General features: G+C 42.9%; 4 protein-coding genes across 6 annotated transcripts in view; all 4 read right to left on the reverse strand.

The window, feature by feature from the left end:
• Nucleotides 1-1,188: 1,188 nt before the first annotated feature.
• Nucleotides 1,189-65,674, reverse strand: tent4b (terminal nucleotidyltransferase 4B). Its single transcript, XM_083759858.1, has 12 exons — nucleotides 64,640-65,674; nucleotides 34,351-34,474; nucleotides 17,457-17,503; nucleotides 15,422-15,542; nucleotides 14,873-14,980; nucleotides 14,209-14,337; nucleotides 9,706-9,919; nucleotides 8,951-9,077; nucleotides 5,923-6,026; nucleotides 5,531-5,769; nucleotides 4,946-5,095; nucleotides 1,189-4,161 (listed from the first exon to the last, which is right to left on the reverse strand). The coding sequence occupies exons 1-12, from the start codon at nucleotides 65,281-65,283 to the stop codon at nucleotides 3,988-3,990; spliced, it is 2,181 nt and encodes a 726-aa protein (XP_083615984.1). The 5' UTR covers nucleotides 65,284-65,674; the 3' UTR covers nucleotides 1,189-3,987.
• A 2,568-nt stretch (nucleotides 65,675-68,242) lies between these two features.
• On the reverse strand, nucleotides 68,243-97,358 carry heatr3 (HEAT repeat containing 3). Its single transcript, XM_083791973.1, has 16 exons — nucleotides 97,103-97,358; nucleotides 88,852-89,024; nucleotides 84,928-85,015; nucleotides 84,166-84,266; nucleotides 83,848-83,957; nucleotides 82,593-82,733; nucleotides 81,707-81,901; nucleotides 81,462-81,580; nucleotides 79,381-79,471; nucleotides 78,461-78,615; nucleotides 77,785-77,867; nucleotides 76,807-76,943; nucleotides 74,950-75,038; nucleotides 73,408-73,551; nucleotides 70,005-70,181; nucleotides 68,243-68,801 (listed from the first exon to the last, which is right to left on the reverse strand). Exons 1-16 carry the CDS (start codon nucleotides 97,235-97,237, stop codon nucleotides 68,688-68,690), a joined length of 2,052 nt encoding a protein of 683 aa, XP_083648099.1. The 5' UTR covers nucleotides 97,238-97,358; the 3' UTR covers nucleotides 68,243-68,687.
• A 3,389-nt stretch (nucleotides 97,359-100,747) lies between these two features.
• cnep1r1 (CTD nuclear envelope phosphatase 1 regulatory subunit 1) lies at nucleotides 100,748-106,326 on the reverse strand. 2 transcript variants are annotated; one of them, XM_083759176.1, is made up of 6 exons: nucleotides 106,246-106,326; nucleotides 104,543-104,614; nucleotides 104,188-104,261; nucleotides 103,603-103,712; nucleotides 101,729-101,778; nucleotides 100,748-101,639 (listed from the first exon to the last, which is right to left on the reverse strand). In XM_083759176.1, exons 1-5 carry the CDS (start codon nucleotides 106,268-106,270, stop codon nucleotides 101,733-101,735), a joined length of 327 nt encoding a protein of 108 aa, XP_083615302.1. In that variant the 5' UTR covers nucleotides 106,271-106,326; the 3' UTR covers nucleotides 100,748-101,639; nucleotides 101,729-101,732. The 2 variants fall into 2 exon arrangements, with proteins under 2 accessions (XP_083615302.1, XP_083615301.1); XM_083759175.1 differs by having other exon boundaries at nucleotides 101,729-101,783.
• A 5,853-nt stretch (nucleotides 106,327-112,179) lies between these two features.
• Nucleotides 112,180-120,461, reverse strand: part of LOC310854958 (myocyte-specific enhancer factor 2A-like) — a 75,880-nt gene continuing 67,598 nt past the window's right edge. The window contains exons 8-10 of one of the 2 annotated variants that reach the window (XM_083759736.1): nucleotides 114,582-114,681; nucleotides 112,808-112,937; nucleotides 112,180-112,591 (exon numbers count right to left, since the gene is read on the reverse strand). In XM_083759736.1, coding sequence (XP_083615862.1) covers nucleotides 112,225-112,591; nucleotides 112,808-112,937; nucleotides 114,582-114,681 — 597 coding nt within the window. In that variant the 3' untranslated portion in view covers nucleotides 112,180-112,224. Of the gene's footprint in view, nucleotides 112,595-112,807; nucleotides 112,938-114,581; nucleotides 114,682-120,461 lie in introns of both variants that reach the window. The other variant, XM_083759735.1, reaches the window with a different exon arrangement.

Consider the following 120,461-nt stretch of genomic DNA (forward strand, 5'->3'; position numbering starts at 1 on the left):
TAGGACAAACACTCAAAACTGGCCATTCATTGTCAATAGCATTCAATGTTTGTGTTAGGACACAAATCCTCAAAGCTGGACATAGGAGGGGCTAGCACCCCTCAAAAATATCCATGAATTCAACGCTTCATGGTGTGTGTGTAATTGACCGGTATAGCAGATGTGAAGTTCACGTACCAGCTCTGACAGTGTGATAAAACCGCTTCCGGAAATGGGGTTCCTGTAAAGAGCTAATTTGGTGACCTGGGCCATGGCTCAGCGGTCCAGGCACCTTGGCTGGTAATCCAGTCTGCCAGTGTGCCGCGGGTTCGACTCCCGATCCCGACGGCCTTTACTGCATGTCTTCCCCCCATTTCCTGTCAGCCTACTGTCTGTCCCTCCATGACAAAAGCCACAAAAAAACATTTAAAAAAAGCTCATTTGGTATGCTCTACACAACTCCATTTAGCAAAACATTGCAGATATACAAGCTCGCAACGTATTGTGATCTTATAGATCAGCTATTTTTGCCAAACATTCACCACAGAAGAGGGATAACAATAGTGCCATTTTATTAAGTTTTAACTTAAAGGACCACTTCACCACTTTTCAACTTATCTTCATATATTTGGTCCTGACTAATGAAATACCACAATTTACTCAGTCTGTATCTCATAGGAGGGCTGTGGGCGCTGCAGTTCAGAAACCCGTCCACCAGTGACATCATTAGGCAGGTTTTTTTTTAAACGATATATATTTTTTCAAATATCGTGAGAACGATTGCTTCCATTATCACATTGCAACTTTTCAGGAATAGAAAGCATGCAGTTCCCCATCGATGATGTCACTGGTGGACTTTCTGAACTACCCACAGCCCTCCCGTGAGACACAGAGTAGAAAATAATTGTGGCATTAGTGAGGACCAATAGGTTGAAAAGTGGTGAAGTGGTCCCTTAACCCATTTAGAACTGAGGCAGATAATTGCTATACTGTAGATAGCAACAAGAACCTCAAAAGGGGGTTCCCGTCCTGAATGAGTTTGCATTCTGATTATCGCAATCATTTTTGCCACAATCATTGAGACATGAAATGTTCATACTGTCCCATCCCTAGGCCCATTCTACTGTTGGTAAGCAAACAAACATATCACAGGACTTTACAGCAATACAAGTTCCTAACATACAAGACCTTAGTTTCAAATACGCCAGATTTGAATTGTACTGTGGTTGTTTTTATTGCATGAATTGTAAATATAGCTGCAGAGAAACAATTTGGATGAGTACAGTTTGGGATTGAAAGAGAGATCGTGACGGAACATTCTTGATGGCACTGTTGACAAATCTCACCCTTTTGCCGTCCTTCACCCCCAGGCCAGCACTTATATACTGCATTTAGAAAAAAAAAAAAAAAAAAAAAAAACATATTGGAAGGACTACAGTCTTCAATTCAATACCAGATAAGTAGTAGTAGTAGTGCATTCATTCATTCATTCAACGTATATAAAGGAAAAGTTGTCTAAACACAAAAGGAGTAGGCCGTGATCATCCAGGTGACTGCAATGGTGAAAAGTGTAATAGCTGTTCTCGACTAATCATAATAGTAGTAATAGCAAAGTACAGTAATACATGTCCTAACTAGTAGGTACAGTATAGGGCGGTAGGTAGTTATTGCTGTGGATATCTTGCGTGTTATGGACAGCAGAATATTTCTCATACAACGGGTCCTTTGTGTGCTTCTGAGAGTATGCTCCATTGCCGTCGGGCAGAAACCTCTAATCTCGTCTAGTTTAACTTTTTGTGGTTGTTTTTTCATGAATTCATACATTTCGAGCTGCTACTTCATTTATTCTTTTGGAAACCTGAAAACAGTTTTGGACAAAATGAGGTTTCCACCCCGACAGAGGATTTTATCTGTTCTAAGTGATGTATCATCATCACCTGGACCACTTCACCCAAAAATGATTCACCATTTCCACCTGAATGTATGTATGTTGTAAGAGATGAAATGTCCAAATGCAGTATACAGACGCAAACTCCAATGAAGGTTCAGACCTTGAGCAATGATGCCACCTACGGGTTAAGTTGCTGAACTGCAGTGAGAGATGGGGGAAGGGTTGACCACCAATGAAGTCATTTGATTTCTCCCCCTCAAAAAAAAAGGGGGGGGGGGGAGGTTTTGTTTAAAACGAAAAGAAGAAAAAAAACACTCGGATCCCTTTTAAAGTAAGTAGACCAGCCACATTCAAAATAAAAAGGGGAAAAAGAAAAAAATAAAGGAAAATGCTCTGTTATGACTTGTAAAATGGTCTCTCAACTTTTCAAAGTAACTTGGTCACTTCAACTATTACTGAAAAAAAAAGGAAAAAATAGAAGGCAATGATATATAACATAACGGCATCATTGTACGGTACATGAACCCCTCCTCGCCGCCCTCCGATACCTCAATTTATCCTATCCCAAAGGACTTGAAGGATATAATCGCTTTCTAATGTTAATAACATATTCATACTATATTCATATAATTAATAAAAAAATAAATACATTTAACAGATACAAATGATTTTTTTGTAGTAGGTAAATTACCAAGGGAACAGATTAAGCACCCAGTCAGATTGTTTATACTTTTTCTTTTTCAAGTGTAGGATTTTAATAAAATAATTATCACCCTTTACTAATTTGAACCTGCATTCATATAAAGCCACTAAACTGCTGTATGGCTGTGCTATTGAGCTGTATGTGACAGAAACAGTCTCTATCCAGTCATCTATCAGGCTCGGTGTGGGTGTGTGAGTGTGAGAGTGTGTGTGTGTGTGTGTGTGTGTGTTTGTGCGTGTGTAGCCCAGGTATACTTTGTTGTATGGTGTCGCATGTGCGGAAAATAGACAATCTATAAACTCACAAGGCATTGCATCCACAAGGCATTGTGAGCTTGTAGATCGCCTACTTTCGGGGGTGTGACACAGTCGTACAACAGAGAACAAATGAATTGTGTGTGTGTGTGTGTGCGCGCGCGCAATTAGCTCACTAATTAGCACACTCGTAGAGAGAGCAGCCGCGAATACAAATAGATGCTGATGATTCATGTTGGCAATGGAACCCCAAACCCAAAACTCTTGGCTATACCAAAAATGCAGGGCTCGGGGGCAAAATGTGCACATCATCTACACGTATTGAATCGGTACAACCTGTAAAAAGTCATATGAAACAAGTAGTTTTTATGATTTTTGTTCATTTTGTTGGGGTTTTTAAGTTTTTTATTTTTTTAAAGTTTTTTTGTAGCTTGTTTTTGTCTTTTTTTTGTACAAATCTTTGTATAATCTGTTTTAGACGTAACAAAAAAAAGACCACCCATCAACAAAAGAAAATTGTCATGCATAAGTTATAGCCCCCAATCTTTCAGATTGCATTTTCAGGTTACCATCTAAAAAAAAGAAAAAAAAATTACATTAGATTTTTTTGTTCAACATAACATTTGCGTGTTTTTTTCCTTATTTTTTTTTCTTCCTTTTCTTTTCTGTTCCTCTCTGTAATGTTGTAGCCAGCAGTTCCAGGGTATTGCTCCCACAGTCATGTCCAAAAAAACACCATGTCCTGTCCTGTCCCCAGGGGGGCTACAAGATCCAAGATTATGTTAGGTGTGTGTGTGGTGGTGGTGGGGGGGGTCGATCCCACCGTGAAGCGAAACAAGCCGTTCTTCCTTCATGACTTCAGTTCACGTCCAAAGAACTTCAGCTCTTCCATTTCCTAAAGAAATTACTTTATCTATTTTTGCGTGTCATTTTTCTACTATAAAACGCTTGCATATGTGCCCCGCCCCTTTACACAAAGGCTCGAAAGAGAGAGAGAGAGAGACAAATAAAGATCCTTAATACTACTAACAATGTCCCAAAGGCAGCGGGACAGTCAGTCAGTTTAACTCAGCAGCAGCAGGGACAGGAGTTTAGGAGAGGAGCAGGGGGGGGGGGGGTTTCGAGGGACATGGTGGGGTTAGGGGAGGGTCTGCTGCCCCCTATCTACACAGGTCCTCGTGTGCTGTTGTGGCGTCTCGCTGATTTTTCCTCTTCTTGCCGTTGCCCTGGTGATGAGGCTTGTTGTTCTGATGGCTTGTCGTTTTGGCGCTGGAGGACGAGGACCCCTGCTGGCCGTGGTGGATGTTCTTGTGATGAGAGCGAGATGGCCGGGCCTGCAGGGAGGATTGCATGCCAAAAACACATTAGATTTGAACCCATTCTGACCTGAGATCAGATTCTAAAAATGTCTTCTACATCCTGACAGTTTTCTGAAAAAGCTGTGTTTCTATGTCAGTCGTTCTTCGATTATTCAAAAATAGCAGACCTACAAGCTCATAGCGCGCCACTCACTTGTAGATCTGCTATTTTTCAATAGCTAAAGCATAACATAATGCTAACACCAAAAGGTGTTCCCGCCCAAAATGGGTTAATATATTTCCTTGACACTATAGCATGAACTCACATCTGGGTTAAAATGTACAATGTAGGCATTTAGCAGACGCTCTTTGACCAGAGTTAGGCCTGTCACAATTATTACATAATCGTCCAATCGCAATTATTTGACATCATCGCCATTATTTTGTCATAATCGTAGTAACCGTTTCCATGTTGAAAAACATATATACATTAAAAAAAGCTTGTAGATATTGACCTTTAAGTATAAAAATGACAAATGTCAGTAACTTTGTATTCATTTTTTTGATTACAGGCAAACAGAAATGTATTATTTATTCATACATTCCAATGTTCAAAGCCAAAAACACAATTAAATCGTTAATTGCAATTATCTTTGTGACAATTGATTGTCAACTTAATTTTGTAATCATGACAGCCCCCTCCAGAGTGACATCAGAAGCAGCAGATGCAGAGAGACAACAGTGTGGTACGACAGTAGGTAAACCCAAACTCTGGGTGCTGGTGGTTCACTGGGAGCCATGGAGAGAGCCTGGACAGTACCTTGCCTCCCTTGTTGTTTCCTTGTGGAGTGCTGGTGGAGTGGCTCTGTGTTCTGTGGTTGCTCACACCCCCTGTCTGCTCTCTGTGGCCACTGGCGGCACGTCCGCCAGACTGCTGCTTGGCCGTTTTACAGGGGGTCCCGTCCGAGTCCTGCATGGGGAGAAACACAGTTCAAGCTAATCTTTAGCCGACAATTCAAAAAGTAACTACTATTCCTGGGTCAAAGTTTGGGTGTGTTCTCAAGTTATTCAGAAAGTGTGTTGCCGTTACCACTGTGCTCTGGGAGCACTCAGAGCACAGGGAGGGACGGTAGATTTTGACGACAAACGATGACAAAATGTTTGTCGACTACCTTTGTTTTGGCTCAATGTTGGCCTTTTATCTCTCCCATGGTACCACATCAGTACAGCATGGCATTGTGGACCAAATCTAATCCAACGATAACAAAATATTCTACGTTCTGGGTCTGAGAGGCTAAATCTAAATCTAAGCTTAATCATCAAAAGGTGGTCATTGATATGAAAAAGATCAGAGAAACACTGCTCTACAACATTGCGCGACATGTCGTAGGTTCTTGGGACTGACCGCGTCACTGGAGCTGGACGCGGTGGAGGAGGAGGATGGAGACAGTGGGGAGGAGGAAGGGGAGGAGCGCAGTGAAGGAGACGGGGACGAGGAGTTGGAGGAGGTCTTGCTGCCACGGGGGACGGGCGGCGGCAGCACCACCACCACCGGCTCGTCGCTGTCGGGGACGTTGTTGTTGCACTCGTCCAGTTGTTGTTGTTGTTGTTGTTGTGGTTCTACCAGCAGGGTGACTTCGTTCCCTGATGGAGAGGAGAGAGAGAGTGACACACGGTCGGGGACGTTTTCATCTTGAAGGCAAAACTCTTGGAAACATTTACATTATTTTTACACTCTCTGAGTTACACACCCAAAAGGGGCCATTTGGAATGAATGAAAGCAGGTGTGGAACTTACTGTTGAGAGGCATGTCGTTCTGAGACTGGGACCCCCACTGCTTGCTGATCCATTCCCTGTACTCGTCCACCTCCTGGGTCACCCGGATTATTCGCCCCAGTATACTGTGGATGCACAAGGGAAGAGAGACATCTAGTGGCCGCCGGGCATGTCAACAGCTCCATGTAACTTAATACATTGTGTCCAAAACAGTTACTGTTAAAAAAACAGCAAATGTAGCAGATCTACAAGCTCAAAATGCATGTGAGTGACGCTGTAGTATGATGATAGGGCAATAGATTACGAAGAAAAAAACCAATAATAAAATAATAAAGGACCAATAGTTAGTGTGGTTGCCCGAATGGGCAACCAGACTCTTGTAATTGTAACACTTTATTGTGGGCTCGCCTCAGCACACTTTTTGCTTTTCCTCCTACAAATTTTGTCCAAATCTCACAGAAATCGGCACACATGATCTCTGGACCTATCCGATTAAAACACCAACTGCAGAATTTTGGTAGTGCGTATCGTTCGGCCGTAATCGTCTTCCGAAGTTAGTAGAAGGGGCCTATATCACAAAAAATGCCATAAATCACGAACGGAATGTCCAATCCATCCCAAACTTGAATCACATGTCCGGGGTGGTTCAATCAACCAAGTTCTAAAAGCAATTCCATTTTCATCCATAGGGGGCGCCGCAAATGCGAGAAATGTAACCGTTTGTCGGAAAAACATGAATTTCGGGGGTTAAATCCCCTCCGAATTACTTACGCATGATCACAGTGGTGACGCGACATTGTAATTGGCTGGCAATATTAGTGGGAGGGGCATATGTAAGCCACACTCTGCAATTTTTTAAATTTGCGAATTTTCTAGTTGTTTACATTTATGGAGCTAAGCTTATATATCAGGACTACCAGCAGTCTTGTTTACGCTGTGCCACTACGGCCAGTGCTGCTGTTGTTGATGATGTCCCTTCTCACTCGCCATCTCTCGCGAGAACCGGTAGAAGCTGCGTGAGGTACTGATCAGTGATCACCCTCATTGGCTGAGCCGGTCATGTGACTATAGCGTCTACTATAAAGGACAACGCTTATTTAGCTCTAGCTGTTCGCTATTATTCTGTTGGTCAACTTTTGCTTATCCTTTTGTTTTATGTTCAGCTCCCTTCGGGAAGGAGTGTCAGGCTTAAGTTGTAGTTTCCCTTTGTTATCAGTTAGGTTTTGGTTAGGCGAAGTTATTGTTTGTTGTCTCCTTTTTCTTTCTGGGAACACCCCACCACTATACCGCTCTGCTTTAATATCTTATCCTATTTATAATACTGTCTACTAGTTATCACTATTATAAATGATTGCCAATATACTTGAAAGTCGATTAACATGAGCCATTTGTATTAAGAACACTTTTGTACCTTATATCTGAAGTACAAGTAAACGCATTTTCAACTTTTGAGTGAGGTTTCCTGTCCATTTTATATGTTATGCGTACCCTTTACCCCTAGACTAATTGGTGCGTAACAGGAGGCTGTAAAAGATCTCCACAAAAGTGTATTAGTTTCCTCATGCAGATCGGCAACTTTCGCTGTTTGATAACTTTGATTTGTCCTAATGTTTGTCATTCGTAGAGCAGGGCAGGCTGAGTAATAATAAATAATAATAAAACTTTATTTGTATAGCACCTTTCATGACATCAAATGCAGCTCAAAGTGCTTTACAGAACAATGGAGAATAAAAGAAAAGCAAGGCAACGACATTAAAAAACAAGCAGTAATGCAATACAGTGAGGACATGAATAACAAAAAATATAAGATCACTTAAAAGCAATGTTGTAGAAGTGGGTCTTGAGCTGAGCTTTAAAAATGTCTACAGAGGCTGCCTGACGAAGGTACAGAGGGAGCTTGTTCCATGCCGATGGCCCGTAGAAGCAAAAAGCTGCTTCCCCGTATTTTTTAGTTGCCATTTTTTTAGGCAAAGCGAGCAGGCCAGCAGTGGAAGACCTTAGCGGGCGGTTTGGGACATATTTAGGCAGGCAGTCATGTAGGTAGGAAGGTGCGAGACCATTGAGAGCTTTATAGACAAGTAAAATAATTTTAAAATCAATCCTAAAAACAACCGGAAGCCAGTGCAGTGATGCCAAAACTGGAGTAATATGTTCTCTCATCTTAGTTCTAGTTAAAACTCTGGCTGCTGCATTTTGGACAAGTTGTAATCTGTCAGTTGTTTTCTTAGGCAGTCCTGAAAAAAGTGCATTGCAGTAATCAAGCCGAGAAAAAACGTGGATTAGCGTTTTTGCATCGTCCAAGGACACATAGGCTCTGATTCGTGCAATATTTCTAAGGTGAAAAAAGGCAATCTTGGTAACATGATTAATGTGTGAATTAAAATTCAATTCAGAATCGGAGTGGCAGGCATGCAACTAGGAGTCAATGCACACACGGGCACTCACTCGTTATTAATCAAATTATTATTATGAGGATCGGATTGGCAGTTTTTGCTGCCCCCCTGGCCCCTGAGCCCCTCATATCACTTCACTAGCATAGCAAGCCTGCTGCGTTGTGACTGCTTCCGTCATGTCATTCACACCAAGGCAATCTCTAGATTCTCTACACTGTACACATACATACCCCCCTTAATAATATTTTTCTGCAGATCTACACTGATCCCTAATGGTTCCTATGAAATCCCCAGGACGGAAATCCGTCCCCGGGACGGAGAACTTTAAGCCCTGGCTATGGGGTACACACATTCTTCAGCCAATCAAATCATCTCTATGCGGTACACACATTGCTCAGCCAATAAATCATCGCTATGGGGTACACACAGACACACAAAGATGGGCATAGGAGGGGCTAGCGCCCCTCAAAAACCCACAAAAGGTTAGAATATGGAGATGCAGAGGTTTCTGCCCGACAGCAACAATATGTGGGCGAATCAGTTCCATGTCACATCCATATAATACACGCTAGGCATACGAGGGAGCAAAACGCTGTTCTCTGCAACTCATGGTGCTTTGGTGCTTGTCAACAATGACCTAGGATGTCCTCCCTTACCTCTCTGTGTCATTGTTGGGGTAATACTTGGCGATGGGAGACACGGCGTGGCTGAGCACCACATAGGCGTAGTCAAAAGCCTGCTTCACCTGCATGGCTCCGTATGAGCTCCGGCCCACATCGTTGTCTGGAAGGAAAAAAACAACAATACAAGGATTTATTATGGATGTGTGTCCTTCGCTGTTGTTCCGATAAGACTCTTTGTAAACATCCACAACTCGTCCTCCCTCTCCCTGTAAGAAATCCAGAACATATACACATTGTATGCTGTTGACGTATATACTGTATACGCATTTTAATAGCCATCTGTTGTCTGCGATCGATGTATATACTGTATATGTCTTATATTGCTTTATATGGATCTGAAACTGCACCGCTAAAAAACAACTTTTTGCCCTGAGCCAGTTGCTAGGCAACGCCTTGCTCACCCAGCACGCATGGAACATAGACTACTATTATAATTAGGATCTTGCTGATCAGACATCCGAGGTTCGGATACGATTTCAAATTTTTCATCGCATCACGATCGAAAATTCGAAATATAATGGAGGAAAAAAAAACAAGAAGACCGACATCAGACTGATGAAGATACGGTAAGGCTCGAAACGTCACATCCAACGATGGCTTAAACTTTACGTCACGTCACGTTCGTCCGCCCCCCCCCCCCCCAGCTAAATCTCATCAAATGGTGGCCCGTGGCTCAAATGCTGAATAAATTGATATGAAAAGGGTTGAAAACCAGTCCTAGTCCCTACCTGGCTGCAGTGGGTCCTCGATGTACAGCATGGACGGCCTGTATCCGTCCATCATGCTCTTCTGCACCTCGTCCTTTGCTACGTAGCAGCCGCCGTCCTTTATCCTGATGCCCGTCTTCAGGTAGTTGAAGTGTCGCCCGTACAGTTCGAAGAACTCGATAAGCAGCACGCCCATGTTGGTGTTGGGACTGCACACGTCCTCCCTGTAGTGGAGCTGCACACACACACACACACACACACTCAGGCCTTTTAGACGGCGACCATCTCCATATAACACGTCAAAGTCCCGTTGCGTTCTCATTTTTTCTTACCCTTTACACGAGAACGCACACGTTATGATATGATGTGCTATTATGCTATACTGTCGCTAGGTGGCGATAACGGGCTGCCAAATAGACAGGTCACCCACGTAAATACATTAGGCTACATAAACGCTGCTGCCGCGGCTGCCGTCTATCACAAGGCTTTTTATTTACATCATGGTTTTACATTCAACATCGCTGATGAGCAGCACTTTGTAGGCGAGGAGGGAGGCTTGTTCAGGAACTCCATTATATCATAATGATATGGCTCTGCATCAATGTAATAAACATATGCGCTGTGAGCCAACGTGAGCCATGATGTCATACGTTTTGCGGATTCACCGTTTTGCCTGTTTATTGGAGACCATAGGAAACGGCGTTCTGAATGATTTCCACTCTGGGAGGTGGTTTCACTTCGTTGCGTTTTCACCTCCTGAGAACACGGTTCTCGTCTAAATGACAGCAGCAAACGATACTTTATTTTGACGTTTTATATGAACACCATCCTCGTGTAAATAGCACCTCAGACACAGTCTGATGGTCCGTCAGCATAATGACCCCCCCCCCCCCTCATATTCCCTCCATAGATAGCACTTTATGTAGACTTAGATAGCATTTTAAACAGACTTATAGCATGCTACGTAGACAGCACTAGAATTGCATTTTATGTAGTCATAGCACTTTATAGTACATAATAGTATAGTATAGTATAGTATAGTATAGTATATAGTTTCATGATATAGATACTCCGTTACGTTCTTAGCTTACGCATGTTTCATGATAACTACTTTTGTGATGTATGCCATGCTTTTTGTTATTGCTTAATGTAAATCGCTCTGGATTAAGAGCGTCTGCTAAATGCCTAAATTGTAAATTGTTATTGACTCCAATGGTACCCGGAATCTTCCCACCCTTTTATCTCTGAATCTAAATCACAGATTTCGATTCTAATCAAAACAAGCGTTATTGACAGCCGATCACGGTCGCATCAACTTCATATAACATTAATCATACCGCTGTATCATAAAACAGTACTAGCTCTAGTCCATGGCGTTAGGAGTTGTCCTTAACGCTATATCAGAATAAAGAGCACATTAACTTTTTCCTTTATAACCCATTTTGGGCGGGAACCCCTTTTGGTGTTAGCATTGTTATGCTTTAGCCATTGAAAAATAGCAGATCTACAAGCTCATAGGCTTGTAGGTCTGCTATTTTTTGAAAAATCGAAGAACGACTGACATAGAAACATAGCTTTTCAGAAAACTGTGTTTTTAGAATCTGGTCAAAATGGGTTAACCAAAGAAATATGTCTTACATCTCTAACTGTTGCACCCCAACCCTGTTCACGTACTGTATCATACACTCAGCACTCATTACACTGCCCTGCTCAAGTGTATCATACTGCAGTGTTTCTCAACCTATGTACCGCGGCACTTTACTGTGCCTTTGAAATCTCCAGGTGTGCCTCGAGATTTTGACCAAAAGTAACACTAGCCCTCCCCGGAAAGCGATAGATAGGCGTCCTATTGTTGCGTCGTTGTTGTTGTCACACGTCTAAATAGACATGCGAAAACAACATGACGACGGAACAATAGACTCTTCACTCTTAACGACCATCGGCCATAGAAATGTTAATCGCCTGGCAACTTTACTGTATAAATGGGGCACAGCACAGACATTTCGCTCCCTCCAGAAAGACACCACCAGAACCCGATAGCAGCACACACACAGCGCCGCCGAGTCACCTCCACCTGACGACGGCACAGCAACAACAGCGGCTACTAACGCAACGCCTACAAAGAAAGCCCCTGCCAGACTGTACCGCGATGATTACATGAAGTTTGGATTCACGTTTACTGGGGATAAAACGTACCCGATTCCGCTGTGTATAGTTTGTGGATTCAAGCTTGCAAACAGCGCATGGTTCCGAGTATACTGAAGCGCCACCTTCATACCAATCATGATGAACTCGCTACGAAGGACAAACACTTTTTCGTGAGCTTGAAAGAAAAAAAGGAGAAAGACACAACGAAGCAGGCAAGTCTCTTGATACTTGAAAGAATATCCAGCCATCACAGCCAGCGCAATGGCAGTGCTGCTCCCCTTTTCCACAACCTACCTGTGAGCTTAGCTTTTCAAGCCTGACTTGAAAATGAAGAGCTCCGTGTCTGTTTGTCCAGCATCCAGCCAGGATAAAAACTCTTTGTTCAGGAAAACAAGCTCAAGGTTCACACTAAGACAGAACTTGTCAAAAATATTTACTTTTCTTTTTATCAATTGTTTTTTACGATTTTCTTTGTACAAAAGTGCTCAAGTTTAAGACCATTGTATTGTGGCAAAAGATTTTTGTTCTTGTTTTTACAACTCCTTTTTTTATTTAGAAGTATTACTTTGCATTGACAAATTGAACATGTGTGTGCTACATTTTGTATGAGTTTTCAAAAATAAATTGGTGAAACTGAGGCACTGTCTCTGTCCTTTTCTTTCTCTTTAAAGTAATTTGACGAGTGCTGTCATGTGTGTTTTTAAAAGTATATTGGGTTCATATATATATATATATATATCATATATTATATATACAGTATATACACACACCATATATCTAGGTGTGCCCCGAGATTTTTAGGCTATGAAAAGTGTGCCCCGGGACAAAAAAGGTTGAGAGACACTGTCATACTGTATCATATTGTATCATACACTCAGCACTCATTACACTGCCCTGCTCGAGTGTATCATACTGTATCATACACTCAGCACTCATTACACTGCCCTGCTCGAGTGTATCATACTGTATCATATTGTATCATACTGTATCATATTGTATCATACTGTATCATACACTCAGCACTCATTACACTGCCCTGCTCAAGTGTATCATACTGTATCATACTGTATCATACACTCAGCACTCATTACACTGCCCTGCTCAAGTGGTGAAACGCCAAGCACGTCCACCCTGTGTGGGACTTTGTATAATTGTTCCCTTCCAGTTCAAAGTTCAAGTGGTTATATTTTCAGTCACATGCACATACATTACAGTAATTTACAGCTGGCAGCAACACTGCAGGGCAACAACATTCTTGTTAGATTCCAAAGCTGTCCTCGGTGCAAATTCCGTACCCTCCCACCAACGCATGCTTTCTGACCAATATAACCGCACCCTCCCACCGACGCATGCTTTCTGACCACTATAACGCCCTCCCACCAACGCATGCTTTCTGACCACTATAACCGTACCCTCCCACCGACGCATGCTTTCTGACCACTATAACCGTACCCTCCCACCGACGCATGCTTTCTGACCACTATAACGCCCTCCCACCAACGCATGCTTTCTGACCACTATAACGCCCTCCCACCAACGCATGCTTTCTGACCACTATAACGCCCTCCCACCGACGCATGCTTTCTGACCACTATAACGCCCTCCCACCAACGCATGCTTTCTGACCACTATAACGCCCTCCCACCAACGCATGCTTTCTGACCACTATAACGCCCTCCCACCGACGCATGCTTTCTGACCACTATAACGCCCTCCCACCAACGCATGCTTTCTGACCACTATAACGCCCTCCCACCAACGCATGCTTTCTGACCACTATAACGCCCTCCCACCGACGCATGCTTTCTGACCACTATAACGCCCTCCCACCGACGCATGCTTTCTGACCACTATAACGCCCGTCCACCACGGATGGTGTTGCGTCACACTGCCGCCCGCCCGCTCACACGAGAGATGACCGTGATGAACTTGACATTCCGCATGTGGATATGGAGATTTAATGTTTATTTACAGCACGTGAGAGTTATAGCGGTCAGAAAACGAGACAAAAATGCGTGTGTTGTTTATCAGATCTGGATGCATTGGGTTTTCTGGAGGACAATGCAGTTAAGCCCAATAACAGATACCGTACATTTTTCATGTGCTCGACATGCCGACCGCCTGCTCCCGCCTACGGTAGAGTGAAACCATCCTGCGTTTTGTTAGATCCCGTGGGAAGGAAAACAACTGCTATGAAGCCAAATGTGATTAGGGGTGCAACGGTTAATTGAAATACATTAAAAAATTATTTGATTTTTATAAATTAATGGATCTGGGGGGAAAACTACGGTAGGTAAGTATGTGGATGCTGGGATCCACATAGAACCGGTTTGACTCCTGGAACTTTGTCCAGTTGTCCATGTGGTATGTTCTGACCTGCAGGAAGCTGACAGCCATGAGGAAGAGGCTGTAGGAGCCGATCCCACCGGTGAACACCTCGTTCAGGTCTCTCTGCAACAGGAACTGCTTGAGCACCAGCACCAGGTAAGGCAGCACAGGATACTTCTACAGAAGGTAAACACATACATAAACTCTGTAAACTAGGATCAACCAAGAACCTAGCATCAGTCTAAACAGTATACTATCAAAATTATAATCTGTTGGTTTACATACACCACACACACACACACACGATTATATCACCCTCTAGTGGGTGTAGTGAACTTTTAAGTATAATTGTTAAAGGGAAAGCTTTACTATAAAACTGGTAACACTGTGTGAGCAGGTTAGATAAAGGAATCCAACGTGTGAACTTTCACCCCTAGTCCGAGGGTGCATCCCATCTGTCCCAACCATCTTAACTGACCATTTAATTGACATCTGTGACAGCCAATGAATCCACTCGGTATTAGTGGAACCGTCATTTCACTGTCAGAGCCCAGTGACATACGGTAGCGGTTACGACTCGGTCCCAGAGTCACTTCTTGTGGATGGAACCGTGACCAAGCAGGGTCCGGGTCGAATCCCGGGTATTTTCAGGTCTCAGGTTTAACCGAAGACCTCTAGAACATGGTTACAGTATGTACTTGCACTACTGTACCTCTTTGAATTCTTTGATGAGGCACGCCGCTTTGACCCCACTCTTCACATTGAAGCTGATGTCGACCTTGACCTCAGTGAAGGAGTCTGTCAGCTTGATGATGGGGACCTACAGACAGACAGACAGACAGACAGACAGACAGACAGACAGACAGACAGACAGACAGACAGACAGACAGACAGACAGACAGACAGACAGACAGGAAAGACGTGAGTGATGGTGGATGGGTACAGGAGTCTTTCAGAGCTTTATCAGTTCTGGGTAAAATAAGCCTCAAATAAAGAAATGACAAAATAAAAAAGTATATATAAACTATTTGGAGAGAAACAAATATACAATCTGATGCACACACAAAACGTTGTGCTGCTCTCCCTGTACACGGAACTAATAATATCAAAAGTTAATTTATTGTTTTTGACAAATAGCCACTAAAATAATTATACAAAGAAATTACTGAAGTTTTTAGATTTTTTTTCTTTTAAATGTGTGAAAAAGCATGAAAAAGAATAATGAGAATGGGTCTCAGGTCGTAAATGGGTTGACACTTACCGTGGCTTTGTCCAGCACTTTGATGGAGTTCTCGTCCGCTACGTTCCTCCTGCGTAAGGCCTCCTCCAGCGTCCACAGAGGTAGGGTCTCCCACTTCCCAAACACCACCAGGTCTATGTCACTGAGAGAGGAGACCAGACCAGACGGAATACGTCAGTCACACACCAGTGTTCATTTCTTCCACTAAAACCATGACTACCTTTGTTCAACTATATAGAGATTGAGCCTCCTTCATAGGTGTTACCAATGATACTAATGAAGGCTCAGTTCCAATCTGAACAAACTGTCAGGGTGCTGATATTGTGCATGTTGGCTCACTGGAGACACTCTGCTACACCAGTGGGTTTCAAAATTGGGGTCCTGGGACCCTCATGGTTTCTTGAAGGGGTTTCCAAATGGCCCGTTAAGAGTGTGTGACTCTGAGTGTACAAATGTCAGCCTTCTGATTGGTCCCTGACTGACTAACCAGCAGGCTCGTTCCGCCCTGGTTCCGCCTTGTTTGAATTTGCTAAAACATCTTTTTTGGAAAAAACTAAAAACAAATACAGATACTGTATGCCCAGTCACCATGCTGCACCTGTGATGTTCCTTTTTTACTGACACAAAGTTTAAAATAAGAATTGAATGTACAGAACATATACAAAGCAACTGAAAAACATGTTATTTCAATGGTAGTGGATGGAGATAGAGGATTTTTGTCCAACCACGAAACGTCAACCAATGGGTGCGAAGAAGGGCACAATCAGGGGCGGGACTTGACAAAGGGTGAATTGTACACTCTCAGAGTTATGGGGTCCTTGAAATTAAAAGGGATGAGAACCACTGTGCTACAATCAAATGTAACAGAGCCTTCATTGGTATCATTGGTAACACCTGTGAGTTGAGGAAGATGATCAATTTCTTTCCAATAATGGCAGCTGTATGCACAGCACTGCTTCTGGAACGGAACTGACAGCAGAGGGGCTGGGGGACACCTCTCAGCCATCATAGGCTTTCCATTAGCAACAATCAAGTCCATCTATCTAGCAACAAGGCTCTCAGTCTAAAGGCTCTCAGCACCATCAAGGACGCCTCTCACCCCAACAATGGACTGTTCTGCCCCCTCCGCTCACAGAGCGCTACAGATGCCTCCAGACCATTTTGGACAGAAAGGCATTTGGGACTGAACAATGGCATCTGCCGAAAACTCTGCCTCGGCCGGTCGTGGTCACAAATGCACCAGAAACTGTATAACTCCCCAGATATTATTCTGTTTAACTCTAAATCTAGTGATAGTCACGCTGTTTTTTGTGCACTTGTATTCTATGTCAGTATTTAACTTACTGTATCTATGAGCGAGCAGACACATGCAATTAATTATGGGCACATTTCCTTATAATGTTGACTCAACCAGGCAATCCGGTACAGTTTCTCTTGAGATTCTACCTCCCTTTTCTTTGGAAGGTCTTGACGTCCGACTTCCCAGTAACTGACAACATCGACGTGTCATCATATATGTCACCACGTCATTTACTACATTGTTTCTCAACTTGTGGTCAATACAATAAATCAAAATACAAATCTTCACTTTCCTACATTACTTTTCCTACATTACTAATACCTTCACGGACCACCAGTGGTCCACGGACCACCTGTTGAAAACCCATGTTCTATGTGACAACATAAAATGTGAGTATTTGCATTACAGTATGTGTGTGTTTGTGTTAATGCACACATCGATGCGTTATTGCAGCAGGGGCAGTGAGGGGAAAGAGTGTGTGTGTGTGTGTGTGTGTGTACTGGGTGGTTGTTTATTAAGTAGGCTCAGTGAGTCTTTTAAATAATAAGGCTTCTGTGGCAGATTAGCAGGTGCTATAATTATCAAGCCCTCTAAATCTGTGAAACAAAAGGCCAAACGGCAGGGCTTTCTCCACGGCAGAGTTTATGAGGGCCTCTTTTGTTGAGGTTCTGCGCGACGGTTTGGTGCGTCTGTGAGATTAACACTTGGCACTAGCAGTTATCTAAAAGCAGCCTGAGGGCCTCACACACAGCTTACCTTGTTGGCAGATATAAGCCCGTGCTGAAGCTTCCAAACACTTGGACCTGTAGAGGCAAAAAAAAACACACAGGTTAGTATTACTACACTTGTGGGGACATAAACATTTTAGTTTTGAAATTGCATTGAAAATATCTCCAAACTAGAACTGCACTCTGTCGAGTGCATACTTGCTTGTGGCACACTAGTAGGCCATAAATGGCCAACTAGTGCGCAAGCAGAGCGCGCAAGTCCTTTCGACCGCTGTAAACTGTCAAATCTCAGTATCTCTGTGAAGGAACGTTTGAAATGATTAATGTTTAGATGTAACTATTTGCTACCTACCTACTTTATGCATATAAACACCTAGTATTATTAAGTATGGTTCAAGTTTCTATCTATATAAGAAATACTGTTTTTCAGAGACAAATAAATCATTGATATGTGTTGATATCCCCCAGCTGTTCCGCCATTTGATGTTTATGCAAGAAAACAGCAAATCTGTGCCTGGTTTGCTGGGACCAAATGACCACAAATGACCATATTTCTTACGTCATCATTAAGAGGCGAGCTAGTCATACATATACACACCACGTACTCTGGTCCCAGCAGATCAGGCACAATTTGCTATTTAATTTTTACTGATTATGTATATAGTATACGTATGACTAGCTCTAAATGATGACGTAAGAAATATATATAGTATATAGGCATATACTATATACGTATACATATATACTCTATACTCTATACTGTATAAAGTGTGTAGTTGTAAGTTGATTAGCGGTATACTGTGGTTACTTTGCGCCAAAAACCGTGACAGCTGTTCCGCCATTTGATGTTTATGCAAGAAAACAGCAAATCTGTGCCTGGTTTGCTGGGACCAAATGACCACAAATGACCATATTTATTACGTCATCATTAAGAGCTAGTCATACATATACACACCACGTACTCTGGTCCCAGCAGATCAGGCACAATTTGCTATTTTATTTTTACTGATTATGTATATAGTATACGTATGACTAGCTCTAAATGATGACGTAAGAAATATATAGTATATATATAGTATATAGGCATATACTATATACGTATACATATATACTCTATACTCTATACTGTATAAAGTGTGTAGTTGTAAGTTGATTAGCGGTATACTGTGGTTACTTTGCGCCAAAAACCGTGACAGCTGTTCCGCCATTTGATGTTTATGCAAGAAAAAGCAAATCTGTGCCTGGTTTGCTGGGACCAAATGACCACAAATGACTAGGGATGCACCGAAAATATTCGGCCGAAAATGGCTAAAAATGTATTTTCGGCCTATTCGGTTTCGGCTCAAATAAGCCGAAAAATATCACCGAATAGTAGTAGTGGTCCTAAAGTTGTGAATCGAACTAAACTGCGGGAAAAACACAGATGTACAAGCCCAACGCGCTGTGCATTGCGACGGGTAGATAGCTTGTAGATCTGCTACTTTCAGCGCAGGAAGGGCGCATGCTTATGACGCTCTTGCATCAGCTCAGCAGGCAGCAGTCACAACACAACACACGAGCAGCAGTCACGGAATGCTTCAATGCACAGGCAGATCCGACACAACTTTATTGCATACTGTGGTTACTTTGCGCCAAAAACCGTGACAGCTGTTCGTATACTATATATCAGTAAAAATAAAATATCAAATTGTGCCTGATCTGCTGGGACCAGAGTACGTGGTGTGTGTATATGTATGACTAGCTCTTAATGATGACGTAAGAAATATGGTCATTTGTGGTCATTTGGTCCCAGCAAACCAGGCACAGATTTGCTGTTTTCTTGCATAAACATCAAATGGCGGAACAGCTGTCACGACGGAGGAGACCGGGCGAAAACATTACTTGCGCGCTCTGCTTGCGCAAGTAATAACCACACACACACACACACACACACACACACACACACACACACACACACACACACACACACACACACACACACACACACACACACACACACACACACACACACACACACACACACACACACACACACACACACACACACACGTCTGGTGAATGAAATGCTCATTTACATCCATATTAAAAGAGGTTAACTAGGCATAATGGATATTTAAGGAATCATAACAAATTATGCAAAATTGCAAATGAGTTTTTCCACGCAGAAAACCAATTGAAGAGTGAGTTCCTGTGACCATGGAATATGAGGAGGGCTTCTCCCTAAATGTCATGAAGAGGTTTAAATGAATTAATTATTTTATTGCCGGCTAGCAGTTAGCATTCATGAAGTTCCCAGTGTCACCATACGTGTTCACTTTAAGAGTCAGAGTTTGCCCGGCCCCCACACACGCAAGCACACACGTCAGAAGCGTTTACATGGCGGGAGCGACGCGTTACAAAGGCACAAATTAAATCCATAATTTGTATGGCTAACATCCACCAAGGACAGCTCTTCTGGATTTCGACTTAAGATGTTTTGAAAATCTTCCTTTCAACTGCTTTAAATTGTGATTAGGTTTTCCGTCCCATAATTGGAGCGGTGGGGAGTTGCCATAGCAACCGGACCAATGTTAAAAGCTGCGGGGCTCAACCATTATATACACGAGTATATGGCTTATAAGGTCCGCTAGCATCCTCTAGTGGCGGGTCCGTATATATACAGACTTAGCAGAAAAATAATTAAGGTGGAGTGAGGTGGTAGTATGAGATCAGTTACAGTATTTAAAACAGTGATTCTCAAGGTGGGGTCCGGTGACCTCCAGGGGTCTTTGAAGGGGTTCCAGGGGGTCCCAGCAAAATCAGTTCAACACAAGAATTGAGATCACGATTCTCACACGATTCTAATGTTTTCCATGAAACTACAGTCTGTAGTTGCTGAACATTACTACATTCAAACATATCAACCGACCACAACAACATGCAGGCTAAAACTGACAGGCTTAACAACTTCTTTGCCAGTTGTGTTGTGTGTCAACTCCACCACCACACAATCCGTCATTATTGATGAGGAACCACTTGAGGTTGTGGAAGACTTCACCTATCTGGGCAGCCTCATCAGTAAGGACAGCGGGGCATCAAAGGCCATAAAGGCAAGGCTGGGAAAGGCTCAAAGTGCCTTTTCCCAACTCTGTTCCATCTGGAGATCAAAGCTAACCTGACTCCGCCAGATTGCGGCAGTACTGAGTTCACAAGTTCCCTCCTCCTGCCTGCATCTGGGATCTCTCAGGCAGAAACGATGAACTCAGAAGCAGCGGGACACAAATCTGATATCTCTAATAATTTCGAGTTGTAGTCTTGTTAGGTTGTGTTTACATTGCGCTGTGGCACAGCTTCAATATGTCATAAGTCTCACGTTGATCCCGCCTCTAGCGGCCTCATACAGCCGCATATCGCTCCGGGCAGAATTGGTCCGGAGTACATCGTCTCTGCCTGAGAGATCCCAGACTCACGCTTAGTTGGCAGAATGCAAATGTTGTCCAGCAGGGGGAGTGGTTCTACCAGGCTAGATCAAAGCAACACAGCCTTAAAGGTTTTATGACATTCATTTTCATTTATTTTTCTTTTTTCTTTTAGGTTTTATGACCTCAATTACACCCAAAAAACCTGAACTTTGAACATTCAGTGGATTTTCTGTGGTCTGAAGTTTTCTTTGGGGTTTGGAGCTACTTTTGAGCTACAATGAAAACAGGCAACACAGTGAAACAGTGACATCTGCTGGCAAATCCCATTGACATATATGGGATTTGCCGTAAGTGATGTCACTTACTGCCGGCAAATCAGAGCACCTGTTTGAGCCAAACCCGATCACAGAAAATCTACTGAATGTTAAAAGTTCATGTTTTTTGGGTGCAATTGAGATTAGAAAACCTAAAAAAAATAAGAACAATTCCAAAACTTACCAAGATGCTCCTATAGACCGATTCCGTAGCGGTTTCATGGTCGCAGCCTACGTATTTCCTGTAGGCGGACTCGACGTAGCTGCGGGGATAAAACCCTCACCAGGCGCACCTCTTCCACTACAGTGAACGGCAGAGTGACTGATGTTAGTTTGCCTCAAACTTTACTCCTTTACCTGCTTTTTTACTAACACTAACATTACAAAGATGCCCAGAACATCGAGATGAACCTGTGTAGTTTATGGCTGCTCCAACAGTAGTGGCAACATAAAAAATAAAATAAAACGGAATGTCTAATATCCACCGCGGTGGCTGAGACCAGAGCCATTGAGTAATGGTTGAGACGAAGCAGGGAAAGATACATATCGCCAGTCTTACCCAATACCAAATCTTTCTGTTTTATGAACACAAGGCTGCTGTATTTTATACCTCATACTAAGCATTTAAAGTATGAGGTATAAAGTACACTGGCGTTATGTATCTTTCACTGCTTCGTCTCAACCATTACTCAATGGCTCTGGTCTCAGCCACCGCGGTGGATATTAGACATTCCGTTTTATTTTATTTTTTATGTTGCCACTACTGTTGGAGCAGCCATAAACTACACAGGTTCATCTCGATGTTCTGGGCATCTTTGTAATGTTAGTGTTAGTAAAAAAGCAGGTAAAGGAGTAAGGTTTGAGGCAAACTAACATCAGTCACTCTGCCGTTCACTGTAGTGGAAGAGGTGCGCCTGGTGAGGGTTTTATCCCCGCAGCTACGTCGAGTCCGCCTACAGGAAATACGTAGGCTGCGACCATGAGACCACTACAGAATCGGTCTATACAACAGCAATGTAAAGTCTGTTCTGCTGTACGACTCTTGAGACCTGGCGAGTAATTAAATCAGACGTGAGGAAAATTGAAGTGTTCCACAACCGATGCGCTTATTGAAGCCTTATGTCCCATAGGGGACGAAGAGGAGTAAGTAAGAAAGAAAGTAAATAACTAACTAACTAACTACATTCAAAATGTGGCACCTGGAGCCAACTACTGTGGCTTTAAACAGACATCAAAGTGCTTGACTTAAACCTCTCTTTTAAGTCTCTCTCTTGTAGCAAAAACACAAGAGTAACTAAAATTAATTGGACAGCCAACTAGTGCTGCACGATTCTTGCTCAAATTTAGAAATAAGATCGCATAGGTGTCTGAATCTAGGTCGCAATCTTTTTTCAAACAATCATGCTCACATTTGAAGGGGTTACTTTTTCCCACACACATACATCTAAGCAGTTCTATCACTTGGAGTTTCGCTGTCATGAGAAACATGTTCTTCGAGTTAATGCATCGGCATTATGGTTTGACAAGACCAAAACTGTGCCATTGTTTTTTATTAGGGAGGAACAAGACGGAACATGACACAGGCCCCTAGAAACAACTAGCTATTAAAAGGAAGTGAAAGACAGAATTACTGTGTAATTTGCTGTTCTGCAGATCCTGCTAATACAGTAGCACGAAGCCCCAGTTATTTGAAGGGAGGGTTGCAAGATTTAGTTCTAGCTGTCTAACCTGGGGCTCACATAGACATTTACATTTGGGGTGCCAGGGGAAAGCAATCGTCAAATTGGTTGTAATAGAACTTCTATTACAACCAATTTGACGATAAAGGCAGGAGACAACACTATTTGTTTTGTTTTTCTTCTTATAAATTATTTGATCGGCCCAAAACATTGTGTTCATTGTCATGATTTGTCACGATCCGAGTTGGCTTTGTCCGCGGCGTAACCGTCTTTAAATAAATACTTTAAGAAATGCCTATGGGAAAAATGCATTGGGATTTATTTCCTGGGCCACTCGTTGTTCTGAAAGGGGGAGGGACTGTGACGCTCTATAGTCATGTGCTCAAGACGGATCATTTTTTTTTTTTTAAGATTTTTTTTGCGGCTTACGCCTTTTATTGGTTTTTTGGGGACAGACAGTAGGCTGACAGGAAACGGGAGAGAGATGGGGGGATGACATGCAGTAAAGGCCGTGTCGGGCACACTGCGACTGGATTACCAGTCGGGTGCCCAGACGGTTACGCCACCGCCTGGGCGCTCAAGACGGATCTGTCCGATATTTCATATTCCATCCTAATTGCCTAACATTGGCTTCCAAATTTTGCAGAGTTGGCCCGTTTTGAACAAAAAGCCTCAAATCATGAATGCAGTGTGCAACGTGACATTTTTCACACACTTTCCTAGGCAGAGGAATAAATCCCACCCTTTCCACATTGGCCTGTGATAGCGCAACCAACAAGTGGATTTTTGCTAAAGACATTTTTGGAACAAAATGCCGGCTTAAATAGTCCAATTGCCATCAAGGGCGTGAGAAGAAATGGCACCCTTTTCACATTGGCCTATTAGAGCGCCACCAGGAGGCCACGATAACCAGAGCTGGCCTGGTGGAGACCTGTGCCCCGAGGGGCACTTTTTCTAGTTCTCTTTTTAATGTAGAGTGAAAACAGAAAATACACTAGTATGGAGCCCTGAGGGACTCCGGTCAAACCATATAGGGTTTAAGTGGATAAGGCTGTTCTTCCCACCATCCCCACTTCATTCAAGTGCACTGGTCCAGGACAGAGAGAAAGGCCACAGAAATAGAGCCTTAAGCTGTAAACCTGCCTTTATTCCTCCTACCTAAACCCTGGCGGGCCTCTTCCTCCCTCAACCAGCACTACGTTATCTCCTCAATCAGCTTACGGTCCCTGTGCATTTGACTGGGATAGAGAATGAATGAATGAATGAGTGAGTGAATGCATTTATTTAGTTTGCCAGTGAAAATAAGGTATTGGACGGACATTGTTTTTCGTCTTTTCGTCTACAAAATGAACACAATCAACAGTAACTCCAATGTTCCAATGCCAACAAATCATCACAATGATAATTGTATGGTACAGTGTAGACTAGAGGCACAAGTAGGGTGTGAATATTAACCCACAACAGCCAGCATAACTTTAGGATGTCATATCTAATGGTCACAAGCCAACAACACTTAAAAGGGTCACCCAAAATCTCTTCTTAGATTTTAACAAAAGAAAAATTCTGTGCTTTGTGATAGGGAGCAATGCAAAACAAATTTCTCATAGGTTTCTAGTTCCAGAGCTTTCTGATGTTTACGTACAGTAGCTATTCTGTGTATAATAATACTAATATTTGGTGTTAGTCATTATACGTGTTCGATTTCTGTGACGTGACATAGGTATATCTAATTCATATTTCCGTTTGTTTCATGTCTTACGGGTGTGGTTTGCCTGTTCTTTCATTGCTGACGAGTCGAGACACAATTAGTAAAACACGGTGAACCCCTAACTGTGCCTCGCATTGCTGCCTCTTCCACTGTTGTGTGAAGTCAATGTGTCTTAAAGGAATAGTATGCAACTTTAACCTGTGTTTGCGTAACAAAACAAACCCATCATTTCCCTCTCTGCCAGCAGTAAACAGCAATTGGAGTAGCCCGTTTACCTGCAGAAACACACTGCCCTCTCGCTGCATTTTGGTGATTTCCCTATTTGTTTTGATAGATAGGGACATTTTAGGCAGGGTAACCACAACAAAGAGTGAAACAAAATACAGGGAGAGAAGCAGTGTGTTTCTGCAGTAAAACACCACCACACTACTCCAGTGACTGTTGCTGGGACAGAGGGAATAAAATGTATTTATTGTTGCGTTATGTAAACACAGGGCAAAGTCACTTTACTATGCTTTAATGTAACGCACATTGTAAATCATTGGCTTGCTATATTTGTCCGGGACAGTATTTGTTTTATTTAAATTGTGCAGCCCCGTTACTGTAGCTACCTGGTGAGCTCACCTCAGAGCACTTCGTAATCCGCCTGGTGGGTGTCTAGCCGTCCAGGCAGATCAAACAAACACCTATCCAACAGAGTGGATATCCATAAGCTCACTGCACTTCTGGTCTCAGTGGGAACAGGACAGCCAGGAGATGAACTGTGCTCTTTATCTTGAAGAGAGAGAGAGAGGGAGGCTCTAGGCTCCAACGCACAGCCCTGGGCACCCTGGTGGCAATGCCAGTTGGTATGCCTAAAACATACTGCAAGCATGGGCCTGACAGCATTGGCAAAAAGAGACCTCTCTTCTTGACCCGATGGCGTCATATCACCATACCCATCTTTATAGAGATGTACCTAGTCCATGTTAATTTTGCCAAGTTTTTTCACTGACTAAAACTAAATAAAAACGAAGCAATGATGATTAAACTGACTAAAATATATTGACATGATATTTAGTTAACTAAAACTAGACAGACAATTCAGATTACTAAAATATGACTCAAATGATTTTTTTAGAATGTTTCCTGTCAAATTAATTAATTAAAAAAAATTGGGGTTCTCAACCCCTGGGGGGGGGGGGGTCGCCAAATTGTTTTGGGGGGTCCCCAAAATAATTGCAACTGAATGGCTATAAAATGGAAATTCAGAGTTTACATATAGTACACATATAGTACATAGTACATGCATACACCTTCCCTAATGATTATATCTGGTTTCAGTATTTATTTATTTATGGTGTATTGTCTCTTTTATTAAGGTTATTGTAGCAGTCAATTTATTTTGGGAGTCGGGAGGGGGTGGGGCGGGGGTCCCAGAGACATTGTCAAAGCATTTCCGGGGGTCCCCGGCCAAAAACGTTGAGAACCCGTGCCCTAAGTACTAATCATATTGGTTGATACAGAGTACCAATCCTATTGGTTGATACAGAGTACTAATCCTATTGGTCAATAACGAGTACCAATCCTATTGGTCAATACCGAGTACTAGGGTTGTCCCGATTGGATCGGGTGATCGGAAATCGGCTCCGATCACATGATTTTCAAAAGATCGGAATCGGGGAGAAAAGATCAGATTTTTAATTGTCCAATGTAAATCTCAAAGAAAGATGTATAAGCAATGAGATTTTGTAAAAACTGTTGTGTTTATACTAGTTTTCCTTCTGGTCCCAGTCAGAGATCATCAAACAAAGACTAGTCACACTCAGAGGCGTGAAAGACACCTATGATGAAAACAAAGGAAACCCCCAGATGCAACCCCCGCTATGAATGAAGGTATAGGTGTCTGTAGTACTCTCTCTGAATGAAAGATACTCTTTAAGAGTTTTTGTCTCCACCAGGCCGAAGGCATGTGGGGAGAGTATGTTTTGCACTCCGTCCGTCCGTTTGTGTGTCCGTCCGTGTGTCCGTGAACAGCTAATCTCGGCCACCGTTAACCCGGTCGATGCCAAATTTTGCACACACACTCCCTGGATGCCAACGATGAACCTCTGCCCCAAACTTTCCAGAACGGCCTGTTATAGCGCCACCAGGAGGCCGCTTTGTGCAAAACAACCCGGTCGATGCCAAATTTTGCACACACACTCCCTGGATGCCAACGATGAACCTCTGCCCCAAACTTTCCAGAACGGCCTGTTATAGCGCCACCAGGAGGCCGCTTTGTGCAAAACAAGTTTTTGCACAGTACACCTACAGATTTTGTCCAAACATCACGCAAATTGGTACACAGTCTCTCTAGAGCCATTCAACGAAACCGGTCTTTCAGATTTCTCACACTCCATCCTGATTGGTTAAGATTGCCTTCCAAAGTTCACAGGAGTGCTGTACAAATCGCCACAACTCCTCAACGCAGCGTCCGATTGCGATGAAACTGTGCACGCATAATTATTCCCACTAGGCTGAGGAAGAAATCCTGGTGGAGACCTGTGCCCAGAAGGGCACTTTTTCTAGTTTTAACTTTACTTCATGATGGTATAGGTGTCTGTAGTACTGTCTCTGAATGTAAGAGATACTCTTTAACCCATTTAGGCCTAAGGCAGATTCTAAAAACGCCTTCTAAAACCTGACCTAAGTTTTCTATGCTATATTTATATAGCAGCATCAAAAAAATTACATTTTTGAATACTGTACATACGGCCTGAGGGGGTAAGACACCAAAAGGGGTTCCCGCCCAAAATGGGGTAAGAGTTTTAACTTGACTTCAGTTCTATAAGCTATAGAACTATATTCACTATTTCACTCAAATTAACCAATACATAATTATTTTTGCTATGATTCCATGCTTTCATAGAAAAAAACCCCCACAATGACAGTCATTCTAATAAAAGTTTAGTCACATTTTGCCTTTCAATAAATGAAAGGCAACAAACCAGACTACACTAGAGTGACATACATTAGGATATTTGCTATTGTGATATGGCATAAGTGTTATATATACATCCCTACCGAGTACCAATCCTATTGGTCAATACAGAGTACCAATCCACAGTGGTGGACAGTAAATAAGTATGTTTACTTGAGTAATGTACTTAAGTACAATTATTTTGCATAATCATCATCATTTTATTTTTCCAAACATTTTCAAAAATAGTGGAAATAGCAGATCTACAAGCTACAAGTTGTCTTGAAATCCGCTATTTCCACTATTATTTAAGTTATTACATAATGGTCATAGTTTTAGACATTTATTTTTCACTTCTTTCCACATTTAAGTTATTTGTCGTATTTGCCCCATGCAGACTTTGTTTACATTGTCCAAAAGCCCAAAACGGATTCCATAGCCAAAGCACAATATATCGTTAATCACAAAGTGAACATTTTGTATGACAATTCATAGAGTACAATTTTATGATCGTGACTAGTTAATTACCATGTTAAAAAAACATGTCTATCATCCAGTGAGAATGAGGACAGCCAGGACACCTGCTGATTAGGGTGCCAAACTGGATGGATAAGATAACAGCAGACAGACAGTAGAAAGGATGCTTTAGAAACCACTGCTAACAGAGGCAGCACTGGCAGTTCCAACCTTTGGGCATGAAACCAAAAAGAGAAATGGTGAAAATAGGCGACCTACAAGCTCACAATGCTATTTTTTCAACAAAGATATTTTATGTAGAGCGAAAATAGAACACACTAGAGGAGTTGGGGGAGAATAACCTGTGTTTGGAAAAATATTGGGAAAAATAACCTGTGTTCCAATTATTATTCAAGTTCTTGTTAAAACTTTTCATTGGTTCAATATAAAAACAGAGAAGAAGATGTGACCAATTTCAACTTCAGGCTTCATCCCTATGTTGAGTGTGCCATCATTAGAGGCAAAACTCTTTCAAAAGTACAAGCTTGCCAGTTGCCACGAGTGGTGAGCTTGTACATCGGCTATTTTTTGTTGTGTTGTTGTTTGTATGTGGATTTAACTTTTGCGTGATCACATGTTTAAAGACGGGTGCCATGAAAATAATGAATTAATTATAAAGCAAGTTCACAATACAAAATGTGCAGCTTAAAAAAATCTTATATCCTAAAACTAAAACTCAAATATAAAACACACCATAATTTAAAGAGTCTGCACTAGGGATGTCGCTTCCGATCCGATCCCGATACCTCAATTTATGTGTTAGCCGATACCGAATACCGATACCAGTGTCGTGATTTCATGTTGTGTTTATAGCTATCTAGCTATATATCTCGTGTTGTGTTTATAGCAGACTCCTCACTCAAATGCGCACTTGCAGTTTGGGCAACTCCAAAGCAAATTCCACATGTCCCAACATTTTATTTACCTGCCATAGTGTCAACCCCTTACCCCTGTGTCGGATCTGTGGTTAGACTGGCATTTTCACCGATACCGATATAACCCGATATGACAAATAAGGGCCGATCCGATACTTTTCCCGATACCGATACAGTATCGGGACATCTCTAGTCTGCACATACATGAACTTGTAATTATGACAGTTGCATATATGCAACATAGTGCGTTATGTCTGGACAGTACAGGTATCGTGCATGGAGAGATTTGTGCAAACAGTGTGGTTTGGTAGGAGAAGGCAGACAAAGGCAAACGGATAAACGGGCGCAGGGCTTTCAATTAGTGTGGCAAGATATTGAACCAAAGAAAATTATTAACACATGGAAATTTCCTGAAAAGTATTTGAAACTAAGTATTTGACATATAAAGGTTTCTGTTCAACTGTGACGATATACAAAACGGAAAAACCCACTTATTTCTCTAGCCTAGGCTCACTAAAGACAACTTCACACTCACAGGATAGTTAGTGTTCCCCTCTCTCTCTCTCTCTCTCAGCATACCAGAATTCCAAGCAGTCACCTGTGTGGGCGTGGCGCATGCAGAGCTCCCAGCAGTGCCAGGGACCGCTGCCAAGCTTCTCATCTGGCTGAGCGGACGGCCCTATGAATGCAGGCCTAGCCGGGAACACCCCTACGACTTGGCACCGTGCGCGTCGCTCAACAGCCGCATGCTGCTGTACTAGGTGTGAGCAAGATGCCATTACCCTCCGTTTGACTGCTCATAAAGTTGACATTGACCATAAATCTCGTCTTCTTAGAAATCTTAGTTCTTACATAATATTACCCGGTGGCACACCACACACTGGCGCGCTGAATGAAAACCTAGAACGCACCGATGATTGACAAGCGAGACAGAAAAACACTTTAAAAAGAGTGTGTTCAACATGCACACACATACAGTACACATCTTGCTTGCAGTTATTGACAGTTACTTTTAACCCAGAAAGCATCTGTGTCGTTTTAAATTAGACTTCGTAGTTTGTACAACACTACAAGCTTGTTGAATATAATATATATTTTAAAGAGAACATTTTTAACTAAAATCTTTGCTTCTGGGCGTTACTGGAACAATATATTTTGAGATGAGGGTCCGTGGCCAAATACAAATAATTGACATGAAAAAGTTTGAGAACCACTGAGAAAATTGGCTCTCAACTTGGGGGTTGCGAAGTATTTTGGGGGGTCCCGAAATTATATATATTTATTTTTTTGACAACTGAATGGCTGGAAAATGGACATTTAGAGTTCACATAGTGCATGCATAAACTTTCCTTAATGATTATATCTGGTTTCAGTATTCATTTATGATGTATTTTCCCCATTATAGCGGTCAATTTGTATTGGTGGGCGGGGCAGGGGTCACGAGACATGGCCAAAGCATTTCCGGGCGTGCCCAGCCAAAAATGTTGAGAACCCATGATTTAGAAGACATTTTGTAGAATGTCTTCTAAATGGGTTAAAGTTATGTGAAGAAGTTTCGTTTTTTCCCCAATTTCATTTTGAATGTGATGGCGGAAATTTGTAGAATGCTAAATATACACAAGAATACTTATTGTGTACACGATGACCTTCCAATCTCATTGAAGGTCTAGCCAGCAAGCTTTCACAATACAATGTGCTAATTCTAACTCAACTACAGCTGTAAATCTAACAGCTAAGCTAACTTGTCCATGCGTAGTCTCACCCTGTCAGCCAGGGTGAGACTAGTTGTGTTTCACCTTATATGAACATTTAGAGTTAGAGTGGACTGTGAGAAGTGCCTGAGACTGGGGTTGATGGAGGCCTGTGCGCCAAGGGGCTACCGGAACAGGCCAGAGATACAGTTAAACACTAATGCTAAAAGGATAACACAAAAAGACCTCTTTTAGGAGGCACGTTCCTATGATCTGTATGCTGTTCTTCCACCTTAAATATTCACACTTGCCATATGGATGGTCATATAAGACAAAGAAGAATGGGAAAAAGCTGGCTTTACCCGTTTTCTTCACTTAAGTTTCTACACACCAAATAGCTTTGCTAAAAATAGCTGCTCTACAATCTCACAATGCATTGTGTGGGACACTAGGGTTCAAGTGGTAAAAAAATAACTTGCTGACAATATAGTGTGCTAGTAGGAGCCTGGAGGTATGGATGTATTTATGTAGGTTCTATATTGTTGCTGTCGGTTGGAAACTTTGTACGTCCAAGATAAGTTTCCATATGTATTATTATTTTAAAAACATTTTAAGATGGTAAAATAACCAACGTACAAGCTCAGAATGGCTATTTTCACTATTTTTGTGAGAGACTCTTGTTGATTAAGTAGGGCATTCTTCTCTTCCTTTCGGGGCTGTTCCCTACAGGGGTCGCCACAGCGAATTATCTGCCTCCATCTCACCCTAGCCTCCGCCCTGTCTTCTCTCACACCAACTAACTTCATGTCCTCTTTCACTAATATCCACAAATCTCCTCTTTGGTCTTCCTCTAGGCCAGTTAGTTCTCAAACCTTTTCACGTCAAGGACCCCCAAAATTCATGTACAGCGGATTGTGTGTAATTGTTTGTGACGCTATATTAACCAATGTTGCTGTGTACACTCTGGTGATGTTCTGTTCTTTAGTTATTGGCAGTTGAACATAGCTTGTTTTCACCAAATTACAATAAACATAAAGAAAGCGGAGAAACAAATTTGACTGGACCGCATGGATTTTTCCAATTTTAGATCACGTTATTTCCGGGTGTACTCTTCTTAGAAAGTCCTAGGATTACTCACAGGTTAAGGAAGAGCGCCCTCTATCATAAACACTGACAAATCAAATCAATGACAGGCTGTGCCTCGGATTGAAACGACGATAAATATTCGTCAATGGCAGTGAATGAGTCATTATCAATATTATCACGATAATTAAAATATGCTTAAAACTCTTAGCCAAAAGTCACCAGATTTGGGATAGACTAAAAAACAAAAAAAACAAAACAAAAAAAAGCAGTAGTACAGAGCTAACTCATGGCCCGTGTATTACAGAACAATTACCACGATAAATGATAATCACTGCAAAACTATTATTGTAAGCATTTTTTTTTGAATAACGATAAATAACCAAAACTGTTACTTTTCAGGATTCAAAGTAGCAGATCTGGAAGCTCGAATCCTACTTTTGATATTGAAGAGGTTTCTGCCCGACAGCAATGGTATATTTTTGCCAATTTATTGAGTGTAAAAATATTGTAATTGATATCAATGTTAATATCGTGGGGAAAATATCACAACAACAGAGTGTACCTAGCCTTAACATGGCGGATGGAAAGCATACTCATCTTCTCAGACCAGAAGGACGTTTCTACTTTCAAAATGAGACAAATGGAGTCGGGGACAAAATCCACAATGGTTGACTAATAGATGAGATCGATGCTCTCATCAGAAAATATACGTTTATTGGTGTTGGCCACCACCTGCGATGCTTTATCTTCCCTGTCTCATTTAATCGTAGTGTCAAATAAAATAAAAAATATGTTTACTTCCTATGAATCTTGGATCAGCTGTGAAAACGCAAATGTTCTCCTTGCCTACCGTGTGCATGATCAATAGAATAGAGCAGTGGTTCTCAAAGTGGGGGTCCGGGGACAACCAGGAGTCCTTGAGAAGCTACAGGACTGTAACGCAAGAATGTACAAATGGAACCAAATGGACCCTTAGTCCCTGAGGCATGGCATAATGCATATCAAACTGGGGGTCCTTGAAATTAACGGAGGACGGAGGACCACCCTCCAGCGGGCTACTGCAGACCCCATGTCAGTCTGTAGTACAGACTTATGAATGCTTGTCCACTTATTTATAGCTGCCTCTCAGTTTGCTCCACAAGCATCGACACGGGATCCAAGGGTCTTGTGTCAATCTGGCAATGGGGGAAGGAGTTCAAATTCCTCATACCGTTGCTCCATATTCTAACTTCTTCATCATACAAGCTGGAAATGTGGCATGAAGCGTCACGTGAAGGAGGCTCTCTGTCCCTCCCCTTCTCTTTCTGGCCGAGCTCTGATGATGTCACACACAAAACCGTTGCCCAACAATGGGTGCTTTGCGCCGACATCATCCATTTGCCTAACAATGTCGATTTGCGCAAAACAAATGATCTCTCAATCTATGGATTTGTGTCCATAAATGATTTGGGCATAATTTGAGCAAACGGACAGACAAACACACAGACAACATTCAACATTCCAGCATGTGTAATGTATTTTTCACAAGCTCTTACATTTCATTGGTTCAGTAATTGTATTAAAGGGATTGTGACATTAAAAAAAGGTTTTGGAATTGTTCTTATTTTTTTAGGTTTTCTAATCTCAATTGCACCCAAAAAACATGCATTCAGTAATTTAACATTTTCTGTGATCTGGGGTTTTCTGGCTCAAACAGGTGCTCTGATTTGCCGGCAGTTTGTGATGTAAGATCCTGCAAATCCCATATATGTCAATGGGATTTGCCAGCAGATGTCACTGTTTTCACTGTTTTGCCTGTTTTCATTGTAGCTCAAAAGGCTTCCAAACCCCAAAGAAAACTTCAGACCACAGAAAATCCACTGAATGTTCAAAGTTCAGGGTTTTTGGGTGTAATTGAGGTCATAAAACCTAAAAGGAAAAAGAAAAAGAAAAAGAAATGAAAATGAATGTCATAAAACCTTTAAACCCACAAGCACACTTAACTACTTTCACACCCCCCCCCCCTACTTTCACCCCTCCCCGAATCTACAAGATCACAACGTCCACTTAATCTGACTTTTCTGAGACACTTTTGTAAAAACGTTCCTATCACACAAACATTTGGCAGTTGAAGACCCATTACCTATAGTGAGTGTGGGCAATGTGTTGTGTGTGTGTGTGTGTGTGTGTGTGTGTGTGTGTGTTTTAAATATAAATATATTTAAATATATTGATAATCCATAATGTACAAAAAATTAAGAAATATGAAAATAGCAAATCTACACCCTCACAATGCATCACCTTGCATTATGAGCTTGTAGATCTATTTTGAAGACACTATTGTGAAATTAAGTTCAAAACAAAGTAATTAATAAAAAAATGAAATGTCGTGATTGTTTTAACTTTTGCCGTTTCGTATGAGTCTATGGACTAGGAGTTAACATTACTCTAATTAATAGACCGCCAGGTGTGGTCATAATAATCAAACATGTCTTCCCTGTGTATTTTTGTTTTTTCCGGCCAGTTGGCCACAAAAGAAAACATAGTTTTAACACTTTTTGTACACAATAAAATCATGGTACCTGATGATCATATTCAGGGGGGAAAACAATCACGGCACTCAATCTTTAAAATACTACTCGCCACCTTCAACACCCCCCCCCCACCCCAACAAACCAAGCTCCCGATACCTCTCCAGTTACTCCCACAGTGGGCTACGAGAGGCCTCTCACCTCAGCGCTGGGCCACAGGTCGTGGATGACTCCCTTGATCCTGTCCACCACCTCCAGCCTCATCTTCTCCTCCTCCGGCCGCGGGGAGATGTAGCCGTAGAAGTCCGTGATCTCCTCGTGGAGCCTGAGCGACACCACACAGAGAGAAACACACAGCAGCGTGAGGGACGGAAGAAAATGAACTTTTACACAATATTCATAATTCATTGAGATGGACCTGTATCTCTGTGCATGTCTTGTCTCCAGAACTCTATGCTCGTCTCTTGTTGTGCACTGTTCCATTTACTTTCTGTTTACCAGAGTACTTAGGCTAGTGAATCATACTGTGGAACTGCTCTGTTAAACACATGTTTACAAAATAAAGTCTATTTCTTATCCTCATTGGGGCTTTGATGCAAATTCTAAATGTGATGGATGCAGCAGTCAATGCACAGTTGCGCTCTCCTGTCAACTGATGCACAGCAACAACAACAAAAAACTAAAAGAGAAAATTGATCGACACGTCAGTAAATGGCCACGACATGTTGATTTGCCAAATACTGAGTAAATACACATTCTAGCATTTAGAATGTGGGGAAAGCCTTCGTTGAAAAGCTCACAACGTGTGACGCGTCAATCGTCTATTATAAGGGAAAGCTTCCCCTACAATAAAATAATACTGAACAGTCCCTAGTATAGAGCCCTGAGGGAATCAAGTGGTTAAACAAGGCAACTTGTTGAATAGAGCTGGTCAGTCGGCCAGCAAGAGGACAGCACTGCACTGGGCTGCTCCCAGCTTTAACACCAAGAGGACAGCACTGCACTGGTCTGCTCCCAGCTTTAACACCAAGAGGACAGCACTGCACTGGGCTGCTCCCAGCTTTAACACCAAGAGGACAGCACTGCACTGGGCTGCTCCCAGCTTTAACACCAAGAGGACAGCACTGCACTGGGCTGCTCCCAGCCTTAACACCAAGAGGACAGCACTGCACTGGGCTGCTCCCAGATTTAACACCAAGAGGACAGCACTGCACTGGGCTGCTCCCAGCTTTAACACCAAGAGGACAGCACTGCACTGGGCTGCTCCCAGCTTTAACACCAAGAGGACAGCACTGCTCTGGGCTGCTCCCAGATTTAACACCAAGAGGACAGCACTGCACTGGGCTGCTCCCAGCTTTAACACCAAGAGGACAGCACTGCACTGGGCTGCTCCCAGCTTTAACACCAAGACTCAAGAGGACAGCACTGCACTGGGCTGCTCCCAGCTTTAACACCAAGAGGACAGAACTGCACTGGGCTGCTCCCAGCTTTAACACCAAGAGGACAGCACTGCACTGGGCTGCTCCCAGCTTTAACACCAAGAGGACAGCACTGCACTGGGCTGCTCCCAGCTTTAACACCAAGAGGACAGAACTGCACTGGGCTGCTCCCAGCTTTAACACCAAGAGGACAGCACTGCACTGGGCTGCTCCCAGCTTTAACACCAAGAGGACAGCACTGCACTGGGCTGCTCCCAGCTTTAACACAACATAACTCAAAGCAGAGAGTTGAATTAAGAGACGAGGAAGCTCTGTGTGGGTCCGTAATTATCAGAAACTGAAACAGGTGCTCTTTGAAGAGAGTTAAATTGTAGGTTCAAATATGTAAGTTCCTTCCCTTTGTCGTAGGTTAAAACATTTAGGTTCCTTCCCTTTGTGGTAGGTTAACATCAATGTGATAGAATCAGGTGAACTTGGGGATGAAGGCATCCGAGCAGAAACCCGTCGCCGTTGGTCACCTGCACTTTCAAAACTGACCAGCCATGACCTGATAAAATCTTTTTAACACCACTGAATCATAGTATGGCGACACAATACACACACACAACCAGCAAAGACTTGCATAGAAGTTCAAGTGCCTTCATTATCCAGGGTGTGTTGTGAAAAATGGAGAATGCCTTGTGGGCTCACACAGTAAGAGCCATGGAGGCCAACTGTAGTCTGGCACAGCACTCTTTATTTGATTTATTTAGCACATTTGTGAGTGGTGCAACCACTCCAAGGAACAGCAATGTCCGTGTTAACCTATGTGACTATGCGTGTGACTATGAGTACCAGTAGGGGCAAAAGTGGCACTGCTGAGCCAGAAACAGAGAGAGAGATAGTCACTGTTGCCTGCTAATGAGAGAGCGAGAGAGAGAGAGAGAGAGAGAGAGAGAGAGGGAAGGGGGGAGCAGGGGGAGTAGGAAGAGGGGAGTTGCACCACTCAGTTCACACGGGTGTGATTTTTTAAATAAAAACAGTACCAAATGTGTGTACAAAGTGCAAGGAGGAGGCAAGAGGCCCAAAGGGCTTATACGACAAGGTGTCTACTCAAAAGAGATGAGAGCAGAGTGACATAAACCTGTTCTCAGCCACATAGAGTTGTTCATATGGATGGGTTGTGTCATTATTAGAGTGCAACAGAGGTAGTGTACAGGTATGTGAGCCGTTTGTGGTTGGAATGCAGCTCTAAAATGTCAGGTCGGGCCGGGCCAAGTTCGGGCAGAATTTGAGATCTCTAGCATCTATCAAACAGGACTTGTCCGTGTTGATGGTGTAGTGCAGTGGTTCTCAACGTTTTTCATGTCAAGGACGCCTATTTGGGCGCAGACCCCAAATGAAAATGTTTTGTTTTGTTTGTCTGTTATTCTCATTTCGCACGGGGTGTACACTCTCAGAGTTACCATAAGGTTGAACATGGTTCGTTCCCAATATATTACTTCATAACAATCAATCATTTAGCTGTGGACCCCCTGGAACCCCCTCAAGGACCCCTGGGGGTCCGCAAGACCCACTTTGAGATCTTTACAACGTGTGACACCTACATGCAGCTAAGTATACAGATCAGGCCTAAACACATGCTGTGACCTTTGACAGGAAAGTAAGACTCTAGCAGTGATAATGATATAGGATGGATTCAGTTATGAGTCTAATGTCAGGAGGGGAAAGTGACACGGGCCCGCCCCACTAATCGTTGCCTAGCCTCCTACTGCAGGACACAGAGTTCCCATATTCTGGTTGGTGGAATTTATTCCTCTCTAAAGGAATCCAAAACGACTTCAAATCTTTATTCAAAATGATTAGTAATAATGTTTGTCACAGGGCACAGGGGCAGCCCCGAGCCCTATAGACTACTTAGTACTGAGGAGAAAACATGCATACACTACACAGCTGCTTCAATTAACAGCAAGCCGGCTTAGAGGACTGTGTAAATGCTTCTAACTATAACTATATATATATTTCAGAGTCAGAAATTGACTACAAATACAAGCAGCCGTTTGCCTAGTAGCCTCGACACAACCGCACTTGGATTAAAGAAAAAGCCAACAGGAGCATTTTTCCAACCACCGTGGTCCCTTTCAACTCTCCCCCCCCATACTCCCAGTCTCAGGTCTCATGGCAGATGGATGGATGCCGGGGCAGGCAAATTCTTCCCATAACACCTTTAACATTATTGAATATGTTTCCCCATTACAGACGTGTGCATGGAGCGCAGCCGCTTTCAATACGCTCCCATGTGAAGTGTACCAGACACTGCGGACTGGGGCCGGTCTCACTCTAGCGCAAAATAAATAAAATAAAAATGTAATGAGGAAACCGGTGGCCTGGAGAAGGAGAAAAAAAAGAGAAATAAATGTTGTTTTTGTCTCAGTACAGAAATCTGGCAAACGTGGGCAAAGAGACCTGATTGCATGTTTCTATGCTTATATATGAAGATTATATGAAAGCCATTTTAAATGTTAATCCGTTTTGGCCCCAATGAGCAAGGACCCCTCCGTGTCCATTATATGTGTATGTTTGTAACAGTGTGATATCTGGATGTCGTTGAGACTTGTGTGACAGGGGTTGTGAGTTGGTGCGGCCGCAACTCCACAAGTGAACATATTGGTCCACGTGGAGTAATTGAACACCATGAACTGCAGAGATGATGTTTACACAAACATATTGGGCCGATTTAGAAGCACTTGTATATTATGTACACACCGCATATGAGTTGCATTGAATACAGGCAGCGACTGTTGATTGTTGAATGGAGACACACAGGGGAATAGTAGTTTGTAACTGTTGCGCATGGACACGTGCAGAGCGAAAGAGCCCAAGGTATTCCACGGAGTGGTGTAATAATTAAATAAATACTCAGCAGGACGGACACACACACACACACACACACACACACAGTATGAAGTTGCGGTACAGTATGTGTCTCTGTTGCGGCAGGCAGTAGTATGTCTATCTCTGTCTCTCCGTCTCGTGTCGCAGATTGTGGTGGCGAATATGTGATTGACGCACACACGTACACACACACACACACACACACTCCTCTCTCTCTCGCTCTAATGAATTAGTCTCATGTCTCACAGCTGTGTCTAGTTTCTCTCTGCGGATCATGTCGGGAGCTGCCTATGCCATAGAAAGCATAGGTGGGTTCCTGTCTAGCCTCAGAGTTGATTTTCAGGATCCAAATAAAAAAAATGGCAAAAGTAGCAGATCTACAAGCTCAAAACATGTTGGTTCATGCCACGTTTCGAGCTTGTAAATCTGTTACTTTTGTGTGATGCTGTAGTACGACCAAGTAGTAGGGCATTAATTTACAGACAAAGAATAAGAGTAATAAGAGTTTCTGCCCCGACAGCAACGATACACCCAAATGTACTTATTTCATAAATGTCGGTGGTGAGGCTGCAGGTGAATGCCAAATAGCAACGTTAAATGATACAAAATGATGGTATAGGGCAGGGTTCCCCAATAGGCGGCCCGCGGGCCATTTGCGGCCCACAGAGCGCCCCCTTGTGGCCCATGAAAGAATTTCCAAAAAAAAAAAAATGTTGTTTTCTTTTTTCTTTTTTTTTTAAGGGTCCCAGATATAAATGGCATTAAATGGGGGTCAGTAGCCTATGCATGTCAAACTGGGCATCCTTTTCAAATGGGGTCTTGCCCTGAAAATGAATTTTCAGGGCAAGACCTCGACCTCGCGCGTGCAGACTCGGCCCACAGCCTGGTACGCTAGTCAAAATATGGCCCTTGAGGAAAATTAATTGGGGAACCCTGGTATAGGGAGAGATTGAGAGAACAACACACAGAGAATAGGTGCAGTGACGGTCTGGTGCACCTTCATTCACCAGCAGAATCAAAGCAGCCGGGGGGGAACCAGTGCCAGAAGTGCCATCACGTCACACACAGCCACAAAAACCAGCCAGGCCCCGTTACATCACACAGCTGCAGTCCAACGCCGTCACTGGGTCATGCTGGACTTCCCCCAGCACCGCCCGCTCATCAGTCACCACATCATGTGACCTGCTTGAGTGCCTGCCGTCACCAGTTCCACTCCAATGGTTCCCCTAGGGGTCCTTGAGGGAGTTCCAGGGGGTCCACCGCTAAATGATAGTTAGGATTAGGAACCAAATGGACCCTTATGGGTCGTTCCATTTATACACTCTGAAACCCTGACGGGTCCATTTGGTTCCATTTGTACACTCAGAGTTAAATTACAATATGTATTGGGGTCCCAGAGATAGAAATGCCATTAAATAGGGGGCCGGAGACTAATTCAGGTCAAACCCGGGGCCCTAGAGCTGTAAAAATCTTCTCTTATGGGGGTCCTTGGCATATATATTCAAATGGGATTTCCGCAGGCTAATGAGTATCATTTTGGGGGTCCTTGACATGACAAAGTTTGGGAACCACTGCTCTAGATAAGACATAATGTGTACAAATGTGGTGTAATGTGGTGTACTGTGCAATTAGTACAATTAACAACTTTTGTTTTAAACTCTGGTCCACACCTCTCAATAAAAAATGCAGGGTACTAACTACTAAGAACGTGTGGAGACGTCTGTAGGTCCTTTTTATATATAACCGGATCGCTGTAATCAATTTTTTGACAGGGCCATTGCTAGGCAACGGCAACGCCATGTTTTGTGCAAGCGTGCAGCTGTTCACTTCCTCTGTTTCCTTCCTTGAAGCTTTTGAGAGTAAAATCGTGCCTTCATTCTGAAACGATTCCCCGGTAAATTGTTAAGTACTGTACTTAAATACAATTTAGAAAGGTATTTATTTGTATTTTACTGCACTACAATTATTTGAAAACTTTAGTTACTAATTAGTAACTAGTTACTTTATAGATTTTGATTGTTATTACAGAACAGACATTACCCACTTCAGTCTTATATACAGTAAAAATGTCATACTAGCGCACTACGTCCTCAGACTTTATTTGTACTGGGCAGCTCCTCCTGGCCAGCCATAGGAGAGTTGATAGAGAGTCTATATCTCCCAGACAGTGGCCAAAAGTAGACCATTAAGGCTGCTCACAATTATTACATAATTGCCTCTTCACAATTATTTGAGATAATCAGTTATTTTGCATATAATCGTCATAGCTGTTTATGTTGAAACATGTCGATACATTTTCAAACATGTTCATAAAATAGTGGAAATAACCGATCTGCAGTCTCAAAACACGCCGCAGCTATGGCAGTGATTAACCCATTTAGACGACATGTTAAATGCCAAAAAGTAAATACAATAAAATGGTGCGTGGTCAAATTACATATTAATGTGGTGGTCCTTGGCACAAAAAACCTTTTGAGAACCAATGGCCTGTAAAACTGCCTAATGCTTCACATTAATGCATTTGTGTGACAGAACTGTGAAGCAGGTGGTGCTCATGTTGGTCAACCTTCCCATGGTAAACACAGATTACTAAAGAAAGAGCATGCTGCATCTGCAGCAGACTTCTAGCCCCATGAATAGTTCTGTAATCAGCTCTCTGCTGGTGTCAGAGCTCTACTGGCCCCAATCATCATTATGCTTCCCAAACAAGGCCTCCGGTTGAAAAGGAAAAATAACTCGCCTCACTCAAACTCAACCTTGTATACTTGTGTCTGCGTGCTATATTCACAAGCTGTCAGCAAGACATGTTGCCGGGTTTTGTGAGAGAAATAAGCAACTAGGTCTATGAAAAACGAATCCAAAAGAAGGGACTAGGCACATGAGCACTTCAGACCTATACAAGCACCCAATCTGTGAAAACATCTTGGAGGGGAAAAAAGTGCAAAATGTGGAATATTTTTGAAATATTCCAACTGGTACGGGAGTCCCTGGCACAAATTATAATTTCAGATGAGGGTCCCAAATAATATCTACACTTTAGAGCAACTTCCAGCTAATTGAGACACTGTGGCTTCCTCTCTGAACAGACGGACAGGATCACAGAGAGGAACGCGAGTGGTCAAAGTCGTGGCTCTCAAAAGAACTGCTGACATGCAGGTCAGGAGGAGGAGTAAAAAGGAAAACAAGTTACAAAAACATTCATGTGCAACTGGAACTCGGGACACACAAACATGTCCCAAAACGACCCAAATTAAAAGCCTCAGTTATACCGAGTTGAGTGTCGGTTTCGTGCTCAGTAAATTAGGGATGCCTCGATCACACTTTTACCACTCTCGATCAGATACCGATCAACCATCAGCAAAACCGATTCGATACAGATCCTATACCAATCCGATCCAGCACATATTTAAGTCTCTCTATGCTGTCTGATATCTGGCAGGTAGCACACTTTACTTTTTATTACTGATTTTCTAGTCTGGAATGTTAAAATCAGGATTGATCAAGTGATATTACTCAAAACATAGAACATAACCACCCCAGAATAATAGTCAACAAAGTTCCACAACCGTAGGTTATGAGAATAACTGACCCATTTTATTTCTTTAACCAACTTGAGCCTACTCACTCCTCACTCATTGATCAGGTTTTTTGTGTTATACATTTCTCAATAGCATAGGTAATTCTGAATATTTACAGTTTTGAAACTAATTTGTCTCAATACAGCAGCTGTGTGTTTTTATGGATCTAGCAGTGATTTAATTTCAAGGACCCCCAGTTTGACATGTATTAGCTACTGACCCCCATTTAAAGCCATTTCTATCTCTGGGACATTTTTACAAAAAAAAAAATCCATCTAGCGATATCTCAAATAATTGTGATTATAATAATTGTGACAGCAGAGCAAGATCCCCAAAATGCAAAGATTTCAGGATTGGGACCCTTTAGGATTGTAACAATTCCGATTCCTTAACGGTTCCCTATAACGATTCCTATAGGGGTTTCCAAATGGGTGCCCTAGTGCTCCAACATGACGGCTGTAATGTGTAAAACATCATGTTCTGATGGAGAGTCAACATTAGCAGGTCATTCTGCCCACATGCACTGACCCTTCCATCTAAGCAGGTCTACACAAACACACACACAGTCACACAGACACACACGTGCACAGTATATATGCACACAAACAGCTGTGTAAAACATATAATCAGGACAATAGCAGGCTTGCAGCGATGCTCCTTCCTGTCCCTTTAGCAGACAGACAGTGGAGGGAGAAGAAACTGCTATTTTCCTTTCTGTATCTGCATTAAAAAATGTCCATTCTGGAAAACACGTGTCATGTAAGCAGTGAATTTGAAAAAGCAATGCCTCTTTATTCTAAAACTAGGGACACATGATATTGAAATGTTGTTGGCCCATATATCTCTTCTCAACATAATCCACTTAAATGTAGTATTTTTATTTAACATTTGTTCTTGCATGTTGACCCTTTTGAACGATTCCTCCGAAAACATTGATAGATGATCTATAGACTTCGTCATCCCAAAAAGCCTTTACAGTGTGTGTGTGTGTGTGTGTGTGTGTGTGTGTGTGTGTGACGTGTGAGCATGCATGCATGCGTGTGTTTGCCCAACACGTGAAGGTGACCATGCAGGTTTCACCTCTATGCTTCCGCAGGTCACTGAAACCCAAGAGGAGGGCAATGCCTAATTAATGCTTTATGTTTAATTTATACTTATGTATGGCGACAAAGCATAAATTAGGCGTAAAAAGGTCACAGGAGATTCGATCCCCTGGCGGAGTCTGGGAAAATTAAATGCACAGTACAACCACCTCCACCTACAGTGCAATGCACTCTTGAGCAAGGCACTTTGCCGTGTGTGTTTAAATTTTAGAACGTTTACGGGGTGGCAGGAGGTAGAGGACGGCGGTGGCGGCGGTAGCTCAGGGGTAGAGTGACTGGATGGTAACCGCAACGAACCCGGGCTCCCCCAGAGTTAGTGTCGAAGTGTCCTTGAGCAAGACACTGAACCCCTAATTCAGGGGTGGGCAACTTTGACGATGGAGAGGGCCACTATAGTTCCACACTCACTCCAGAGGGCCACTATAGTTCCACACTCAGCCCAGAGGGCCACTAAAGTTCCACACTCACTCCATGTTAACCTTATAATTAAAAATAAAAATAAGACAACATTTTAATACTACTCATTACGCTACTAATTTAGACTGAAGTAGGCCTAATTAAAGTGGGCCATATTTGCATGTTTGGAATTATAGCTGCTGAAATCAATGATATATATCAGTATACCGGGCCACATTAAGTGAAGGTGGGGGCCGCATGTGGCCCCGGGCCATTCTATATCAGAGTGCCACTCTTTCACCCATGTATGCCCCAATTGCTCCTGATGTGCTGGTTGGTGCCTTGCATGGTTTCCGCCGTCGGTGTATGAATGTGTGTGTGATGTATGTAAAGTGCCTTGGATAAAGGCGCTATATAAATGTACCATTTACGTCTGGAAGGTTCCTGGTTCAATCATCAGCTCCTCCTAGGTTCTCAACCTGGGGGTTCCCACATTATTATTATTATTACACCTTTTTAATACCTAAAAAAAAGAAATTAAAATAATAATAATATAAACATTACTGCATCAAAAGTAATCAACAATGAATCTATAGTATACAAGAAAAAGGGGTCAAATTGTCAAATAAATTAAACAATCTACAATCTATCTCAGATCCATCTCTAGCTCACAACACCTCGCACCTCGAGGCTTTGTGAACTTGTAGATCGGCCATTTTCAAAATGGAATGCCTCAACTCCTACGATTCCAAGTGCTTGGTAGGGTGGGGGGGGGGGTCCCCCAGTTGAAAAATAGGATTATTTTGGGGTGTCACCGCCTGAAACGGGTTGAGAACCAATCCCACTGAGCATTTTTCAGGCCATTAGATGTCTAAAATACATTTAAATGGCTGTCTATAAATGGGTTATAACAACGTCGTTTCAACAGCTATATATATATATATAGACGGATGTTTAAAAACCGGCTAAAACATAGACATTTATATATAGAGTAGACATTCAAATAACAGCTAATAAATGTCTAAGCTAAGCCTAGGCCGCTAAAAAACTTACTTTTAGACCAGTTATAGCCCAGTTTTAGACGTACGTCTAATAGCCGACTATTGCTCAGTGGGATGTCCTCCTAGGTAGGACCTAGGATCAGTGTGTTGAGAAAGACTGAACCCCTTAACAGCTACGGACCAGAAACAAAACGGTACACCTCCATTGCTCCCCCGGGGTAATTTCAGTTTCAGGCTGCTAAGATAGTCAGGAGAAGTGCACGGGAGGGAGGGAGGTATTGCGGGTTAAGTGTCTTGCTCAGGGACACTTTAAAACATTACCCTTAGGGGAGAACCTGCGACCTTCCAGTTCCCAGAACGCCTCTCTGTCTCTAGCTTCACCCGCTAACCAAGGTTGGTGCCTTAAAGAGGCCTGGCATGGCCAGACTAATATCACTGCGTAGATTTGTCTGTTTTCTAAGCTACCGCTGGGCAGAATGTGTGTGAATATGTGAAAGTGACACATTCTAAATCAAAACTATTAACAACTGTGAACGGACTGGCCACCAAGAAGAAAGTCCGTTCCGTGCCCTAAGACAGTGCGTCCCAGTGGGTCAAGAACCATTTTTCATGGGTTGTCTCGCGCAAGTAAATATCCTCTTTTTTTAAATACATTTTTTCAAACTTTTCATTTTTGGCCTCAGGAAGACACCAAATTTGTCTTTTGGGACTCAAGCTAAATGGTATGTATTTTACATGGTTTGTTATCAATAAAGATGTCCAAGTACATACATGGGCTAACAATATATGCCATCATTACAGACAGCATAATTACCAATAATTAAGGATAACAAGGTACTTTAGCCATGGCTAAGCTACTGTAGCTAGTTGACAAGCCATTGCAACTAGACTAGACTAAACATAACCTCTGCACCAACTAACTAAGTAGTAAGTAGTAGTACACTGTGCATTAGTGCTGTGCCAAATCCATATTCAATATTAATGAACAGACACATCCCCACCAGCAAATTACAGCCTGCTGGTTACAATGTAATTTAGGGAGCTTGACCCAATGTTCCTGTATTGACCTGCTTCAACACTGGTTTAGGCAAAATTAGGAAGCAAGCAGACACATTAGAACACCCCCAAAAAAAAATATATATAACAACCCCGCAACCACCAATATGTACAAGCGACTTTACAGAAACACAAGCACAAAAGTTGCTTATAATAAGCCAGCGGACTTGACAACATTAGACTTTATTAGGCCATCTTTGAAAACAAAACTTTTCTCATTGTTCTCTCCATTAAGCCTGATTATACTGAATGAAACACCAACCGTCATTATAAAGTATATTAATAGCATTCAGTTATTCTAGCACCAGCTACCTACAACTGTAGATATGGTTTATTGGAGACTTAGGACTAGGATATCGTAGCAGTAAACTCATATCTCCATATATGTATTTGACTATTTGTGTGTGTTTTTTCCATAAATCAATGCCTACCATCCTATCTACTTTATCATCCTGCAGCATCACACAAAAGTAGCAACAAAAAAAAGCTGATCTACATGCTCAAACAGTTGCACAAAGTGACAAGTTTTGACTTGAGCTTGTCGATCTGCTATTGATGCTATTTTTTTTATGGAATGCTATAAAGCAGGGGTTTTGACCCAGGGACCACCATCCTGACTAAGAGCAACCTGGGGACCACCACTATTGTGCATGGCGGGTCCATCATAGACCCACCCCACACAATAGTAGTGGGGGGTTCATGCACCACAGGGAGCTGGAGAAAATAGCTATAATATCAATTATAATATCTAATAAAATAGTGATTTTGTTTGAATATGATTAAGGATTACTGTGATTATGGTAAGCTCACATACCATATCACACACACTATACATCACACCCGTGTGAACCGAGTGTCTCTCTCTCTCTCTCTCTCTCTCTCTCTCACACAGTACATAGGTGAACGTCACATACATAGGTGAACGTCACGGACATTGCTGTTCCTTGGAGTGGTTGCACTACACAAAAAGGGGGGAGGGGTTTTACTGCATGGCCAGGGACCACCTGCAATACCTCCGCGGACCACCGGTTGAAAACCCCTGCTATAAAGTAACAGTTTTGGACATCCACCCGACAGACGATTATGACCATGTGAAGATGCTTTCCTTAGTTTTACCCAATTGTGTACACAGCATAGATGGAATGTTTCAGAAACACGGAAAATGTTAAATTGTTTGTAAGTTGTGCCATTGTGGGCAAGTATTATGTTTCTGTATAATAACTGTGTTAAGCATGACCTTAATGACATGTATTGCCTCCCATTATTAGCTATACACTGAACCCAGGTACGTGAATATTACTATTAATATTATTTCATATTAACTGATAATTATTCCAGTCATTTGAACAGCTGGTGGTGCTTTGGGCAATAATTCTAGTTTTGTCTCATATCTGTTCCTATTCGGGTCAATGTTGAGGTTCTAATGTAAAAAATATCGGCTACTCCATTTTCATATAATCTTGAAAGAAATATCACACTGGCGTGAAGTGAGCAGCATTCTTATCATACATCAGATTCCAAATACAACAATAGGCCTATATTAATTTGGGGGTCTTTGACATGAAAATGCTCTAAAACATTAGACAATAAACCTGTTCATAGACCTGTTTGGTTGCTCGTATCTCTCATAAAACCTGGCAACACTGATATGGTGATGCTTATAAAGGCATGGCCGATACATGAACCACGTGATCGCATGGTCGCGGCGAGATCCAAAGAGTCATGGGCGTGCACAGATAGACCTTAAGAGTATAAAGAGACGTCACCGAGAGGAAACTGCAATGATAGTCAACGGCCCAGCACGTTCACGTCTGACCTATAAGCAATCCCAGAATGCACCGTTTGCAACCCGGAAGAACACCTCATGCGCTGGGTGAGCAACTCAATGCAAATGGCTGAGAGGAGAAATCCGGTGACGTCTCTATAGACACTAAGTGGTGCTAGAGCACCTTAAATTTTGCCCTCTGGACAGTGGACAGCAATGTGCCCTTTTGAAAGTTCGTTTTTTTGTACAGTTTGTTCACTTTATTTTGGTTTAATCATTGTACAGTATGTGGGCCATTCATTGTGACATCGATCAATTCTGAATTAAGGCAGCCGGTGGTTCCACACACCGCACAAGGTTGCCCTTTTTTCACTTAAGTTGAGCACCTGCCCCACAAAATGTCTGTGCACGCCACTGCAAAGAGTGTCATCAAAAAGACCTGTTTGAACGGTCTGATATACCCGCTCTCCTACCGAGGCATCCAATTCATTTTTCCGAGGCATTCTAGGTGTGGTGACTGACTGAGGTGAGGTATGCGAGCGTAGCTGACAGCGCATGACACTGCGAGACAGCTCAGTGACTGACTGGGGAGGGGAGGTGGTGACACTAGCGTCACAATGTTGAACGTAACGCACAAAGTGACTCATTACCTCGAGGGCAATATTTGTAGAGTCATAAATGTGATCTACGCTCCCATTCATTCATTGTATCAGTCGGGTCAGTCGCGCTGCTCTGTTCCTTTTGCACTGAAGTCCACGTGCATCGGTGTGTGTGTGCCATCAATGAGTCTCTCTCTGCACCAATGTCACAGACATCTACATGAAAAATAAGTTGATTGTCATTCTAACTGCTCGTATGCTGGCGTTGCAGACTTAACATAGCCGACCTATAAGCTCACAATGTATAGAGTATAAAGTATAAATCAGGCTTCAGTTCAGGCGTCCTTCCGAAAGCACAGGTACACCCAGAACGTGGCATGCTTGAGTTGTTTCGTTCACTCTCACAAGGCAACAAAAGCAGCCACCCGCCCTCCCGTGCACGATACCGTGTGCAAACTGTGCATGTCATGCAGAATGCGACTCTGCAGCGATAGGCGATCTGGCTGACAGTATCCGTCACGCTCAGTCACTGCGATAAAGACTGCAACATGAACACACCCACTCTGCTGTGCTTCCCCTCCCCACACACACACACACTGTAGGGTCTGCAGTACGCCACCTTAAGGCTGCAACAAAAGAGCATCAGGGAGGGAGGGAACACACACACATGCATGTCCAGCCTCCAGGAGAGGCTTCCGTCTTTTTGTCTGGAATGGCACAGACTGGGCTGGAAGAAATACTTGCACGGAGCAACACACAGAGCACACCACGGAAGGGGTTTTCATTCATGTTTGTCAACTGATAACAGTGAACAGTGGTTCCCAAACTTTTTCATGTCAAGGACCTCCAAAATCACACTCATTAGCCTGTGGACCCTGTTTGAAAAGATATGCCAAGGACCCCCATAAGAGAAGAATTTTACAGCTCTAGCAGTGATTTTCAACCATTTTCATTTCAAGGACCCCCAGTTTGAGATGCAACAGGCTAGCCTAAGGACCCCCATTTAATAATATTTCTATCTCTGGGTAGCCTGGTAAAACCACTCCCCCTGCTGGACAACATTTGCATTCTGCCAGAAGGGAGTCTGGTGTCTCTCAGGCAGAGACGATATGCAGCCGTATGTGGCCGCTAGAGGCGGGATCAACGCGAGACTGATGACATATTGAAGCTGTGCCACAGCACAAATGTAAACACAACCTAACAAGACTACAAATTGAAAATGTTATAGAGATATCAGATTGTTGTCCCGCTGCTTCCGGTTCATCGTTTCTGCCTGAGAAATCCCAGATGCAGGCAGGAGGAGGGAACTGGTGAACTTAGTACTGCCGCAATCTGGCGGAGTCAGGTTAATCTCTGGGACCAATTTATATTGTAAAATCAATGTTAATTACAGACTCATCATAAGGGTCCATTTGGTTCCAAATTATCATTTAGTTGGGAGACCCCCTCAAGGACCCCTAGGGGTCCCCGGACCCCACTTTGGGAACAACTGCTGTATGATATTATGGTATGAATTGGTTTAGTCTTTATGGGGTAATAAAGATATCAGAATTGCAATTCTCAGTGGAGCAAACAGTAGAGAGGTTGGCAGTGACAGGGACTATAAACACAGAGGGGAGTTGTTGGCAACAACTAAATGGGGGGGGGGGGGGGGGTGAAGGAAGAAAGAAATGTGTGATTCAGGAAATTGCAACAGGCGTCAGGTCACATGCAGGTATAAGACGTTCATTCTGCTAGCACTACTAAGGATGTACTACAGTGCTGCTCCTGCTTAGTGGATATGGAAAACTAGCAATACTCAATATAGCAACTAAGGGGGTCCTCAAATGTCATTTCTTTATGAACGTTAATTCATTTTTAATTATGTTTAAAAACGTTAAGTTCATTGTGACACATACACATCGTTTCATCGACAAGATACCAGCTGCAAATGGATAAGTGACATTGGAATCAGGAGGGGTGCCTGCATTCTGTGTGGAAACAGTGAGGTGAAGCCCTAGTGGAGACATACTGGAGCATCAGAGAACAGTGGCTTCAGTCCACTGAGTTTAGGTTTCATTTCTGCACGAATAGCTAGCTTTCATTTCTGTGTTAGGGAAACCTAACAACTAGGGACTGTCACCATCTGCATCTGGACATTTATTCATTGTCATACAATACACTTACATATAAAGAATTAAAATAAATGACTATACATATTATTTGATCATTTCATACTTTCAAAATATTGTAAGCAATGTGGCATAATTAGCTATTTTTGCTATTATTTGAAAATATGAAAGAAATTGTGATTATCTCAAATAGTGGTCGCCGGTACTGACACGAACACAAACTAATCGGTTTCATTGAACAATCGATAATTAAAAGTTTAAAAAAGTAATCAATCCCTATTTTTGCCATGTGTAAAATGGCAGCTCTACAAGCTCACAAGACTATTTGATTACAGTCATTGAAAAGTCATCAAAAGAATAATTGCTCAGAGCGGAAACTAATTGAGTTGCAGCCATGTTGACAACACAGCCACTTTGTGTCTTTCTCCCCGTCCCTTGGGGTCAGTTTCATTCACTACAACACAGGTCTTCAACAGGGGGTCTGGGGCCCCTACGGGGGTTGCCAAATCTTTGTAGGGACTAGGTATCTTTTTTTTCCCTTCTTTTTACACTAACCACTAGAACCCCACACATTAGCCAAAGAGGTTTGGTGTTGAGGGAAAAAAGAGAAGACCAAGTACAGAGCCAACGGTCAAGTAAAATCTCACAATATCAATACCGTGGCCGTTTATGCTGCGGTAATTTCAGGCCTGTTAGTGTTAAGGATGTTGGGGTATAAGTGGTTAAGTCACACCAAGAAGTCAAACAAAAACTACAGCTACCTCCTCCTCAAATGGAATTACAGGTGAGCCGTTGCGCACAGGCCTGTGAGGCCAGCCAGTAACGAGTCTAACGACATGGACCCTTGGCACTACAGTTTATCGTATAATCTCTAATCTGCCACAGCCTATATCATACGGTTGTTATCTGTAATCCCCTACTCCTCTCAGCGTGCTCTGCCTCCCTCCCACAGAAGCCGTCTCTCAGGCAGTGGCTGCTAGTAAGCCAGGCTTGTAGTGCTGGAAAGCATAAAGGAGGACAGGCTTGTGTGGGAAGCCAGCCAGCCACAGAGGGGGGAGAGATGACAGGCTGAGAGGAGAGCTATGGAGGAAGGACCATGAGCTAATATACTGTAAATACTGGGGCTGGAGGAGAGAGGGAGAGTTGCCAGATTGTGTGAGAGAAAGAAGCAAAAAAGGTCTATGAAAGACAAGCCCAAAAAGAAGCAACTAGTTTGCATGGTCGCACACACGCACACACGCAAATACGTTCATAATATAGCATAAAAAAACATTTTACAGGTTTAACCCCTGACATACAACGCGTCCAAATTCAACGCGTTGTGAGCTTGTAGATCTGGGGGGGGAAATACATTACGGTATATTACGAATATGTTTTTTGAAACATTTTAGCTACACAAATCTTGTATGTCGGTCCTGAGGGAGGGAGGAGGGTGCTGGCTGGTGGTGAGAGAAGTGGCAGAGTGATAACAAGAGATAAATGACATACTGAGAGGGACACATAGCGAGACAGATACAGAGATAGACAGATACAGACAGAGATACAGAGAGCCAGGGGAATAGAATAGAAGACAACATAAATGGAGAAAAATGAAGGAACAGATTGAAGGAAAGAGAAAGAGAGCGATAGCATGAGAGAGACTCGCAATGTTGCCATGTCTGCTTATTATAAGTGACGTTCGTTGGGTTGGTTTTTCTGTAAAGTTGCTTGTAAACATTGTGAATCTTTTCTACGTCCGAGCATAGACATGGTAACGTCCCGCCTGCCTCTGATTAGCCTTTACCGACACTGCCGGCCGCACCAGACTTTCCTCCGAGGTGGATAGCTATAGACCGATTCACAGAGGGGTGCCCTGGGCGCGGCCATTACTGAGGTGTAATCCATGGAGCAGGTGCTCCGTAGGCCAGGTGTAGCTAATCAGTGCTGCTGCACTCAATGGTACACCTCAGTAATGGCCGCACCCAGGAAACCCTCTGTGAATCGGTCTATATGCTGAATAGTCAGCCGCGAGGTTACTGGTGGTGGGAAATAATACAGGTAGTCAAGTACGATATAATACAAGAGAATAGAGCACCGAAGTCTGACGTCACTTTCAGTAGAGGGCGTCAGTCCCCAGGTTCATGTATTTGTTTAGTTGCATTGAAATCCCCATTGAGGCGATTTTAGATCGCCTCATATAACAACTGTGTTTGAAAAATAAACATGTCACCCCGGCCGCTTCACTCATATGGATATGAAGAATCAACTGACTGAGAGAAAACGCTAATGTTACTGCTGCTGAATTAGTTAGATTTTCGCTAGAAGCAGACTGTATAATATATGAGTGACTGACTGTTGCAAATGATACAGAGACACCTCCCTGACAATAACGCAGAGACAGCTTGTTTATTTTTGGACCACAACGCTTATAGTAGACGATATTAAGATCACCCCATGTTATTCTCCATAGAGAAATTACTTCCGCGAACCAGGGGAATCTTCGGGATGAGCGAGTTACGTCAGGACTTCGGTGCTCTATGACAGCTTGGCACGTTCAACAGTAACTTTTCTTTTTTTTTGTAGAAGAGGCAAACGAATATTGTTTATGCCGTTTGCTTTGATGGAATAATTGATTGTGTGTGATTTCTTTGTACATTTAAAGGTATATTCAGTGATTTCACTTAATTCAAATATCACTTATTTTTTAGTTTTGTTGGGATAATCTTCCCTACTATAGTGTGCTGACCAGTTCCTCCCTGTCCCCAGTTAACCCCTGGTGTGAAAAGACCTTAGGTTTTGTTTTTGGCTAGGTGGCCCAGCCTATCCAATCAGGATAGGCTTCTGCCAATCATGATCGAGCTGGGGCGGGCCTTGGTGTGTGTGCTGTTGGCCTGTCGTGTGTCCCACCACTGCAGTGCGTGCATGTGCACATTTTGTTACCGGGGCGGCCCGGGGTTTTTCCAAATCACCCAAATCACTGAATGCTCCTTTAAGTTATTTGTCATATCTCTGCCCTGACCTGTGCAATTTGTGTATAATACCAAAGCCAAACTTTTAAATGAATACCAGGCAAACAGAAATACAAATTGTAACGTTCCATTGTTCAATGCAAAAAACACAATTCAATTGTTAACCACAATTATTTGAGTGACAATTAATCGTCAGCTTAAATTTGTAATGGTGATAGCCGTAAGACCTAGTTGCTTTTTCTCTCGCACAATCCGGTAACACAGAGAGAGAGGGGGGGGGGGGGGGGTTGTCGTGCAGAAGTGCCTTCATGTGTAGCAGGGCCATCTGCTAGGTAGGCTAGTAGTGAGAAAACCAGTTTACTGTCGCATCGGCCTGCTGAGGTCTACGATACCATGCTACCTACTACTAGCGCTCAAAAGGTGCACATGGATTAATCTCATATAAAGTGATTTTTGTATTTTAATGCTTAAGTCCTACTGTGTGATTTGTGAAACAGTGTGAAAGGAGCCCCCCACCACACAAGCACGCAAAACAGCTAATTCCACCACCTCTCCCCCTCTCGTGCAAATAATTGACACTATATAAAGTCACAAAACCAACTTTGATGAGGCAATATTGCTTTGTTGTCCAGGTTTTCTTCATTTCCTGAAAATGTTATGTTTCTCATTTTCTGAAAAATATATCTTCATTTTCAAAGAGAATTGGAGTTAGGTGGTTTCTTCCCAACAGCAGAGATATGTAACATTATATGATGATGTTTTAGTAACATTTGTAATCTTCCTGCGGTTCCACAGGTGAAGAAATCACAGATTAAGGCTTAGAGACCATTACTAGGGTAGGGGTGGGCAATTTATTTTGGTTGAGTAGATTGGTCAAGAGAAAGTTCAAGTATAGTAAACTAGTTTAACGTGATCTTCCAGGGTACACGACACTCCCAACTTAAATAAACACACACAACAAGTGGTGTATGAGAGCACTTGGTAAAAACGAGGCTGGGCCCTGGCCATGCCTATGATAGTGAGGTGCTAGTAACAACAACAGTCACATACTATAGTAGATGAATGAACTGCAAATAGTCCCAATGCAAACATATTGTTCAATGAGTCAACCTAGAGCCAGAGGCATTCATCATCATGACGATGCATGTATTCATACACAATGTGCTACAAATTTCTACCTTACTATGGGCTTGACTGTATTACTATGTATAGGGGAGACAATGAGTTTTATCCTGGCATTTGCCAAGGAACTACTGTTGGCCCGTGGTCATGTTGAAGATCTTGTTTGTTGTTGACCACCTGTGACCTGTCCCACTCACGGTGGAAAACTCTGGGCTGGAAATGGGGAAGTGTTCATTTTTTGGACTAAAACTAAGACAAAAACAATCGACTACCTTTTTTCACTGACAAACACAAAAATAACAAATAAAAACAAAGCTTTGATGACTAAAACCCATTGAAAAATGTGTCAACAAATAAAATCTAGACTAAAATATTAATGAGGGATTAGTGAAGAACTAAGTTATTTTGATATGATATTGAGTTATCTGCATTAACCGCCGATGCCGTTTCTCCCACGTTTCCGTTGTCTCCTATAGCCGCTTTATGTATCTTTGAAACATCTCACAAACACTCAAGGGGCGGCGCGGCTCTCCGTGAACGGAGGGTATGTACATCTGCATCCCATGGAGAGTGGAATAACCACTCTCGGGCTACCGTCGGCCAAAATTCAGAAACGGTAACAGAGGGTCCCGAAAGAGGCTACTATTTTCCTTGACGTGAAAAATGTGGGAACCACTGGTTTAAACAACATTAGGAAGCAAGCCAAATAAGCAACTAGCCTACTGTTACGGACCATGGTCCTTCTGAGTATTTGTTATTGATGTTGTGATGGTTAATTGTTATGATGATAATTAGTTGAGCTGTGAATAATATTTATGGAAATGTTGGTCTTCTGTGGATGGCTTGTATTATAATTTGTTTCTTTCTGTGTTTCATGTAAGGTATTGAATGGAGCTGAATGGAGAATGGAGAGAATGGGTGTGGTGCTGATGACTTGACTGGTCAATTGAAAGCAGGTGGCTGCAATCATGACAGGTCCTACCTGGACCTGCCCCTTATTCCTCATTGGTTCCCAGCAGCTGGGTAATGGCCCTGCTGTCTATAAATGTGCTCAGTCTGTCCTGACTGTTGAGAGGACGACAGCAGTTTGCAGCAGAGACTCGGTTCCTCTGTCCTCCACCCTTTTGCCTGCCCTTTTGTTTGCTTTTGTTTGTTTTAGTTTCTTTGACTTCGATTCCGTTTTGTTCTGTAAGTTTTGCCTTAGCTCCTTTTGTTATCCGTTTGTTCCCTTTAACCCTCTAACACCCGCATTAATTTCTACTTGCAAAAAATAGATTTCAACCTTACTACTACTTTGTACTAGGACTGACACTAAAACATATGTTAAAAAAAATAAAGTTTGATGGAAAATTTATAATAATTATATAATAATATAATACATTAATAATTTACATTTGGGGGATATCTTTCACAATAATGAATAAAACATGTTCTAGACATTCTAATGATCACAAAAAAACATATATTACAATTATTGTACCTACTTTTATTAGGGTAAAGGTCAAAAGTCTTAGGTTAAAAAAATGTTCAAAATCGCACAGAGTCCAGACATTTTTAATTTGTGTGAATTTCAGCCTCTGTGGGGGGTATTTATATGCAAATATCATGACCAATGGCATTGAAATGGCATTGCAATGAACATCACTGATGACGTTTAGGTGAAAAATTAGTAATTAAATAAAATAAAATTGTTGCTAAAAAGCAACGCTGGGTCTCTTAGAGGGTTAAGAGTAAAACCCTAGTTTGTTATTATTATTGTTATTATTCTACCTGTCCTGTAGTATTTGTCTAATGTAACTTACTGTCCTTTTGTAAGGGTGTTAGGTCCCTTTTGTTTTTCTCTTTATTGTAATTCTGTTAGTTAGGTTAGTTAGGGTTTAGTATTGTATTTTTGTTCTTGGTAAGGGATTGAGTTAGGGGTAAACCTTTTATTTTCTAGATAGATACTTTTGCTATGTAAACCGCACCCTGAAGCCAATACTTATTTTTGAACTGAAAAGTACAAGGATTTGAATCCAGTGTCTCTGTGGACAAAGAAAAGAGCTACAACAATAAACTAAAGTTATTTTTCAACCCTGTCTCCTCTCACATTATGTTGTTTACCTTCACCCTAGACGAAGGTGCGTAACACCTACTTTGAAACAAGCCTAAATAAGCAACTACACTTTAGAAACAAGCCCAAAAACCAGCAACTAAGCCAAAGGTCGCTTATAATAGGCAGACATGGCAACACTGGCTGTGACAACAGAATAGGAAGTGTGGAGGAAGTAAAGCACACACAAAGGAGCCCCAGTAAGCTCCTTGGGAAACGGGTGGATACTTTTACTCCACTACATCTCAGAGACAAATATTGTACTTTTACGCCACTACAATTATTTGACCACTTCAGTTACTATTTCATTTTAAGATTAAGCTCACAATATGTTGCATCGTGATACATTGTGTGGGCCTGTAGATCTGCCATTTTCCAAATATTGTGTAATATAAGTGAAAACTTGTGAAACAGGACATTCCGCATAATCAGTAGTACTTTCTACTTCTACTTTTTACTTAAAAACCATTTTGGGCGGGAACCCCTTTTGGTATTAGCATTATGTTATTCTTTAGCTATTGAAAAATAGCAGATCTACAAGCTCATAGCGCGCCACCGAGTGGCACGCTACAAGCTTGTAGGCCTGCTATTTTTGAAAAATCAAACTGACATAGAAACATAGCTTTTTCAGAAAACTTTCAGGATGTAGAAGATATTTTTGTCTCCACCAGGCCGAAGGCATGTGGGGAGAGTATGTTTTGCACTCCGTCCGTCCGTTTGTGTGTCCGTCCGTGTGTCCGTGAACAGCTAATCTCGGCCACCGTTAACCCGGTTGATGCCATATTTTGCACACACACTCCCTGGATGCCAACGATGAACCTCTGCCCCAAACTTTCCAGAACGGCCTGTTATAGCGCCACCAGGAGGCCGCTTTGTGCAAAACAAGTTTTTGCACAGTACACCTACAGATTTTGTCCAAACATCACGCAAATTGGTACACAGTCTCTCTAGAGCCATTCAACCAAACCGGTCTTTCAGATTTCTCAGACTCCATCCTGATTGGTTAAGATTGGCTTCCAAAGTTCACAGGAGTGTTCAGTTTCAAACAAAATGCTGCAAATCATGAACACATCGCGTGATTTCCGTCAAATTGTGCACCCACATTCCCACTAGGCCCAGGACAAAATGCCACATGAACAATTTCAACTCAGCCTCAAGGTGGCGCTATAACTGGCCGAAAAGTGTTTTTACCTCTAACTGCACGGATCTGTGGATAACCTGGTGGAGACCTGTGCCCAGAAGGGCACTTTTTCTAGTTTGAATCTGATCTCAGGTCAAAATGGGTTAAGATCACACCTTTCCATTTGACCAAAGGACAGACTATCCAAGCAAGCACTAGACATCCCCTCAAGCAGCCAGTTTGACAATGCAGCCATCTCAATTGTCCTGTATGCTAGTGTGCAGCTTTGCCACTGAACACCACTGTGTGACTTGCAGCTTAGTTAACAATCTAGACACACAGTAACTTACTATCGAAAGCTAAAGGCTGAACAGGGGAGGCCACGTGCATTACAGGATGAAATAAATGTCTTGTCATGTTGCATAGCACCATTATCCTGTATGTAAATTGCTGGTGATCTTGGGTTAATCATTAAATGTGGGGTTGCCAGTTGCCACTGTGACTGCAGTAGCTCCAGTAGCACATGGCAGTCCTCAGATTCAAAGGCTCGTACACGGAAATAGTGTTTCAGAGTTCTTACTAAAAGGGTCACTCTGTTGAACCCAGCGAACCCGCTTGCTTAAAAGGCCCCTTGGTCGAACAGAAGCCGTCTATAAATACTGCAGTCCGTCCAGGCGAAGGACAGAAATAAAACGGTGTGCAGTAGCAGCTAGCAAGCAGGCACGCATGCAGGCCCGGTGTTCCAAAGCGTGTCCCAAAACACAGGCACCTTCACGCCCGCGTCATCTGTGAGGCATCCCCATTCACTACCGCTGCACTTCTCACACACTCTGGCTGGCTTTTTCCCACAACAAACAGCTGTATTATGTGTCAATATAACCTACGGTATTGTTGGTCTAATGGTGCATGTGCATTACTAAGAACCCAGGTTGTACTACTGAAAGAAAACACCCCACAAAACACTTCTGTACTAAATAAAAATTGAATATACCCACATAATCCACGTCCATCCGGGACTGGGCTAATGGACCGCAACTACAATACATCCCATAGCCTGCATGGCTATGATCTTATATATCTGCTAGTTTCACCAAATGTTCTCCTGTTAAACACAATGTTAGCCTTTAATGACATGCCCAAATAGGTATGATACGCATGCAGTTAAATGGAAAGGTGAAAATTCAACTTCCTCTCTATATCTATATATACTCTATAACTAGAGATAGATGTCATACATTTCTATGACAATGTGTTCTACATTATCATTTAAACTACTGTATGTTGTACATTCCTTAGGGCCCATTTAAAAGAGGATACAGGGGTGTGAAGTGTCATGTGACATTGTTGTCTTTACAGCTACCAGGAAGGGTATATCCTGACATGGAGGGGGGGTGAGGAGGGGTACAACACAGTACACACTGTCCTTTTTTCCCTAACCCTTAAAAAAAGGAGGTCAACCGCAAACTGAGCGTGAGGTGTCAATGTCTCTCAGATGTCTAATCCATTAATATTTCATCAATGAACTGCAGGGTGGGCAACCCTATCTACACATCACTGCTGGCAGACCAGCACACTTTATTTTGACCATAGTTTATTTTGTTAAGTTAAAAGTTTTTTATTAAAGTTATATATATTTAATAACCTGGCAAGTCACTGAATTAGGGGTGCAATAGTCAAACAAACAAACCAATTTAAAACAAAATAGCAGATTTGTGAGCTCAACATGTCACTGGGCAACTCAATGTGAGCTTGCAGATCAGCTATATACTATTTAGTCAATTATAAAAAAATCATTCAACTTTTTTACGTCAATGTGTTACTGTTGATATATACTGTATAAAACATGCTAATAATATAGTCAACCGTTGCAGGCAGTCCTACACTGCATCGGTCGGTTCCTTTTCCCTTGATGCAGAACATGATGAAAATAGCTGCTAATAACTGAAATGTTTATAAGATTGCAGGTTAATAAAAAACACGTTACACAAACTATCTCAAATGTGATATTCCTTCATCATGCCATAGCATAGTACACACTGTCAATGAAAGTAAAAGGAACTATCCAAGAAATAAGATGATCATTGTGAATGCTATGTAGCTTTGCTGACTACATTGGTCTGGACTCTGGTGGCTCGAGGATTCCCATTGGTACGGGGAGCGAGGGGGGTTGAACACATTCCTGTCTGGCAGCACATGGGAAGGCTAGGTTACAGAGAGACACTCACACGTGCTATTCAAAAAGCCTACAGTCCAAAGGGCCCAGCGTGCACTGCAGACAGACCTCATAGGTTTACACAGCTTGGCTGACAGCCAGACAGCCAAAAGAGAATGAGAGAGAGAGAGTGGAGACAAAATAATAAGAGACTGAGGGAGAGAAAATGCAAAACGAGAGTACACAGAGAAAAAGAGAGCCCTCAAAGTCTGCCAAAATGTTTAACCACCTGAACTCCAGTCATGCCTATTCTGGGGGGGGAAGCATTTGCCCAAAATAGCAGATTTACAAGCTAAAACACATTGCTATGTGACACATTTTGAGCTTGAACATCAAAACCTAGTTGTATGAAACTTGGGTAAAAAAACAAAACTTGGAGGTCCAGTCAGTGGGGTGCACAGCCAGAAGAGAGAGAAAGAGCAGCCCAACCCCCCACACACACACACGTGGTTCCGATGCCGTCAGACAGAGTTATCACAAAAGTGCCATGACAGTCACTTCATGAAAGCCATGAGCCAGCATCGCATGTCAGCCACACACGTTTCCTTATCCTATGAGTGCTGCTGCTGGGACATTTCAACACTGGTCTATGCCAGAAGAACTACTGGTGCTCCTGGCTGAGCAACAGCGTTTACGCTTTAAACATTATATCATGAAGATTATTGTCACTGTCGGCCCGGGAAGAAACCTTGTATATCTCCATATTTGTGTAGATCGGCTATTTTCCACCCGACAGCAACGATATGAGGATAACCGGGTGTTAAGTGTCCATGTAAAAGAGCATGCACACACACACACACACACACACACGTCAGGTCAATGTATTTTATGAGCGTTCTTTTGGGAGTGGGACTATTGCAGATTGTATACAAAGTAACACGGTTATTTCATTTTCACAGTGGGAATCTAAAACTAAAACGGACATCTAAGTTTGAATCCACTTTGAAAGTAGATTTATTTTTGGACAAAGGTATCTAACCAGTAACAAGAGCCTCTATGAATAAACAGAAGAAAGCCAGGGTTCAAAGGAGAAGGAATACGCCACACAGCTGTCATAACTTACAGTGACATTCTGTTCCCATATAGAGAAGAAAAGCTGAGGGGAAAAATGCTTTGCATGACTGTAAACGAGGTGGAAGCACTCCCTTAGGAGCTCCACGTCTGATTGGACAGAGTCTGAATGACATCATAAAGAAGGAGCGCTGGTTTCTTTCCCAGATGGGCTGGGTTTGTTTTGAGGGGGAGGGCTAGGTGCCGTGCAGCATGTCAACACTGGTTCGCTTCCACCGAGAGGCGGGCCTCCGCTTGCCTATTTGGACGTTCTGGGCTGAGCCACTGTTGTTCAAAAGAAGGGCCGCAGGCTGCTCACACAAACATGGGACACGAATCAATCTCCATGGGCAGAAGACGGGGCCTCCCTCCACTCTGACAGCCAACCTTGCAGGACCAAGTTCACTTTCCCCAAGGAAAAGCTACTTTACTCTTTACTTCCTCTACTACCTTCGCCCCTTTTCACTTCCTGCTGCAAAGGTTTTGTATTCTAGTTCTGTAGCGAAAGAGCAAATGAAAGACAATCCCTATACCCTACGTGACTTTCTGTGAGCTTGAGTATAAACGATTTGTCGGTTAAATCGCACTGGAAAGGAAAATACATTTGGATGGTAATCACGTTCCCATTAGCTTCCCTCTCCCAGCATGCGTCTCAGATAACAAGGCAGTGAAATGTTCCTCCTTCCATGAAGCTGAGATTAAAAACAAGTGAAAAATACGTTCAAGAACAGCGGGCTGTGAGTTCTCATGGACGTATTGGATAATGGTCTGGACTCTGAGTCTGGATAGCAGTCAGTTAGTATAGACAAGTATCAGTATCGTAAAGTCAGTATAGTAAAGCAAAGCTGCTGTGCTGAGCATTAATAGCTGGTACTAGTGAATATCAAGGAGAAAGACATGAGGGCCCACTAGTTGTAGTGCCTTTTTATTTATATTTATTTTTAAATATATAATATATATGCAACAAAATCTGAAGAAGCTACTACTGTGTGAATCATATATTAATTTACTTATATTGATCCTATAAACAATTTAATATAGGTATAGTTTTGCACACTCAAATCATAATTAATAACTTTCCAATTTTGGAGCTCTGGCTCATGGACTAAGAACCAAAAAGAACTGAACCGGTTCCCATTGGGAAACAACCGGTGGAAAAGGGGTCTATGTGCTTCATGTTGTGGTATTAGTGGACATAATCACTGAGGAATGTCCTTATGCAAACACAGGCCTTCAATATTACTATAAATGAGGATAAGCCAAGACTAGTACGCTCTAGGCTCAGTACATTGCTTGCCTGCACTTGTTAGGCAGAAAGGGTGTGCAAAACAATTATGAAGGGAAATCTACACATTCAACAGCTAAAGGGCCTTTAAACCAAGCCCCACACATCTGAAGATACAGTATGAGGGTTATATTGGTACGGTGGTGTGGTTGTGGTGGTGGGCGGGGGGGCGGGGGCATGAACCAACGACAAGTTAATTAATACACAGCCTGTACATTATTTACAGTATTGTACATGCAGCTGAGGTGAATGTGATTACAGTGATTGTGATATCAGACATGATGTCCTGTAGAAAAGCTCATAAACAGACATAAAACTAGACCACACTCACTGACACTAAGAGAAGGCAAGTCCAAGCTGATAAGATAAAGTTGTTTGTGGAATATTAACATTTTCCTAGGGGGAAAAAAAGTTTAGCAGGCTAAAAATGGGCCCCAGAATGTGGGACATTATCGTCAAGTTCATGAAAATGGACAGACATGGTCAGAAGGCATCAAATAGTTGAGTTGCTCATGAGCTGGGATTGAAATTGTATATGAACATTAAAGGAGTAGTTCACCCAAAAAATGTACTTATTTTCTATCAATTACACACCCCATGAAGCCTTTCATTTATGTTTTATGTTTATTTGTTTTTGTGATTACTAGGCCAATAATTGCATTTCTAAGCCAATAGGTGATGATCTGGAGACTACGCCAGTCATCAAATTATTGGCTTAGGAATGCGACAAAAAATAATTTAAGGATTCATGGGTTGTGAAATTGTGGTGTCGCTGCAAGCAACACAAGTTACAACTGTTAAGATCTTACAACTTACAGGGTAAAGTTTGGCACCTAAAGTACTCCTACACATTTTCACTTAGAAACTGGGTGCACATTTGTTTTTTTTATATTTAACATTTAAAACTTAAGTGATAAAACTCTGTATTCCTTCATGCTTTCACCGAGAACCTCAATTCAGTTTTTAAAAATCCACCTTACTGTGGGCATGCATGCACGCTTGATTATTACTTTGAAATAATTTGCAGTTTTAAAAGGGTAGCAACAAGAAGAAGTCTATATCTTTTACAATGCTCTTGTAAACCAGATTGGGGAGCCCAGGGAGCCAGATTGCTCAAAATTATGCTGAATTCAGAGATTTTGGAATAGTTGTCTGGCTACGCGAGACTACTTATGCCAGGATTCGATCCCACGACATTCAGAGAGACAAGTGCTTTTCCTATTGAGCTACCTAGACACAACACAATAAACACGGTAGATTAACATTCGTGCAATTTTTACTCTGTCGCTTTTGTTTTGTGTATTTCGAATGTTTGAAGAAAAAAACAGGTCTACAATGTGACAGGTTATGAGCTTGTAGATCTGTCTATTTTCTGAAAATGTGAGTACTTTTAGTTTGGTAATAAATAAAACGTTTGTACCTCCCACACCACATTACATACCCCTCCCAGCCTCCCTCTCTGTCATACTTTGACTATTCAAAAAATTCCGAACTACAATGTTATGCGTTGTGAGCTTGTACATCTGCTATTTTGGAAAGAGCTTGATAATCATCATGCAGGAGGACAAACAGGTTCCATCCAACTATTTCACCTGTGACCTGCCTCTGGCTCTGCTCATTTAATTCAAGTAACAATACTGTTGTGGCCTTGGGACATTATCACATATCCTATTAAAGTAAGGTATTCCAACAAACATGTTCACTTGAAAGTAAAAAGTGAGAGCGCTTAACTTCACAGTAGATCATCACTCATGGAATGTCTTCAAATGTGTCTTAAAAACACAATTAATATTCACTGTGTTATGTTGTTGCTTGAATAACCAGATGACATAATTATCTTGGTACTTCTAGTAATCACGGTGGGGAACAAATCAAGGAAGGGCATTCTAGTACTGATGTAATGTCTTGGCTGTGACATAAGGCATAAAGGCATGCTCATATCTTACATCCTATTTTTATTCGACTTCTAGAAGAGAAATCATGGGCTGAGAGCACACATGTTGGGCAGCAAACCCAGGCAGTGTACAAGCCGTGTACATTCCATCACTAGGGTCAGCTAGAAGCTGAAACACTAGTGGTCACCACATTGACTAAAACGTCACACTACTCCAGCACGTTGTGAAGGAGGGCTCAGCGCCAATGACATTGCACTGGCAAGCCAAATATGGACGTGCATGTGGCCTAACTAGTGGAGTGACTGGAGTACTCACTATTTCTCCTACACTTTGCTATTAAAGTTCATACAAATACGTCACACCAAGGTGTGTAGCTGGATGTATGTTCTGAAATGTACACAGTCAAATACTGAGTGTTTATCGATCCATATTTCTATTTGTACCTCTGAGTGTACATTTTGTACAATGAGTTAGGCTTTTACTGTGTGGACCAAACACATGCCTATGTGTGAAAGCACATTTGAGGAATTTTAAAAGGGAATGTTTGAGTAGCTCTGACTTCGATCAAGCTTCTTTTGGAGCAGTGGTTCTCAACCCCTAGGGGTCCTTGAGGAACTTCAAAAGGGTCCCCAGCAAAATTAAGTTAATATACTAATATAGCATCATCAAAATCAGTTTACCGGTAAGCCCTTGCTTTACATTTTAACACCACAAACCGTGTTATGGGGCTCCCTGTCACACATTTACAGCCACTTGGGGCGGTCCCTTTGGTGTAAAAAAGTTTGAAAACCAGTGTTCAGTGCACTGACTTTCAAACAGACATTTCATGTCAGCAGATCCTTACCCCACTATCCCCTCTGAGTAGTTCCTGGCTTTCCACGGGGTGCCGATGTAGGAGGCGTAGCCGGAGATCAGGCTGCTGTTGAAGCCAAACGTGCTGGCCTTATTGTCCCTTTTTCTTTTGTTGGGGTGCTGCTGTCCCCCCGCAATGTCCGACGATGACACCCCCCTCCAGACCACCGCGACCCCGCCACCATGGCCATGCTGAAGTCCCCCTCCTCCGCCTCGGTGGTGGAGGTTGTGGTTGTTGTTGGTTTCCAGCGGTATGTAGTCTCGCTGCTGCTTCAGCTGCTCCACGACCACCTCGCCGTTGTCCCCCATCGAGCCCCCCGGCGTCGACATCCCCTGACACCGCCTGGAGGAGGCTTCACTGTGGCTGCTGCCGGTAGAGTTGACAGCTCCGTGTTTGCTGCTGCTACTGCTGCCAAAGGAGGATGAGGAGGTGATGGAGGGGGTAACCGAAGATGTCCCGTTGATGTTGGACTTCAGGACAGACTGAGAAGAACCAGAACCACCGGAGGAGGACGTGTAGTTGTTGTTGTTCACATGCAGATAGCCTAGCCCCTGTGTGGTCTCCCAGATCTGCATCCACAGGTTGTTAGCAGGTCCCCGTTGTTCTGGCTGGAACCAGGCGATCCTCGGATCCATCAACGAACCAAAAACCAAGCCGAACCAGGCTGGCTGGGGCCAATGAGGCAAGGCAACACCACACCGCCGCCCCCGGGCGGGCAGGGCAACGCTGCTGCTAGCGGCGAAGATAGCCCAAGCTAGCCTCGTTAGCCTAACCTAGCCTGATAATGCTAGAGCTAAAGGATCTGTGTATGTGTGCGTGTGTGAGCCCCGTTACTTATTCAGGAGAATGGGATGCTGCTGGCTGAATTAAACGACCGATCCCTGGAAATAATAAGTAGACCCCGATGTCCGATAAACCGAGGAGGCTGTTAGAAGGATGTTATGTTGAGGAAGGGGTAATATCCAGAAGTACATACAAATAAGAGACTTGAGAGGTAGAAAACGTGTTGTCCGCGGCGGCTCAGTGGCTGTGTGAGCGTGGAGGAGCTACTGACCCTGACTCCTCCTGATCACACGGTCGGGTCCATCCCTCAATGGCGGAGCACGAGCAGCACCACACGACCCGCACTGCGCAGGCGCATCAACCAATAGGAAAAAAATATTTTTTTTAAGAATTGCTCAGCCAGAGCCATAGCGTAAGACAGAGTTACAACTCTTGTCGTAACTTTACTCTATGGCCCTGCGCAGGAAAATAGCAGATCCGCAAGCTCACAAAGAAGAAAGCGCAGTCTATGATTGAGGTGTTACAAAAAATAATAAAAACATAGTCAATGTAATAAAATAGGCACAAATGAAATTTAAACAAGTGTTCCCAGAGTTCAATAATGTGTTGGGTTTACTGGCAAATGTTTTTCATTATATTTAAGTATTAGCAAAAATTATGCTAATGTAAGCTCTTAATGTTTGATGCTGATCTGCTACATTACATGCATTATTAAAGGTAAAAATGTACCCTATGTGGGGGAAAGCGGTTACGCAAGATAGGTTATGTAACCGCTGATTGATTATGTTATCAATATGGGTAGATTGTATTTTTATATTGTTTTTCTCCAAAAAATAAATTGTAAAAATCTATTAAGGAAGGCTTGGTAACAAATAGAAATTACATTACATTTAAATAGGGATATTTCAGTCAGGAATCATGTTTAGGTAGGCTAGAACAACAACTGGTTTGAATTAATTGTGGTTTAAATTGATTTCCTGGGAACATTGCTTAGTATTTGTTCAGTTGCAGGCTGATCTACAAGCTCACAATGTGTCACATTGCAGCACATTGTGAGATTGTATTTGCTATTTTCAAATGGACAATTATGGCTGTAGTGGTTATGTGTTTTGTTATCTACAAAGTAACTTAAGTTCTCATATAATAGGAGTAAAACGTGTCCTGTTTTCCTCTGAGATGCAGTGGGGTAGAGGTAAAGTATAAAGTATTACAAATTGAAAATACTGTAGAGGCCCAGGCCGTGGCGTAACGGTCTGGGCACCTGACTGGTAATCCAGTCGCAGTGTGCCGCGGGTTCGACTCCCGAGCCCGACACAGCCTTTACTGCATGTCATCCCCCGCAAAAAAAATATCTTAAAAAAAAAGAAAATACTGAAGACTACTAAAGAAATACCTCAAAAGTAGTACATTTACTACACCTGTACATGCTACCAAGCCTACCATTCAATTTGAGTACATTTCAACTTGTATTGTGATCAAATGTTCAACCAGTAATTTTTGGGCGCAATAAGTAATTGCATCCTTTCATTTATGCTGCATTCAGTAAAACTCTAGGCAATTTAGTTTCTGGCACATTAACTTTATGAATATTTCCATCCCATTCCTCGTAGATTTATTTTATGGTGACCGTGGTTGTTGCCAGGGTAACCTGTCAGGCTAGTCATTAAATGAACATAATCCAATTTTCTTACATTGAAAATGAATATTCACGAATAGATCAATTCATGCTCGTAATGAATGATGGTGTCAACAAAAATGGCAATATTTAATAGTTTAGCCCAAGGGTCTCCAACATTTTTCAGACCAAGGACCCCTTAAAGAGATGAAGCAGCGACTCCACATATTGTACAAAATGGTTGCAGATTAAACTTTTCCATAGATTTCATAGATGGCTGGCTTCTTATACTTGGACTGTGACAGCACTATCATAAGTGTTGTGTAAATTCATGTTTGTTTTGTTTATAAATTCCATTTTCTATTATGTTGGATTCATGTTAATGTGCGTTTCAGATATTTAACCACTTAAACCCTCAATAGGTTACTTGATATTGGCTCTCTTTCTCCCTCTGCACCACACTGTGAGCCTGTAGATCGGCTCCATTCGGCAAATGTTCCCCCCAGAATAGGGATGCTAGGGCTGTATTTTGCGTGTCTTAAGTACCAGGTCTTATTCCCTAACTTGAGTAAACTAAAGACCTGGAGGCGTGATCAATGCCATTTGGCTATTCTGAGTGGCCAAAGAGCATTGATCACGCCTCCAGGTCTTTAGTTTACTCAAGTTAGGGAATAAGACCTGGTACTTAAGACACGCAAAATACAGCCCCTAGGGTTCAAGTGGTAAATGCAAATACAATTAAAAAAAAAGCTCCAATTGTCACCCTCTAGCACCCACATTTAACCTATTTTTTTTTTTTTTATGATTTTCTTTTGCAGATAAATCAAATTTCTATCAGGAGTGAGTGCATCTCAATCCACATCCAGCCAACTACATGTGATACACCTTCATTTACCACTTTCAACCCAGCATCTCTACTGTATGTTGGGCATTTAATTATTCACTTTAATTTGATTTATTTTTAAGTGAAAATAGAGGATCTACAAGTTCAGGTTAATATTTTAAATAGTGTCTCTATTACCTTTGCCACTCCCATTTTGTTCTGAAATTCAGCCTCTGCATACATACAGGGTATAGCCATTTGCACTGTGAGACAAAATATCAACTACACCTAGGACCACCTGTTATGACAACCAGTTAAGAGTAAAATAAAGCACATTATTAAAGTACACACTGACTGGGAGCACGCATTGTGATATGGTAACATAAATCTTTATGTTCTTATTATTCATCTTTTTTTTGTATACATTACATTATTACATTTTCACTATTAAGAAAAATAAGAAAGCATCTCACTGAGAGATAAATGGGGGGAAAAAATAAAATAAAACAAAACCTGGCAAACAAAAATCTCCCACTACCATCACAATAAATATTTGATTGGCAGGCTTCATTCAATAAACAACGAAACAAAAAGGAGAGAATGAAATCCAGAACCCAATGGCTCCTGTCGGCAATTCGGTCAATTCACTGTAATTTTTATTAAGCCTCATTGATGCTCTGTCTGAGTCTGTCACATAGCATGCCAAAAACAGCAGACCTACAGACCTGGGCTTGCAAGGTCGTCTATTTTTTTTTTTTTTAAATCAGGCTTCACGGTTCAGCTGACCACATGGATGAAATTCTGGAAAAGCAAGCTGGTCATTTTTTCACCACCGTTTCCAGGTAACCGATGAACCTCCTCAGGTTCACTTTGATGTTGTCAAGCACACATAGCTGCTCAGGGCTGTACTTCCCCTTTCCCTCCTTGCGGATCTAGTGGAGGAAAAACAAAATAAAAACAAAATAGGAGAATTAAATTAATACTGGACAACTCACCCTGGTGCTTGCCCGTTTTTCCTCCTGGAATTGTCTCCAGTGAGGGGGATAACTTGTAATATGCTATTGGCCGTTTGTATTATTTTTTGGAGAAATATAAAAAGATGGAAAGGCTAGATTATTTTACTCATATTGAACCTATAAACAATTTAGTATACCGGGTAGTTTAGTATATGTAAGGTTTTGCCCACTCAAATGGTACCTCGTCAGATAATCCCCACATAGCCTACAACAACTTCTGTGAACCAACTTCACTGCAGTAGCCTTTTCATAAATTTAGTTAGGCTGTATGCAGTCGTGAAAGTTTATAGTTAGAGAAATTCAAAGTTTCAACACCAAAGTAGTAGTAGTTGTTGTTGTGAATAAGCGAACTGGACATTTTGGACTGAATGTTTTCTTTATCCTCGCGTTGGCTTCTGTTTTCGCAGAATTATTCATTTTAGTCGTTTCTCATAAGCGCACGTCCGGGAGGAAAACGGAAAAGGGGTGAGTTGTCCTGTTACCAATTAAATCACTAAGCAGTACACACATAGCTGTGTTTTGTGGGAGAAGAAATGTGCCTCTCAAGCCTTTCTGGATCAGAGAACACTTGAAAATCTCAATACATTCCCGCTGACCCATCTGACCCATCTGACTTAACATGGCAGCCTATCTGTGCCTAATCAAATAGCTCCCAGCCTATCTGTGCCTAATCAAATAGCTCCCATTAATTGGTATCACAAAGAAAACCTTTCTTTCTCGAAGGTTTAAAAATACACTTTTTTGTTTGTTATAATTATCATTAAATTATAATTTTATATTAATGTTATATTATTAAAATTGTTATTTGGAGGCCCGCTTGCAATACCCTGGAAGCCCGGGTGAGAAGCAGCGCTCCAGTACCTTGGCCTTGAAGACTAGAGGGTGAGAAGCAGCGCTCCAGTACCTTGGCCTTGAAGACTAGAGGGTGAGAAGCAGCGCTCCAGTACCTTGGCCTTGAAGACTAGAGGGTGAGAAGCAGCGCTCCAGTACCTTGGCCTTGAAGACTAGAGGGTGAGAAGCAGCGCTCCAGTACCTTGGCCTTGAAGACTAGAGGGTGAGAAGCAGCGCTCCAGTACCTTGGCCTTGAAGACTAGAGGGTGAGAAGCAGCACTCCAGTACCTTGGCCTTGAAGACGGGCTGCAGGGCTCTCAGAGCGCCCAGCAGCCCGATGCTCTTAGCAGCCTTCTCTGCCTCCGCCCCGTCGGCGAACACATCAAACAGGGCGTCCAGGGCCTCCCCGTTCACCACCAGGTTGACGTCTTTGGAAGCGACGTTAAGTAAGGCACTTCCAATCATCTGAGAATAAGCACATTTCTTAAATTATCGTAGCTCCAAAAACAGGAAATTTCTTGTAATCAAGAGTATGGCTCACTTAACCCATTAAGACCCAAGGCTGATTCGACACACATCTAATTCCTGACAGTTTTCTGAAAAATTGCTATATCAATGCTCAAATCTTTTTGAGTCAAGTCTCAAAATATTTTTCAATACGTTTTGAGTTTAAAAAAAGTTTTATAGATTCAAAGATTTGCACAAATTTAAATAAATAAATAATAGCAGATCTAAAAGCTACAAGTGAAGCAATCTTGGAAGACATAAACAAAAAAGATAATTATTTTGAATTTGCCTCTGGGGGCACCACCCACTTGTAGAGACCAGCTGTTCACTCCTTTAGCGCTCCTCTTCCGGTTGCATTTCTTTGTTTATATTCCTAACATTCCTAACTTTACACGTTGTGTCTTGAGAGATTACAAGTGAAGAGACGCGCTATGAGCTTGTATATCTGCTAGTTTTGAGCAGCCAAAGAAATACAAAACGACACGGATGGGTTAAGACAGATAAAAAAAAAGAAAAAAAGAGGAATGAGGCTTGAATAAAGTGGCACAATTCTCATGAAGTGAAATAATACTGTATCTTCAGGTTAGACTAGCCCATTTAGATCTGTTACACCTATACTGTACGTTGTAATACGTTTCACTATCATTTTAGGTACCTTTTTTTATTATACCGGTATTTGCTTTATAAACTAATTTGATTAGTATGTACCAGCCTCAGGTCTAAATGGGCTAGAGTAATTATGAAATTTGTATTTGAGAGTTCACCTGGAAAACAATTGCACATTTGTTATAGGGTATAATCGCACAATTCCTATAGCTACGATGGAGTAAAGAGCAAATTTATTAGATAGTATGAATATGACAAGTAAGCGGGAAGCGAACGCAGCTCGTAAATTGCAATAACAACAATTAGAATAAATTACGTACTTTTTCTTCCTTTTTAGTTAGTATTTTTTTTAAGTTTTCTACTGTGTGTGTGTGTGTGTGTGTGTGTGTGTTACACTCTGGTGGTGGGCAGGTGGTGTCACAGCGGGACAGACAGACAGACAGACACACAGACATGATCTGCAGGGTCTCATAGTTAGTGCTCAGTGCGTTCGCAACTAAACTGAACATTTCACCACATTAGACTAGAATAGTTTCCCGTTCCTGATCCTCATCCTAGTAGCGCTGGTATTCTTCCCAGTACCTGGGTGCTTGTGCGATAGAAAACCATGACTGGTAAACCACTAGACAACAGTATAACCATGCTGGAGCAAGACCTAGCCTGTTGAGAGCATGAATTTGGCAGAAGTAAAGCGCCCAGGGAGTTGACACTGGGGCTTAACAGATCTGCTTACATTCTCTGTGCATGAAGCACGTGTTTCGAAGAAGACCGTTTGAGGTGGAAGTACATACTGTATATGACGTAAGTCAGACCTATAGACAAATGGTTCTCGAAGTGGGGTCCAGGTACCTCCAGGGGTCACTGGGGGGGTTACAGGGGGTCCCGACTCCTGAGTGAAATGTGATACCGTGGCTATTTAAAGAATAGATAGATAGATACTTTATTTGTCCTTTCGGAAATTTGTTTTGTGCACAGCAGTCATCAGGATATACATAAAACATGCAAACAAACAGATCACACAGTACATAGACAATAAAGAAACAGTGCCAACAGAAGGCCACCAGTCATAGTTCCAAGAGGCATCACATCACACTTTATGCACGGAACTGAGATGGGGCCTGTTTGTTCATAAGCCCTATACTTATGGGAACAAACGATCTTGAGGCCCTAGCCTGCAGGGAAGGTACCATATACCGTCGCCCTGATGGTAAAAGATGGTATTGGCTGTATAACGGGTGTGTGTTGTCCCTAGTAATAGCTTTCCCCTTCCTGAGTACCCGGGTCTCATACATTGAGGTCATACTCTCAAATCGTACCCCAGCTATTTTACTGGACACGCTGATGATTTTATGGAGTTTGTTCTTATTAACCAATGATAATGAGCCATACCATGAAACAAAACAAAATGTCAATGCACTCTCCACAAAGGATCGATGAAAAAGTGCCATGATATTTTTTTTCAACGTTATACTGTCTCAGTCTGCGCATAAAATGCAGCCTCTGCTGACATTTCTTGTAGATGGAATGAGTGTTGGAATTCCATGTCAGCTTGGAATCAATCGTTGTACCCAAGTACTTATATTCGTCCACAATCACTACCCCATCCCCACCAATGACTATTTCCTGGTGTGCATGGGCACCAGTCCTAAGGTCCAATATGACCTCCTTAGTTTTTTTTTATATTAAGCTGGAGGAAGTTACTCCTGCACCAACCGGCAAACTCGTCCACTGTTCTTCTATAGCTTATCTCATCATCCTCAATCAGACCAACAATAGCTGTGTCGTCTGCGAATTTAACAATACAGGTGTTGTCTGACTCACTCCTACAGTCACATATCTACGAATAGTAGATATACAAGCTCACAGCTCAATCTGCTGTTTTTGAACATTCTTGAAAGCGTTTGAAACATTTTGAATCATTCTGGACTTAACACAAACCGTCTCTTCATGTTGGTAGCCTGACACCCCAGCCTGGATTTTCATTTCGTTTCACTTCATTATTCAGACAGACCGTTTCTGGGATTGCCGTTGTCAAAGCGGCAGTCTTCGGTGATTGGTTCACACCAACCAATCAATATAGGCTAGTAGCAAAGCAGATGACGTCTTTATGTGGCTAACCCGGTTGCTAACCAAATAAACAGTCAACGAGCACTACTAGCATGTAAACAAACACGGCAAAATATGTTGGATGATGTTTGTAAAACCTGTCGTTTCTGTAAAGAAACTATTTATCATAGGGCGATTTAATAGCCAGATCAATACAGTCGCAAGTTACCACAGTGCTAGGAACAGTGGGGCAGCCATGTTTGTTGTTTGACGTCGTCTCTGAATCAGCTGCTGCGATCAGATTTTCGATCGAGACTTGAATCGCCAGAAAAATTTTTTTACGTGGCTAGCGATTCAGGGCTGGAGCCAGGCTAGGTCCCTGACACAATAACCTTTCAGCTGGGTGTCCGCAGCCATTTAGATTCTTGATATGAAAAAGTTTGAAAACCACTGCTATAGACAGACTCTCCGCAGTTGGTCAAGGGAACGAGGCTACAGTAGAACAGAATGGAAAAGGAAGATCCCAGGTCACCTGAAGTGTCTCGGCTGTGTTTTTCTCCTTGGCCAGAGTGCTTCCAGTGATGCCCAAGATGGCCAGGGCGTTGACCCGTACACTGACTCCCTCACAGCGGGTAGCTGCTTCACACAGGCTCATCAGCTGCTGGGGGCTCATACACTGACAACACAAAACAAACATGATGGAGATTGAGGTTAGCCATGCATGGGTGAGATGACTTGTTAACCACTTAAACCTATATATGGTTGCCCTCAGGCAGAAACCTCTCGTTACTCCATACTCCTTTTATTTTTCATAAATTAACACCCTGTACCTACGTGATCACTACTGTTACACAAAGCATCAAAAGTAGCAGATCCACAAGCTCGTTTTGAGTTTGAATTTGAATCCTGAAAAGTGACAGATTTGGACATAATTAGGATTCCACCAGACAAACGATATACAGTTGACCAGGGTCACTCAGGGGTCTACTTGGGTCTTCTCTGAAAATAGCCAAACTGCAAGCTCACGGCACGTTGCGTTGTGAGTGCGTTACGAGCTTGTAGATCTGCTACTAGTAGGGATGCGATGAGGGTTCACGTGGTTCAAGTGTGTGGGTGGAAACACAAAGTCCAACAAGACTCTCAGATTCTGGTGTACTGTACACATGTTTGTTCAGCAGTGGCAGCACAGTAAAACTGCTCCACGCATGGACACACACAAATAGCTAATTAAATGTAACTAAAATATGCGGTAAAATATACATTTCCTGGGCGCACCATTCACGTTTGAGAATGTTTCACCTGCGGGTGTGTAAGTGGGTCAACAGTGGTTTGCGGTACTACGACTTCTATATAGGACAGCCTTCCTTACATTTCCAGTTTAACCACAAAACTATTCTGGGGCAATCATTTGTCCAAAAAGACGATATATATGCTTACTACGCATCGCAACATTTTGTGGGTCCAACATTAACCACTTGAACATGTCATATTTGCGAAAAGTTATAAACGGGAAGAGGCAGTTAGTAAAGTACAGTTTGAGTTGTAAACCCAGTCTGGTTTTCAAAGACTACAGGGTTTAAGTGGTTAAGTGAAAGTAGCCAATCTGCAAATTCAACGTATTTTGTTGTGAAGCAGTCAAGGTCAAGGTAAACTTTATTGTCCACGAGGGAAATTTGTCTTGGGCTTTCACCCCTGCTGCAGTCTTACACAAAACATCAATGACAAAATACAGACAGAGGGAGACACAACATTTACACAAGTGCACACATAGTGTTTATAATCTAACCTCTTACTGTCACTGCTGTTTCAGAGCCTCGTTCAACATTTTAGTTGACACTGTTTTTAAACCTGATGTACTTCCACTTCAGTGCAGAAGTACAAACTCTCCATTTTAAACATGGGCAACATCTCTGACAATGTTTTGAGCCTGTTTTAATGTAGCCTGCTGAACCATAAGTGTGTAATTAAAAGTAGCACCAGAGCCACACACACTGACAGGAAGCAGTGTAGTGCAGTGTGTGTACCTGATGTTGTTGATGTTCTTAATAGAGACTGTCATGTGTGTGGACTGTACCTGGGGGATGTTCTTAGAGGCTATCATCTGCAGGAGTGACCTCATGGCACTGGTGACGGCCTCCAGGAACTCCTCGTCCTTTGGTATCTCTGGAAAGACAAATACGCAAGTCACCATCTCTCTCTCTCACACACACACACACACACACACACTTTATCATTCTGTGCTTTATCTATTCATGTACAAATAAACTAAGCAAACGAACAGAAACGTGCTCCAATTCAATGGTATAAATGCCACCACCGCCTAGTCTAGGGGTTCAAATCCACCAACTTTGTTGAGCATCTATATCTACACCACACAACTGGCCCGTGAATGTTAGCGTTACTCCTACGGGCTGGGGGCGGGGGAGTAGGACGGACGTAGAGCTAAACGTGCTCTACGTCCGCAGGTGAGCCCGTTTAGATACAACAGTGATAACGCCACACTGAACTGTAGTGTGGGCAGGGCTTAATTAATGCCGGAGCTCGGCCCCGCAACCTGCCTTCTGCACTTTGGTACCTCTAGAAGGCGTACCGTCGCCTCCAATGCAGAAAATACAAATGTCTTTATTTAGAGTAGACTAATTATTATTAACAATTCTATGGCCACCATTGTTGCAGTCTGTGTCCGTTCATGTGCCGAGGGTATGAGAGCCTTATGAGCCTTTTTCAAGGGAAACAATTACCCCGGGGCTTAACTGGATATTAGCTCATGGATAACCAATGATCGGCCGTCAAATTGCGTCAATAAAGCCCGTTTTGATTAACTGTGATTATATTTGGAGTAGGGCCGGGACTTTAACGAATTAATTGAGATTAATTAACTACAGAAAAATGTACGCGTTAAAATAATTAACGCATTTAATCGCACCTTTTCTTCACTGCGGAACGTTTCTCACTGGGCGCGTTTCTAGTACTGAATTGGCTGTGGCACGCATACTCTACACTCTGCTCCATAGAGCGAGGCTAGCAGCAGCAGCAGTTCACTCTACACTACAGGCTACAGCTCCGTCAGAAAGCCCAAACCCAAATTAATCGAATGAAGAAGCCACTTATATCGCTTTTGCTCCATGGATGGGACATTTAGATGTAAAAGCTATCGGATGGACGCGTGGATAGCGGCATGGCTGTGTGCAATGTCAGAGGGAAAGGATCCATATATGACCAACGTTAGCTTCCATGCTAACTGCTTCAGTTTAACACAGGACACCAGAGACGCACGGTGATTTCGATGCGAAACATACTGAAGTAGCAAGCGTGGGAATTCCGTGGTCAGACAATGGTCTGCCCCAACCTAATGTCATGTGAAATGTTTCCCCCCCTAATAAAGTAGTTTTTATTTCTTTTCTCATGCCCCGCCATGTAAAGCACATTTGAGTATTCATATACACACTGAAGACACTTTATATAGGCACTTGCTGCACTTGTTTATCTGTTGGGATAGAAAAGTGTTATTAAGGGGAATACCACTCATTTTCAACATTTCTCTATGGAGTTGTGTGCACTGGAAATAATAAAAAGTCCCCCCATTCTGTGTTGCCTAGAACTGGAGGTCTGAAAAAAACAGTAACAGTAAGTACATTTTTGTGATGTCACTGAGATGTACTTCATAATGTTACTGATTTTTTACTCAATGTCCCTTCCTGCAATGGAAAAGGACACTACAGTGGCTGAATCCCCTCACGTCAAAACAGTTGTCAATCTTTACAACTTGACTTGATAAGAAGACAAGAAACACCACAATTGGCAAAACCGATGGGTTCATGAGCTCCGGCACCGAATGATTTACAAATTAGGCACCGTGTGTGTGGGGAGGAATTAATTGGCATAATGACTAAATTGGGGAGAAAAGGGGGTAAATTAATAATTGTCAGACCTGCGGCACCAAACACCAGTGAGGACAGGTGGAGCGCGGCGGCCTGCAGGGCGGCGCCACCTCCCAGGGACTCTGCATCCATGGCAGACAGGATGTTGTTGAGGCAGGTCAGTGCTCTGTGCTGCACACGCTGCATCCTACGCACACACACACACACACACACACACACACACACACACACACACACACACACACACACACACACACACACACACACACACACACACACACACACACACACACACACACACACACACACACACACACACACACACACACACACACACACACACACACACACACACACACACACACACACACACACACACACACACGTTTTCAAATATTTTCATGTGCTCCCAAATTAATATTTGGCTGCGGAACCCCATTTCAACATATTTGGCGGCGGTAGCTCAGGGGTAGAGTGGCCGGATGGTAACCGCAAGGTTGCCATTTCGAACCCGGGCTCCCCCAGAGTTAGTGTCGTAGTGTCCTTGAGCAAGACTCTGAACCCCTAATTGCTCCTGATGTGCTGGTTGGTGCCTTGCATGGTTTACGCTGCCATCGGTGTATGAATGTGTATGCATGGGTGAATGTAATCTATGTAAAGCGCCTTGGATAAAGGTGCTATATAAATGCACCATTTATATTTTGGGACACAGTCCCCTCATACAAGATTTGCGTTGTACCAGAGATTTAAAAAGAAACAGGTCTACAAGCTCGGATCTTCACTTTTCAAATGGCCTGTGCCTATACCGTAGGGTTAAAGTGGTTGAACAGACTTTGATGCTATATCAACTTATTTTGCTGGGGACCCCCTGGACCCTCAAAGACCACCACCTTGAGAACCACTGCTATAACTGAATTAAGGAGAACGACTATGTTTTAGATCTTTTATTTCTTAGCAGCAGTGATTTGAATGGAGGTATTTGACAGATCTATTGTTGTTATGACCCAACAAGAAACCACCAGTGTTACCTTTTAACCAGGCACTTCCATGCTGCGTTCTGCACACACACATCCATGGCCTCCGTGCTGGGGAACTGCGTCTTTTTCAGTACCTGGAGAGTTGAATGAGGACAGTTTGTTAACACAATGAGTGCCATCTGGTGAACAAAAGTGGTGGTGCTTGGGTGCCACCGGATCAGACTCTGTTTTAGCCAATGCTAGCGAGCAAAGGCAACGTCCATCCAACGCCATTATTCCAACCACTTGTAGCGTGGGCAAAGCGTTTCCGGGTTTCGAGCAGTCACGTCAAGTTGCAGCCGTGCACCAGCTGTTTAAAAGAGGAGACACCTGCTCTCTTGTTGCATATGTTTGGGTGTACCCAGACAGACACAGGTCCAGTTTACTAAGTCTGGTTTACTAATGTCTTCCAAATCTGAAAAACCTGTCAGTGTTGCTTAAACTATTTTATGTGAAAGACCCCAAAAACATATATATAATGTAATTGGCCGCCGACCCCTATTTGAAAATATGTTGTTCCAGGGACCCCCAGAAGCAAAGATATGAGGGGAAAAATGTTTTTCAAAATGTTTGCTAACATTTCCACGAATTAAAAACAATAGCAGATCTACAAGCTCATAGCACTCATAGCACTCAGCGCTATGAGCTTGTAGATCTGCTATTTTTCAATAGTTAAAGTGGAACACACCTTCTGTGGGATGCTGTGGTTGGTCAGAGCACTGTGGATCTCAGCAGACAGACACAGGGGAGACAGCAGGCTGGACAGTCCGTCACACAGGCTGTCAGGGCCCATCTCGCTCTCGTCACTGCTGGACTCCTCTTCCCACTCGTCATCCGAAGGGTCTGAAAACATGAACGTTCACGGATGTGAAATTGCTGAGGGCAGTCTTTTTTTGTCATCTTCATTTAAATTTAGGTAGCTCCTAACTGTACCCCCTTTTTCCCCCCAATTTAGTCTTATGTGCCAAATAATTCCTCCCACTCCTTGCCACTGCTGTTGTATCCAACTGACTTCACCTGCCATTGAGGAGGAGCCCCCACTGGGAGGACGTAAAGCCTTCGTCCTAAACCTCCTGCTCAACCCTCCCTGCAAACAAGTAGGACTACTACGGGCAATGACAAATATCACCCTTCCCTCAGTCTAGTCCTGGCCTAGCCTGAGCTAACGTGTTAGGTTTCTGGTCTAGAGGGGCGGGTCGCGGCTGAGATTTGTGCACGCCCTGATTGGATCTCATCGATCCGTCCGCCACCCCCGGCCCCTCCTCTCCCCCCTAGTGCAGCGCTACGTCACATCATTTGGAGCGGCGCCCATCCGGAAGGGTTGACTCCCACTTTTAGACCAGAGCGGCCAATGCGTTCCTCCAGGCTTTACATTTTTGCACCAACAAAAATGAAAGCCTGGTACCGAGGCTAGTCCTGGCCAAACTCCTGATTAAGCCTCAAAATCTCATTAAGCCTCAAAGTTGACTTATATGTGGATTCGAACCGACAGACTCTGTTCCATGATGGTGGACTGGCACTTCACCGCTGCGCTCCGATGTGCAGTCAGTGGCTGATGAAGGGAGGATGCCTGGGACAGGCACGGTGGAACCCTGGGCACTCACTCACCATCAGGGCAGCACATGTTGACGATGATCTCCAGGGACGTCTGCTGGGCTGTCAGCAATGCGATGGCCTCCCGCAGCTCTGCCTTGTCCCTCTGGATCATAAGAGAAATCAGCCGTTGTTGAGAGTCAACAACACAGTGCAAGATCAGTGTTGTTTTTGACAGACATCTTTGTTTTAGTCAGTCTATTGACGAATAGTTTAATTTAGTTTTGGTCATATTTTAGTCATCTGAAATGGTTTAGTGTTAGTCTAGTAAAGTTTTAGTCGACTAAATATCATACGATTTTAGTCGACTAAATCTACAGTTAACAAAAATAACTGCTCGTGACGGAACGTTCCGCCAATTAGAATCCAACCGGCGGAACATTGGTGCTTTCTAGAGCAAGGATGGACTCATTAAAGCTCGCTAGCATTGACGAAGTAGATCCGGGTCAGCAGTCTAGCTCTTGCTCAGTCTAGCTCTTGCTCTTGCGTCCACCAGGTGGCAGTTAACCTGTTAATTGTGTTGCATTCTGGCGGGCCTTGATGGTGTGTAATGGCTTGATTGATTTTATACTTGGTTCAGTTGCATGCTGGAAATTGCAGATCTACTACGCGTCGCAGCGTGAGCTTGTTGATCTGCTATTTTCAGCTTAATTAATGCCCAGTGGTGCACAGTAATGAATGCACTTATGACGTAAATTGAATGGCAGCCTAGTCTATGTACATTTAATGTCTGTATGTATGTGTTACTGTGTTTATAATAAGCGATTGATAGATTGAAGATAGGGAAGATAGTTTGTTCTGTACCCTGGCACAGATTTATTCAAAGTGAAACATTTTGTAACTTTGTTTTGAGTGATAAATAAAGTTGGGGGAGTGGGGGTATCCAATATGAATAAACATGTAGGGGTTAACATTATTGTAGCTTTCAATGCTGTTAACGAGAAGTCCATGGCATGGCTGTGGAAGAGTGGGAGTGGGCCTTGATTAGAGGAGTGGGTAGAGAGGCCATCTGAGAATCAGAAGGAAGGTGCAGAAGGAGCAAGATACATAAAGGAACACTAATCAACATTATCTTTATGTAACACTCATTGTCTCATGGTGTCTCACAGTTAAGAAACCTGCCTACCAATGATCATCGATGGGGATTCCAAGCAAAAATAAACTACAGACAAGCCATTGTTCCTGGAGATAGATATACGTGTTTGAAACAAATGACCAAAGCTGCCAGTGCCTGCCGATGATGTGACTGGTAGGCAGGCTTCAGAACTGTCCACTTACACGAACAGCCCTCCTCTGACACGGAGAGAATAGACAGTAATGTTACTAATGCTAATGAGCATTAGTGAGAACCCCCATGGTATTAATATAGAGGAGAAGCAGAGAAAGGAGGGCTACAAACAGCTGCTCCATGATATGATGGGATTCTATTTTCGAAGGATCACCAGTAAATTGTCAGCCGTGATCATGGCAGCAGCGCTGTGATTGGTGCTGTGAGGGACAAGCTCATCTCGGACCCGCCAGTTGGACAGGGGGCAAAGGAAGCAGAGCGACGGACACAAAAAATGAGTACACAAAACACAAAAAAGAGCTGGAATGACCATTCCAGGTCTGTAACTCTGAGTGTACTGTACAAATGGAACCAAATGGACCCGTCCTATTTGTACACTCCCATATGGGGGTACTTGGAAATAAAACGTTTGAGAATCACACCAGTAGACTTCCATACATGGTGTCATAGTAAATCAGTGAAGAAAACCTGGAGACTTGTGGGTCGAAAGCCCAAACCACACCAATGATTTGCCATTGCATGCAAACGGTTGCGAGTAGATGCATGTAGTTGTAGTTGCAAGCAACCATTGAATTGAACTACGGTAATTGAATCACTCGGGTCGACTTGCGTCTGCATGCGTCTACTCACAACAGGACACATGACACCGCTGGGACCCTTAGGCATGGTTTGGGCTTTATGATCAAAATAAGAACATTATAAAAAGCTGGGTAAAAAAAATAAACATAGAATTTGCCCACGAACAAGGCCAAGTCTAGCCTCCACCACATGTATGGACATATTGATGAGGAGACATATAATCACTCACCGGCAGCAGATCAGAGAAGTCAGTATCTACATGACGTGCAGCCATTCCGTTGCTCCTGTGCCCAGTTCCCTCCTCCATGTCCTCCTCTTCAAGCCCTCCAGCAGCCAGCTCCTGCTCCTCTGTGACCAGCAGTGGTGGAAAGGAACATTTAAGTGAAGTCTTTTCCACAAATGAGACTTGAAAAATGGGGGTCATCTTATAATCAGAATAATTATATTCGGCACAATACGGTAAAACATGAGTACTTTTTCCACCACTGGTGACCGGTGAGGTCGAGGCCAGAGGACCTCTGAGGTGACGCGCCTCCTCTGCACGCCGCAGCTCGGGGATCAGCACACCGGCGTCCAGCTCCAGGGTTTGCCCCAATACGGCCGCCAAAGCGTTAAGGGTCTGGGCCTGGCTGCCGGCCGGTAAGTTGCTCTTCATGTTCCACAATGTCCCTATTGGAGGCGACAGAGAGAGGACACGACGACAATAGCTTATCTACAAGCTTACAACGAGTCACTTTGTGATGCACCTATAATGAATATGTCAGTCCTTTCTTTGAATATTTGTCTATCTGCCATGTGCATATTTTCTTTTGATTACCAGGCAAATAGAAATTCTTTATTCATATGTTCCAATGTTCAATGCAAAAAACACAATTAAATCGACATTAATCGCAATTATTTGTGAGATTTGTGACAGCCCTAGAGCATGCCCACCTGGGAAAACAACTGCTGCACGGTTCAGGGGACACGGGGGGAAAGACTGCTGCAGCGCCTTTGTGTTTGCATTTATTTATTATCTTGTAAGTATTTTAATTGATTTGCATTTTCTAAAACACAAATAGTCCCTACTGGGGGTCACTGGCACAAAGCATTGTCAGTTTACAACAAAAGGTTTGAGAACCACTGCTGTAAACCACTGTGTTAAAAAGGGAAGTTACTGTTGTTTTGAGTACCAGAGACAGTAAGATAAATCTGATAATAAGCACCACACCGACACACAAGCAGAGCCATTGATACAGTGCCTGCAGCAGAACGTCCTGAGCAGTGTGTGTCTGTGTGAGACATGTCTTTGTGAGTGGACAGTACCTGCAGCCAGCGTCCTGAGCAGTGTGTGAGCCATGTCTCTGTGAGTGGACAGTACCTGCAGCCAGCGTCCTGAGCAGTGTGTGAGCCATGTCCTTCTGCGTTGACAGCATCACGCTCTCCAGGGCTCCTAGCACCGAGCCGTTGATGCTGCCCAGCAGCTCCAGGTTGTCCTCTGTCACAGTGTGCAGGCAGTGGGCTGGAAGGGTCACGTCAGTACAAGCATGTGTGCGTTTAGATTTATAGCATACTGCAACAATTGATGATCAACACAATATGGGATGTACATACATTATGCACCGTGTGCTGCAGGTGCAGGGGTCCAGGCAGCCGAACGGTAAGCTTTATTATGTTCGATAGCGAAAGCAATACGGCACAAACTTCTATTAGACAACTGAAGGACTTGTGCAATGGCAAGAGCATTATGCAGTCGCTTCTGTGCATTCTTGTTCCATAAAATGGTTAATATTAAAGGAGATAGATTTCCTCTCATTTAATGCAGAGGGTAGGGACAGTTCCTCTCACTCAACCTCTCCTCAAAGCAAGCAACCATTTGTCGTTTCTACCACATGTGCAGACAGGGTACTTGTTTGTGTATGAAGTACACAAAATCGGGTCGTGACAAAATCAGGGAGGCACGCGGACATGAGCTGGTAAACTTGCGTCATGTGATGAAAAGTATCATTTGGCCTTTAGACTTGAATACAGGGTTTAGTAATAAGTAAAAGGTAAATAAATACTGTGCATATATATTACAAAGTTCCATATATTCACACACTGATTGACACACACTGAACCATGCAAAGCACCAACCTGCTCATCGGGAGAAGGAGGGTTCAGTGTCTTGCTCAAGGACACTTACTGGTACTACTAACGCAGGGGGAGCCAGGGCTCGAACCATAGCCGCACTACCTCTTGAAGGACTGCCAGTCTGCCACCCCCAGCACAAAAGTGATAAGCAGTGATACAGTGACTACAGCGACTACATGAGACACTTGGGAGTGAGTCTGCAGCTCTGACTGCAATGGGGAGTTTATTCCAGTTTGGAATTGGAATAAATCGTCTCATGTCCAACACTGTTAGTTACAGGATTAAAATTCAAAACCAGCTAAAGTAGGAGATAGACCAGATCAAAACGCGTCGCATCGTGCGGTGCTTCAGCGTGTAGATCTGCTGCTATATGACTGTGGAGGGTTGTCCAGGGAACTTTTGGGATGGCTTAGTCCGAATGCAGTCCAACCCGGCCTGCGTTCCTGCCATGCAACCAAATTTGATAGTAGAAACGTACATATGAAGTTAAATTCATGTCCTACCGGCAACCACAGCCAGCTCTGTGTTGTGTGGATGTCTCTCCACACACTGGACGACCACGTCCAACAAACCAGACTTGTTGAACAGCGAAAGGGCCTGGCTGCTGCTTTCACTGGCAGGGAGCAGAGAACAATATATACAAAAAATATATATATATATATATATACATTTGAAACATAAATTAAAACAAAAAACAAATACTCATGGTATGAAAGGACATTTTCGATGGATAGTCATCTCCACGAAATGTAAAAACAAATAACGCACAAAAGCAAGCTCAGCGGGGATCATGTTCACTTTCAACAACAGCCCTAGCTTACCACAGATTCCAAAGCAGGTTCACTGCCTCGTTGGCCACGCCTTCCACCGTGTTCCTGGGCTCTTTCATGGGCACAGTGCTGGCCTCAAAGCCAGCACAACACTAGATGTTCCACAAACAAAAACAATACAAGCTTAGCCAAATTACTTTGATTGTGGCGACATGCACCGGAAATAGCCAAATCTACAAGCTCACAACGTGTTACTGCGAGACATGTTGTGAGCTTGTGGATCGGCTATTTTCAGCGCACGACACCAGCATGCAACTATCTCTCAACTATGTATAAATGGGACTTTAGTGCACATGGTTCCACTCTCACTGCTACCATGGATCTAAACAATGCAAAGAATCTAAATAGCTAATGTGAGCACGCCCTGTACCTCACAGAGATAAACATTGAGTACATACATGATTGAGTACATGACAACTGAATTTATTTGTTCTTCTTGGCCCCAGGGCATTTTGCTAAAAATAATTAGTCACCTAAAATTCTGACATGAGAATGACATGGGATGATGGGAGTGATCGTTTGCCCGCAAGCAAAGTCCTTGTTATCATTCCTCTTTCAAACATGAGTCTCTCTCCTATATTGTATGCATATTTAAGCACTCAGAGATCACACCCCTCTATATATATATATGTATACAGTAGACTAGAGGGAGTATTGCGTACATACAACAGCTGTCTGAAAAAGCATTTTAAGAGTAACGGAACAGAAGCTGAATATAAACACGGGGTGTGGAAGAGCCCGCCAGTGTCTCACCTCTCGGAGCAGGGCTGTCAGAGGGGTCATGACATCATGTTTCACCATGTCCTCACAAACCTCATGGCCTCCACATGCACTCAGGTTCCTGTGTGTGTGTGTGTGTGTGTGTGTGTGTGTGTGTGTGTGTGTGTGTGTGTGTGTGTGTGTGTGTGTGTGTGTGTGTGTGTGTGTGTGTGTGTGTGAAAGTAAAACAATAATAAATCTGGTAAACTCATGAACCAAAACCAGTATATTCTTAGTATATAGTATATTGCTGCCGTCGGGCAGAAACCTTATTTTAAAGGTATATTCAGTGATTTCACTTAATTCAAATATCACTTATTTTTTTGTTTTGTTGTGATAATCCTCTCTACTATAGAGTGTGCTGACCATATAAGGAGTTCCTCCCTGTCCCCAGTTAACCCCTGGGGGTCAAAAAACCTTAGGTTTCGTTTTTGACTCTCTATCCTGATTGGACGAAAGGCTGGGTCCCACAGCCAAAAACGAAACCTAAGGTTTTTTGAGTGAAATCACTGAATATACCTTTAACTGTTTCCTAAATAACCTCAGCTCATAAATCATACATTTCCACCCACTGCCAGCTTTTTTCCCCCATATTTCCTTACGTTTGTAGTCACAGAATAATTATCTCCACTATGATCGCAGGGAATGAGTTGCCCTACTTGTTCATCCTACAGGGTCACACAGAAGCAACGAAGTAGCAGATCCACAAGCTCAAAATGCGACGCAGTTTGAGCTTGTGGATCTGCTACTTTAGCTGTTTTTGAATCGGAATCCCTAAAAGTATGAGGTTTCTACCCGACAGAGACGATATGAGTGTGAGAGAACATTTATTTGGCTTTACTTAAACTTTGACACACTTGAAGTATAGTGGGCAAGAAATCTTCAGTCTGGCAAAGAGAACAATCTGAATAAAATTGGGGAATAAAATAATGATATAACCAAACACCATCTTCATCTCAGTGTTTACCAAGCAACTCTTGTCGATAACTGGATTATGGCTCTCCCTGTTGAAATACTGTAGAACTGGGAATAATTTGTCAAGAGAATGTTGCATTTATCACATCCTGAAAAATGTTTTTGTCATGTTATATGGATATCCCATTCCAGGAGGAATATATTGTAGCCCTAGTTATTCTATTTAATTTTACATGAATTCACATTAAAGTTAATTCAGGAAAGAACTATTTTTCCTTGCAATTATAGAAATATACAATGAATGAATTTTAAAGCTGTTAAATAAGGATTTTGGATTGCAGCTTTAACTCTTGCGGTCACATCTAATGCCACGCATCTGTGTTGCAGTGGAAAAAGCGTACATTTGACTAGACTAGACTAGAGCATGGATAGAAGGGGTACCATCCTGGGCAGGTCGTGTAGACTAGAGCATGGATAGAAGGGGTTCCGTCCTGGGCAGGTCATGTAGACTAGAGCATGGATAGAAGGGGTTCCGTCCTGGGCAGGTCGTGTGTAGACAGTAGACTAGAGCATGGATAGAAGGGGTTCCGTCCTGGGCAGGTCATGTAGACTAGAGCATGGATAGAAGGGGTTCCGTCCTGGGCAGTTCATGTAGACTAGAGCATGGATAGAAGGGGTTCCGTCCTGGGCAGGTCGTGTAGACTAGAGCATGGATAGAAGGGGTTCCGTCCTGGGCAGGTCGTGTGTAGACAGTAGACTAGAGCATGGATAGAAGGGGTTCCGTCCTGGGCAGGTCGTGTAGACTAGAGCATGGATAGAAGGGGTTCCGTCGGGAAACTACAGGGAGAGTGAGTGTTCCGTGCTTACCGCAGTTCTTGGAAAGCCCTGCTGTGATTGGCCAGTAGTAGAAAACCCACAAAGCTGCGTTCAACGCACAGGTGAAGTCAGTGACGTATTACGGCCACAAAGCACAGGCATGAACAGCACTTGCACATACGTCTATGACTTGGCCATCCGCACAAAGCTGTGCTCAAATTTGCATTGTGCTCAATATGTAGGTGTGGAATTCTCTCAAATAGATGGACCCAGTCCAGGTTTTACACTCAAGACTTACAAATGGATAAATGAACACAGGCTTTTAACTGCACAGTGTAATCTTGTTCATGGACATGAGACAACTAGCATGGGACGGGGTATTCAAAGTTAAAGCTGCAAATCCTTATCCAACACCTTTAGAGGTTCTCAAAGTGGGGTCCAGGAACCCCCAGGGGTCCTTGAGGGGGTTCCAGGGGGTTGCTGTGAGTGGAGCGGCGCTGTGTGAGCTATGTTCCATCACCAGCCAGTCAAACGATACGATAAAGTGACTTTGGCTGAATGAGCCACTCTCTTGCGTGCCCCACTCTCTTCTCTTGAATCTGGTTATTAATAATTAACTCACAAAATTTAACATTTAAAGCCAGGCATTTTTACGGGCACCTGTTTACCTGCGCCAGACAAAAACTACAAAAAACTACAAATCGCAGTTCCCATCTTGAACCGGAAGTATTCACTGCATCCTCTCCGCCTCTCAATCCGGCCCTAAACTAGCAATCAACATGAGCGGATAGCGAGCGTGACAACAACCCCCTGGAGCGAGGAGCGGCATTTCCCAACACTCCGCTCACATACTCACGTTAACCACTTAATCTATTTATTATCTATTTATATGTTGGCTAATCAAAAATAGAAGATCTACAAGCTCACAGCATGTCACTTACTCACTTTAATCATTTTTGAGTGGTGCAACCACTCCAAGGAACAGCAATGTGTCCGTGTTCACCTATGTGACGTTAATGAGCACCAGTATGACTGAGTACCAGAATCAGAGAGAGACAGTGCTGCACTGTTGCCTGCTAATGAGAGAGAGAGAGAGAGAGAGAGAGAGAGAGGAGGGGGGGAGAGAGAGAGGGGAGTTGCACCACTCAGTTCACACAGGTGTGATTTTGAATAATATCGAAGATGTCGTTGAAACATTTTGAATATTTTTTCCTAACTAATCTTCTCTTCAGGGGTCCCTGGCAGAAAAAGCATTCCAGATTGGGGTCTGCAGCCAAATAGATATCATTTGTGGGGTCCTTAAGATGAATTAGTTAGGGAACCACAGCATTTAAAGTAGTGCTGCACGATTCTTGCTCAAATGTGAATCTCGATTTTCCATCATGATTCTCACACGATTCTCATTTTTGTCTATTGTCTGTAGTTGCTGAAGATTACTACTAAATTCAAAATGTGGCACCTGGAGCCAACTACTGTGACTTTAAACAGTCAGACAGATATTTTGTGAAGCCACCAAGGAAATCGAGACTTCCTGAAAGCTGTCTTCACCTAGACTGTATTACCTTAATAAACATGTCATGAATACTTTCTGCTTCCAGTCACTAGTTTAAAGTCTCATTTCTCATGTCATAATATTCTTTTTGGAAAATTATGGTCCCATTTATTACAAAAATGACCATAAAGTTGCGTATGTTCTGAGGGGCGTGGCTACCGTTACAGTCTATGATCGGGAGCCACCCCCCCGTTCGAGTCAAAATAAAAACCAACGAAGAAGAAGGGGGGAAGTCCCGCCTCGTTGTCTGGGACAGCCAATGACCAGCTGGGCCCAAACGGATCTAGAAAGATGGCGATTTACAATTCAAGGACTGACTGGCTTCATCTTACGTCCATAACAGAGCCGGAGAACGCTTTGTCCATATTTTTTTACAGTCTATGCTTTAAACCGATAACATCAAACTGCATGACTTAAACTTCTCTTAACGCATTTCTCTTGAAGCAAAAACATAAGAGTAACTATAATGAATTGGACAGCACACTAGTGCTGCACGATTCTTGCTCAAATTTAGGAATTGAGATTGTGTAGGTCCGAATCTGAATCTAGATCGCAATCTTTTTTGATTAATTGTGCAGCACTACTTTAAAGAAACCCTGTAGGACTTTACAGCGTGGTTAGTGGGCACTTCTCACCTGAGTGCCCCTGTGGCGGTCTCCCTGACAGCCAGGCTCTGGTCCAGCAGCATGGGGCCCAGGCGCCTCACAGCATCCCTCTGCAGGAAGCCTGGGATGCTCTGACTCGTCTGCACCACCCGGGAGATGCTGGCACATGCAAACTCTCTCACGTCAGCATTGGGACTCTGCAACTTTTCACCACCACACAAGACATGGGGGTCTTAGTCCTAGTGATAATATTTAACCTCATATTCTGTTATTTTGTATAGTCTTTGAATCACTAGCCACGCCCATTAGGAAATGTTGTTCTTGTGATAAAGTGAAACAAATTTTAAATTCAGCGTCAGAGTGGCATGCTAGTTATTTTATGCATACGTTCCCCAACTCTTCCAACTGTTTTTGGGAGATTAATCTGATTTCAACACTGAGTGCATTCCAATGCAATACCCATACAAATGCAGGGAAGAATCGTAGAAGCAGTAGAAGGCTATGGACCAGAGCTAATGTTATAGAATATGTGTTTTCTTGTCTGAAACCATACATTTATTAACAACTTTAACTAGTTTGGAGGACAACTATCTATCTATCTACAACTGCAAGCTGCACTATTTTTGCTATTTTGAAAATGGCACTTAAGGGGAAATTTCTTTCTGAAATGACACCAAAATATTTGACATTGTTGAAGAGTTCTGCTACTAAACAGAGTTACCGTAACTGAATTTAGACTTCACATCAAGTCTAGTATAGTCGGTTATGTTTCATTCCTTACTGACTGCCAGTAGGCAGTAAACAATAGTGAATATGCCCTCTCGCGCTCCGCGCAGGTCGAGTCTTAATATAAACAAAGTCATGTGACGTGTAGGCTGCCCGTGCGTCCCGGTAGTCTATATAAGCACGTGACAGCCCACACCCGGCCTCTTTGAAACTTCTCGCTACCTGACGTGAGTATCGTGGGTAAGTGTAGCTCCTAGAATCTGTACATCAGTTCTGTATTGCAAGTCCAAAGAGTTGTTAAGACACTATAGGTGTCGTGGTGTTGACATCCTGCCTGTGGCTGTTGCCGAGAGCGCAAATTGTTGTCCTCTCAAGGCTGTGGTTGTCAAATAATCACCATTACTCTTTGTTTGTCTTGAGGATCCCTAGCTACAAACACTCTCATAGTGTTGTTAAAGGGCTTCCTCCACACAATGGGTGTTGGCCGCGTGCTGCTGGTTTTCCACAGCACTCGACTAATTACCTAGTTATATTGTTTGTTTGATAATTACTTGCGCAAGCAGAGCGCGCAAGTAATATTTTCGCCCGGTCTCCTTCGTCGTGACAGCTGTTCCGCCATTCGAGGCTTACGCAGAAAAACATCAAATCTGTGCCTGTGTTGCTGGACCAATGATGACGAAATGACCATATTTCTTACGTCATCATTTAGAGCTAGTCATACGTATACTATATACATAATCAGTAAAAAATTAAATAGCAAATTGTGCCTGATCTGCTGGGACCAGAGTACGTGGTGTGTATGTGTATGACTAGCTCTAAATGATGACGTAAGAAATATGGTCATTTCGTCATCATTGGTCCAGCAACACAGGCACAGATTTGATGTTTTTCTGCGTAAGCCTCAAATGGCGGAACAGCTGTCACGGTTTTTGGCGCAAAGTAACCACAGTATACCGCTAATCAACTTACAACTACACACTTTATACAGTATAGAGTATAGAGTATATATGTATACATATATAGTATATGCCTATATACTATATATATACTATATATATTTCTTACGTCATCATTTAGAGCTAGTCATACGTATACTATATACATAATCAGTAAAAAATTAAATAGCAAATTGTGCCTGATCTGCTGGGACCAGAGTACGTGGTGTGTATGTGTATGACTAGCTCTAAATGATGACGTAAGAAATATGGTCATTTCGTCATCATTGGTCCAGCAACACAGGCACAGATTTGATGTTTTTCTGCGTAAGCCTCAAATGGCGGAACAGCTGTCACGGTTTTTGGCGCAAAGTAACCACAGTATACCGCTAATCAACTTACAACTACACACTTTATACAGTATAGAGTATATATGTATACATATATAGTATATGCCTATATACTATATATATACTATATATATTTCTTACGTCATCATTTAGAGCTAGTCATACACATACACACCACGTACTCTGGTCCCAGCAGATCAGGCACAATTTGCTATTTTATTTTTTACTGATTATGTATATAGTATACGTATGACTAGCTCTAAATGATGACGTAATAAATATATATAGTATATATATATATTTCTTATATAATATATACTATATATATTTCTTACGTCATCATTTAGAGCTAGTCATACGTATACTATATACATAATCAGTAAAAAATAAAATAGCAAATTGTGCCTGATCTGCTGGGACCAGAGTATGTGGTGTGTATAGTTACATCTAAACATTAATAATTTCAAACGTTCCTTCACAGAGATACTGAGATTTGACAATTTACAGCGGTCGAAAGGAATTGCGCGCTCTGCTTGCGCACTAGTTGGCCATTTATGGCCTACTAGTGTGCAACAAGCAAGTATGCACTCGACAGAGTGCAGTTCTAGTTAAACTTATATTCATTCTTAATTTGATTAAGAATAGATATAAATTCAGGTTACTGGAGGTTCCCACGCGTTCTGTGCTTGCACAGTCCTCGCTGGGATTGCCTAGTCAAATGTCTGACATTTAGTTTGATGATTAATCTAAATTAATTCATTAATCTAAATAATTTAATTTGTGAAAAAAAAAAAACTTTAGTTACTGGAGGATCCCACGCGTTCTGTGCCTGCAGTCCTCGCTGGGATTGCCTAGTTGAATGTCCGATTGACATTTTTGTTTGATGATTAATCTAATTAATTAGTTAATCTAAATAACTTAATTTGTTTAAAAAATTAATAAAAACGTTGGTCTGTTTGCTGGAGGTTACTGACGCGTTCTGTGATTGTACAGTTCTCGCTGGTATTGCCTGGCTATACAACTGGCTTGAGACTACTGAGCTATGGCGTGTACGTCCTGTAGCACTCAGCTCCAAGTCGACGACGGACATGACTTGTGTCCGACATGCTTGGGTGTCGGTCACCTCAGGGAAGCCCTGACTGACAAAGCATGTATGAACTGTAGCACTCTACCACTCTCTGTGAGAGAGGCTAGGCTGTGTGAGGTGGAGAACCTCCTGTTCAAGGGAAACCTCCCACCTTCTGGGGTCGCTGCTGATGGGAAGGTGAAGCGCAAACGCGGGTCTCGCGCAGAGCGCGGTCACCTGGCCCGGAAGAAGTCAACGGCGGCTGTCACGACTGCTCCATATCGCCATGAAATGGATGATTTGCGGGCTGAAATAGAGCGCCTTAAGGCAATGGTACGGCCACCGCCTCCTCCGCCACAGGCGGTCCAGCAGCCACCGCCTCCTCCGCCACAGGCGGTCTAGGAGCCGGAGGGCGATGATGATCTAGAATTAGATTATGATTATGACTATGATGACGCCATGTCAATTGGAGCTTCAGACTCCATGTTCCATGACGAGGATGAAATCCCCAGGGGGGACCCCCTGGATCAGGGTGATCCCCAGGTGGATAGTGTGCAGGCTGAGGATGGCTCAGAGACTTCCCGCAGAAGCTCGGTAAGCACTGAGCTGGGGATCGGGCCCTGCACATTGCGTTCAACGCTGCGTGCTGCCCTGGCTAAGATTGAGCTGGACGACCCGTCAGCCGCTCATGGGGCGAGTAACCCGTTCTTCAAACGGGCTGCCGCCGCTAGAATGCCACCGTTTGCTGTCCCACCCCTGCCTGACTACCTAAATCAGCTGAAGGAGTGCTGGGCTGAGAAGGGTGCATCTGCCCACCGAGGCAAGGATGCAAGGACCCTGGCCTCCATGGACAAGGCAGAAGTGCATGGACTGGTTCGCATGCCTCCTGTAGACCAGTGCATTGCGGCGCTGGTTCTCTCTCCAGACGAGGCACTAAAGGCAAGAACCCGCTGTCCCAGTGCACAGTGTGCAGTCACTGACGACCTGCTGACAAAGGCATATGGTTCTGCTGCCACAATGTCCCGTTTGGGGAACTCTCTCTCTGTGCTCCTCCTCGCCCAGTCCAAGATCTTGGAGAGTGGGCCAGGGAGTCAGTTGGGCGACTTTAATGATGTGGCTCTGGAGTCCTTCGCCTTAATGACAAGTGAACTTGGCCGTTTGATGTCCACCTTGGTCGTGACACGACGTCAGGTGTGGCTTGCACAGGCGCCTATGTCTGACAGCTGCAGACAGGCGCTACGGAAGCTTCCGGTGGTGCCGGACCAGTTGTTTGGCCCGGAGGCAACCGAGGCACTGCAGCGTAGGCAGCAGTCAAGGCTTCAGAGGACTGGGGTCAACGGGCCAGAGGCTCGATGGCACCACCCGGTCGACCCTCTAAGCCACGTGGCGCACGGGATCCGCGACGCCTGGGCTACCTGAATCCTCAGCCGCAGACCTGGCAACGTGACCAGGTGGCGGCAGGCAGAGGGCAACATCAGCCCAGAGGTGAGCAGTGGCCTTGCCAGCCCCAGCGTGGGCAAGGGCGAGGGCATAGCCGGCGCCCCCCCAAGTACCCAAATAACCCCCCAGGCACAGCCTGAGGGTCTGGGGCCGGCGGTGGGCAGATTTTCACAGCAGCACCTGAATTACTGGGCAGACCATGCCAGAGATGCATGGGTCGTTAAAACAATGTCCCAAGGTTACAGGTTGCAATTCCGCCGCCGACCCCCACAATGTTCACGGGTCAGGGTGACTTCAGTCACAGACCCCGTGAAGGCCCAGTGTTTGTCTCAAGAGGTGACCAAGCTCTTGGACAAACGAGCAATAACAACGGTTCACCCACGTTCACAGAACGAGGAGTTCTACTCCACCTACTTTCTGATCCCAAAGAAAGATGGGTCTCTCAGGCCTATACTAGACCTAAGAGGGTTAAATGTGCACCTCAAGGTCCTTCCATTTCGGATGCTTCGCACAGTCGACGTCCTACAGGCTATCACACAGGGGGAGTGGTTCACCACAATAGACCTCAAAGATGCCTACTTTCATGTGCCCATACATCCAGAGCACAGAAAGTACCTCCGCTTTGCCTTTCAAGGCAAAGTCTACCAGTTTGCCGTTCTGCCGTTCGGCCTGTCTCTGGCTCCCTGCATCTTCACAAGGTGTATGAGGGCAGCCTTAACGTCGCTATGCCTGTTGGGAGTGAAGATACTTCCCTACCTAGACGATTGGCTCATTTGCGCCCCCTCGTTCAGGGAGGCGGAACAGGTGACGTCCAGAGTCCTCGCTCACGTCGAGGCACTGGGCATGACCGTAAACCTCGAAAAGAGCTCGTTGCTCCCAACGCAACAGACCACCTTCCTCGGCATGTCCATAGCTTCGGTATCGATGCAGGCACGACCGACTGCACAGAGGGTGGAGAGAATTCAGAACCTCCTGCGGTCTTTCCGCCTGGGGGCGAGGTTGACCTACCTAACATGGCTCAGACTGCTCGGCATGCTGACCGCAGTCTCAGCAATCACTCCTCTGGGGCTGTTACATCTACGCCCATTACAGAGGTGGTTCAATGGCCTTCACATGGACCCCTGTCTACACAGGGGGGTCAAGGTCAGAGTCACTCGCAGGTGCCTTGGTTATCTCCGCCGTTGGCGGGACAATGCATTCCTGCTGAGTGGAGTCCCTCTCGGCTCGGTCCCGGCGAGACGAGAGGTGGTGACAACAGATGCCTCGCCTCAAGGTTGGGGCGCGGTATGGCAGAAGAGGTCAGTCCAGGGGCTATGGTGCTCTCGATGGAGAGGACGCCATATCAATGTGTTAGAACTCCGGACTGTTTCCTTGGCGCTGAAGCACTTCTTGCCCTTTCTCAGGGGGAAGCACGTGCTCATTCGGACGGACAGCACCTCAGTGGTGTTTCATGTCAACCATCAGGGAGGGACCAGGTCTCTGGAGTCCCTGAGGGAAGCCCATCGCCTGTGGACGTGGGCTTATCCTCTATTTTCCTCGATGAGGGCTATGCACCTGCCAGGCAGAGCAAACTCTGTGGCAGACTATCTGTCTCGTCAGAGACTGCCCCCTGGGGAGTGGAGATTGCACCCCCAGGTGGTACAGTTGATTTGGGATCGACACGGGGTAGCCTACGTAGATCTATTCGCCTCGGAAGGCACGACTCATTGTCCTCGGTGGTTCAGCCTGGCAGAGACCAGTGCCCCACTCAGGATGGACGCTCTCGCCAGCGCTTGGCCGAGAGCGCTCCTTTATGCGTTTCCCCCGATCCCCCTGTTGTTGCCTGTGCTTCACAGGGTGAGATCGTCAGATCACAGAGTTCTCTTGGTGGCCCCCAGGTGGCCCTCGAGAACATGGTATTCAATGCTCCTCAGTCTGTTGGACGGGGATCCATGGCAGCTTCCAGCAAGGATAGACCTCCTGTCCCAGCTGGACGGGAAGGTTTGGCATCCATCGCCGAGCCTCCTTCAGCTTTGGGTATGGCCACTGAAAGGGATCAGTCACTCTTGAGTGGGCTAGGCCCCTCAATATGTGAGACCCTGCGGAATGCAAGGGCCCCTTCCACAAGGTTGGTGTACTCAAATTGCTGGGCTGCTTTCTCATCATGGTGCAGCGACAGGGGTCTGGACCCGGTCTCTTGCCCTATACAACACGTACTACATTATTTACAGTGTCTACTTGATGCTGGCTGTGCAGCCTCCACCTTGAAGGTGCACACGGCCGCTACAGGTCAGTTGGTGCGCATTACTGGGTGACAATTTCTGCGTGGTGCCAAGAGGTTACGCCCCCCTAGGGTGAGGCATACTGCAGCTTGGGACCTGCCTCTGGTCCTGCAGGCGTTGAGCAGGGCGCCCTTCGAGCCTATGGCTGGGTCGTCCTTGAGCTAATTATCGATTAAGACCGCCTTTCTGTTGGCAGTTACGACAGCTAAGCGTGTGAGTGAGCTCCACGCACTTTCTATTAGCCCCGCATGCCTTCGGTGGAAGGCTGGCAGCACTGGGGTCACACTTTGGCCAAATGTGTCATTTTTGCCTAAGGTTCTGCCCCCCGATTATGTTAACCAGGCCATAGAGTTGGCGGGATTCCATCCTCCCCCGTTTACATCCGAGGAGGAGGAAAGGGCCCACTTACTGTGTCCAGTCCGTGCGTTGCAACTGTACATTCAGGCAACACGGGATATTAGACGCTCAGAGCAACTGTTTGTGTGCTACGGCGGAAAGAATAGAGGATGCGCGCTGTCTAAACAGCGGCTATCCCACTGGGTAGTGGATGCGATTAAGAAGGCTTATGAAGCATCTGGTAAACCTGCCCCCTCCGAGGTCATCGGCCATTCTACCAGGGGCATTGCCACGTCCTGGGCGGCGATGAGAGGGGTGTCACTGGCATCTTGGACAGCCCCTTGCACGTTCTCGAGGTTCTATCGCCTTGATGTGGCCTCCAGATCCTCACTGGCGTCGGCGATCCTGCCACTGGCTGCTACGGCAGTTTAGTAGGTGGGTTCAATTCCTCGTGACACTTCTGGTATGAGTCATCCACTATTGTTTACTGCCTACTGGCAGTCAGTAAGGAATGAAACATAACGCAAGTTACGAATGTAACTATGGTTATGTGAATTCCTGGATGACTGCCAGTAATAACGGTCACTCGGAATCTTTCAGGGCGAGAAGATTCTTAAGAGGCCGGGTGTGGGCTGTCACGTGCTTATATAGACTACCGGGACGCACGGGCAGCCTACACGTCACATGACTTTGTTTATATTAAGACTCGACCTGCGCGGAGCGCGAGAGGGCATATTCACTATTGTTTACTGCCTACTGGCAGTCATCGAGGAATTCACATAACCATAGTTACATTTGTAACTTGCGTTAGTTAGTCCATCCATACACAGACGCGAGTGTTTTTATTTTATCCATTTGTGTAAACCATACTAACTACCAGTCGTTGGCATTGTACAATGCTCTTAATTGATCCATGATGTGCAAGTCTAAGAAGTGTACAAATGCAATCAGATGACATGACAATTTGTTTACATTGTGTACACTTCTGAATTGTCAAAATAGTTGAATTAAGGTTGGGTTTTTTTGACAGCGCAAAAGATAACATCCTCTGGTCATTCACAATAAGTGACAACCACAGAGCTCTTTGGCAACAGTCTACGATGTTCCCTACATTATTTCGTAGGTCAGCACATTAATTCACAAGTTGACATGCACGCATTTTCCTACTTTCTCCAGTAACTCTCCAGCTGGACAACGGTCTTCGTCCTCCTCCACTTCGAGTTCTTCTCTCGCAGGGTTCACTGGCAGCCCGGCGGAGTTGAACTGGGACCGTTTAAACTTATTATTCTTTGCTTTACCCATTTCTTTACCCTTATGTTTATGAAATAAGTGGGACAATTAAGCCGAGCATGGGAGTTGAGTCGGCGGTGTGCTGCTGCTGCTGCTCAGTCTGTCAACCATCCACACGCACATAAGACGCCATGTGGAAATTCCCTGCCGTAAACCGATTGTTTGAGGCGGAAAACAGGACGCGCGTCGTAAACACGACGCAAAGGAAAAAGTACCGGTAAATTAATTTAAAAAAGGAATGATGACACCTTGACTTTATGATATTTAGCATAGTACTGTACTATGCTAAAGATCATCGTACTATTAGTACATTCTATAGATAGATAGACAGATAGACAGATAGATAGATAGATAGATAGATAGATAGATAGATAGATAGATAGATAGATAGATAGATAGATAGATAGATGGATAGATAGATAGATAGATAGATAGATAGATAGATAGATAGATAGATAGATAGATAGATAGATAGATAGATAGATAGATAGATAGATAGATAGATAGATAGATAGATAGATAGATAGATAGATAGATAGATAGAAGAGAGGCGCTATAGCCTAGATATATGCACGTATTGTGAATAGTGTATTCACACCTTAAGGCTCATTTTTGGTGATAGCTTATCACCTAAAACGGTGATAACCTATCAACAAAAACTGGTGTACGGTATATGAGCCTTTAGAGTAGGCTATATGAGTTAAATCGCCTCATGCGCTTTTGAGCTGCAACTTAATGCAAGTGGATGGGAGAACTGGTGCCGTCTCTATTTATATACCGGTACTCTCTCTCTCTCACACACACACACACACACACACACACACACACACACACACACACACACACACACGGCTTGGAATATCCGTGGATACTGGATTCCAAGGGATTCGATTTGCCATCCAAATACACTTTCCAGTGCAACTATAGTCCTTCATTCAGTCTCTCCATTTTTCCTGTGACCATTTTCCAATATTGGTCTACGCCAATTGGGACTCCTAATTCCACTGCATCCATCCCTATGATGGGTAGGCTACATCTGCTATGGGCATTCCTTTTGCTTCCTAGTCCCTTATATCTTTCCGTTTGGCGCTTTAATCATAGAAGAGCTCAACTTGGGTGTTTCCAATAAATGGACATGCTTTGATTGTTCTTAATATTTCTCAAACGAGCCTTCACTTTCCTGCAGGTAGCCTATAATTCTCTGGGGTGTTTTGGAACCAAACACATACATATTCAACGTTTCTTTACCAACTGGCAGGTTAAGTGCTCTGGAAATATCCTCTTTAATGAAACTGCGGGTGCTACCCCCATCTAATAATAGTTTTGATGAATTGAACAATGTGGACCCTGTTGTAAACAAGTGTAATGCTTAATTGGGTCGTCCACTCACAGTTAACAGTCTTTGTATTGAGTTTGTGCTTGAAATGTACTGTAAATTCTGCAAACTGTTAATAAATATTTCAATCAATCAATCAAACCTGGCTACTTGGCTTTGCGTTGGTGCATCTATCCAAATGGTAGCTGTCTGCAGTAATACTGTAGCCTACTATTGTCAGAGTTGCTTGCTACACTACTACTGCATCTGCAAGTAACACTGTGGTCAGCCTGTCTGTCGTTGCCGTGGTCGGCGCGTCTATCATGCGCTGTATATTGACTGGCTGTTTTGATTGCAAACTGTTTTGTGGTGTCTGCGCCCGCACTCTTCACAGTGAATGCCCTGCGTTCTACAATTACGCGCGACATGCCTGCATGCCTACCAGACATACAAAACACCTGCCTTGTTTCCTCAGTGTTTCTCTTCTTAGTTCAACAGTCAGTTCAGTACAGTTCTTGGATTTGTGATTACCATTACAGAATATGCATTTTGAATAATCTCTGAAACTCGCAGCATGGAATGCAGCTGTCGAGGCAGCGCCGCTGTAGGTTTTCATTTTTTCCGTTATTTTCTCCCAGTTGCGCTCTGAGCGCTCTCCTCTCTGGGGGGGGGGGGGGGGGGGGGGTCATGCGTTCCTTGCGTAAGATTGGCCGTTCTCTCACGGCTCTCCACTTCTTTTTGTACAAATGACATTAGGTTTTTTGCACTGACCGTATTGTTCTTTCCATCACCATCCTCATCACCGCCAGTTTGACGAGTGAACCCTAATGTGATTTCCTCCGGTATCATTTTCATGAGAATTGGGCACAATACGTTTCCATACATGTCGGATACAACTCCCATTTAATCTAGGCTTCTTACTTGAATCTCAATGTCATCATACAGTTTGAGTAATGCAATCACATCTGTGGCCCTTTTAACTGGAGTCAGATTTAACAGTTTGTTCATGTGGGCATTAATTAATAGATCTTTGCACCCAAAACGACTGGTAAGCATTTTAATGGCATTGTCATAATTCTGGTCTGATAAAGCCAATCCTGCGACTACATAGCGGCTAATGACTTTAAATATGTGAATTTATCAGACTTACTGAGACTAGTGTTTTTGTCTATTGCTGTCTCAAATTGACTCCAAAAGCTTTGCCATTGACTTAGCCCTAGAACGGCTCTTGTTGTTACATACAGTATGTACAGTATTTCACATACAAGAGCCATAGTACACCCTCCTTGATTTGTGGTAGAACTTTAACATGTGCGGCCTAAAGGTGATAAATGCTCCGTTTGTACTCAGTACTCACCCATTAAATAATTCCAAAGACGTGGAGTGAAATAATGCTCCTCTAGTTTTATATCCATGTGAAAGTTCTGGCACAAAACGTGTATTTAGTAAATTATCTCCACTTTTTCAAGAGATGCACACGGACATCTTTCTCTCCGGGCGAGGGGGGCCAGAACAATCGATGAACTGATTTTACAAATAGTCCTGTTTGCCGCAAACGTCATCACCAATTGACATGGGAAATACAAAAGTTTGCAGTCACACAATTGGCAGGTGCTTTGCGATAGGTGCTGGGTAATTAATCACACCACCTGCCAATTGTGTGACTGCAAACATTTGTGTTTCCCTGGTCAATTGGTGATGACGTCTGTGGTAGACAGGACGTATTTGTAAAATCAGTTCATCGATCATTACGGCCCCCCTCGCCCGGAGAGAAATATGTCCACGTGCATCTCTTGAAAAAGTGGAGATAATTCACTAAATACACGTTTTGTGCCAGAACTTTCACAAAACTAGAGGACCATAGTTGAAGTTCACTCCACGTCTTTGGAATTATTTAATGGGTGAGTACAAACGGAGCATTTATCACATTTAGGCCGCCAATATGGAACCCGACCATAAAGTAGGCCTAAGTGGGACCGTTCTATGCCTCTGATACATGAAAATTTACGAAGTATAATTAAATGATCACAGGCATTCTAGGTCTACCATTGACTCACATCTCCAGTGAACTTCTCCATGGTCAGTTTAGGCAGTTTGACACACTTATTTGATAACATTACAGTACTGCCAGACCCAATGTCCCCCACCAAACCAACCATGCAACAACAAAATATTTCAAGAATTCAAGGAACAGCAAACACTTAATTGTCACACCAATGCATTTATTTGGCAAATAACAGTTTAAAAATAGATCACAGACTACATTTATCTAAAACAAATGCACATATTATGTATGATTAGAAATAAACATGAATTCATGACAAATGAGTAAAATAAATCTCCAAAAGTTGTCAACAGAAACGGACATTGAAGACCAGACACTGTCCAAAAGTCTTGGATTTCTTTCAAGTCTGTACACTTGTACAGATACTAGACAAACTGATCCAGTGCTGCCCCCTAGCCGCAAGCATCCAATCTGCATCCAAGTTGCAATACAAGGCTCCATTGACACTTGACAGCCCTGTCATGAAACAGAAAAGTCGCATCTGCTTCAACAGCGATAAACTGACCAATATTGACAATAGGTGACGTACGCAAAGCATTGACTGATTTACAACGAGTGCTTCCAAACTTGGAACACAAAGATGGCTGCACAGTTTGGCAGAAAATTGCTCATAATAGGACAAAAAAGATTTGTTTATCTGTATTGACAGAGACAAAAAGGATAGCCCAAGCTGTCCGTACAGGTCCAATATTAGCGAGTTAATCACAGTTTAATGCAACAAGACAGGAATTTTCTGTTTCACAAAAAGGCTGTCCAATGGAGGTGGAGGGTATTCAAACTTAGATTCAGATGGCACAGTGCTTGCGGCTACCTTCTTTTCACTTCCATCTCAAAATGACTCCCTGGATATTGTGATCCGTTGTAGGTCGAGTGGTTTTAAGAACATTTAGCTCCCTCACCACCACACAGTCCAACACGCATGCACTGTCTCACAAGCACACACACGCACACAGACACACACACACACAAACACACCTCCAGAGAGTTGCTGGTTATTGGATGTTTGGCCGAGGTTTGAGAATAAGCTTCCCTGTCTGTAAAAAATAAAAACAATATTACAATTACAACAAAGAAAAAACACAAATCAGAAGTAATGAAAGACTAGTAATGATTGGGAACTTACATCATCACAGGACATGTTGTATTCTGCTAAAACTGTCCGACACCGAGCAGCTATACTGGAGGTCAAAGGTCAAGGACATACAAGATTCATGGATGAAGCATGAAGTCAACAGATGCAGTCTGTATTTGATAGGATACAATATATCACCTCATGTCAAAGAGGTTTGGTAACACTTTACTTAAAGGTTGGGTCTATAATTAGGACTGTCACGATTACAAGAAGTTGACAATTAATTGTCAGACAAATTGCGATTAACAATAAAAATTGGGCTTTTAGGCATTGTAATTAAACATTGCACAGTGCAGATATGACAAATAACTTTGGGTGCGTTCAGAAATGCGCACCGGGAATGTGGTCAGTTTGTTGAGTGTGGTGGGCGGTGACGTCACAGAGTGCGTTTAGTGTGCCTTATTTACGAACGACCACAGCTGTGACACATTCACACCGGACAACCCCAGCTTCAGGGTAGGGTCGCTCAGTGCGGGCACTCGGCACACCCGGTGCGCAGCGCACTGGATTTTCGAACGACAATGCACCGAGTGCACTGAAAAAACGAACGACAAGAGAGCACACCAGTGTGTTCAGGGCGCATTTCCGAACACACCCTATATATACAAAGAAATTACAGACATATTTGATAATTGTTTACTTAAAAAAGAAAAGAAAAGCGAAAATAGTTAATCTACAAACTGATCAATCTTGTAGATTAGCCATTTCCACTTTTTATATTTGAAAATGTATTTTTCATCATGGAAATTTTGATTTTGATATAATGCGAAAATAATTGTGACGGGCCTATCTATAATTCACCACATCTGTACTGTATAAAGGGAGGGGGTTGCCAAATTATTTTGGGTGGTCCCCAGAATGGCTGCAAAATGGAAATTAAGAGTTTGCATAGCACACAAACTTTCCTTAATGATTACATCTGGTTTCAGTATTTATGATGTATTTTCTCTATTATTAAAGTTATTGTAGCGGTCAATTTGTATTGGGGGTGGGGAGGAGGGGGTGTGGAGGAGGGTGGGGCAGGGGTCGCGGGACATGGCAAAAGCATTTCTCCAGCCAAAAATGTTGAGAACCCCCGTTCTAAATAAAGTATAAACAAATAAAGTAAATAAAGTAAAGTATGACCAGCGCTTCTAAGTTGTTATGCATAATTATAAATATTTTTAACAAATGGAATGTATATGCTTACTCAAAGACGCTTTACGTGTGTGTGGGGGCCAGGTATGGGAACATTTTAAGCCTTTAAGTAACATATTACCATTAGGTTGTGTTGTATAATGCATTAACCCAGACTACAATATAGTCACCTTCAGAATGTATTTTCATTATCACAGAAGGAGAAATCCCTCTAAAATATTGTTTAATTTAATTCATGTTTAGCATGGATTAAACATGTCTTTGACCAGCATTCTTGGCCGAAAGTACAACTATGTAATGTTGTTTATGTCTTATAGTGAAAGTCCATATAAACATTCACATCACACAACAACTTCTCCATAGATTATTTAAGTCAAAACTATGCCGCACGACTGCATAATGGCTTCATGAAAGAAAACGTGCAGATTATTTGAACATCTCATTTATGTTATTTAAACAGATACTAGGTTCATTGATTGATTACCTGGTATACTATAGTTTAAATGTACATATTATCATTTTGACAGTATATTGTTCTGACTGATCTGATTCTAGATTCCTGGCTTACCTGTGAATGTGATCATTGCATACATAGGTACTTAACTACACTGTCCCTCTGCATTTGAGGTATGTGATTACCTTGCTTATTGTAAGACATTCTGGCGTCTGCTAAATGCCTACATTGGAGATCGTTTTGCCACACACAGGAAGGAAGGGGAGAAGGATACATTGATGGTGCAACAACTCGCTTATGTATTCCAGCGAAAAAGAGAGCTATTAGTGTGACACAGCTGATTGTGAAGAAAGGGTGATTCCACAACGACGAGAAGAATGACACCTGCAGAAACACAATACAGAAATGTTAAAATATGTCAAGTCACAGAGCTCCTGGTCATTCTACTGTAGAGTTTCAGCAGTGATGCTCAACCTTTTCTGAATCAGGGCCAACTTGGAAAATCTCAAAAGCGTATCAAGTGATCAGATATGTGGGCCACGTGTATTTCCAGAGGATGTTTATTTTAACGTTCAATCAATCCAATGTGTTCTGGCTTGGATCAATGGCACTAATGTAGTATACTTTAGGTTGCAATTCATGGATAATTGGTATAATTAAGAAAACATTTTTACAACATATATCATGATGACCTTTTTTACATTATATTGTTTTATAGTAATGTTATATTATCATTAAAATCTTATTGTTTTGTCAATGGGGGCCTACTTCAGCGCACAGGTTGAAAATCACTGGTATGAAGGATGACATAAAAGTGAAAGATTTGCCACATAAATAACAGTGAAATAGTAAAGTGTACCTTCTGTGTGTCTGGATCTATCAACCAGTTCCAAGCGCCCGTAGCCGTGCAAACGGAGATCACTATCAAGATCACTGAAACCACATATGAACATTATTAAGTTAAAGAACATTATACACTGAATAGGGATGTAACGTAAGTGATCTCTAACGTTGCTGTCGGGTGGCAATGTGAGCTTGTAGACCTGCTATGTTCACTACTTTTGTTTCAGAACAGAGGTTTGCTACATTACACTGTTATTACAAAAAAGCCAATCTCTATATAAAATAAATAAATTACGTAATACATGATCATGATGTCTATTTGACAGTTTTTGGTGTACAACAAAATATAAGTCAGGGCATGCTTTACTTACTTCGCCATCGACCTGTGGCAGGTTGCAAGCAGGAAACATATTCCGTCAGTCTCCTCTCAAAGGCCTTTAAGTCTGCCAAGAAAGAGGGACACGCAATTCATTTTTCATGATATCAGTATAGCCAATGTAAATTGTCAAACATGGGGAGCTTTTCTGTGGGGTTTTTTTATTGGCTGAATTCCTGAATTCACAAGCGGTTGGTTAAAAAAAAAGGGACTCACTCTGAGGATGGTCCCAAATTAAGACAACAAGGCTTAAATGACAAGCCCAGACTAAAATAACATTATAGACTTTTTGGGGTCTATATTTGCAGAATTGCCCGTCATCCAGTTTCCCCTGCCCTAGTGTTCCTGTATTTCTACACTCCAATGTAAATAAAGCATGAAATGGTAGGTTCAAGGTTGTTTTGGTGTTTTTCTTTATGCATTTAACCAATATACTGTATTCCTTGTTGGGCTAATGAAGAGACCCAGTGTGGCCAGTTAGTGTAGTCATTTTATTGGGTTGTCACTGTACTATAGCCTTGATACAAAAAGACTGTCATATTAAATGATGACTGTCAGCGTCTTGATCGAAGACTATCATAATGCCTAAGAAATTCCACTTCATAAGAATTTTTATAAAGGCCACCAAACAGTGGCCTTGTGGTTAGAGTGTCTGCCAGGTCGGGGTTCGATCCCCGGCCGGGTCATACCAAACACTGTAAAAATGGGACCCAATGGGACCCTGCTTGGCAAGGGTTGGATTGGGGATTCAAATGATTCCCAAGCGTGGCACGGCCGCAGCTCACCGCTCCAAGAGATGGGTCAAATGCTGAGAACAAATTTCACTGCGTTAACATGTCGTGTGTGACAAATTGTACGACTTTGACTTGACTTTATATCTGGCCCGGGCCACCCTAGGCTGCAATACCAGCCTGACAGCGTGTCGCAGGTTCGAATCCCAATCCAGGCGACCTTTACTGCATGTCACTCTCCCAATCTCTTTCCCTATTTCCTGTCAGTCTGCTGTCCTATCAATGAAGGCATAAAAGCCCCAAATAAATAATAATAATAATAATAATACACTGTATCAATCTCATACTTAATAAAATAAAATAAAATAAAATGAAGTGATTCTGAATCACTGTCAATAATTAGATCACAAGTGACTCCATTAGCATTTAGCAACTTAACATTTCCACCTATCTGGAAATGAAGAAGCACTGTATGCAAAGTGTGCCGTAATAGCCGTATCCGTATGATGACCTTTTCTCTACAACACAGTTCAAGATAGACATCTCTAGGACTAGCAGCCAAGGAACTCGTTTAATAGGCAGCACGGTGCACAGATACAGTAGCTAGTTACTACACATAACTACAAGTTGAAACACAATGTTTTGTGTAACAAAAACCTGAGAGGAAACTTGAATCTGGCAGTGTTGCAGTCAGATCTTCTAAAGTTACAGAAATTGTATAACATCACTAGTACTGTCTTTAGCAGTGAACAAAATTAACTTCACTGCATGGTTGGTTCTACTACAAGAAGCACTGAAGTTTTGGCTAACAAGCTAACAGGCGTTAGCAGACGTAGCAGACAACAACCGTTAGAAACACGTAAAGGACATGTATTTTCCAGTAGAAACATTAGACGCTGGAATTGCTACGCATGACAGGCAATGAAGTACTGCTAAAACCTGACGGTATGATTCCATGTTTCCTTACCTTCGGCCTGCTCCAAGGAATTCATTGCTAGAGCCAGTGATCCAGCTCAACTGTCTGTGTTTCTCGGTTACACCAAAATTGGCGACCTATCGGATTCTGTGACAGCTGCAAGGGTTTTAGGAGGAGTAAAAATGTATTGCTTTAGAACAGATGATGGTGGTGTGGCAACTCACAAGTCCTGATATTTTATATTTTGAGATTGTTCGTTGTGGGAAAGTAGTATAGCCTAAGTTCTGTTCTGCCTTAGTTCCGATTTGGCTGAAAGGTATTATTAATTTTAGTTTTTAGTTTTAATTTGTTATGTGAAATATTTCCTAGCATTTCCTACTCTTAAACACAATTTGTCTAAATTATGTAAAATACTGATTCCCGACGGCAAATCTTCCAGAGATTACAGTCAATAATTCGATAAAACACTTATTTCGATATAGCGTTTACGCAGTTTTACCATAGAGTCACAGAAGGTTATAAAGGAGATTATTTGCTGCCACCTACCGTGTTGATGCTGCTATTGCACATTTCTGGAACGAAATGCATAAAATCATGATTACAATCTTCCAATCTGAGAATCCCATCGTCAAATATTCGGGAAAACAGCGCCTCCGAGGCAACAGTCTGTCTTGAGAGACTAACAATCTTCAAACTGGACAATGATGTTAAATATATATCATCTTGGCCATCTTGACCATCTTGGCCATCTTGCCCATCTTGGCCATCTTGACCATCTTGGCCATCTTGACACACACACACACACACACACACACACACACACACACACACACACACACACACACACACACACACACACACACACACACACACACACACACACACACACACACACACACACATATATATATATATATATATATATAATATAATAATAATAATAATATATTTCTTGCAAGATGGTATATATATATATATATTATATATATATATATACCATCTTGCAAGAAAAACACTCCTTGGCCTAAAAGTGGCCATAGCCGTCTTGACAAATGTGATGAGGTCAGCACATTGGGCACATTTGGGCATTTATATCTACAAATTAAGCTCTCGACTCAATGCGTCACAGACATACAGATTGTCTATTTTCACTATAGATAACATGCTTTCATTTAAGTTAAGACATATGCTGGTTTATATGGAGTCCAAATGACAGTGCCATGGTATGGTGACTGAGAACTTAAATCCATCTAATACGGTCTATTTCTGATGATATAAATAATGTACTAATGTAATAGTAAGTGTGTATAATAGCCTACTGCATTTAGTGCATTAGGTTATGTAAAATGTATGATGCAGATGCATAACATCATGCCAACAACACAAGAAACAACACAAGAAAATGATCAGTATACAAAAACACCAGTGGTGTGCAGATAGATATATTTCACTCAAACATCTGAGATTAAATCAGACTTCAGCAGTTAAATATGTACACATTTACATCTTAATATTATAGACAAAATGTATCAAACTAAAACAAAACAAAACAAACAACAACAAATTGAAACCTAACCATTTAATACATTTCTCAGAGCACATACTGTGCATATATATGGCTATTACATTTCCTTCTCTTTCAAACTTGAATCCAGGTTGACGTATTTTAGTTAGCTGAACATGCCGTCTTAAATTAATGTAGGGCTAATTATTTTTAATGTTTTTTCAGAAAACAGAAAAAACTGAACCAAAACAAACTATGATATTTCTTAATCAAGTGACCCAAAAGGTTTGTAACAATACATGACTATTGGCATACAACACTATCTGTCAGTTATGTAACATAAGAGGATTATGGTAAATGACTTGGGCCAATTTGTGTTTTGACACAGGCAGGCAATTGTAAACCTGATTTAAGCCAAATTATTTTCTGGAATAACTGACTTACTCTACCTTTAGGAAATTGTTGTCACAAGAGAATGAGACTTACGCCTAAGTTGCAGACAGTCTTTGACTTACAATAGGCAGCATACAATGGCTGGCCTAGGTTACACTCTTGACATATAGGCCTTCTTTTCAATATGGATATAGGCAATTTACCAGTGTCATGAAGAGCTGATTTAGGCAAAAAAATTACATTTTACTCAAAACATTACATGGGCCATTATTTGAAGGTGACTGACAATGAATGAGTGAGACATGAGTTGGAAGGAATTCACAGGATAGCTGGGCAGGGACTTGAACCTGACTACCCCACTGACTTTTTCAGTGGCGTAGCTTAGTGGTTTAAACAGCTTGTAAGCTGTTTAAACCACTACCCCACCTCTGAAAAACTATGGTACAATGTAGTTAGTTTCAAATCTCAGTATGCTTCTAGAATCTAGATCATATTGAAGAGCCATTTAGGTTATTAATTAATATGAAAACATGTTGACGTTAAGGAAATACAACATCCAAGACCATTGCACACTTTACAATGTGTATGCTTGCCTTTCCAATGCCTCTGGTGATATAAGCCTGCCCCATATTTGCATAGGCCTACTGGGCCCTGATTGATACCTCACAACTTTGGGGTCAGCAAATTCTAATCACACGAACGGGGCCAGACCAAAACGGCAGAGGGCTTTTTGTTTTTTTATTTGTTTTTTTGTACTCGCAGATTTGTCTTTCCAGGCTAACAACACAGTACCAATGAGTCCTGCTGAGCCGCTTTAGGCATTGAACAGCCCTACCTGCTCACTCATTGAGCTAAGGATTTATCAGCTAAACATCAATGATCTTAATAAATAAACGGAACACAAGTCACATGGGCAAAGATAGGCCCGATCTACAAGCTTGCAATAGGTCACGGTGCGATGCCTTTGGAGCTTGTAGGCCTAATCAGTAATTTTCGGCAAAGCAATTTGGTGAAGAGAGAAAAAAGGAGGGGGGTGGTATAGACTCACACATTTGTACACAACACAATAATGTGTTCTTGTGATAGGTTAGCGGATTATTGATAGTGAAGGGAAGGCGACTCTGATAAACAACGTTATGGTCTATGTAGAAAGAGGGGACTTTTTGATACCATTACAGAACACTATTGAAACAGAAACTTGTGTTTGGAGTCGATTGGTTGAACATTTAGGTTGGTTATTAGTTGGTTAGAATCCTCCTTCATGATATGGGCACAAGTCAAAATGTGTTTTAGCTATTCAAACTTAAAAGGACAACTATTTCTTTATTTCGTTTTAGCAATATGAGCTATTTTCACAGGGGGGGGGCATTCGAACAAGTGGCTACATTTTCTTTTACAAAATCTTACAGCAATTTCTTTATTATTTACTATAGTCCTACTAGACCCCAGGAAATTACGTAGGCCTACATCTGGCCACAAAATATCACGGGATCTACAGAATGTAAAGGGGGATACTAGGGGGATGCCATACTATGTGTCGTAGGCTCAACATGTCAATGTGTCACCTCCCCTTCACATTCAATAGACACCGTGATCTTTTGTGGCTTGAGAAAAAGATGGTTTTCCAATGGTTGTAAGCACACTTGGGCTTCCATGCGCTGCCTAAAGCCGCTCCTAGCAGGCGTCTCTTCCTGGTTTTTAGACAGCTGGTGGATGGAAATGAAGCGACACCCCCATTTGCTCCTATAGGATGGCAGTGAACGGGACACTGGCGCTTCTGGAAGCTTCTGAAGCTAAATGTGTGACCCCCTGTCACTAATGCAGCTGTTCTCAACATGTGGCCTGGGTGCCCAATTGTAGGCCATGAGGTTATTGCAAGTGGGCCCCCAGATTTTAATAATATATGATATAAAAAAATATATAAAACCTTTAAAAACCTAGAAAAAAAGGGATTGTCATACCGATAAATATGAACTTTGCCGTTGATCCAAGCAGAACATAATTGACTGATTGATCATATCCCCTTCCTGCCGTGGGTGCTTTATAAAGGACAGAGAGCGGGCCGCAGAGCGCCAGCGCCAACCCCCCCCCCCCCCCCCTCGGCTATTCATTTCAATGGAAGTTGCTCAGTGGCGTTTTGAAGCACCCGGAAGAACACTCTACTTTCACATTTGACCACCAAACGAGTGCTCAATGTTAAACTCCAGCAGCGCAGGGTTTCCTCGTGCTAAATGCAGTTCCAGCTTTGACCAGGAGGCTCGACGGCTTCAACGTTCGCCAGCCTTTCTGGGGGCTTGGTGCCTTCATGGATCAGAAAGGATTGAGAACCACTTCCCTAATCCAATGAAGAAAGCAGCCCTAGCCAATGGTATGAGACAGTTGATGGAAAAGGACAATGGATTGTGTTTACTATATTAAAGGATTAAAGTTACTATATAGAAAACAAGCAAGTAATTTATCTAAAATATTCATAGAGCAAGTGTCCATGGCTTTCAAATTTTTATCGGTCTGAAATATTTTCATATTCCAATATATATATTTTAAAATGCACACAAAAGTCACACATGCACACACGCACACACTGACAACATACAAAAAAAACAGCATATGGCATTGGCTGATATAAATAAGTGTTTGAGATAAAGAGAAAGACGATGGTGAAAAGTATTGCTCAGTATTTCTCAGATTTGAGGAGAAACGTCTGCGACAAAAAGTCAATCAACTGCTGCAGTTCAGTCCAAATAAAGCTTCTGGACTTCCAAAAATCTGACAAGAAAAAAATAAAATTCTATAAAAATCAACACTTAATTTGCATAAAACGATGTCTTTTCACCCCCCCCCCCCCCCCAAACAAACACACTGTGTATGTTAACCCTGACTGATTTTCCCTACAACTTCCAATACCAGTAACTGTTAGGCCCTTTCCAAACCCTGTATACCTTTTTGTATTAGGCTCTGGTCTCAGACAAATATAACATCTATGCAGTGTTGCAGAGAGATTTCAAAGTTACGCCATGCTGCAGTAGGGTCCCTTACAAACTGTTGCCATCAAACTTGTTTAATCCATACTTTACTCTGCTTTCCTCTCTTCCACGCTCCATGTCCCGCCTCCCCCGTCTTTTTATTGGCTAGGCAAAGAGCAGCTAGCCAATCAGTAGACGGGGGAAGCGGGACATGGAGTGTGCGCGAGAGAGATCAAACAATATTTTAGTATGGATACTGTCGTCCCAATTACAAAAAGGGTATACAGGGTTCTGAAAGGGGCTAGAGTAACTGCCTGACTATTAGTCTCGCTTAGCCAGACAACTTTTCCACAATCTCCGAATGCTATATAGTCTGGAACTTCACCTCCCGAAATCAGAGTAAGGAAGCTGGCATTTCCGTTCACGAAAATATATTTATTTGTTTATTTCCATTTCTGCTAAGCAGCAAGCTATATATGCTTAGATGATTTCTATAATTCTATTTATATTAGGATACATTTTCGCGACTGTAAAGACGAAACGGAAGTGGGGACTGGGGAGGAGGCTCCAATTTCACTATATCGCTTACTCATGATAGAGCTTCCGTTGCTCCATTCTGTATGACGGAAGCATTTGAAAATTGCAAGAGGCAACAGTCTGGCCAAACGAGACCACCTGAGTATTAAAACTTCTTCCTGTTGGTATTGTTGCAAAACTGGACGGTGTCTCATTTAGTAATATTATATTTTGCAATATATAATGCTACTAAACAACAGATGGCATTGTATAATGTACATGAATTTGAAGGTTAAGTTTTGTCGACGTTAAAACAAAAGCCCAAATCAAAGGCTTTGACCCAATGGTTCTCAAAGTGGGGTCCAGCAGGGACCCTCAGGGTTCCTTGGGTTCCAAATGGACCCTCACAGGGTCAGTGACTCTGAGAGCATACAAATGGAACCATTTGTGCGAGTTATGGGGGTCCTTGAAATAAAATAGTTTGAGAACCACTTTTTGTCTTACAACTACCGTAGCTGTAGTTCCTGCCGTTGGCCTCTGTGGGGCAGTCCACTGTGTTCATGTGATGTGTCTTTCCAACCCACCCTCGATGACCCTTGACCCCTGTGCTCCTTAGGTCACCCAGCCGTCCGTGACCCTTGACCCCTGTGCTCCTTAGGTCACCCAGCCATCCATGCGCATGCGCTTCATCGAGGGGCTCTCTCTGCCCTCAGACCCCGCCAGTTGCCTGGCAACCATGCCTCCCCCCAGACGATGGGGGGCGTGGAAGTCCGCTCGGTGTGCCTCCTCGCGGTCACTCCCCTCGTAGGAGCTACAGGAGGAGCTAACGCTGTTGGCCGGCGACCGCCCCGTCTCCGGCCTATTAGAGGAGGAGTTGTGACAAGGGAGAGGGGCCTGAGCCTGGGTGAGGTACGCCGCCGATTGGCCGATGCGGTCCCGGGGCGGAGACACTGGCTCCGCCTTGATGTTCATGCTGTGGTGGTGATGGGAGGTGTTGATGGACAGCTGACCGTCTGCTGACCTGCTGAGAGGAGAGGAGAGGAGAGGAGAGGAGAGGAGAGGAGAGGAGAGGAGAGGAGAGGAGAGGAGAGGAGAGGAGAGGAGAGGAGAGGAGAGGAGAGGAGAGGAGAGGAGAGGAGAGGAGAGGAGAGGAGAGGAGAGGAGAGGAGAATGATGAGGTTTATTTCATTGATTTTGTTTTGAACAATGACAGTCTCTGTACATTATGTGTACTAACGTCAGGGAGCCGAGCCCAGCCTGTCCCAGCTGGTGATGCTGTTGCCATGACGACACAGAGCTGAGGGGGAGCGCAGAGGGGGGGCTGAAGCTCTGCAGAGCCGACAGGTCAGCGCTGGACAGACAGTAGTCTGGAAGGAGAAGACAAAAAGACATGTTAAGGACAGACAGTAGTCTGGAAGGAGAAGACTAAAAGACACTGTAATGGCAAAGGATTGCCATTACAGACACGTTTAGGACAGACAGTAGTCTGGAAGGAGAAGACAAAAGACGTACTGTATTTGAAGTAGAGCCCTTCACGGGTCCCCAAAAAAATTGTCCCGAACCCAAAATGGATTTGTGAAATTAGATCTGATTCCGACCTGTTCCGAAAACATTTTCCAATAAGAAAACCAATAATAATCAGATGATTCTGAGAGACCCGACGAGTAATCATTGATTATACAAATCAGATCAGACTGGCAAACAGCGCAGCTGGCTTGCCTTGCAGTATGGTAGGCCAACGCATGCATTATGTAGCTCAACTTTTTTTTTGCGCGGCTGCTGTTCCTAAACTGATCTATCCTAAACTGATCTATCCTAATCAAGTTAAACAGCACTTCATTGCACTTCTCTTTCACCAGTGCAGTTGGTGCGGTCGCTCCGCACACACAGTCACACACAGTCACACGGTAGGACGGGTCTTCTCGGATTCACTCAGGTATTACACATAATGATAGACAGCCCTGAGTTTCCGCTGGATATATGGCCGATTCCGACCCGGCCCCGAGTGATTCTGACCCGTGCGGGTCTCGGGTCCTCTCGGTATTTTCGGAATCGGGGGGTCCGCGAAGAGCTCTAATTTGAAGTATTCTGGCACTGTGGTGGTATAGTTCCCAGATAGTGATGCAGTTTGCCATTGTAGAGCATCCTGGATCAACCTGCATCACTGTCTCTGGTACGGGAACTGTACCACTGCTGATCTCAAGTCCCCCTAGGACAGTGCAACAGAGAAGATCACAGGCGTCTGTCTCCCCCACATATCTGACACGTATCGTCGCTTCGAGCAGCAACCTCTTATCTCCATGTTTTCACTTTTTGTGTTTTTGAGTGGTGCAGCCACTCCATTACGTTGCTTTGTGTGTGTCTGCCTGGGTCCCTGGGTCTGTCCGAGCACGAAAATAGCGTTTGGTTAGTGTCATTGTTGCGCAGTGTCATTGTTGCGCAGCCTAACACACACACACACACACACACACACACACACACACACACACACACACACACACACACACACACACACACACACACACACACTAACTGTATATATGATTATTTCGGGAGTGACAGTACAGTACAATACAGTACAGTAGGGGGGGAACCCCACACGGTAACTCTGTCATTTCTCAACCGTTTCGGACACGGGTCGGCTCGCCGGAACTGACCCGGCCCCCTGGGCACGTTCCTGGGGGTCTGGATGTTCCGCGGACCCCCCGGAGACCCCCGGGGACAGGGACCCCTACACTGTCACTGTGTTATTTCTTGACCGTTTCGGACGCGGGGTGGCTCGCCGGAACCCCCAGGGACCCCCCAGGGACCCCCGGACAGAGTTGCACCACTCACTTCACACAGGTGTGATTTTTATTTTTAAATCAACAAAGTTGATCATACTACGACAGCGTCACACAACAGTATCAAAAGTAGCAGGTAAGCTCAAAATGTGGCTCAAAGTGTACCTATATTGCACTTATTGCTTTAGCTCTTTTTTTGTCCAGTAAGTATGTATGTAGGAACAGTACCATTGTTGTATGCAGTGTACAGCAGGTTGTGTTGCAGGCTGGGAGAGGCAGCTGACACCACTGGAGTTGTCAAGGGTTGGCTGGAGTGTCTCACATTACTCTGGAAACAAGAAACCAAAGAAGGAAGGAGGGAGGGAGGAAGGAAGGAAGGAAGGAAGGAAGGAAGGAAGGAAGGAAGGAAGGAAGGAAGGAAGGAAGGCAAAATTAGTTGAATAGAGGCGCACTATGTTATACAATACAGGGTCCAAAACGGTGTGATTATTGCTTGTCACCACCAGATGTCACTACAGGCAACGTAGAAATCTATGCTTAGAACTTCTGCCATCAGTGCCATGAAATTCATGGCATGAATTGAATTCAATTCACCTGGTGTCCCAGGGTTCAATTCGTCCCAGATGAGGCAGCTACACAGAATGAAAACCAGTTTGTTACCCCCGGTTGGCTCAAGGTTATTAATATTATAGTTAATGGAATAACGAAAACTAACAAAAAAATCATTTTCATTAACTGAACTAAATAAAAACTATAATAGAAACTGTGCCCTTAGTTTTAATTTTTCTCGTTACCAACAGTAACTGAATACCGTATATTACCAAATAACAGCCCATGCTCAAATAACCGCCCAGCACCAAATAACGGCCCGGCTCCTTATAACAGCCCGGGGTCCGAATCGATTTTGCATATTAACGGTCCGGGCTACTATTTGGTAATATACAGTATATATTTTGTTGAGTGTTTATTACACAATAGGCCAACTACTTATAACCTCATAACCTTGGTTTGGGGCTCCACCCCTTTCTAAATCCACTTCCTCCTAGGTGTTTCTGTTTATTCCAACTAACAACAACACTACATATTTAAGGCAGTGGTACTGACAGATTACCCCCGGGGGTAGAACTGAGAAAGACCTGGTTTAACTAGCAGTAAAGCAGTAGTCTCAGATTGGGTTCCTCGTTGCTGGTCTAAACAAACGTGAGACCATGTTTATTTTTTATCCCACACATATGTGCTTAAACCAGTGGTTAGATTTAAACTATTGGTTTAACCAACAACCACAAGATGTTTTTCAAATCCGCCTTCCCTTTGAACTCATGGAATGTTTTTTATTTCAATTTTTTTGTCTTTCCGTCTCTGGTGTTGGTAGATTGCATTTGTTGGAAAATATCGTCTCTGTCAGGTGGAAAATCTCATAGTCCAAAACTACACTAGGATTCTAATAAAAGTAGGAGCAAGAGTAGCAGATCTACAAGCTCAAAACGTTGCTACGTTCAAAGCTTTCAGATCTGCTACTTTTGATGTTTTTTGTGTGGATTGTGTGGACGCTGTAGTATGATCAAGTAGTATAGGCATTCAGGGTGTTAATTTGTACACAAACAAAAACACAAAAAGTGAAAATATAGATAGACAGCAATGATATGTTGGGACTGTTATTCGCATGTGACTGATGATGAAACAGTGGAATGTACGTGTGCTGTGGTTTGTTCTAGTGTGACTCTTTGTAGCAGGAGAATACATTATATTATTATGAGTCTGTCTTTGGTCTGTGTCTTTAGGAGCAGGAGACTGCAGTAGTATTAACAATGCACTCTCTCTCTCTCTCACTCTCTCTCTCTCTCTCTCTCTCTCTCTCTCTCTCTCTCTCTCTCTCTCTCTCTCTCTCTCTCTCTCTCTTCTCCCTCATGGCTCCCAAACCTGTGGAGCAAACTCCCCATTGCAGTCAGAACTGCAGACTCAATCCCAATTTGCAGCCGCAATCTGAAGAGTTTGAATAATTTGGCATACACAAATCTAATCTTATGTCCGTGACACAAAACATTTTCAGATGGGTTTCTGCACCCAAATATAACAATTTGCTTTCCTTGACTTGAAAAGGTTTAAGGACTATAAGCACTGGCTAAACCAAAGAAAAACAAAGAGATTTACAAGTCAAAAGATGCATTTTATGACATGATGTGATATATTAAGATGTCTTGCATTTGTCTTCCTCTCTGTAGCAGCAGAGACTAATACTGTGATAAGCGTGAATGTGTCCGTGTGGCGTGTGTCTAGTTGTGTGATATCTGATGAGCTGATGTCATTGTCACCAGCTCCTCTGTGTGAGTATTAAGTATTTATGCATGACTTTCAGTTCCTTCACTCTGTCTCTTTGCGTGTGTGTGCGCGTGTGTGTGTGTGTGTGTGTGTGTGTGTGTGTGTGTGTGTGTGTGTGTGTGTGTGTGTGTGTGTGTGTGTGTGTGTGTGTGTGTGTGTGTGTGTGTGTGTGTGTGTGTATGTGTGTGTGTGTGTGTGTGTGTGTGTGTGTGTGTGTGTGTGTGTGTGTGTGTGTCACCTGACAAATATCACTATGTGATCATTTCTTGTTTCAAAAACAATTTCTTTAGAGATATGTGTACAATAAAAAAATATTTCATTTTGGGTTAGGGTTAGAATTAGACATTTGGAGGTTACATTTATGGGATAGGGTTAGAGTTTTCCATATCTTATACTTAGTCACACAGAATTGCAGATCTGCTATTTTGCTGGCTATTACATGTTTGCTATTTTCAACACTGTTCTCACAAGTATAGTAATATAAACCTGTGTGTGTGTGTGTGTGTGTGTGTGTGTGTGTGTGTGTGTGTGTGTGTGTGTGTGTGTGTGTGTGTGTGTGTGTGTGTGTGTGTGTGTGGTGCGTGCGTGCGTGCGTGGTGCGTGCGTGCGTGCGTGCGTGCGTGTGTGTGTGTGGTGCGTGCGTGCGTGTGTGCGTGTGTTTAAGAGGTAGATGACTTCACTGGTGATGATGTCATTGACAACAGGCCTCTGCCCTGTTTGACTTCAGCTTTGTGGAAGTCACATCCAGCCAGACAAAAAAAAGAGAAAAGGATTAAGGCCAATAAGACCTCTAATTACTGCTTTATACGTGTCAAACTCACTGCTGTATTTACCACAGTTAGTGGTTAGTGCTCCCTTTATCCAAAGATTAGATGGTTTTTCACACTTTATTGGGCTTGTCAATAAAATGCTGATCGTTCATTTAATGATTTCTTTTTGACAATGCATGGCTTTTCTGCCACTGTCACACAGCCTGGGCGATTTCGATTATTTCTATCTCGAAAACGAACGAACGAAAAATAAGGGAAAATAGCAGATCTACAAGCTCACAAGCTTGTAGTTGTAGCTATTCACAATTCCTGCACGCAACTGTTGCACAACCAAGTATAATACAGCGTTGAAGGGATTAATGGATGGAACGATGATCTTTCTCTCTCACTCTCTCATGTTTAGTGTAGTGTAGTGTAGTCTCTCTCTCTCTCTCTCTCTCTCTCTCTCTCTCTCTACACTAGTGTGTAGTGTGGTGTGAGAGCAACTCTCTATATAATTATGATAATCACATTACCATAACAACTAGCTTTAACAGAGCATGACTCATCTAGAGCTGGATCAAACATGGTGTTTTAGTGTTGTTGTAGTTTTACCAGTGTGGGGGCGGGGGAAGAGAGAGAGGACAGTGTTCAGAAGATGAACACTGTCCTCTCTCTCTTCTAGCCAGGTACACAGTACACAGTTTTGTAACAACACTTTGTATTGACGCAAACCTAATATTCTCAGGTATATTCTGTGTAGCCGTTCTTATTCCTTATGTTACGTTACCCTGCCTGCAGCCTGCAGTATAGGGCAGTGGTTCTCAAACTGGACGTCCCAAATGATTTTGAGGGGATACTTAATGTGCATACAGGACATCTGCATATTTATAAAGTAAATATTATCCAATAATTCTTGGATAATATCCAAGAATATGGATATTATCCAGGAATTCTTCTCATCAAATGTAGTGGCGATGATCTGCAAGCTGCCCCGAAATTATGACAAACATGTTTGGTTGAAGAGGTCAAGTTCAGCTAATTTCCAACCGTAGTCCCCAGACAACACTAAACAATACTAACAAAACAGGACATGAGTGGACAGCATACAAAAACATGATACATTTCCAAACACAATTTATATTTGAGGAAAAAAAAGAAAGGGGAAATTACAACTAATTACATGCGGGTATAGGCCTACTCTAATTGTGGACTGAGAGTCATACTGGTTGTTTTTTTAACCACTGTTTCAATTGTCCTTTAAAAGCTGTGAAAGTGGGGATCTCCCTCAGTGCAATCTGGGAACCCATCGGCAAAAAACAGCACCCTCTGCTAATCTGTTCGTGAGAGATTACCCTTAGTGTGACAGGAAGCTCATTCCAGTATTGACAACCTTTGATGGAGAGAACATTTTGACTGAAGGTAGACTTTCTGCCATAGACCTTACAGTCACCCCTGGATACAGACCTAGGGTGCCATTAAGGACTTCAAATAATATTACTAATCACATTACAGTTTTATGAGCTGGGGGCGTGTTGTATGTCATATTGCAATTTTGGGCATGTTAAGAAGTGCTTTCGACACCCCGTGGATTGCGCAAAACGGCCTTGAATTAGTCATGGGTGTGTTTAAGGCGTGTTTGAGACGTACCCAATCAACATGTGTACTATTCTCTTTACCAGTCAGCTGGTCACATACGGAATGCGCACTTTGGGGATCGTGGTATTACATTTCTTCAGGCTGGCACCATAGAAGACATGACATGACTTTGTCACATTTGGGTTAATTATTCCTATTGCACTGCATGCTGTCACCTTTATGCCTCAAAATAATTAGTTTCTATTGAAAAACACCAGTAAAATAACGTTTATTATATTTTATTTCATTCAAGTCATGATGAAGGAATGAGTTGAATGCTGCTGCTTAATGCTGTGCCTGTGGCCCTGATGGTATATGGTCTTCGCTCGTAGCATTTTATTGAAGAAGACTTGAATCGGGTGTGATACAGCATATGAAAGCAAACTTCCCAAGGATTATGGAGATGTTTTTATTTATTTTTAAGGTTGAGAAATGACAGAATTATGGCCGTTTCTAATCTCAACATTTTACAAAAAAAAAAAAGGCTGTTGCCATGTCTCATAGAAACAAGTAAATAGGTCTATAAAAATAAGCGCATATAACAGGGGTCTGCAACCTATTTTAAATGAAGTGCCATGTTTTTATTTTCTAGATAGTGAGTCTGCCATATCCAGATTAATTTTAATGACACCACATTAAAATAAAAAAACATATTTTGATTGTCCACAAATATAAAGTTCTTCCTTATTTTTAAATATGTTCTTGCACATTGTTATAATGATCATTATATATATATCCCCCTGCAGTCAGAGTTCATAGTTTTAATGAATGAATGTGATGCATTGTGAGCTGGTATAGATCTGCTATTTTCAAAAGTAATCTTGGAATTATTTTATTTAATTTTTGGATTAGCCGTCCTTAGTTGGGCAAATGCATTCATCTGGGGATCCTTGACATGGGAATGTGCTGTGTGAGGATCACTGGTTTAAACAACATTAGGAGAAAAGCCCAAATAACCACTTTAGAAACAAGAAAAGCAACCACAAAATAGTACAACTACCAATATTTACAAGCAACTTTACAGAAAAAGAAGCCGCTTATAATAAACAGACATGGCAACACTCTAGCAGCCTCCCAGAGCCGCTCAAGTGTAAAATCAAACAGTGCTTGTTGCGTTTATGAGGTGGTCAGACCCACGTCTAATCGTTATGCGCTGAGTATCTTTAGGTCAAGGGCATAATAGCAAATTGCGCAAAGCGAAAATAATTAACATATGGACACTCCCACAATGCTAAAATATTCAGGAACGCCGTATGCCATATGTGTGTGCGTTCAACACGGGCCGAGTGCGTTCAACACGGGCCGATATGCCTTTCATAATACCATTGTGCGCAGAGCGAGGGCAATTTATGTATTACCCCATTGTAAAACGGATCTTCAAAATGGCACCCCTAGGGCTGTA

This window comes from Protomyctophum parallelum, assembly GCF_964188405.1.
Source record: "Protomyctophum parallelum genome assembly, chromosome: 2".
NCBI classification, from domain to species: Eukaryota; Metazoa; Chordata; class Actinopteri; order Myctophiformes; family Myctophidae; genus Protomyctophum; species Protomyctophum parallelum.

Excerpts from the sequence above, each read along its gene's own strand:
- heatr3 (XM_083791973.1), bottom strand. The coding sequence starts at position 97,237 with ATGGGTAAAGCAAAGAATAATAAGTTTAAACGGTCCCAGTTCAACTCC. Across the intron at positions 89,025-97,102 it reads CTGGAGAGTTACTGGAGAAA|TTGCAGAGTCCCAATGCTGA; the intron begins GTAGGAAAATGC and ends GGTGGTGAAAAG. Across the intron at positions 81,902-82,592 it reads GCTCAGGACGCTGGCTGCAG|GGACATTGTGGAACATGAAG; the intron begins GTACTGTCCACT and ends CGCCTCCAATAG.
- tent4b (XM_083759858.1), bottom strand. The coding sequence starts at position 65,283 with ATGGATCCGAGGATCGCCTGGTTCCAGCCAGAACAACGGGGACCTGCT. Across the intron at positions 14,981-15,421 it reads AAGTGCTGGACAAAGCCACG|GTCCCCATCATCAAGCTGAC; the intron begins GTAAGTGTCAAC and ends GTCTGTCTGTAG. Across the intron at positions 14,338-14,872 it reads TCATCAAAGAATTCAAAGAG|AAGTATCCTGTGCTGCCTTA; the intron begins GTACAGTAGTGC and ends TACCTTCTGTAG.
- cnep1r1 (XM_083759175.1), bottom strand. The coding sequence starts at position 106,270 with ATGAATTCCTTGGAGCAGGCCGAAG. Across the intron at positions 104,262-104,542 it reads TGCCACAGGTCGATGGCGAA|TGATCTTGATAGTGATCTCC; the intron begins GTAAGTAAAGCA and ends ATGTGGTTTCAG. Across the intron at positions 101,640-101,728 it reads ACAACATGTCCTGTGATGAT|ACAGGGAAGCTTATTCTCAA; the intron begins GTAAGTTCCCAA and ends TATTTTTTACAG.